The sequence below is a fragment of the Vanellus vanellus genome, assembly GCF_965231255.1.
Source record: "Vanellus vanellus genome assembly, chromosome: 17".
NCBI lineage: Eukaryota > Metazoa > Chordata > Aves > Charadriiformes > Charadriidae > Vanellus > Vanellus vanellus.
Genome location: NC_138922.1, coordinates 6,356,946 through 6,496,020, shown reverse-complemented (window position 1 = coordinate 6,496,020; position 139,075 = coordinate 6,356,946). Strand labels below are relative to the sequence as shown.

At 55.0% G+C, this 139,075-nt stretch overlaps 5 protein-coding genes across 6 annotated transcripts; 1 reads left to right on the top strand and 4 right to left on the bottom strand.

The window, feature by feature from the left end:
- Positions 1–31,901: 31,901 nt before the first annotated feature.
- Positions 31,902–121,593, top strand: MGAT5B (alpha-1,6-mannosylglycoprotein 6-beta-N-acetylglucosaminyltransferase B; the record flags this gene model as incomplete). Of its 2 annotated transcripts, none has more annotated exons than XM_082492367.1 (17): positions 31,902–31,969; positions 38,586–38,698; positions 58,865–59,009; positions 88,157–88,269; positions 89,768–89,841; positions 91,321–91,491; positions 92,315–92,479; positions 93,152–93,321; positions 104,170–104,301; positions 105,219–105,352; positions 105,835–105,965; positions 108,746–108,901; positions 110,141–110,287; positions 112,393–112,509; positions 119,409–119,483; positions 119,993–120,267; positions 121,395–121,593. In XM_082492367.1, the coding sequence occupies 17 exons, from the start codon at positions 31,902–31,904 to the stop codon at positions 121,591–121,593; spliced, it is 2,385 nt and encodes a 794-aa protein (XP_082348493.1). The 2 variants fall into 2 exon arrangements, with proteins under 2 accessions (XP_082348493.1, XP_082348492.1); XM_082492366.1 differs by having other exon boundaries at positions 105,835–105,971.
- LOC309679049 (inositol 1,4,5-trisphosphate receptor-interacting protein-like 1) lies at positions 64,659–68,060 on the bottom strand (the record flags this gene model as incomplete). The annotated part of the gene is given in 3 exon segments (XM_082492279.1): positions 64,659–65,048; positions 65,050–65,855; positions 67,937–68,060. Coding segments are annotated over 3 exon segments (1,320 nt in total).
- LOC309679048 (inositol 1,4,5-trisphosphate receptor-interacting protein-like 1) lies at positions 69,871–73,289 on the bottom strand (the record flags this gene model as incomplete). The annotated part of the gene is made up of 2 exons (XM_082492278.1): positions 69,871–71,063; positions 73,166–73,289. The coding sequence occupies 2 exons, from the start codon at positions 73,287–73,289 to the stop codon at positions 69,871–69,873; spliced, it is 1,317 nt and encodes a 438-aa protein (XP_082348404.1).
- LOC309679047 (inositol 1,4,5-trisphosphate receptor-interacting protein-like 1) lies at positions 75,053–78,475 on the bottom strand (the record flags this gene model as incomplete). Its single annotated transcript, XM_082492277.1, is given in 3 exon segments — positions 75,053–75,442; positions 75,444–76,249; positions 78,352–78,475. Coding segments are annotated over 3 exon segments (1,320 nt in total).
- LOC309678916 (inositol 1,4,5-trisphosphate receptor-interacting protein-like 1) lies at positions 78,998–81,352 on the bottom strand (the record flags this gene model as incomplete). Its single annotated transcript, XM_082492115.1, has 4 exons — positions 78,998–79,002; positions 80,341–80,473; positions 80,891–81,092; positions 81,216–81,352. The coding sequence occupies 4 exons, from the start codon at positions 81,350–81,352 to the stop codon at positions 78,998–79,000; spliced, it is 477 nt and encodes a 158-aa protein (XP_082348241.1).
- Positions 121,594–139,075: the final 17,482 nt, after the last annotated feature.

Here is a 139,075-nt window from a genome sequence, read left to right as displayed (position 1 = left end):
CTGCAGGTTTTTGCTGTGAGATCAGGAAGGTGTTAATGGGAGGATGGGAGGGCACCTGAACATTTGGCAAGCAAAGAAATGTGTGAGGACAGCCAGGAGAGAAAGCCTTTGTGTATTCCCAGGGGATCTAATGAATGATGTAAAAGAGAATGAGACAGAACACACATTTGAGCGAGGGGTTACCGAAGCCATTCCAATTTGTCAGACAAACTGAAAAAGCATTCAGTATTCAATCAATATATATGATTAATGTGACTAGCAGCACTCTAATGCCTCTCTTATCCACTCCTGTTATCCTGAAATTGGAAGCATACTATTTTTATATACTAGATGATAGGATGCTGTCAGTGATTAGAATTCTCTTGTGCTATGCATTTGTGTTTTCTCCCAAGTACCAAAAGGGATAAAGAGCTGCTTTTTTTTTTTTTTTTTTTTTTTGTTTGTTTTTGTTTTTTTGTTTTTTTTTTTTTAAGGTAGGGAATTACTGACTTTTGTCTCCAAACTCTTCCTGGACCTGTTCTGCCCTACATATCAACGAGAGAAGAAAGACTTGAAAGTTCACAAGGAACAATTTTGTCTTATAGTACGTGGGGGAGAAAAAATGATTCTCGGGTCTTGTGGTGATGAGTAACTTATAAATGCTTTTAAAGCAATGCCATTTAATTGTAGCTAGGTTACGGGTCTCATGGGGTTGCTTTTTAAATTCATTCCTTTTAATGATGAACCCCTATGTTGTTCATCTGCCATGCAAGAATTATATCAACTATTTTATTAGAAATTAAAGAAAATTGCTAAGTTTATGTAGGTTCAAAAAGCATTTTGAGACTGACTTTCAGGGATATTAATGAAATAGGACTTGTAGATTTTCAGTGCCTCCGTGTACCTGCTTTACTTTTTTTTTTTTTTTTTCTCCTCTGTTCTGCTTGGTCTAAGTCAATATCAGATAATGTTAGAAGGATGTTCAGAACTATTTATTGGGTCATTAAAGTGAAGTATTATTGCTTTGTGGCAAGTTTTACAAGAAATCATAAAATTCTCAGAACTGCATCATCGATAGCCATTTTTTTTTTTACTATTATCTATAGAAGTGTCGCTGTTGACATTCGATCTGAAGAGGCAGTTCTCAGTTATTCAAGCTGATGATGACACATGATTGCTTTTAACTTATTTGTATTTCTTTGATTTGTCAGGAGGTGAAAAATCCACCCAGCTGTATGCAATTGTTAGATTGGTCAAAACTTTTGGTATAGCAATATAAAGTACAGTAATGCTGACATCCGTTTATGATTCCAGCTCAATCTTTTTATCAATATTTACCAGCCCTGAGACTGCACCCCATCACTTCACCTCCGTGGCCTTTGAACAATTGCACATTAATCTTAATTGGGTGCCTAGCATTAAATTAAGAGGGGTTTGAAAAAAGGCTTTTGCTGGTTTTTGTGGTACTGTGGGTTTGTTTTAGCTTATAAAGATAAAATCCCTAATATAAACTACACATTGAGTTGCTTGGGTTTATCGAAAAGAAGTCTGTCTTTCATTTGTGCTGGGTTTTTCTCCTCTTATGCTTTCAGGTTGTTAGTAAGGTTTAATATCTTGACAGATTGCATCCCCGAGTTTTTCAAATAAATGCTAAAGAGGAAATGAAAACTGATATTCTTGACATTTGAGTGCCAAAGAAGCTGCTACAAACTAGTCCTTAATGCATACCATATAAGCATATCTATATTTTTGTCTTGCCAGTTGGTTTTCATTTTGATGTATGAATGTATGGAAAGAATATTTCTACAACTGTAGACCTCATTCATAATTATGTGATTTTCTTTTACTTGTGTTAATTTCATTAGGTACAATCTGTGTCAGCAAGTTGAGATAAGGAAGAGAACCACTTATGTTCTTCATAAATCTAACATATAAATTTTCTAAAGATACAGCTAAACTCATAAAGGGATACACTTTTAAAAAAGCCAAAACAAAAAAAAAACTCAACCAAAATCCCCCATAACCTTTACTGAGGTCCCTGTCTTAGCAGAAACCCTCCTGTGGTACAGTTGTTTAAAAACAAGAAGTCTTCTGTAGGGATAGTTCTTTAAATTTTTGTAACCATTTTAAACTATACTGGAAAGATAACTTCCTGGTGGAGTTTGCTGGTATAACGTTATGAAAAAATAATTTAAGTGAAAACAAACAAAAAACCCACCAAAACAACCAAATAAACCAAACCATAAATTCAGGACTGTGTGTCAGCTAACCAGACTTGATTTTCTTTGAATTCCACAAGTTTACTTCATCTGGAAAATGTGGTTCCATGGATACCAACCTGTCTAAGAGCCAGTAATTAATCCTACAGGGGCTGCCTAGCAGCTTGCCTCTGTTTGAAGTGTAGGTGTGTATGAAGAGAACCTCAAAGATTGTTTTCTTGGGCAATGGTTAATTGTTTGCTGTCAGTACAAATAGGAACCACTATGTTTAACGTTATGCCAGTAGACTTAATACTCAACTTTGACTTGAATTGTGCAAGTATCTTAGTTAAGACAAGATATTACAATCATGACTGTTGATTTTCCTAGTGAAATGTGTTTTCCAAGACTTTACCCACACCACTATTTTCCTTGGAAGTCTTGTAGCCCCACTTATGCTAATTGAATGGCAGCAGTAGTTAATACCATGCTCTCCTTGGTCCCTGGTAGGTCTTCTAACATCTTGGCAAAAATATTAAAAAAAAAAAAAAGGGAGAATTTAAAGCTGGAGCTGAAGTGGAGAAGTTAGCTGCTTAACGAGATCCTGGCCATTCTGATAAGACCACGCTGGTTCAGAAGTGAGGTTGACACTCTGTTGTAGTTTTCGTGAATAAATTCAGAGTGATGCTTTGCTAAGTTTAATTTCAGAGGCTGTGTTAGTACCACAGAGAAGCACTAACGAGAGAGTGGAAAAAAACCCATCCTTTAAGTGCAATAGAGAGCAAATCCAGACCTGAGAATAATCCTCAGTGAGCACCTGAAGGGGGTGCTTGGCTCCGTTGAGTTTGGGCATTTAGCTGCTGCTGGCATTGACTCAGTCTCTATTTGTTTGATACTTTCTCTGCTATCTTGGTTATTTCAGTAGTTAACGTGTCCTCCTCCAAGCTATCCTTTCTCTTTTGTTTATATTTTGACACTGTGCAGAAGTCTAATTTAAATGATTGAAACTGGTTTTACTTTAATAAAAGGTGTCTTTGGGTTAGAATTGGTGATAATTGAGAACAGGCTCACACAGTGATTGTCCTAATGAAAACGTTGATTTCAAGTGAGTGTACTGACTCTTTACTTCTTTTCATGGTCACAGCCATGCAAATAAAAGTGAATCACAGACAATGGTTGCGTTAACACGCTTGTTAAGTTGTCGGAATTGCTGTCCTCGCTGTTATAAACAGCCATGCTGGGGCTTTGGAAAAGGGAGACGCAATCCTAACTGATGGATCTCAGCAGTGCTTTGTGGCACCTGTAAGCACCTACTTAGGAAAATGAAAATGTCCGATTTGGTGCTAAGCAGCCCTTTTGAACCACTTAATTCTATTTGTGGTGTAGACCAGTGAAATGTCTGAGGGAAGTTGGGGTGGCTGCTTCACTCCCAGCCCGTTTGCTTTCCCTGTCCTGTTTGAGAGCCCATCTTCTGAAAACTCGCCCTCCTGTTGAGAAGAGAATGACTAATGTGTTGGGATTTTCTGTGGGTTCTTCTTCCGGTATCCTTTCCCGTGACTTTAAATATTTTTCTCCTGACTCAAGCGTTGTATGCCTGAAAGACTCCACAAAATGAATCAGAATTGTGGAGGTTTTGGGTCCTGTTTATCTAAAATTAAAGGTAGATGTGGAAGGCTGTTGTCTAGGCAGAAGCTGTGTGGCTAAAGGGCAGGATTCCGTCCTGGCTTCGTGCTGCAATTGAAAGCACGGAGGCAGCAGCAGGGAAGAGCTGAGGCTGTCGGTTGGCTGGGTTGTATGGGAAAGAAGATGATCGCAGAGATGAAGATGCTGAGGGAAGGTAACAAGTGCCTCATGCGAGGAGGCCGGTACAGACAAACTGCGCCTGCTTGCACTTTTTCCCTCGAGATTCAGTAATTTGTGGATTCTTCAAAATCCACTGTGGTTTTACTGGTGTGAGCTTTGGATGGCCTTGGTATTCTGATTTCTGAGAGAATCTGTATTTGATAGCCGACTGCAAAATCCTTTATGTGAACAGACAGAAAGAACCTAGCAGGTTGGCTTTTGCTGTGCGCGGCCCTTTGAATCTAGGGATGAAAGGACATTTCGGAGTTTGCACTTCAAAGTTAGATCATGAAGGGGGAAAGAAATAGAAGGTTTGTGCCTTAAATGGAGAAAAAAAAAAAAAGTCATTCATTCTGTCATATTAAAGGGAAATTACTATTTGTTCAGGTCACTTAGAGAAATTAGCTGCAATTAAGCATCCTTACTAAATGCAGTGGTGACTGCTTATCATCACAGCCGCTCATCTTGTGGTAAGCCTGACCTGCAGAGTTTGTTGTGATTATTAATCTTTGTAAAAAAAAACAATTACACAGATAATAACCTGTTTAAAAGAACCTCACCACCATAATTTTTGTGCTCACAAAAGTGTAACTGTGTCATCACTTGTTGAAGAGCTCCAGCGCTGAATGATTGTGCTAAGGAGGTGAAGTATTTCTTCTGTAGCAATAAAATGGCAGGGGCTGCTCGGGGCTGTGCGCTGAGCCCCTCTGCGGGACCCGGTGCTCGGTGCTAAAGGCAGGGAGAGAATCACAAGTTGTCAGAGTGCTTCCGTCCTCTTCAGGCAGCGGGATTGTTGGAGGGATGGCAGCGAGTGCTGAGCCTTTTCCCTTGCTGAAATTTCTTCAACCACACATCTAAAATTTGCAGGTTAAATTTCTAAACTAACTTTCTTTCCATTATACATATTCCTATAAAATATCTATATAGGATGTAGGAGATCTATAGAGGATATATACTGCTGTTGTGTATTCCCTCGCTGCAGGGTAAAACCAAGACGTTCATCAGGTGGCGCTTCCACGTCGGTATGATTTCTGTGTCGGTGACCCGGCCTCACGGCACGATGGAGGTATCTGCTCTTCCTCCCCACGGGGGCTGGATTCCTCCTCTGCCTTTGGGGGCAGCAGGCTGGTGGTGTGAGGCTGATGCTTACTGTTGGCATGGTAGGGCATGCAGCGGGTAGACACTAGGCAGTGCGAAACTCAGCAGCACAACGAGCACTTGTGCTGTCATTGGAAAGTTTGGAGAAAATTGGAAGTTTTGGAGAAAATAGGGCATGAGTGAGACAGTCTGAAAAATGAGTGTTCCAGCGTTCGCATTCATATGCCATCCTTACCTCATTGCAGAGTGAAATAGAGCAGCAATCACAGGCAGATCTCGATGACATTTATGAATAATTATAATAATTATACTTTGTAAGAGCTTAATTCTGCAAATTCCCAGACGTGTGGGTAAGACATAAAGTGCTGCCCTTTGGCAGCCGGTGGCAGAGGATGGTGCTCACCGCCCCTGTGGCTGTTCATCACAGCGCGGAATGGTGCTTGCCTACGCTTCGTGCTTTCATGCTGGCGCTGCTGTGATTTGATACACACATAAAAAATGACGGTAGGGGAAGGAAAGGGCATTATGCACACTGGGTTTCATTTCATGCTGAAAGCAATTGGATTTAAAAGTTTGCTAGCTGATAAAAAATATTTATGATGTTCTGCAGCAAACAAATAAACCACCGGTGCCAGGGATTGGGAGAGGAGGATGACTTGAAATGCTGCGATACTGGAAGCTTTGTGTTCAAGACATGCTTCCCGGATAAGACACCTTTGTACTGAGGGAGATCCAGGCGTGCTGTGTAATGCTGTTAGTGAAGGAAAATGCCTGTCAGGCTGCAGTGGAGAAGGGCTGAGTGACTGCAGATAGTGACAGGGACTTTACCCCGCAGGCTAGCTATGAACACCTTTGGCCGTTTGCCCAACTCCGAAGTCTGCCTGGCCACGGTGCTGTAACCCCCTGCTCCCCTCTGGAGCTGTGTTCGAGCTCAGGTCCTTGCCAGTGGTCCTTGGTTGAGCTACAAAGTGGGTGCATGTTCATGCATGGCCTTTTACCGGGGTGATGCTGACCACGTCTTGCTGACCACGGCAGGCTGAGGAAGTTGGGGTTGTTCAGCCTGGAGAAGAGAAGGCTACGGGGAGACCTTACAGCCCCTTCCAGTCCCTAAAGGGGCTACAGGAGAGCTGGGGAGGGACTTTTTCCAAGGGCATGTAGTGATAGGACAAGGGGGAATGGCTTCGAACTGGAAGAGGGGAGATTTAGGTTAGCTATCAGGAAGAAATTCTTTACTCTGAGGGTGATAAGCCCCTGGCACAGGTTGCCCAGAGAAGCTGTGGCTGCCCCATCCCTGGAGGTGTTCAAGGCCAGGTTGGACGGGGCTTGGAGCAACCTGGTCTAGTGGGAGGTGTCTCTGTGTATGGCTAGGGGGTGGAACTGGGTGATCTTCAAGGTCCCCTTCCAACATAAACCACTTTATGATTCTTTGTGACTTGGTTGCTTAACCTCAGCCTGCCTGGTCTAGCGGTGGCTAAGCCTGGCTGCCATGGCTGGACCTTGTTCAGGTGCTGTGCTGGTGATGGCGCGCTCCTGGCTTGTCCTGCAGAGCTGTCACTTCTGCTCCCGGGTGTTCAGCAGCTCAATGTTGACCCTTCCTTAGGGAACCCTGAGTCTGCTACGGATGGAGCTCTGAGCTGGTGGATGCGTTCCTTGGGCTGTCACAAGGCTATGGATAATCCGACCTTGTTTCTAACTCACCATGAGCATTTTTTTTTCACCAGGCAAGTGAAGTATTGCTTGGCATTCACAACTGGGCTGGGGAAATGGTTTCCAGGGCATATGCTGGTTCTGCCTGGCCAGTTTTACACACCCCAGTCTGAACTCTGGGGAAAAATAAAAATACAGGGGTCTCATTTCGCTTTCCAACACCAGCTCACCCCCACTTGTGTCTGGATTCGCCCCAGGATCAAAGCAAAAGCTCTCGGTCTGTGAGGGAGCCAAAGGCTGTAGCTAGCCGTGGCCAGGCGAGGTCGGTAATACGCCAGGTGAGATGCAGAGGTGAGCGCTTCAATAGGTAGAAGGAAAACAAGGGGATTATTTCTCACATTTAGGCAACGGGGAGTTATGAAATGCTGATGTGTTGATAAATAGCAATAACGAGGGATCAGCAAAGCTCAGGTTTTGATTGTCTGTGGAGAGGAACCTGTGAGCCAGGCGCGTGCGAGGCACACCGAGAGCTCTCTGCATCTGTCTTCTCTGGCTTTTCACCTCGCGGCACACCGTGGTGCGGTTGGGTTTCACTCTCTGTGGTGCGTACGTGTCGCTTTGTTTTGAGAGGCACGAAGGGTCGTGTTGCACCGTGAAAAATTAAACTTCAGATGGTGATGAAGTCTCAAGGTGTGGGGGAGCTTAGGCTGTAGAGAAAAGGAGTGGGAATCCCCTGGTAAATTCTAAGCAGCTGAAGGCGCAGTTTGGTGGTCAATATTTTCATGAGAGGTTATATTTAGCAAGAATGATAATGTTCCTGGATCACTGACTGAAGCTCTTAGATGAACTTGTTTTGTCTCTGGTGGAATTAAAGGCTTAGGATATCGATAATAGATGTGGAGACGGCTCGATATTTTCAACCGCAAAGTATGGCGATGAAATACCTGATTTGTTTTTTTTCTACCAATAAACTCCCCCAGAAAAACTTCATGCAGGAGGTAAGTATTGCAAAACAGGAGAATTTTGGGACGGAGAGTGGAGTGGTACGCCCAAGGCGACAGGCATCCTCCGCGATGGGGCTGGGATTAGCACTTTGTTGCTCCCAGCTTATCCAGTTTGCAAATCCCCAGGCAGCACGGCTCCCCTGGGAGCAGCTCTTCCTCCTCCGGGATGTAAAACACTTTCCAAAAACTTAACGCAAGCCTGAGGGTCTTGTCTGAGGGTGGGACGAGTTATGCCTTTGCGGGGCGATAAACAGGGGCAGGTGTCGAGTGCTTGAGGTGGTGTGTGAAGATGTGGGAGGACCTGCGGCAGCAGAGCCTCGGGGAGAGGTTGGCTGGTCCCTGGCTGGCCATCAGCCTGGGTTTGCTAGCCCAACTGCTGATGCAGAGGGTGGGCACTCAGCCCGGGTGGAGCAAACTGTGCGGCTCCGGGGAGAGGAGAGAAATGTGCTGTACCCTCCGTGCTTGGCAGCGCTGCGGGGAAAACCTCTGTGGAGAAACACCTTCCGATGGGCTCCTGTGTCCTGGTGCGGTGAGAGAGACCTTTGGGTCTTGCTGCCTTGCTGCTCTCGGTGCCGCGTCGGTGCGTGAGCGGTGCGTTGCCCTCTGATGTGCCCTGCAGAAGGCTGGGTGCGTGCGGAGAGCACAGCAGCCGGGCTGGATGCCATTTAACAGGCAGGAGGCGAGAGAAGCAGCCCAGGGCTCTGCAACCCAAACCCGAAGAACCCACCATCTCCAAACGCAGGGTCTGGCTCTCCTCGGCGTGGCTGCAGAGGGTGCTCTCTGCTCGCCCGGCTCCCGTCCACCCCGGCGGCTCCCGTCCCCTCGCCGCTCTCTGCGGAGCCTCTCCAAGGTGCCCTTTCCGATGTCGCTCCCGCCACCAGCAACTGGCTTTCAATTAAATCCCGCTGGGGTCAGCTCTTGACAAGCAGCCTCCCTTGTAACGCGAGGAGGTTACCAGCCAGCAGATTCTTAAAATGCATCTTAAAAAGAGAAAGGCCTGGGCTGGGAGCCAAGATAATTTTATTTCTTTATTTCTTTTTTTTTTTTTCTTTCTCCTCCTTGTTCCTTTTCCGTAGCAACTTTTTCTGCAGAGCCGTGGCTCGGATGGGGAGGTTGTAGGTGCCGAGAGGTGATAAGTGTGTGCGTGATGCTAATTAGCTGTTTTACCTGCAGCACTTCCAGCATGTAAAACCCAGTTGTCATAATTAATGACCACAGAAATAGCAGAAGGGCCCTTAGACCTTGCGCTGGGAGACTTAAGCCAATTTCTAACTACTAGAAACGGGGACCAGGCTTGAAGTGAGGGCAGCTTGCCCGTGTGTTTGCAAAGGATTTTTTGCATCCTCCTGAAGCAGCCAGAACATGCTGCTCTGTGGTTCGGGATGTGGGATACGTCTGCTCCCAAATACGAGCCCTTCCGATGGTGTTTCTGCATTCCCCTCTGTGTCAATAATCGTAATTGCCCTCTGTTAATAAGGTGCTCGGTGCTGCACAGCGAAGATGGGGTTTATATTTTTATAGTTGAGGCCTCTGTAGCACGTTTTGTATGGAGCGAAAGGAACCAAGTGCTGATGTTTGCTTTGGGGTACTGAACACGAGCAGCCCCGTTGTCCTCTCGTCCCGGGACATGAACCAGCAGTGGCTGGTGGGGCAGGAGAGGAACTGGGCCTCCCGCGACAAGCAAACTGGCAAGTGGAGTTGCATCAGCACCCAGTTGTAAAGGTAACTCCTCATTCCGGCTAAGAGCCAGCAGGAGCTGCTGTCCCTGCTTGAATGGCTGCCGAGGCTGCAGGTTTGGGGTCAGCTCAGGTGGGAAACTGCAGGAGGAACTGGGAGAAGTGTGGGGCTGACCTCCTCCCCACTGGGAAGGACTGGATTTTGGAGCCGATCCTCCTAGCTGTGGAGGAGAGAGGTTTGGAGAGGCAGGAGGGCAAGAGGCACACAGGAAGGGATAGGGAGATGTTGCGGTATCGTGTGTGTTATCATGTTGTTGTATTCGTGGCCAGCTGGTGAGGGGCTGGTGGAGAAGGTGCCGGTCTGGATGTGCATTTGAGGATGAGGTTGATCCCAGAAACTTCCCTTGCTCTTTGCGGGGTGGCAGCATCATCCTGTTAATCCAGGAAGGTGATTAAGAGCTTCCGGGCATTATCCTCTGAGGATGTTGTGTGGAATGGGAGGTGCTTTGTGATATTTTTGCATTTAACGTGATTCACCAGAAGCCTGGCTGGGGCTGGGGGTTCCAGCATGACCTCAGTAGCACCTTTGCCTTCTCAGCACGACAGCACAGGCGGCCAGGCTTGGAACGATGATGCTGCAGGGTCCGTCCTGGGCCACGGATGTGGGAGGTGAGATCCCACCTGCCCGCCCCGCTTTGGGCTGGGGATGTGTCACGGCTGCACAGCAGGAATCGGTCCTGTCCCCGCGGCTGGCCGTGGGGCACAGTGCCTCTGCAGAGCTCCTGACCTGCTTTGCAAACCACCTGCAGACGAGTGGGTGGAAATAAGCCGGTGCAGAGAGCCCCAGGGGTGTGGATGAAGCCTTTCCTAGCTGGCTACAGCGAGAATGTGGCGGTGTCTCTCCTCCCCAGGGCATCGTTTTCCACCCACCAAGCTGGACCTGTAGCCCGTGGCTGGGGTTAGCTGAGCACGCAGCTCTCCTGGCGTTCCCTGCTCGGGCTGGGCTGTAGCAGCACTCACTGGCAGAGTTTATTGCTCTGTTGGGCACACACAGCTGCTGACCTGCATTTGGCTTCCCCCCTTTATCTGGTGGAGAGGCAATTCCAGCCTCTGTAATTAATGAGCGCCTCCTGCCAGGGTCTTGGGTGAAGCACCAGCATGGGAAATTGGCCAGGCTAAGTGGTGTCTCCGCTTGGATCCCGGCTGCAGAGGCAGACCGCGGCCAGCTGAGATAAATTGCGGCTTGGTTGCTGAATTCATTTTTCATCCCTGGGTCTGAAGGCAGACAGGGGAATGGCTCCTGTGCAATCCGAGCTGAACACTTACCACACTTCTCCTCTGCCTGTGGCCTCCGCTGTTGCAAATAACCCACATGCAACATGGATAAGAAAAGAAAGAATCATAGAATGGTTTATGTTGGAAGGGGACCTTGAAGATCATCCAGTCCCACCCCCCTGCCCTGGGCAGGGACACCTCCCCCCAGCCCAGGTTGCTCCAAGCCCCGTCCAACCTGGCCTTGAGCACCTCCAGGGATGGGGCAGCCACAGCTTCTCTGGGCAACCTGGGCCGGGGGCTCACCGCCCTCACAGGGAAAAATTTCTTCCTGATATCTAATCTAAATCTATCTTCTTCCAGTTTGAAGCCATTCCCCCTCGTCCCATCACTACATGCCCTTGTAAAAAGTCCCTCCCCAGCTCTCCTGTAGCCCCTTTAGGCACGGGAAGGGGCTCTAAGGTCTCCCTGTAACCTTCTCCAGGCTGAACAACCCCAAATCTCAGCCTGTCCTCACAGGAGTCTTCGGATCATCTTCATGGCCTTCTCTGGACCCACTCCAACAGGTCTAAGCCCTTCTTATGTTGGGGGCTCCAGAGCTGGACACGGTACTCCAGGTGGTGTCTCTCGGAATAAGGCTTGTTGGTCTGTATCCCGGGGGGTTACTTCTGCTTTTGGGTTTTGCAATGGCATTGGGGGACCAGACTGTCCAACACTGCTCCCCGGGGAGATAAGGTTACAATATAAGGGGTTAATTCTTGGAGAGCGAGTGGGTGCCTAAAAGCCAACCCAACTGCTCTGAGCTGACCTGGGGTTTGGTTAATCTCAGCAGCTCACGCTGGACGTGGGTTCTGAGATGCTGTCGGGCTCTCAGGCACAGCGACAGTGTGCACTGTGGCAACCGTTTCCGAGAAAAACCAATTTATTTAGTTTGTAGTGAAGCATAAGATTAAACATGCAGCGGGCTGCTTATTGTTTAAGGGAGACTCCTGCTCCCAGACCCTGCGCTCTCTGACTGCATCCTTTCATAGGAATCTGCGTTCTGGCGCAATCCTCTCTGCTTCCATCGGGGTCGGCGGCGGGACCCTTCCCCCGGCACACCGCAGGTGCATCGCCTGAGCACCGGAGAGCTGAATTGAGCTGAATTGCCGGTTCTACGGAGCGGTGTCCGTACAACCTGGGCCATTGCAATACAAATAATTATGTGAACGTGGAATGGCACGTCCCGTTGCGCGGAGCCGTGCTGTGGATCGGTGGGTGGGTTTGTTGGGGAAAAGGAATGTGCGCTTTAGCGGAAGGGGGAGTTCTGCGCTCCCGCTAGCCGAGGGTTTGGGAATCAGCAGCAAGGCCCAAAAGCGGGGAGAAACCGCAGCGGATGAGAATTGCTGGCAAAGAAAATCCAGAATCCATCCAGGTGGGGTGCCTGCTTCATTTTCACCCGTTGTGTTTGCCTTGGAAGGGAGCAGGGGTGAACCGTGCTGGCCAGAATGGGACACGCTGGGCGGTAGCAGAGCGGATGCATCACCAGCACTACCTCCCCCTTTCCTGCCACTGCTTCAGGAGGTGCTCTGGGGGATCCTGAAGTCTGGGAGAAAGGGTAGGGCTGGTTTTGGCCTGCTTTTTTCTCCCCAAATCCAGATACTCCGAAATGCCGTGCACAGTCCAGCCTGAGGTCAGGCTCTAGCCCGGCTGGCAGCACGGGTCGTGCGTGGCTGCACCGCTCTGCGTGAGCACGACACCAGTACCGAGAGGGCAAACCTGTTCCCCAGCAGTGGAACACAGCGGTAAAGACTTGTGCCTGTAGAGAAAACAAGGGAAAAAAACTCCCGTGGTGGACTGGGGGTGATGAATGCACGATTTCCCTGCTTTCCTCTCTCCTTCGCTTTCCCTGCTTCGCATCTGCCTCCCCCATCACTTCATCTCTTTTCTTCCTTGCTCTTCCTTCCCATCCTGTAGCTACTGCTCAGTAGGTAGCTGTGGTCATGTCTATCTCAAAGGTTCAGCAGTGTCACCTCGTGCCACGTCCATGTACGGTACGGATGAGGCAGTCTAGCGAGCTGAGCTTTGAGCCCGGAATTTCTAATCCTGGCTCCATTGCTGGCCTTGGCCCGGTGCCCTGGGCAGGTCTTGGCTTCCTCCGCTGCAGGACGGGACCGTTGTGAAAGTAGCCCACTTCTGGGGCAGCGTGAGGCGTGCTTGGTGGATCAGCTTTGAGGAAAAACACTTGAAAATGAATTATTCAGACTCGCTGGCCAGCAACGTGCAGCTTCAGTAGCCAGCTCTTCCCTGGGCTGGGAGCGATCCCCGTGGGAACATCCCTGCTTGGGGGCTGCGGTCGGACACACCGGGGGCAGCAGGGCTCTTCCCAGGTGTGATGCCCAACTTCAGGTAGCCCAAATAATCTGCCCTGCACCCAGAAGGGGACTGTTGTGTCTGCTGCTTCCCTGCAGCTCTAAGGGGCAGCCGGGAGCTGGCGATGCCACTGGAAGCGCTCCGTTATTTTTGGAGGCTGCGTAAGGTAAGTGGGAGAGCATCAACTTCTCGGCAGAAGCTGAGCCGAGAGGCTGCCCTGCCAGTCAGACCCAGCTCCCGAAAACCCGTGGGCTTTAAAACCAATCCTTCACCTTACTGGGACGTCTTTGGAAGTGCTGCCTGTTCCTTGGCCCCAGGAAGAGCTGGGTTCCCGCAGCCCGTTGCGAGAGCAGCTGAGAACATTTTGGCCCTGGGGAAAGGCTGTGGTGGTGCTGGAGACGCTGGGGACAAGCTGCCTCTACCTATGGTTTCTTCTGCCCTGGGTGCCTGACTTTTAAGCTGATTACATTTGCTGTCGTTGGCAAATAAGGACATTTTTGGAGGCTGCTGGATGGGGTAGGCAAGGACTGCGGCAGCTTCCCCTCGCAGGGATGAACCTCTGCCAGCCCACCGCCAGGGAAGGAGCAGGTCTGCTCACGCACCCCCTGAGGATGAAAGATGCTGAGTGCGTCCAAACGGGGCGGGTTTAAGCCTGCGTGAGAGGGAAAGTGCATTTTGCAGAAGTAGCTTTTCCTGGCGTTGCAGTTCATCTTGTTAATAAATCTCTCGTACCGCCTCCCTGCGGAGCCCCGGGAGAAACGGGCTAACCGGGAGAGAGTCGAGCTCAAAGATAAGCCTCCTAATCCATCATCGGCAAATGCAATCGGACTCTCTCCATCTGCTACCAAAGGCCGCTGCGACCCCCCCACCGGGAGCCCGCCGCCCGCCCGCGCAGACGCTGGGTCGCCCCCGCGCCTTCGCTCGCCGCTCTCGCGGTTCAGCCCGGTGTCATCTTAGATGAGCGGGTTTGTGCTCCGGGTCTGTGCCTCCGCTCGGAGGGAGCCCGGGCGAGCTGACGGGCTGCAGCAAGCGCGCGCACCTGAGCCCATAAACCAAGCGCCGGGTGGTTTGTAGAGCCATGTTCGATGTAGTGCCCCGTGCTCCGGTATGGAGATACGAGCCCTGTCTTGGCCAGGATCGCTTTTGGGAGTGCGTGGAAGGAGGAGATGGAGAAAAAAATCTCTTGATGGGTATTTATTAATTACAAGGGTGGGAGTGCTTGGTTTCCTTTTGCCCTCCCTCCGTGTGGGGGTCTTTTTAGTCTGGAGGAGAGAAGACTGAGGGGGGATCTTATCAATGCTTATAAATCCTTCAAGGGAGGGTGCCGGGGGATGGGAACAGGCTTTTTCCAGTGGTGCCCAGTGACAGGACAAGAGGGAACGGGCACAAACTGGACCATAGGCAGTTCCATCTCAACCTGAGGAGGGACTTCTCTCCTGTGTGGGCAGCAGAGCACTGGCACAGCTGCCCAGAGAGGGGGGGAGTCTCCCCCTCTGGAGCCATTCCAGACCCGCCTGGACGTGTCCTGTGCCACTGCTGGAGGTGCCCCTGCTCTGGCGGGGGGTGGCACTGGGGGAGCTCCAGAGGGCCCCTCTGACCCCCACCACCCTGGGATTCTGTGTTTGAGCCCTGCAGTGTGTGGCTGCAGCACGTCAGGTCTCTGTAGAAGCTCACCAAGGAGACAGTCCTACCTCAGAAGAATTCACGGTCGAAGATGAGGACCATATTTAGCAGGTAGGGCATGAAGATGTTACATGACATCTTCAAGGCATCTGAGCACGGAGCTGAGCTTTGCAGGCAGGGCTGTGGTGTGTAGCATCGCCTTTTCTACAAGACCATCTTTCCTGCCCTCCTGCTCCTTGGGTTGGCCGTCACAGAATCCCAGACTGCCTGAGGTTGGGAGGTACCTCTGGAGGTCATCAAGTCCAACCCCCTGCTCAAGCAGGGCCACCCACAGCAGGTTGCCCAGGACTATGGCCAGTTGGCTTTCGGATATCTCTGAGGATGGAGATTCTACCACCTCTCATCCTCAGGTGATCAGCGTAGTCTGTGGCTGACTGTATGAAGAACACGGCACTCTTGCCGGCAGAGCTGACCCACCCTTTGTGCCCAAGCTGCAGAGGCTGTGCCTCCATTGGTGGTCCTCGTTTGTCTCGGTGGTAATGATGGAGCAGCAGTGGGGCGGTTTGCTGGAGATCTGTCATCAGTGCACCAAGCCTACAGCCACGCAGGCATGTTTGGGTCTGTTCCAACCACATCATGCTTTTCCCACCAGCCACATATTAAAGTTTGGGGACCCACTAATGGTTCCTACTTTTTTTTTTTTTAATTCCTCTATTCCTATTTCCTTTGAAATATTCATTATTCAGAATAAAAATCTGTCCCAGGTAATTTCAGGATTCAACTTGCTGCACAAAATGAGCAAAAGGGCAAAAATGAGAGTGGGTAAAGAATGGTTTAATTTAGTAACTGATTTTCTATAAAGTAATTATTTCTTTAAAAACCTGGGATTTGCTAAAAGTATCACAATTACTTTTTTCATTATGGCTACAGAATGAAGCACTCGTTTAATTAGTAAACAGTTGGCATGCCTTTAAATAGGTTTTTAATTACATTAAAAGGACACTGTCAAGGTGTCTTTCATCATTTTTAATAGACGTGGATTTTTTTTTTTTTCTTTCCCCCTCGCAGTCGGATGCAACTCTTTGGGTTTGATTGGCTGCTCCAGACAAAAACTGGGGAAGCTGTTTCCCTAAAAAAGATGGGGGGGGGAAGAAAGAAAAAGGTGCGTTTGTAGGTTTGAGGCTGACTATGGTCTCCCTGCCTCCTCTGTCTCGCCACTTGTTGGCAGCGGGCTCGGAGCCTGCTTTGCCTCGGGCTGGGCTGGGCTGCGGGGAGGTGTCCCCATCCCTCAGCACTGCCACCCACGGCCCATCCCTTTGGCCTTGGGGGCACTTCTCCAGCCCCAGCCAGCCCTGAGGGTCACCCCATGCTGTACACCCTGTGCTAAACCGCTTTTGCCCCATAAATCGCCCCGTGTTGTTCAGGACCCCCCCCCCCCCCGGTGACGCAGATGCCGGTCCTACAGCTCCGAGGAGTAGCTCTCCTAATAAATCACTGGTGCTCTAACGGAGCTTGATGTGAGCTCCCGGAGGAAAATCGGCTCTGGGTGAGTCCCCAGGCTCCTGCTCGCCTTCGGATACGCCATGTGCTCCTTTCCTGGGCTACGAGATGTCGTTGGCAGTGGCCAAACCTGATGAACCCCGGCTGCTGACGGGGTGCTGCTTGTTCCCCTGCCCACGGCGGGGGAGGCTGGGCATGCCCGTGCTGTTGGTAAATGATAAATGAGACTCCCAGCAGCGGATCCAAGCATGGCAGAGGCCGTTTGTCTGCATCCCCCCTGCTCCGCCTCGCAGGAGCTGAGGCTTCTGGCCCCTTTTCGGGGAAGGCGCTCTAATTGAAATGGATGGATGGGAGTCGCGGCGGGCGCGGGCAGCCTGGCTTGAGCGAAGGCTTCCTGGGCTGCCCCCCTGAGGGAAAGAAATAACAGCAAAAACCAGAGTGTGCGGTGGAGAGGCAGTGGCTGGTGGCACATCCCAGCGATGCGTGACACAGGGGTGGCCCGGGGGCTGGCTGGGGACACGTGCTGGTCCTTTCTGCCCTCCTCTGAGCTGTGTCTCTGCTGTGCTCCTTGTGCCCTTTATGGACCGAACAACCAGACCGAGGTGCCTCTTGTTTAATTTCTGCTTGCGTTTCTGTCCTCGTTGCTGTTCTCCGAGAAGCAGGAGCCGCCAGGAATTAAAATATCCACCGTCTCTGCTTTAATATCGTGGACTTTCTGCTTTGCTGGGTGCTGGCTGACTTCCCTGCAGCCATGTCCTCCTCCAGCACGGTCTGAGCACCTCCTCTCGGGTTCCTCAAATTTTCCCCTTACTCCCGTCTTTTCTCCTTCACCCCATCCACCACATGCCCCTTCCTCCTCCTGCTCTCTCCCGCCTCCCCACAAAGTCCTTTCTTTCTCCTGCAGAGACCGTCACCGCCCCAGGTGGCCTTGAGTCAAGGTGCTGAGTCTTCCTGACCCCAAAGCAGATGGAGATGTGGAGCGATGGGGAGCTGCAGGGATGGCTCGTGCCTTTCCGCAGCCTCGGGGGAGCCTGGGCAGGGGCGTCCTGCTCGCTGCAGCTGGAGCCGAGCAGCAGAGGAGACATGGCCTTTCCTCTGTCCCCCTCCTTGGAAGGAATTGAAGGAATTGCTGCCCTGCTTGGCCACCTGCCTTTCCTAAAGGGAACCGATGTTCCCTCCTGCCTCGGCACCCGCTCCTGTTTCCGGGGATGCAGCCACTGGGAAAGCGGTGGAAGTGCTGGAGCTGGCGGAATTGCACAGCTCAACATCAGGCAGCGGGTGCCGCGGGGGTCCCCTCCGCCCCAGCCTGTATCCCACCCATCGGGGGGACCCGTTCCCCCGGGAGCAGCTCCTGTCCCTTTGTCCTGCTCGGCATGGCTGTGTGATGCCTTCCCGGGCAGAGGGGACAGTGCTGCAAGAACTGTCCCTTTCCTGGGCCCCTCCTTGGGGCCATAGAGCTTTGCTTCGCAGGATAGGGGCCAGAGGGGGCTGTGAGGTGGCAGGTGCAGGCGTGGGGTCGTGGTTATGGTGCGAGCTGTGCTGTGTCCATGGCTGTTGGTGTCCCCTGTCCCCTCTGCCCTGGGCTGGCTGTCCCCTGGAGGTGCCGGGGGGATGGATGCTGGGGTGGAGAGGTGCCCCGGGGATGCGGCTGCGCTGACGCTGCTCCGTGCCCTGTCCCCCGTGTCGCGGGGAGCTGAGCTCCCCAAGGTGTAACCCGCACTCCGGCTTCGGCCCCGCACCCGCCGCTGACGGACTGAAGCAAACGGTTGCTAATAACCACGATCACGGCTTTGCAAGACTGCCATAAAATATGAATGCAAGATGACATCTGCATGAATTATTCAAGATAATCAGCACGGGGGATATTTCCCCGGCAATTTCACGCGGACTCCTGCAGCTTGATTGTCCCACCCGCTGGGTGTGCGGCACAAAGGGAAGGTCCTGAGCATCCCAGGTCTCCCAGCTCCTCCCCTCGCGCTCCTCAGATTGCAAACTGTTCTCCCTCCTGCCTCGATGCACTTTCCCCCAGCTCCCAGCACCATTAACACCTCTAATTAGAGCCGCTTATTGATGCACTGCTGTTTGTCTAAGTGCGGCTGATCAAGGCAGAGAAGCCACGGAGCCCGAAAATGAATCGCACGTGGCTGCCCTGCGGCGCAGCAGCCGCACGCCCAACGCCGTGCGTCTCAGGTTGGGGGGAAGAGGGAGAGAAGACGCCAGATCGGAAAGAAAGCGCGGAATAAGCGTGCGCTGCCGCCAGCCGTGGCCGTGCCGTGTCTCTGTGCAGGTGTCCCCAGGGAATCCTGGCGTTTTCCTCTCCGGCAGTGGTTGCCCGAGCGTGCCGGGCGTGCAGTATCCCCTGGGAGAACGGTATCCCCGCGCGTGCGTGCCCGTAGGCAGTGCTGCCCCAGCGGGACTGCTTTGGGTCAGGAAAAAACCTGTCGGGGCAGAGGGTGCGCCAAGAAGGAGGTTTTTTTCTTCTGGGCACTCACAGAAACACCCCCTCCATGAGGTGTGGTGGTTTAACCCCAGCCGGCAACTAGAACCGTACGCCCCCCTGCTTTCCCCCACTAAGAGGGAAAAAGAAGGAGGGGAAAGGGAGGGAAAAAACCTCCTGGGCTGAGATAAAGACAGTTTAATAGAAACAGTAACAGAAAGGGAAAAATAACAATGATAATAATGACACGGGTCACTCTCACCGCTCGGTGAACTGACACCATCCCGAGCAGTGATCCCAGATACCCCAAATAACCCCCATTTATATACTGAGCACGACGTCTAGGGTATGGAGTTTTCCATTGGCCATTCCATCTTTCTGTCTACGCTTCTATGGGAAGCTGAAAAAAGTCCTGGAATAGTGTAACCATCACTTAGCAACAACTAAAAACAATAGGCATTATTGACATTCCTTTCACAGCAATCATGAGAAAGAAAATCATCTCTTTCCCAGCTGAAACCAGTACACGGTGGACGCAGCACCCAGGGGTGGCTGGCTGGGCTGGGCTTGGGGCAGGATCCAAACCCCCAAAAGCAGCTGGGCACGGGGGTGTCCCCCCCAAGGTGGGGTGCTGGGGGACACGGTCCTGCTCTCTCCTCCCTGCGCAGGTACCTGGGCGTTTGCATCTCCGTAACGCCACCCCCAGATGAGAGCGATGCCTGGTGCGGAGGCAGCGCTCTGAGGATGCGGCTGCTACTGGTGTAACTGGTGTAGCGGGAGAGAAAGGAAGGATTGACGCAGCACCGTGAGAACGCGCGTTTGGGCTCTGCCTCCTGCCAGCGGCCGGGCGAGAGTCTGTGCAATGACCTGCGTGTGCTGAGGCAGCTTTGATGGTGTCCTCACCTCCCCTTGAACCCGGCAGCTCCTCCTGGACCACGAGCGCTGGAGGTGGCACTTGGCTGCAGGGCCAAGCGACAGGGTGCCGCGGCAGGCGAGGTGCTGGCTGTCCCTAAAGCATGACAACCCCCTGGCACCTCTGAGCATCCCAGGGACAAGGTGGAGAGCGCGATGCCCTCCCGAAAGAGCGTTTCCCTTCCCCCGCGCCATCAGGTTGTATTAATTCCTCACGCGGTGAAGTCTCTATTAATAATGGCTCCAGGATCTGGCTGGTAAGGCGGGTAATGAGATTCTCTACCTGCTGTTCCTGTGCGGCTGTGATTGTGTTTGGAGGAAAAAATTCTATGTGGATTAATTAAAATGAAAAACAAAAGTAAAAAAAAAAAAAAAAAAGAAAAGGGCTGGTTTGAATTATTTACGAGTTTCCAGGAGACAAAGCAGTAATTGCAAGTGTCTTATTGCAGGTGTTCGGAGGGGAGATGCTCCCTCCTCCGAGCGAGGAGCAAAGTCTGGTTATTTACTGGTGTTGGAGGAGATTTATCAATCCTCACGAACGCCAAGCACAGCTCCAATTGCTCCTCAATTTGCTGATTCTGATTTTCTCCTCTTGGTTTTGGAAATTCAGAAGAGATGGGCTCCGAGGCAGCTTTGTCGTGGGTAAGCGTGGGAACACACGCTCTGCTGGCAGCGCCCCCTTCCCTCGTGTGTAAGTAAATGTAAGGGAAAAGACCCAAACCGTCGTGCCCCGAGGAACTGCCCGTTCTCAGTTGGCTTTCCATCCCTGCCAGGGCCCCTCTGGGTCACGCAAATGCCACCGCGTGTTCCTCGTGGTGCCCCTTTCCAGACCCCCATCGTGCCGGAGGGATCCTGAGCCTGAAGCAAAGAGAATCCCCCCGGGACGGGGACAAGGATGCTCGGGGGCTGGCTGAGGTCTCGTCCCTAATGGGCACCTCTGGGTCCCTAACCCACAGCTGGATCTGACCTCAGGGAAAACCCACCGTGTGCCGTGTCACAGCCGTCCCACCGCACCGGGGTCCCGTGGATGGGGTGGCTTCGGCAGCGCGCCCCAGCCCCGCTCCGCCAGGGCGGGGATGGAGGGCTGGTTTAAAATCAGGTGTCGAGATCCTGTCTTCCTTCACAGACCCTCATAGCTGAGGGATCAAACAGCATTTTAGGGAATTGCTCTGTGCTTTTACTGCTCTTTTACTCAATTGCTTCTCCCCTCTGATTGCCTCCGTCGTCTCCTCTCAACCAAATTTCTCGGGAGCCGCTTAATTGACTTCAAAGGGAACAGGACTTGCTTGAAAGGGAGTTTTGCATTCCTCTCAGCCTCCGTGACGGAGCGCCTGGCGACCCCATCGCCGGCTCCTGCAGCAGTTCACCTTCGCTGGTTTGTCTATAGGAGAAGAATGACAGGAAGAAAGAAAAATGAAAGAAAATGGTGCAAAAAATTCCATTTAGTAATATACGGCGCGATCAATATTCCTTTGTCTCCATATTCAAATTGTGAATCTTGCTGAGGAGAAACAAGTGGAGCTGCCTCGTTGGAGATGAGGAGTTAATCTTTAAAGCCAATAAAGATTTAGGACAGTGTAATTGCTTTAAGATTTCGTACTGTAGACTATTCAAATTTTCAATTTTTGACCCAACGACCCGGATCCTGGGCAATGGAGATGATTCAAGATGAGGAGCAGTGACACCTTGGCGTTCCGGAGAGAAGCCGCGGTGATGCTGTGTGCCAGGGGATGCGGACCCTCGGGGTTCCTCGCGGCTCAGCGGTGGCAGGAGACAGACGGGGGACATGCCAGAGCTGGATACTGCCTGTCCCTAAAAGTGTGAGCAGTGAGTAGAGGAGGTGAAGAAGAGTAGGATGGGAAAGGGTGTATGGGGAGGTGAAGGAAAATGTGTGGCAGGACAGGATTTGGCCAGGAGCTGGTGTTCATGAGGGTGGGGTTTGGCAGGTCCGCGCTGTGGCTGTGACGCAGGTGTGCCCGGCTTCGGGAGCTCCCCTTTGCCTCTCTCCCCAGCAGGGATGCTGCCCATCCGTCGCCCTGCGCATCTGCCCCTGCTGAGTACCCCCGGTGTGGGACCCCGCCATTGTGGGTGGTGGGAGCACGGGGGGTCCTCTCCTCTCGCAGCCGCCATCCGTGACGGCCACATCCAGCCCGGGGAACCGAGGCTGGAGGAGGCACAAACAATTTTCTCCCTTCTCCGTTGTTCCTGCTGGGGTGATGGAGCACGAGGCCATCCTGAAAGCGAGCCACACACTGAAGCAAAACAAACGAGGCAGCTAATTACAGGTTATTATTCACCAAGGAGATTAGCGGGGCTGGGAGTTGGAGGAGAGGGCTGCAACGGATGCGGCTGGCAGGAAGTTGAGCTCCCGGACACGGGCAAGGACCGGTCCCCTCGGGTGGCAGGGGGACAGGCACGCCGGGAAATGTCCTGGGAGAGTCCCGGTTGCCTCCTGGAAACGCTGCTGCCCGCGTTCCTGCCCATGGTCCAGGGGACGGGAGGGCAGGCAGAGCCTCCCTGGTTGTGCCCACGGGCTCTATTTTTTTTTTGTGAAGGGCAGCCCCAGATGCTCAGCGGGGGTGAGAGCTGCCCCCGTTTTCAGCCCAGGCTATAAAGCATCCTGCTGCAGATGCGGAGACCTGGATCTCGCTCCAGGCCCTCTCCAGGAGAAGGTGGATCAGCCCTAACAGGGGTGGGCGAAGCACAGCACCCCTTTGCCTTCCCTGCTGGGAGAGGGGCAGAATTAAAGCCCAATCTTTTCTGCTGTTTTGATTTTACAGTGCTTATATGGGAAGGGAGCACATTAGCGATGAGGTAGATCATTATGTGCTTATATTATCAGCAGTAAAGCAAAGTCGCTTTTAATTCCTAATTCCACCATTGTCTGACACATTTCTCTGGGAGTTTTCTATTCATCTGTTTTTTTTTTTCCCTGGGTCTCCACTAATAGAAATTGCTTTGTTGTTAAACTCAATTTCACTCTTGACTGGATTGAAATATGCTTATTTCCCTTCTAAAATAATAATAATAAAAAATCTAAAATGATTTCCACTCATTGTATATGAAAAGTGAACATTTTTCTTCATATGGCCTATCAGGTTTAAATGTCTGAGGGTTTCGGAGGTTTATTTTTTAATGGTCTAATTGCATGATCTCAGCCCATAGCTGGGGGCTTTCCAATTGTTGCTTCAAGAATTTGAATAAGTTGGGACAATATATGATTTCCTGGGTGATTTTTGAAGTCTTTTGGCAGCGATGGGGCTGCAAAGTGAGACTTGTCCCAGTTTCTGCCTCCCGGCATCGCAGCCCTCCGCACGGCTAGAGCCGGTGGGCACTCAAAGGAATCGCCCTGAGCGTCCCCCGGTGCTGGCCGGAGAGGTCTGGGGGTTGATACCACCTCCTCAGCCCCCGGCAGCTCTGCGCTCGGATAACCCCACCAGCTCCTGGGGCTGTGCCCTGTGCCTGGAGCTGACCCCGCTCTCTGGATGGGGCTGAGAAGGTGAGGGAGGTGCTGGTGGCCCCCAGGGTCTGCTAGGTGCTCTGTGTTAAGAGAGAGGCTTGATAACAAAGCCGCCTGCGCCCAATATCTCTATCTGCCTCCATCAGTGCTGGGCTGCTTGGTGTGATCTTGCTGCTGCGCTGGCTGTGAGTTTTGGGGCTGTTGGGGTGCAGTAGGTTGGTCAAGCCCCACGAGAGATGGGCTTGGGCAACATCCAGAGCTCAGGAGGGGGTCAATCCCTCTGGTTACTGAGGGGGTGACAGAAAGGAAAGCCCAGCAGCAGGTAGGGACCCCCAAACCCAGCCGGAGGCTCCCAGTGTCCTCGCTGCAACGAGGGCACCCCAGGGAGCCTCAGCCCATGCTGGGCTCTCCCCCTTCCAGCTGTGTCCAAAACAGGACAGCTTGGAGTCTGATCCTGCCATGCTCAGTCCCCAGCACAGAGGCATCCTGAGCATCCCCAAAATGCAGCTCCCCAGGGTGATGGGGCTCAGTTCATTAGTGGAGCGAAGCACTGGTGTTCCCTTGGACCATCACCTCCTCCATCTCCTCCTGCCAGCCCCCGGAGACCAACAGCAGCAATGGCTGAGCCTTTGCCCCATTATCCGTGAGAAATGTGAGATAAGGGGAGTAAGATGCAGGCGTCAGTGTTGCAGAGATGCCATGCGTGAACGCTCTGTTCGTGGAAGACGAACATGCATTAATAAGCAATGCAGGAGCCTGTGGAGCCCCGGCTGCCAGTGGGGCCGTATCACCTCCCCAGCTATAATGGCACGGTGTCTGTACCCTCCCCGGCTCCCTCCCTGGGGACAGACAGGGCGAGAGGAATGGGAGCCGCTCTGGGGCATCCCAGCCTCACAGCCCCCCGGCTTGCCTGGGATGTGATGGCCGACGCAGTGCCGGTGGAGAGCCGGGGCTTCGTTAGCCAAGGGGAGAGCGAGGGAGCGGGACGGGTTTATGAGATGTGAAATGAAGAAGTCTGGCTTCCATCACGGAGGGATGCGCTCGCTGCCCGGCCGCGGAGCCGCGCTTGCGTGTGGGCAGCAGCAGCGCTGTGCCGGTGGTACGGCAGCGTTTGGGGGGAGACAACGGCGCTTCTCTCCCCTCTGATGGGATGTAAGGATGGGGGAGGGACGGGACACGGGCCCGCAGCTCCCTTCTGGGTGCTCGGACTGCGGCTGCTGGGCTTGGGGACGGCGTGCGCGGGGGGCAGAGGCAGCGAACTCCCTACAAACCCCGCAGGAAGGGCTGCGAGTGCCGCTCAGCAGCGCCGGCTCTGCCGCAGTAATTAAGAGGCTGGAGAGTTCTTGCTCTCCTAACCCCTGACTTTATTTCCTTTAATTACAGCTGAATCCTGACATGCCTTGTCCCCCTTAATTTGGCTAACGCTGGTGCAAACCCTCCAGCAGCTCGCCGCTAACTGGGGTGACTCCGGGCTCTGGGACTCCCCCAGATGTGTTGCAGGGGGTGTCGTGTCCTGCCCGGGCTCCCCGGGCTCCCCGGGGGCTGTCGATACGGACCCTGGGCCCCTGTGTAAGTCTGCGCACGTGCAGGAGGCTGTTGGGGGGGTGATGGTATGAAGCTCTTCCTTCTTCCCAGCCCCATGGCGCACCATTTTACATCCTCCTCCTTTCCCGAGCTCAAACACTTCTCCAAATTGTCTGTGTTGGTGTCCCCAGGTCAGCGAGCCCGTTCAGCTGAGCCTTGGGGCCGTGGGGGATATAATATCCATCCAGTGGGATGGCTGGGGGGCACCGGCGGCCCCCGGACACCCCCCCCCCTTCTGTCTGGGGAGGCAGCACTTGCGGCAGGAGCTGAGCGTAACGTGCTGATAAACCCGTGAGGCTCCTCCAGCCTGTTCCTCCCGCGGTGTCCCCTGTGCCGTGTCCTTTCCATGCCAATTCCGTGGCTGAGCAATGGAGTGTCCCCCCGGGACCGCGCCGGGCTGGAGAGCGCTGCTCAGCCGAGTGTGACAGCCAGGCAGCGGCGGGGGCAAACCTGAACTGGCAGCTCGGAGAGGTCTTCCTGGCCGAGGGACAGATCCAGCCCGCGGGTCTGACTGTTTGGTTTTTTTTTTTGGAGGTGTCTGCATCCATCCCAGGACGTGCTGCCTGCCCCCTTCCCCAGTGGGGGCTCTCCGGGAGGGTTTAGCCTCAAATAAGCTCACCCAAAGGGAGGATGCTCTCCCCCCTGAGAGCTGTGCTTCAGCATCTCCCACCCTCCCTCCCCCGCTGCTCTCATCTTCCCCAGGTTTGGGCCATTCTTTGTTTCCCCCTCCCCGCCTGGGCTCCAGCCGGGCAGAGCTGCCCACTGCCGTCCCGACCACGGGTGTCTCTGCTCCCCGCGGCTGTCGGGAGTTCCCCCCAGGGGAATTGCAGCCCCGGTAATGCGCCGCAGCAATACAAATACATCTCGGTAATGTGCTGTACAGCTCTCCCTCTCTCTTTAATTTTTAATTGCTGCTCTTGTTTCCTCTGGGCATCTCCCTTTGCAGCAGGGCAGTCAGGAAACCTTTCTGACCGAGAAAGCTGGTTCAGGCTTTCCTCTTACCTTTCGCGTTTTCTTCTGGGTGAAGCCAGGGTCATTGCTGGTTTTAATTAACACAGTAAGAAAAATGCACTCATTTCTTTCTCCAAGAAGAGAAAGGGAAATTCAGCTTCCCTTCTGCTCTCAAAACACATAATCCTATTGGGAGCTGAGGAGTGATCCTTACCTCTATTATTTTCCTCTGCTGTAACTGAATTAGCAGTTAATGGAAGTGAAGGATTCTCTGCGCTGACAGGTTTGCAAGGGCAGGAGCTTCCCAAATTCCCCATGCGAGGCTGTGCTGACAGTGCCCTGTGCTGACGGCAGCTGTAGAATCCCATGTTTTACACCTGACCTGGCTGTGCCCCTCCAGCAGGTACCCGACCACCGCAGCCGTACGTCCCGGGCTGTGCTCCCCGCACGGTGGGCTGCAGCGCTCCGTGGCGATGGCAGCCACAGCCTGGCGAGGCTGTCAACGTTCCTCCTGCTCCCCAAGGAGCACAGAGCGATCCGGCGAGCTGGGAGAGCCTGGCCTGACTGCCGGGGGCTCCAACCAGCCTCTAACCCTGCCCGATCTCTGCCCGGGGAACGCTGCTGGCCCTGACCTTTAAGCAGCGCAGAAGTGCTGTACATCACCGCTGGGCTCCCAGGTGCTCTCCCAGGGAAGGAGGGGGCAGAGGACGGCATCTGCCTGGGGTTACGTTGCTCCCCACCGAGACCTCAGCCATGCAGAGAGCCCCAGGGGCTGCAGAACGGCCCCAGGGACCCTCGTGGTGGGTAAAACACCCCCCGGGGGAGCGTCAGGTGGATTCTCGCAGCTGCCTTTTAGCTGAGCAGCGCTTCTGGTTTCCAAGCTTTGAAGGGAAACGTTGGATCTTCTGGAGGCTGCAGTCACAGGGGACTCTAAGCCAGCAGATGAGTCTTTAACACCCGCAGCTTCAGTGCTGTGGCAGCAGCAAGGCCACCCGTGCCGCTTGCTGTCGGAGATGTCCCATCAGCCGTGGCCCTTCCCAGTTTCTCTTGGCCCCTTTCAGCATCCCTGGGGACCCGTGTAGCTCCTGAGCATCCTGTGGGTGGGGGTGCAAAGGTGGCTTTAGGACACTGCCATCCCCTCCCTGCTTTTTGCCCAGGGCCCTCTCTGTATGCTGACAAACGAGCAAATTTAGGGCTCTTTTTGCTGTCCCCTGGGAGGGCTGAGAACAGGCAGAAAGTCTCGATGCGCTGCGGGGGTGAAGCAGGGCTGCCCGTACGGGCAATCGCAGCCCTACGGTGCCTGCGGAAGCCCCCGGTACGGCGAGAGCCCAACGCGGCGCTGGCAGGCAGCTCGGCGCCGGCGGGGCGGCTGGTGATGCTTGCCGGCGCGGGAGGTCGGTACCAGGCTCGAAGCCTTTCCGCCTTGTTGCTACAGAGATAGACAGAGGCGTGAATGCAGTAATTGAGGCTGAGCCAGTGATGGAGCTAAGTTGTTTTATATCAATAAAGAGCGCCTTGTACCCAGCAATGTCGCTTGAGGGGGACGGAGAAGTTACTGTGACTAAGTGATCTTATGCCCAAAGCATTTGGGCATTGCAGCTCCTGCAATCAAATTATATTTCTTATCTCAAGGGCAAAATTGTGTGCGGGGAGAACTTGAGAAAGTAGCTTGTCGTAGCACATTACAGCTCGGTGGTTTGCTGTGATTCTCCTCCTCTCTGATCATTATTTTTCCATGAAGACCCAGTAGCCTGAGGCTCGAGAGGAGGCTCCGAGAAGAAACATGAGCAGAGTCTGAGCCCCAGGCTTTGGAAAGCATTGGAGAAGGGTCCTGGGCTGGAGCAGGGACTCTCTGGAAGGTCCTGGGGTGCCTTTGGAGCCCCAGAAGTGCTCAGGCATTGCTCACCGAAAGCCAAAATAAACGCTGTCAATGTGAGTTGTCTGGCGGCGCCCACGGCTGCGCTGCCCGCAGCTGAGCGGCGATGACCGTCAGTCTGTGCCCTTTACAGGGATACAATATTTTAAGCTTCATCTATGGTGGTTTACAGCCCAACTTGCATTTATAGCCCCTTTTCTCCAGTTGTGGTGGTCTAAACCATCACGTTCAGCCCAGCGGTGGCTGGGTTAGGGAGCTTTGGGGCTCACGGTAACGCAGTTGCTCAAGATCAGTTGAAAAGTCCTGAGGTATTTGGTGGACCAGTGGTGCAGGGTGAGTCCCGGCTGCTGGAGGATGCTCCGGTGTCGGAGCTAAAACGGCGGCTCTGCCCTGGGCTACAGGCAGGACCGCAGAGGTGCCTGTCTGGATCCCATACCAGGGATGCTCCAAGTCTACCTCTGGCTGCTCAGGGGCTCTAAGTGGTGCGGAACTGGTTTCTTTCATACCAGCTGGTTGCTGAGCTGGTTCTCTCCATTCCCCGCTGCTGCCTGATTTGTGATGATGACAAACGTACACGTGTGTGTACGTATAACTTCAGCATATTGATTTTTGGGGGCCATCGCTTCTCATCTGCTGAAGAAGGTAATTCACCACTTTATTACCATCCTTGGATTTTAGATTTATCCCCCTAAACAGAGAGGGAATTGGTAGTTCATTAAGCTTCTGTTTCGAGCAGCAGCACAGGGAAGGGACCGCCTGCTGCGGCGCTTCTCCTCGGGGACGAGGGTCCTGCGGGGCCAGCGAACGCCACGTTTCTATCCACGGGGTGACGAATCGGACACGCGACAGCGCTGGGGGGGGGTTGAGAGCGGCAGACGTAACTGTGCCTGGCTCCCCGGCCAGCACGGCGCGTGCAATTGCTGCTCCCCGCAGACCCCAGCACCCTCCCAGGCTGTGAGGATGGGATATGCCTTTCCCCATCTCCAGACGATCCCTCTCCCTCGTGGAGCCGGGATGAGGCTGGATGTTCTGCAACGAGAGGCAGGAGACCTGTGGCTAGGGGAGCAGCAGGTCTGGTGGCCTTTCTCCCTCCCTCGCCTGGCCGTGGAGGTGTCCCTGCACGTCGGGGTTCCCTCACTAATGGCCACGTTAATGGGGTTTTGCACATCGCTAACGGGGCTGTTACAACACCGCTAATGCCTCTGTGCTGCCGTGCAGCGTAATGGACAGTCGCCGTCTAACATGCTGGCAAAGTGAAAGCTTGTTGAGTGAGGATTGCCAAGAGTGGATTTTGGTATTTTTATTTTATTTTATTTTATTTTATTTTATTTTATTTTATTTTATTTTATTTTATTTTATTTTATTTTATTTTATTTTATATTTTTTGCCAGCTGGTGCTGCAGCAGGCACCTGGGGGAAGCCAAGGCAGCTGAGCTGCCTTCTGCCTGCCCAAGAAACGGCCAGGCCCTTTTGGGGGGGCTGATGGGGGCCTTATCCAGCCCCGGGTCAGCCCTGGAGGGAGGCATGAGGGGTACCATCTCCTTCCCAGTCCCCTCTCTCCCCACAATGACCCTCACCCCTAAGTTTTACAAAATTAATGTGTCATGCCTCACCGCACCCCAGCCTTTCCCTGCTGGGGTGATGCTGCCACGGGATTCGGGTAGGAGCTGCTCCTTGGCCCGACCTGGCGCTTGTGTGACGCATAGGACATCAGTGTTATCCATAGAGAGGTGAGAGAGGGATGCTGTCCCACAGCAAAATTCACCCCAGGCTGGAACTCTTATAGCCCCCCGCTCTTCATTCCCTGGGACGGGATGCTCCGTTTTCCTCCCAACCCCTCGGGAAGGCACAGGCGGCTCCTGGCTAGTGGGAAGTAGTGATTTGGCTGCTCCATTGACCACTTCACGTTGTGCGTTTACGCGCTTTGGGAAGGTTTCCAGCCCCAATGCGCTGAATTGGGCTCACAGCGAATGGCTCTGCCTCCCGCTGCTGGCTGGAGTGGTGCTCTCGAGAGCGGCGAGTGGGGAAACAACAGGCTTTTGAGGTGGTTTTACAGCTCAGATGGCAACAGAGGGTCTCCTGTCGGAGGAGCAGGAGCTGGGAATGGAGGGAGCAGGCAGGAGCGAGGAGGTCGGGGTGGCGGGATGCCCACAGCACCTTCACTAGTCTGCTGCTTCCCTCCTTTCCCGAAGGCCAGGTTACAAAAGCCAAGTGGTTTTCCAGAGGCGGCCAAGTGCACCAAAAGACTCCCGACTACACCTAAAATGGCAAGGATTGAGGTGCCCCACCTGGAAGTAGGTGTTTATCCAGCCCAGTGGGTCTGCACGGCCATGTCCATCAGGTCCCCATGGGATGGGCTTCGGGGAGGGGTGTCCTTGCCAAGATGTTGGGCTGCCTGTATTGAAGACCAGTCAGAGCTGACCGAAGGGTTTGAATTTGGCTTGACAGTGCTGACTGCTGCTTCCGAGCCAACCCTTTCTGCAATTCCTCAGTCTGTGTGTCCATCTGCCTCAGCCCGGTGTTATCCTGCTCAGACCCGGTGCGGCAATGACTCCTTCCCTCTCCCCTGCCCATGAAAAGTGTGGATGAACACAAAAAGCCTTTTGTATTTACGAAACCCTAAAGAATATGATTTTTCTTCTCACTTCTCCTTGGCAAAAAAGTGCTGTTTCATGTAGAGAAAGTGCTGTTTCGTGGAAAATTTCCAGCTGTCTTTTGTCTCTGAGCTCGCCAGTGGCTGATGCTGTTGCAGCATATGCTACCCGGAGCTCTGCTGACCGAAGCCAGCCCAGGGAGAAGGAAGCAGAGCGAGTGCCTGGGATCCCTATGGAAATCGGAGTTACGGTATCACAACAGTCATAATACGGCATTTCCTTTTCATCAGCCTCATGGGAAAACACCGGGATTCTGCACAAGCAAAGGAGCCTGCAATTAGTTTATAAAAGAGGGGGTGGTGGGCTGCTTGGTGCGGGGAGGGTGTTGTAGTGATTGCACGGAACTCACGGAGCAGATGGTTGAGCTGTGCCAGGGGTTGTGGGGTCTGGGAGAATATTTCTCGCCCGGGAAGCCATCAGGATGGCGAAGGGCTGGGAGAGCGCAGGAGGAGAGCGGCCAGCCGTGGGGAAGGCAAAGGGGCAGCTTCCCCCGCGATGTCACCCTACGCTTTATGGTGTCCACAGTGGTATCAAGAGCAGAGAGGGATGGCCAACTGTGGGGTCAGTGTGGCATGAGGTGGGCCTGTTACACCACAGCCCCCCCAGACAACAGCCTGGTCCTGTCCTGGAGCCCGGCCAAGCGTGCACACTGAGGACGACGGTCTCTTTCCAGCTCTCTGCAGTTTTGTGCTCATCCCGCGGGGCGACGCGTCCCCTCCCTCACTGCTGGTGGGGTGCACCCACACCGGCTGAGCACCCTCGGGTCGAGGGCTGGAAATGGGGGTGCCTCCAGGCTCCATGCGCATTCGACTCCTTTAATCCCGAGGTGTCGGGAGGCTTTTTGTGGCTGTCACCTTTCAGACGTGAGCCGGGCACACCTCTGCTGAGCTCAGCAGCTGCTTCTCCTGCCTCAGCTCTCATGGCCCCTTCTTTGTCTTCCCAAGGACACCTCGCTGCCTCCCGGCCCCTCTGTGCCACCCTGGTCCTTTCGGCAGCACCCAGGGTTGCCTGGGCACATTGGGAAACCACATCGTGGGCTGTGACTGCGACACTCCCCCCCCGAAAGAAAAAGCAGGGTGATGGGGAAGCCAGCGCTGTCACAGCCAGACCCCCTTTTTTTTTTTTCCCCAGAAGTGGGGATTACCCTGCTCCTCGCACCCTCCAAAAGCAAACAGCACCCATGGGGGCTGCGTGGTGGTTTGACCCCCCCCTCCCTTTTCCCAACATGGGCCGAAGTCACCACGCCGGGGAGTGTCACCTGCGCCGGCGTGCGGTCCCCTCCACCGCAAAACGGCCATCCTCCCCCCCCCCAAAATTCCTCTCCCCACCGGGGGGGGCGGAGCAGCAGCCCCAGGGAATAACCCCCCCATCCCATCCCATCCCATCCCATCCCATCCCATCCCATCCCCATCCCATCCCCATCCCACTCCACCCCCGCGCATCCCCAATCTCCGCAGCCGCGCTGCCGCTAGATGGCACAGCGCGCCCGGCGCAGCCTCCGCGGGGCGGTGCGGTGCGGGGCGGGGCGGAGCTGCCTCCGCGGGGCTGCGCGGGGCAGTGCGGTGCGGTGCGCGGTGCGGGTCTCCGCACGGGCTGTGCGGAACGGAGCTGGCCCGGCCAGGCGATGGGTTCGGCCGGTTGCGGGTAGGGGTAGGGCGGGCGGGGAACCCCGCTCCGCGCCCCGCCATGCGCCCCCGCGGAGCCCCGCGCTGAGCCCCGGTGGAGTGGGTTTGGGTTTGGGTTTTTTTTGGGGTGGGGGGGGTGGGTGGGTTGGTTGGTGGAGGGGGGGGGTGTGCGGGGGCCGCCCCCTCCCCGCTCCCCCCGCAACTTCGAACGATGATCACAGTCAACGCGGATGGGAAGATAATGGTCAGGAGATGCCTCGTCACCTTGAGACCCTTTAGGTAAAGTTATTATTTTTCTTTGTCCCTCCTCCCGGCTCTCCCCACGCCTCGCTCGGCCGCTGCCGGGTGGGAAGCGGTTGTGGGGTGCACATTTTGCGTGGGGAGGCTGTGGCTCGCTGTGGGGCGAGGTGGGGAATTGAATCCAGATTGGGATGTCAGGGATCCAGGCAAGTTTGCCCGTGGGTCAGCGTGTTGATCCTCGCTGTCTGGTGGCTCCCAAGTCACTCGTCACACCGGTATCTTTTGGGGGTTAATTACAGAGCTGTTTGCTGCTGTCTTTTTAAATATGTTTTTCGGAGATGTTGGGACTCACGGTGGAATTGGTTCCTCAGGTTTAAATCCGCTCGTGCTGATGGGGATTTTGGAACCCACCCTGAAGCGGCAGCGGGACTGGGGTTCATAGCCAAGCCTGAACCCCTCCGGCTCCAGCACGCCTGTGCCCACCTATTGCCTTTTCCCCCTTGGTGTAACTCTCCCCATTTTTGCCTCCATGCATCCGCTTTTCCCCTCCAGTCCTTGCTCTCCAGCTTCCTTATTTCACCAGAGACGCTTGAGACACATGGGAGATGCCTGTAATTGCTTGGTTTTTCTATGGGGAGAGGGACCAGAACCCCCCAGAAGGGGAAAGTGCTGGGGGGGGGGGGGGCGAAGCACAGGGTGGGGTGAGCCCAGCCTGGTGGTTACCGGCACTTCCCGCTGTGTTTGGGGGTCAGGGATCACCTGGGATTACCAGAGGGATGTATTTGCTGCCTTTTTGCTTAGTCCAGACCGCTGCCTGGAGCTGGGAAGGAGGACGGGGCTCTGTGTGCTCTGCTTGCTCTTGCTCGGGTTTGGAGGTGTTGTCTGCCTCTCCCCAGGAGTTGCCTGGCTCTGTGCTGCTTGCCTGGAGCGATTCCTGGGGCTGCACCCCGCAGCAGCGCCCTGGGGCTGGGGGACTTGGCCAAGGTGATGTCGGAAAGCAGTGGCGGAGCAGCGGCATGAAGGGTGCCCATGGCTCGGGCTTGCTCTGAGTGTGGGGTGGGGAGTGACTGAGAGGTGGGAAGGACACACGCACTCCAGGGGTACGCTCTTTGCTTGGCTGTTTGCTTCCTTAAGTGGGTTTGAAGTCCGTAGTGAGGAAGTGAGTGGCCTGAGCATCCTTCTCCCCCGTGCCCCGGGCATCGCTCCTGGAGCAGGGGAAGCCCATCTTCAGGCATGACCCGGGATCGGGCTGGGGGAGCGCAGGGGGTGAGTCGCGGGGTGGTCACAAAGTCCCATTGGAGACGAGGTTGTGTGTGGACGAGGGGTTTGTGATGGCAGACGAGCAGCAGGCTGGAGGGTCCCTGGTGTCCGTAGCAGAGCGGAGCACCTGCATGGTCCTGTCTGCATGCCCTGGGCTGGCTTCTGCTCTCAAACCAGTGCAGACCAGTATGAGTGCCACTGGAACCAGCAGGGTTACCCTCTTGTTAACCAGTCGGACTTTCCCTGTGTAAGGACCCTCTCCTAGCTGTCCCGCAGCGTCCAGCTCTGCTCCTCCTCCACGCTGGTGTCATGCTGAGCCTGACCCCTCCATGCCATGGTCCTGTGTCACCTTGCTCCCAGCCTAGCCTGGGCAAACCTTGGCACTGCCCCACTCCAGCCGTAACCCGGTGCAAATCAGCACTGCTCCCCTAAAATCCGCACCCCGTCTTCTCAGCTGATGTGAATCAGGGACGACCTGCAGGAGCGGGAGAAGACACCGGCAGTCAGGACGGGTGCTGTAGATCGGGTGCTCGTTGCTGGCTGGGCAAAGCCTCGCAGCTCTACGGAAGCCCCCGGTGCGACCCCTCGCCTCACGTAGAGTCCTGGCAGCGGTGCCATCAGCAAACAGCGAACGGGAAACCTGACCCTTTGCACCAAAACATTTAATTAATCATGGTCCAGACATGCTTAGCAAAGCAGTGCAAAGCCCTGAGCTGTGACAGCGCCTGCAGCAAATGGGAAGGGGAGAGAGAGCAAATCGGTGTAGAAACCGTTTGTAGAAATGTCCAAGGATGGTTCTGACTTCATCTCAGCGTCAAAAGGTGTTTTATTTGTGACAGTGCCGGACTCGGGCAAGAATTCACCGTGGGGCCGGGAGACCCTGGTCCAGCCCACCCAGCTCTTGGTTTTGCAGAACATGGGGAGTTCAGGCAAGTTTGCCAGCTGGAAACCCAGGCCAGGCTTTTCTTCTGTCTATAAAGTAAGAGAATTCACTGTGGTCCCCTTGATGGAGGAAGATTCCCGTGGCTGAGCATCATTTTGACAGCGCCGCGACGGTGTCGGGCTCTGAGCAGAACAGGGTTTGCGGGAGAGGGAGCGTCATTTATTAACCTGACTGCTGCTGTTAGAAATTGCAGCTCAGCATTTGGGTTCAAGAGACTTGGGTGTTGAAAACTTGTCTAATATAAGATATTACCTTTCCCTGTAGCCCTTGGGTTCCCCGTGCACCTGCGTGATATTCTCCCCGTAGATCCCGGCCGGGCGATGCGGCACCGTGGACAGACAGCCCCAGTGTCACAGCCCCGTCCCACCGGGTGCTGCTGGCCTTCCTCCCCCCATCACCTCCCAGCTCATCGCTCAGACCCTCCTGGCCGCATCCAGCTTTCAGTTCTGTGGGCCAAAATCTGCTATGACTATGACATCACTTCCAATTTTCACTAAAGACTCGGAGAATTTGGCTTCTTTCTCTTTTGGGCACCAAGTCAGAACCCAGAATTGTGAACATTTCAGTTTGGGGAGGACACGGAGAGGGACTTGGCACCAGAACCATGTCCGGGTGATGTATTAAACGTGATGCGTGATGACAGGCAAAGCCGGCGTGCAGAGTAGATGTTACTTGGTCATTGGAGCTCCGTGGTCCTCGGTGAGTTAGACTTGATTTTGGGGGCAGTGCACTTGATGGGCAATTTTGGAAGATCTGGGCTTGGGTGTGTTTTACCTACTTCGTGGATTTGTTTTCTGCGTAAGGAGTTCCTGCTCGGTTAAGGCTGAGCGAAGCATTTTGATTCAGCTGGGGAAGATCAGCACAAAGTAAAAGAGATGGTGTCCTCCGGCTGAGAGCCCATCCCTGCAACCTCCCTGCTCCCTGGAGCATCGCTGCTGGGCTGGATCCGCTGCTCTCCAAAGTGCATCAATTCCAGTTAGGCTCCGATCCCTCTTTTTTTTTTTTTGCCACAGAAAAAGAATCCTGTGTCTCCCCTACGCTGTCTGTAATCCAGTAAGAACCAAAAAGGTTTTATCTCCTAATGAGATACTAAAGCACAGATCACCTTTGAATTCTTTTCTTTCCTTCCTCTTTTTCTTTCTTCTCGGTGTTTCACTCCTTGCCAGAGTATAATTATGAAGATTAAAATGTGTAAACAAGGTCTTGCATAATGATGAAGATATTGTCAATAGGAGGGATGAGAACGAAGAGCAGAATCGGCTCTGATTATTTAATCAGGTGAAACTTCATTAAAATATCCCTTGGGGGAGGAGGCAGCTGGCAGCAGGATGGGGCCTTTGGACCATGATGTGCTCCTGGGGAGGACCCTCAATTGTGGGGCACAGCTGGGCTTTGACCTCCTCCTCCTCCTCCTCCTCCTCCTCCTCCTCCTCCTCGTGCTTTCTCCACTGTGCTGTTGTCCTCTCCTGCCGGGGAGGTGCCATGGCAGACAGCTTTCCCCCTCTCCTGTTCTAAGGACAAATTCATCCCTCTGAGGCTGAGATGGGTCCTGCGGTCCCCTCCATCGTGTTCCCAAGAGCCTCTTCCTGAGCCAGCACTGCGCCGCGTGGCTGGGCGCGGGGTGTGATAACGGGAACGCACTAACGTCTCCAAATCACCCCTTCCCCAAGCAATTGATGGGACACCACGTTGCTTTGCAGCATCGGGGATGCTCTGCCGCCTCCGCAGTCACCTCCCTGCTGGAGCTGGACCACTGCTCTCTGGAAACGCTTCTCCAAGGTCTGTTTTGGGAGCAGGGCTGAGGTCCATAGTCATCTCCGCATGCAAACCCCGCAGCTTGATGGTTCATCGGCATCTGCCGGGGAGGAGACGGCTGTGCTCCGCCGCTGGCTGCGCGTAGGGCATGCCGGCTGTGCCTGTAGACGGGTCTTCAGGGACAGGAGCCTGGGTTAGCTGAGTGCACGATGCTTTTTATAGCTCGTTTAAACTGCTTTCCACCCCCCAGGGCAGGCTCGTTCAGAAATAAAAGGGGCTTGAGCCGCTTTGCTCCCGGAGTGTCTGCACAGGGATGTCAGGCGGCTTTACCAATACACTCGAGTGTCCCCTCTCCCAGGTGGGTCGGGTCCCCAAAGGGGTCAGGGAGTGTTTGCACTGGGTTGAGTGTGCTGCTCATAGAGCTTGTTAATGCTAACGAGCCCAGGGTGTTGCTTTTTCTCTTATTAGGAGGGAGGTAAGAAGGGGATGGGGGAGCTGTTTGTCTGGAGCCTGTGGCCAGGTGACCCTGGTCCTCTGGGGATGGGATGGAGCTTGTCCGTGGGAGCAGGGAGAGGGATGGAGGGGGGTTAGGTGCATGTTTGTGGTGAGCAGGGCTGATCCTCCTTGGAGCAGGCAGAGGAAAGAAACCCTTCGTTCCTGAGCTGCCTGATGCTGAGAGCAAAGCTGCCTGGGGTCTGGGGCTCAGGTGTGCGTCGGCTGTGCGAGAGCATCACTGGAGCTGGTGGGATGGAGGTGAGGAGCCCGTGGGGTGCCGTGAAGGCACTGTGTCCTGCTCAGGAGCCTCTCTGGGCAGGGGCAGCCTGGCCGTGCTGTGCTGGGGCAGTAGGGACCTGCCCTGGGAGCGCTGCCAGCAGATCTCCCTGGGGAAGCCCAGTCCTTCTTGAGCTGCTTGATGCCGTACTTCAGCTCTCCACAACATCTCCTGTAGCTAATGAGTGCTTTGAAGCAAGTTACTGTACTTGCCAGCCCTTTCCGGCAACAGATAATTGCAATGCTGGCGCGTTGTAGCCCAGACGTGATGGCTGGCTCCTAATCCACTGCCTTTTTGACTATATAATAATGATTAGATGGAGGGCCGTGGCATTCCTTTGCAAGCCTTTCTCTGGAAAGGCCTGGTTTCGGTGTTGGGTGGCTGTGCTGTGTTCCCGCACGTGGCTCCCGAGCCCTGCGGATAACGCTGTGAACTTGTAAAGCCGAGTTACTGGTTCCTGTCCTCGGTGGTTTGCTTCCCTTTGGCTCGCGGATGCCGAGAGGCAGAAATGCCAGCGGGCACCCCTAAGGGCTTGCTCAGCTCCCGATCCCACACCGGATTTCTCTGTTTGAAGGCAAACCCGTTGTTTCATGTGGCTGGCTGGCAGTTGTCTTTTCTCTTTCTTGCCCTTGGAATTTTCCGTGGGTTTGGCCGGCGGAGATCTCCGCCGCGGCTCTGGGAGCTGCCGTACGCGGCGCCTGGCAGCGGCTCTGCCGGGGCTTTGCCCGTGTGTCTGTTGGAGGATGCCGCACCTCCACGGAGACTGGGAGGTGGCGGTGGCATCTCTGAGCGGTGGAAAGAGGCCAGGCGTCCGTCCCTGGGCGCAGCGTGCTCTGCTGGCACGCCGGGGAGGCGGGAGGGCGCTGCTTTGCGCTCCCTGGTGCGCATGAACCCTCCTGCTTGCACAGAGCTCCTGCCTTCAGCCTTTTCACCCCCACCCCACCCCAAAAAAAAAAAGTTCCTGGCTTGAATAGGAGCAGTGCGGAGAGCTTCTGCCTCTCTGGCAGCTGGAGGTGATGGTGAGCTCAGCTGGGAGCGACGTGCGGGTCGGCGTCCTGCCCGGCACATCCCTTCCGGAGCTGCTTTCCCTCCGTCCCGTCCCGCGCTATGGATGAACAAAGCGGCGATGGGTTGGTCCCAGGCCACCACGTGTGCTGCCAGCGCGTGTCCCTCCTCGTCCTGCTGCGCACAGGGCTGCCTGCGCAGGCGATGCGGAACACAATGGCAAATACCGCTGGCCTAGATACAGGGGAACAAAAGACCTTTTTTTAAAAAATATGGGTGGCTTTTCTTTTTTTTTTTTTTTTAAGATCCTTTGGGAGGAAGGGAAGGCACAAGGTCTCTCTTTCCTCTAGGCTCTCCCAGGAGGAATATGGGAATTGTTTACTGTAGTGGTTCCTGCGGTGTGCTGGGGCTATGGGGTTACTGGGCTGGATCTAGTGGAGCATCGCAAGGGCGGTCAGGGTCTGGCTCAGCTTTCCCACCTAAGGAGCATGTCCTCTGCTCCCTGCCGACGTCTGCCTGTCGGAGCATTCTGCAGGGGGGTCTGAGGCTGTTCTCAGGCAAAACCTGCCTGCTCGGTGCCCAAAACCTGCCTGCTTGCTGCCGGGGTTTGGGAAGAAGCATCTCGGGGCTCTTCACATGGGTCTGGCCATGGTTGGGGTGAGGTACTGGTGTGCTCTCCTGGGGCTGGGGCTGCGAGATGCTCCTTCCCCAGGCTGGGGAGGGTGAGCCGTGGGGATGGAGAGGTTGGGAAGCAGGCAGGTGCCTCTTCCAGACACTCCCCCCCCTCCCCCCCCCAAAAAAAATCAGCTCATGCTGCCGTGCAGAGGGGTTACGCCGGGGGGCGAAGGGTGGCAGGGCTGTCCCAGGAGAGAGCTGGTTGCTCATCGCGCCTCACTCCAGCTTTGCTTTCCTTCTTGCAGGATATTCGTGCTGGGCATTGGATTTTTCACCCTGTGCTTCCTAATGACGTCGCTGGGAGGGCAGTTCTCGGCCAAGCGCCTGGGGGACTCACCCTTCACCATCCGGACCGAAGGTAAGCGCGTTTCTGTGCCCATCCTGTCCCGCGTGATGCTTGGTGAACCCCATGCGCATGGTCCAGCGGAGCTGATGAGCACCAGGGGTGCAGGGAGGGTGATGCTCCGGTGCCTCCGTTCCCAAGGCTCCCTCCTGACCCGTTTCGGGGATGTTAGGATGGCTCGGGGTCCTGTTGGCCCTTCTTGCCGTGGCTCGGGGCACTTTTGCAGCCGTGTGGCTAAAACCTGGCTGTGCTCACATCCCAAAGCGTACAGGCGCAGCGGGGACGTGAGGATGCTGACCCTGGCTCCCAGCAGAGGGGTGGGAAAACACTGGTGACAGGATTAGAACTTCAGCTGCTGGCGGTGGTGCGGGTTGCATGGACTGCACCCGACCCCATGTGCTGAGGGTTTGGATTGGGTGCTTGGAGGGCTCCGTGGTTTTGGGTAGTTTTGGTCTGCAAGGGAGTGGGAATTGTTCCTTAGGGGTGGGAAAATAAAAGGCCTTTGTGGTTTTGTGGAGGTACTGAAATGTTAGAAGAGAAATATCCTGATTTTTAGCAAGCGTGTTTTCCGTTACATTTGTTAAAACACCCTTTTTGCTGAGATGTGCGGTCAGCTCAGGAGACAGCTTCCATGGTGGGAGGGTCGTGTCCTGCCCTGGCTCTGGGGGGATGTTGCTGCATCGAACTGAGCTTCGTCCTGACTTTTCCTCTGTGGTCGCAGCCGGGAACCGCACAACTGAATTGCACGGAAGGAAATGCTCCGCATGAACTCGGGTGAGCAGGGCGGGAGAGGCTTGGGCAGCCCACCAGGGTTTTCTCCTTCTTCTCCTCTGTACCAGAGGCATGGAGGGATTTCGGCTCTCCAGCCTCACCTGGAATGTGATTTTGGGGCATTAAATCCTTCCCTCGTGGCGCTGGAAGAAGCGCTGGTTGCTTTCCTACAGAAGGAGAGGACTAAAGCGGCGGTTCCCAGAAGTCGGATGGCGCTTGGAAAGTGCTTAGTTGACTTTCAGGGAGATTAATGTGCCGCCTGCGGCGGCCGCCTTTTCTTTCTCCCCCGCGGATGGAGCACACGGCGGCTTGTGTTTCTCCCCCTGGGCTCTCCTAATTGTTCCCATCACCCACTCCGTTAAGCCCCTTCTCCAAGGGACTGGTGTCTGCCCGGCTGACCTCAGCCGGCGCAGGTAGCGGGATCGGTGCCTTTCGGTGTTTTCGGCATGTTTTGCCACGCTGAGGGCACCTGTCCCTGCGAGGGGGGTGGGTGCTGTGCTGACGTCCCTGTCCCCATACCAAGTGCACCTCCCAGGACGGCTGGAGAGTGAAGCCTGATTATAGGGGATTTCTGCCTTCTCCGGATGGGAAGCAGCACACGAGGATGGGCAGAAGCCCCCAGACCACCGCTTTCTCCAAACTTGGCTTTTAAGGAGATGGGTCCTGAAAAGTTTCCTGAGTTTGCAGTAAAAAGTGTTCCTTGTTAGAGCTGCTCTCCATCCCAGGAGAGCCCCAGCGTCCCCAGGGAGTCTGCAGAGAACTAGAAGAAAGGCAAAGAGGGACTGATAAACTGTGGGACCAGCCTGAGCTGAGAGGTGGCACAGGTCGTGCTGCAAACAGCAGCAAAGGTCTCCAGAAACCTGCAGAAGCCCCTGGTCCCACCCCAGGGAACTCTAAAGTTGTAGTAAGATGATGGCAAAAATACAACTATTCCGTTTCTTTATCCCCTTTCTGGGGGAACAGCTTCTCCCATCCCGATTCTTGTCATCAATTTAACCCGGATCTTCGAGTCCGCCGATTCCCATCCTTGCGTGTCTCTTGTTTACCAGTCGCAGCGCTGGAGCTGGATGAAAGGAAACCTCCTTTTTCAGGCTCTCACGCCTCCGAGCCCTCCACGCTTACTGCTTTAGGCGATTAAATCGAGGTGTGTCAATGGGTTGGCCTCCTTGCATGGGAGCTCCCGGTGGCGGTGGACCCCTTCGGCTCTGCGAAGGGCTGTGCTGTGAGCTCCCGCCTTGCCGGCCGGGAGAGATGTCTGCCGCTTTGCTCCGAGGCTGCGCGGCTCTGGATGTCACTTCTCACAGAATCACAGAATAGTCAGGGTTGGAAGGGACCTCTGGAGATCATCTAGTCCAACCCCCAACTTCTGGTAGTGGCTTGTTGGTACCATTTAAAGAAGAAATACAAATAAATTATGACCGAGGTCCTCTAATTTTGCAAGCTTTTAGTCTCTTAGTTCTGTAACTGGTTAAGGCAAATCATGCTTTGTCAGGAAGCTCAGAGATTCAATGTAAAACCATATTATTTATTTTTTTTTTCTTTTATTGGATGGATTTGCCAAGCCAGGTATTACTTCCAGATGAATTGCTGCAAATTTCGGCCATTGCTGAGTTTCTTACTGGGGAAGACTCGGTTCGTTCATGGTCTCGCACACCGTTTTGAAACACGACGCATCCTCTCTCCTGTCTCTGGGGGAAGGATGCCGTTTTGGAGGAAGGTTATATTCTTTATCCTCGGGACTTGGCAGGCACAACCTGCGAGGCTTTTTGTAGCTCTTTGACACCAGCTTCAGGCTGTTGGGGTTTGGCCTTTCCTGCGATACCAGTCCGTAGGGACTGTCCGCCCCGCGCGGCGATGCAGCCGTTCTCAGTGGGGCTCCCTGCACACAGCTACGCGGGGCGAGAGACCTCGGCAGCGGAGCGGGACCAAGACCTCGGGGCGTGTACAAGACTGGAGCTGGACAGGAGCCAGCCAGTGTCACTGCAGACCCCTCTCTGTCACCTTTGAAAGGGGGTGGCTGTTGGGGGAGGCTCTGCTGGCTGGAAAAACCGACTGTCGCACCCATAGATGAAGGGCAGAGGGAAGATGCCCGCTGGGCAACCTCACCGGTGCCGCTGGGAAATGGGGAGTCAAAGGCTCTGGGAAGTTGGTGGGATGGGGAAACTCCATCCCTGGAGACTTTTCAGAACACATCTGGCTGATGGGAGGCTGTGGGGGGCTCGATCTGACCCTCAGGTCTGCTCGAGGTTGGGGAAGGGAGTCCGGAGGTCCATCCCGGCGGGGTGATGCTGAGCTCACGTGGAGGAGCACTGAGCACGTGGTGGAGTCGGTGTGGGTGGATGGGAACAGAAATGGATGTGCTTTTTATGAGTGCTGCGAAACCTCAATAGGTCCGTTTGAATAACGAACTGGCATTTAATTCACATGCGTTATGGATCCCAAGAAATATCGCTGGTGGTTGTTGTTGCTGTTGGGTGCGCAATGCTGGTCGGAAGGAGCAGGTTAATTTTCCTGGGCTGATTAGCTCTTGATGTGAGTAATGGTGGGAATCGGGCCAGTATTCGCACAAACCTGGCCAGGTTCGGGGCTGTTGGCTTTGGAGGAGTTGCTGGGTGTGTGGGCTGGGGTCTGCCGTGTGTCGAAGCCGGGGCTTGAGTATCCCCTGGGGTGGACTCCCGGCGCGAAACCCTCTGGAGTGCACTGGTGGTCCCGCCTGGGGAAGGAGCCTGGTCCCCGCTGCCGCGCTCCTCTCCGCATGGGCTTATGGAAGCGTTGGGTTTAATAGGCCCTTTTGAGCATTATTCATTAATTGATTAATTGTGCGTTGCAAGCCAGCAGCATCCTCTCCCCACGCGCTCTGGGTGTGGGCTGCTTTACCCCGGTGCATTTAGTCGGGTACGTTTGTGGCTAGCGAGTGTCGGCTCCTGTGGCCCTTCCAGGGGGCGATCCTGGCTTTTGTGGCTGTTTGCTCCGGTCCTTCTTTCCCTGTGTCCTGCCGGGCTCCGCAGCGATGCTCTGCAAGTGAAGCTGCCCATGAGCTTCAATGCAAAAAGCCTGGGGGGGGGGAGGGGGGGTGTCAAGCCCAGCACCCGAGCGCTTAAAAATCATTTGCACGGGAGAAATCCTGTTGGGTTGTGGATGGATAAGTGGTAAAATCCAGGGATCGTGGTCCAGGCTAGGCTGGGGCTGTTCCTATTTCTCCCCAAGTGTCCTGACCAGCCCGGGACCGAACCTCGGATATCGCAGTCCAAGGGGAAGCTTCTGAAAACGCCCCGGGCTTGCCCAGAGCTTTCTTGGCTTCTGAACTGTGCGAGCAGCCCATCAAAACCAAACTGAAGATAGATGTCAGGCAGGAGCCTGAAAAGGAGAAACGGATAACGTCACAGTCCAGAAGTTAATCCCATTTTTAATTTTATTTTTAAACGTGAATCCCCTTCTCGGAGGCGCTCTCCAAAAGCCAAGTTTCTCCGTGTGTGCCAGAAATCATCCCTTGGACGGATTCACTGCTTGGTGATTCGATGCAGCAGAGGCTTTGCGTCTTAATAATAAATAAAAAAAAAAAAATAAAAAAAACCCTTCTGAAATACAAGTTATTTTATCCTGATCCGCTGCTGTCAAGTAAACACAGACAAAGGTTCCTTTGTTTAGAAATGGCCACCGAGAGAATTTGTTCTATGAACAAAGATCTAGATTAAAAAAAAAAAGAGAACAGACAAGTCTATAAATTTTGAATGTGGGAGACACTTTGGGAACAACTCTAGACTTGAGAGACTGAGTTTTCTGTGCCTTCTTTTTCTCCTCCTCTTTGGAATTTAAAACCTTAGGGTTTTTTTTTTTGTTGTTGTTGTTTTCTTTCTCCCCCCCCCCCCCTTCCTTCCTCCCTGAGCATCTTTCTTTCGCACTGTCTTGGGGCAGGAGACTGATCCTGAAAATGCACCAAAATCTTTAATTGCGGCGCTTGCTGTGCGGCCGGGGAGGGGTTTGGCAGCGGTTGTGCCCCACTCTGGTTTCGGCGGTGATGTACATCCCGGTGGTGGAGCTTGCTGCTGCAGGGGATTAGCGGAGGAAAATAGGTTATTAAGTGTTAAAACATGATTAGATGCGGCTGGAATATTGCCCGCAACTGCTGTAGCAGTTTAAAAAACGGAAAGACTTCTGATTTCTCCCGCTGTTGATGTGGGTATGGGAGGGTACGAGGCGCTGGAGGAATTTGCTGCAGGCGCAGGGGATGCGTGGGACAGGTCCTGATGTCCCCGAACGGTTGGACCACTCGCTGTCGATGTGGGTCGCTGATTCTTGCAAGAGGGCTCTGATTTAATGTCAGCTGAGCTTGGCGGCGCTTTGATACAAGCGCGTCGAGTGGTTCGTACCGACACAGCGCTCCCGGTGCTCGGGGTCGGCGTGCTGCAGCAGCAGTTCTCATGCCGAGGTCCTTCGCTGGCGATGCCTTTGGGAAGCGGTGGTTTGCTGAGCACTGGAGTTGTGTGTTTACTGTTCCCACAACTGTCTCTTCAACCTGTTTTCAAGTGTTTCCTGCCTGGATTGATGCTCAGCGTGAGAGCTTGACACCTGCCTTTCTCCATCCCAAAGCGAGCTCCCGGCAGCACCTCTAGCTGGTTTCCTGTTGGTGACCACAATGGGGCTCCTGCCTTGTGCTTCCTCAACCGCGTGGGGAACAGGATCAGTGGGGACAGGGGACAATGGAAGGATAAGGGTGGGGGAGAGCTGATTTTAGAGCGCAAGCTGGAAAATGCAAGTGAGCAGGGGTGAAGCCCATCCTCTGCGAGGGCGTTGCACCTTGTCCTGGGTTGCTGAGGTGTGTTTTGGGGTCCGACCTCCACGGGGCTCCAGGATGTGGACCCTGATAGGCTATTGAACAGCTTGTGGACTGGGGCGGGGGGTTTCCCAGTCCTGCGCCACTGGGTGATGGTAACTGCCTTGACCTGGGGTCTGCCTGGAGGTGAGCAGTGCACCAGCGCTTGCGGGGGCTTTCCTTGGCGCAGAAGCGCAGGTGGCCAGAGAACAGCTGCTGGTGCTGCAAAAGCCTCTGAGATTTGGTCATTTGCTTTCATTTTGCAGGGGAAGTAAAGCAAATGTGGAAAAGTTATGGAGAAAGCCTGCTGGGGGAGCCACCCCTATCCTGTCCTGGATGCGGGCTGTGGGTGAAGCTGAGCACCGCGGCCCTCCCCGGCTGCCAGAATGGCTCTGGCTCGTTGTGTTGGGATACGGGACTCTCGGGAGAGGTCCAGCACACAGCAGCCGAGGTGTGTTGTTGGCCAAGTTACAGGCGATGGGACAAGAGGAAATGGCCTCAAGTTGCACTGGGGAGGTTTTAAGATGGATATTAGGAAAAATTTCTTCACCGAAAGGGTCATCAGACATTGGAAGAGGCTGCCCAGGGAAGCAGTGGAATCACCGTCCCTGGAGGTCTTTGAAAGTCAGGTGGATGTGGTGCTGAGGGACACGGTTTCGTGGTGGTTTCGGCAGTGTTAGGTTGACGGTTGGACTCAATGATCTTAAAGGTCCCTTCCAACCCAGACGATTCGATGATTCTACATTGCACTGGAAATGGTGTTTAACATCACCTGGCAGAAATCCCGCCCTGCCCTCCCCAAACCCAGCACCACTCCCGTGTTCCAGTACTGGAGCGCTCTGCCTCTCTCGCGGCTGTCTCTTGCTCCAGTTCCTGGAGTCTCACCTGCTTAAAGCAATTTCTTCCATCAGTGAACAGAGAAGAGGAGAGGGGGGGAGATTGTTTCAGGCTGTGCAGCACGGCTGAACGCTTCGGTGTTTGTGGCTTCTCTTTCTCTCCAGAGCAGGGATGTTGGTGGAGGGGTGGGAATCGTGCCGCAGAAGGTAATGTTGAAGGTTGCTCAGGGTTTTCTAGGGCATCTTCACCGTTCCAGAGTCATAGTACCGTGAAGTGATGGGATCTCATATTATTTCAATCCCTTGAGCTCCTCCCCAAGGAGCGGAGCGAAGAGGCCAAACAGAAATGTGAGAACTTACATGATCTCCTCGGAGGGGTCCTTTGCTCCCGCTCCCGTCTCTGCTGGTTTTTCTGCTGTTCCAGCAGCATCCCAGCTGGGTTAACGTGCCCAGGTACCGTCGCCGTTTGTTCTCACAGAAGATGCAGAAAGGTCAAGTTCGGATTTGCTAACGATCAGAGTGAGCTTGAATAACTCTGTCGTCCTCCCTCGCAGTCAGCTGTGCTGGAAGGGGGGGAGGAGGAGGAGGAGGAGGAGGTCCTGACCTGCCGCATGCCCTCTGCGTGTGGCTCATCGCGAGGGAGGACAGCAGAGGAGGGGATAGCTCGGCTCGGCTCTGCCTGCGAGGTCCCGGCTGCGGTGAGATGCTGCTCAGCCCGAAGGAGCTTTAAAGCAAAACGCAGCTGTGTTCGTCCTCCCGTCCCAGTTCCCTCTCTCTTGGGAAAGATGATTTCTGGACCCATCTGCAAACCTGCGTCGTTGCCACTTGTGATAGATCCCAAGCTGCTCCTCGATTACTTCTCAGCAGAGCACGCAGTTCTTCTGACAGGAGCTTGAGTTGGGCAAAATACCCGAAAGTTGCTTTGTGGCTTTGACGGCCCCTTTTCTTACCCGACCTCGCGGATGAGAGCACCTGGGAGCAGGAGCTTGGGCTGCCGCCTCCGTGAGACGTGATGCACTGACGTGCAGTTCCAGGGATGCTCCTGTGCCCTTTGCTTTCAAAAAAGTCACATGAGTTATAAATTTATCTCGCTGCCGTTAACGCACAGTGGAAACGACAGAAGCATTTGCAAAGACGCGTGTGAGCGGGTGATGGGGGTACACGGGCAGAGCGAGGGAGGGAGGTGGGCAGACTCTGCTGTGCAAACTCAGCGCTAATTATTCCCGGTTTCTTCCCAAATGAGTTATAACCCGCTCCCGGGCTGCTTGTGTTTATGTTTTGGTGTTTGCGCTGAGCAGCTCTGGATAACTGTCTGCAGCGGCTCGTCGGGATGCGCTGCTGGACGGAGCGTGTCCCGCCGGGCAGCGGCCAGGATGCGCGGGCGGAGGGATGAGAATGTTCTCACGGTCTGAATCCAGAATTTACTTCTGCAAAACCCAAAAGGCAGCAGGAGGTTCCCCTCTCTGATCCCCTCTCCCTGCGGTGGGGCCATTAGCCGGAGCGTTTCCCCTGGTCCCCGCGGGGAGGGTTAAGCGGGTGCGTGTCACCTCCTGGGCACCAGCTGTGACATGCAGGTCCCACACGTCCCCAATGCTTCATTTTCCTGCTGCTGCATCCAGAGGTGGGTTTGGGTCTCCTGGAGCCCGTGGTCAATGGAGGGTGCCAGCCGGGGGACACCCATGGGGAGGAGCATGCTGTGCAGCTCTTCGGTGCCTGGGGGTCGTTTCCAGCCTTGCTGTGTCTGTCCCATTGCCTGGTTGGTGCCAAGCTGAGCTGGTTGGTACTGGGAGGACCTGCATGGTGAGGGGCTGTGCTCAGGAAGATGGGTTTTTGCTTTTTCCTCCCCCAGAAGGTGGCTGGTCCAGAGATGCTGCGCTCTGGCAGCTCCCACCGCTCTGGACCGTTCTCTCGCGTCCTCATTGTCCAACCGATGTCCCACCGATGCAGTGGGAGAAGGGTGTTAATGGAGAAGTGTCACGTCCTGGTCTGGGATGTGGCAGAAGGGTGTCTGGAAAGGACCCATAATGGTTCCGCACGTGAGATTAAGACACAAATGAGGTCAGATGCTGTCTGCTATGCTTTATCGTTATCTCCCAGCCTTGATTACTGAAACGAGCGATAAAGGGGGAAGTAGAGGAAAGGGAGAAGAGAGAAGGAGTATTACGGAGCACAGCAAGAGTTTAGCCACCACCACTGACCCTCAGCGTCCTGACGGTCCCCTAACATCAGCGGCATCCCGTTGACTCACAATTCTTGGATCACAACACTGGTGGGGGTTCTGGAGGTCTGTCTGTAGAGGCACTATCTTATAGTCAAAGTCTGCTCGATACTTGACCGATCAGTACAGAAGCCCCTTTTGCTCGGCCAGTCTTTCTTGGAAGATGATCTTCTTGGAAGATGGTCGCTCCTGATGTACTCCTGTGGTAAACAGGATGCGGCTGGTGATTGCGGTGGCTCATTTTGCAGCTCAGCTCGGCCAGTTTCAAGTGCTCCTGTTATGACCAGGATGTGGCCAGTCCGCTTATAGTAAGCGACTTCTGAGACATTTTGATCGAGACATCTTTGCCGTCTCCTACAAGAAGCCGAAGTAAGGCAGAGCCCAGATGCTGGGTGGGGGCTTTCTGCCTCAAACACTGCCTTCCCCCTCGGGCCCCGCTCCCTGCCGGCTCCCGCCAGATGCTCGGTGGCTCCAGGGGTTCTTTTAAGTGGATAACGCCGCACGCAGCAGCAATAACGACTTATTCGACTCTTCCTGTTGAGTGTGGGGAGGCTTCTGTAATTATGGGTTAAAGGGGCGCTCTGCGCTGAGGAGTGGCTGCTGGTGATGGCGACGGGCGCTGCTGGGGGTGGCTGTGGGTGTCAGTTCCCCCCCATGCAGCACCCCAGGGTGCGAGTGCTGCCGGCCCCGCTGTGCTGTGGGTGCCACCGTCGCACCCCCATGGGCAACACAGGGGTGTTCTTAATCTGCGCTTTTTTGGAGCAGACCAGTGCTTCGCCCGGGTGGAGAATGTATCCTCTCCCGCGCCTGCTTCTACTGGTGTCCCCATCCCACTTCAGTCCCGGAGCGCTGCATCCCCCCTCGGGTTGGGGAACGTGCGCCGTGCTCCCACCTCCAACCACGCTTGGGAAGGGAGTTTAAAACGGACCTGTAAAACTTTACTGCTCTTATTAAATGGCTATTGCAGGCAGGGAAACGAGTGCTGTTAAAATAAGGAAAATAAAGGCATCCGTGGGGGCTCCACGTGACACCAGGCGTTACTGCCCACTTCTGCGGGAATGTGCCGGGGGAGTAAAATGCAGATTGGTGCTTTGCAGGGCCCAGAGGGGTAAGAAGTGGTGTAAGGGCTGCTGTAGCAGCAGTTAATGCTTAATCCACCCTGGGAACACTCTTTACTGAAGAATTGCCCGTTTGATACAATTGCTGCTCAGAATTGGATGCCTGCAGGCTTAAAAAGGGGAGGGGGGGAAAAAAAAAAGAAAATAATGCCACCAAACTTATTGGAAAGTGGAAGTGTGAATTTGTGAGTCCTAAAGTGGTGGAGCAGAGATGAAGCTGTCGGTGCCGTGGTGTGTGCTGGCCCTTTCCCTGCCGCCGCCGTGCCGGAGGAGGGAGGAGCAGCGTCCCGCTGGCCCCGGCGCTGTTATCTCCATAAACAGCGACTCCCAGGGAATGATTAAATCAATTAATTGATTTTCTATAGCTCATAAGGAAGTCAAATGGCATTTCCATCAACGTGTGATGAGCAAACACCCCACCACGGCCGGGGAGAATATTAATGGCTCTTTATGCTTTTATTGCCCCTTTTCACTCCTAAATCAAAATTCATCCTGAGCCCGGGAGGCAGCAGGTACTTCAGAAAATAAAACTAGCACAGTGGGAACCATAGCAGCCTCTGTAAAAGCTGTTTTTTTTTTTTTTTTCCCACTGATTTATTTGTTTCCCTGGTCTAAACGAGAGACCGGGGCTCGGTTCAGCTCAGGCAGAGATTAGCCGAGGCTTGTCCCGGGGCTCTGCCAGTGCCCCCCCGGTTCCTCCGGGCTCTGCTTTTGGGCTCGGTGGAGGCTGATGGGTTTGGAGGAAGGGGATGATTTATTCACCCCTGGAAACAGAGTGGCAGGATGCCCGGCACTGTTTGGCCAATATTTTTGGCTGAAGGAGAAACGGTAATCATTTTGGAAATGTTAAATTAGCGCGTTCTGCTGATTTTGAAGCATAACGTTTTGGGGCAGCTGTAAATAAGGCTGTGGGCTCAAGCGCTGGGTGCGCTGGTGGTGCTGCTGAGACTCCCAAAGCCTTCCCCCGGCTGCTTTTGGGGTGTGTGAATGCTGGGTCAAATCCTTCCTCTGCCCGAGGGGTTTGGGGTAATTTCCTGCAGTCCTTGAGACCATCGGCCCCTGATAATATAATTTTCCCCGGGTCAGCGATGGGGGCCATTAGGAGAAGAACTAGTTGAGCTGAATGCCGATGCCCTGCGAGCGACGCTTCCCTTGTGGAGACCAAGAACCGAAGTGAGGGTTGGTGATGGGGGGGAGTCCCTGGCTTGTGGGGCTGTGGAGCTGCTCTGGGGCTGCCCCTCTGCCGTGGGACCGCCGTGTGCTGCTCATCGCCTGGAGCTGGGGGTCCAGGCTGCAAAATTGGGGTCCAGCTTTGCTTCCGGTGCTGACGGCATCCAGCCCGGTGCGGGGTCCAGCCGTGCCACGGGAACCCCGGCAACTGCCCTTGAGCCAACCTGGCGCTGGAGCACTTGTGTTTTAAGAGGCAATTTAAAATCGATGTTAATCTTGTAGTTTGAAAGCCTCGCCTGCAGTGTGAGGTGTTTGGAGCACTGCAGAACAGCTTAAAATGCAATTTAAAATAGTGCTGGTTGGCAGTAGAGGAGTAACTAAAAATACCCTGCTGGGACTTTTTTTTTTTTTTTTATTTTTATTTTTAAAAATGAAAAAGGGGATGGACACGGCAGAAAAGATGGGGTTAAAAACAGAATATCAAGAAAAGCCGAACTGCAACTTGTGCTGGGGTTGTGTGTATGTCTCCTCTTCCCCAGCCCGTCTCCTCTTCCCCAGCCCATCTCCTGGGACTGCTGGGGAGAGGAGCAGACCACCAAAGTCATCTAGCCTGGAAAGTGATGACTTGTGATGCATCCAGCTCTGGAGTCCCCAACAGAAGAAGGACGTGGACCTGCTGGAGCGTGTCCAGAGGAGAGCCACGAGGATGATCCGAGGGCTGGAGCACCTCTCCTACGAGGAGAGGCTGAGGGAGTTGGGGCTGTTCAGCCTGGAGAAGAGAAGGCTCCGGGGAGATCTTATTGTGGCCTTCCAGTATCTTAAGGTGGACTACAGGAGAGCTGGGGAAGGACTTTTTACTTGGGCATGTAGCGATAGGATGAGGGGGAATGGCTTCAAACTGGAAGAGGGCAGGTTCAGATTGAACATTAGGAAGAAGTTTTTCACTTTGAGGGTGGTGCAACACTGGGACAGGTTGCCCAGAGAGGTTGTTGAGGCCCCATCCCTGGAGGTGTTCAAGGCCAGGCTGGACGTGGCCTTGGGCAACCTGTGCCGGTGGGAGGTGTCCCTGCCTATGGCAGGGGGGTTGGAACTCGATGATCTTCGAGGTCCTTTCCAACCTAAACCATTCTATGATTCTATGACTTGTGATGTTCCCCATGGGGCGTGGGAACGGTCCCAGGTCTTTGGTTTGTATTTGGGGGGAAAGGAATAAGAAAAGTTGAAGGGAACAGCCCCGCACTCTCCCTTGTGGTAAGGAAACACTCCTGTCTGTGAATGTAAGTGTCGATTTGTATTGCTCAGGTTCCTGCCTTTTCTTATTTATACGGAAATGGAGAACAAATGTGTGAGGGTGGAGGTAGAGAGCTGCAGTCTGCTCTTACAGGCCTTTCCTTTTGAGTGGGAGACAAGGGGGGCTGTTTGGGGTGGAGAACCGGCAGGAGCTCCTTCTTGCAGGCACAGCTTGGGGTCCCACAGCCGAAGGGCTGTCCTGAGGGAGGGAGGGAGGGAGCGAGACCCCAAACCCGGTGGGGTCGGTATGGGGACACTGGGCTGGCATCCTCCCTCCATGCTCAGCGAAGCAGCGAACTGAAGGCAGGGCTGGTGGGACCTTGGGTGGAGGCTGAGGTTTCCTCAAGACCTCTCTGTGGCCTCGCTCTAACCAAAGCCCTCTGTGAAACCTAGGGGCATCCTCCTCCCGGGGAGCATCACCCTGCCAAGAGCATCACCTGCCCATGGGATGTCGCTCTCCTGGGGGGGCATCTCCCTCCTGGGGGAGGACCTGCTGGGGTGCGGGGCTGCAGAAGGAAAGCGGAGGTACGGCTCATCGCTCACGAAGCCGTTGGCAGCGCGGGAGAGAGGAGCCCAAGGCTGCGGCTTTGCCGTGGCTGTCCGGGAGCGGGGTGGGCAGAGCGGTACCCGGCCGTAGGGGTGGCAGGGGCCTTGCGGGAGCCATTTATGGGGTTGAACGGGGTTGTTTCCTATCTGCTGATGCTGTGTTGGGCAACGTGGATGCCACGGCACAGCCGGCTCTCGCTTTCAGCCGGGGAACTTCTGCAGCGCATCGTGTCCCCGCTGCGGTGTCTCACCCCCCGGGCACCACTGGTGGGGAGGGGGGGGGGGGGAGGGGGGGCTATAGGAAAGCTGGGGGGGGTCTCTCGAATCTGCGGCAGGGTTTTGATCACTGCGGCTGCGTTAGCAGAGCCCTGGGTTGGCTCCTGCCTGGGGTGGTCGCGGCACAGGGCTGCCAGCCCCGCGGCGCTGGAGCCGGCCGTGCAGGGCGCCGCGGGGCCTCATGGGCTCCGCCTGCCTGGGGATGCGGCGAGAAGGAGTGAAAACATCCCCGAGGCGGCACGTTTGCCTCTGATCGCACAGCAGCGGATGAGGGGATGGATAAATCCGGGGGGTAGATGATGGCAGGCAGGTGGGACATAATCTGCTTTACCAGCCGGTGACTTGAGGCTGCTTAATTTGGCTGATTACCAGGGAACGGCTTGGTTGCCGGCCGTTTCCAGCGGCTCAGCAGCAGATCGATGGTGCAGCTGGAGCTGTACCGAAGTGTCGGCTCCACTGGCAGCCCCCAAAGCTGCTTCGTGGGCTCCTCCAAGTGCAAATTGCAGCTGCTGGCGCGACGGCTCCCTCTCTGGCTCCTTGTGCTTTGTTTTGCATGTGGGGCACTGGCTAAGCAGGTCCGTATTTTCTCTGTATAGCTTACAATAATGAATCCATAGCAGTTTAACGGCAAACGTGGATGGGTTTGCTGGAGGCAATAACTGGCTAGGTGCCCACGCCGGTGAGCGGGTGCCCTCGAGGGGCGCAGCCACCCGGCGGGACCTCGTCCATCCCTGGAGTAGCTTCACCCCGGGGTGGGTGCCAAAGGGATGGAGGCAGGAGGTGGCCATCGTCACCAGCCCCAGCCTGGCCTTGGGCTTTCTTGTTGCCAGTTAGTGCTGGGTCTGTGGGCTGTGACTGCAATGGATTATGTGTCAGGGTTAGCCGGAGCCCTTGGCTAGTTGACTCTTTGGTCTTTTAATCTGCTTGAATCAAAATCAATAGTGAAAGTAAATAGAGGAGCGTGGGAGGAGGAGAGATGCGAAGGACTGGTGGTTTGCTCTATTGGGACCGGGGCGGTACTGGGGTGGGTGCCCTCTGGGAGGATGGGGTCCCCAGGACAGCCCCAGGTACCAGCCGCCCAGAGAGCTGGGTGGTGAGCTCTGGGTCCAGCCACACCGCGGTGGGGGTCCTCCAGTTCCTTCTGCAAGAAATCCTCCAGGAGTATGCTGTCCTTTAGAGGGGTTTAAGTAGCCTGGAGTTGTCCTTTAAAGGAGAAAAACAAAGCAAAGCAAATGATGCTTTAGATTGAAATTAATTCAGCTGGTATTTTCAATGGACGTAAGTAATATCTTACCATCTCTGAGCAAATTCCCTTCTTGTACTGGAGCGCTCGGCTGTTGCGAGACAGCCGGGCAGGGGGATGACTTACGGCTGAGAAGGAAGGGGGGGGGGAATCATCAACAAATCAGCCATGTTATGAACAGCGGAGATATATTGTGGAATTGCGTTTTAAATGTCAGGGGGATGTTGTTCATACCGATGTGTGCCTCGGTCTCCCCCCGGGAGATGGGCTCTTGTGGCTGCAGGGTCAGGGAGGCTTTTGCTCCTATTGAAACTGGACCGGTTTGGGGGTAGAAGAGCCCCCTGTAAGCGGCCAAGGTGAGATGCCACCTCTGCAGCCGTGGGGTGGCCCTGGGGTCCTGCACCCGCTAGAAGGAAAACACAAGGGATGTGTTGGGCTGAGCGCTGGTGTGTAGCTCAGACGCCGTTTGTTTCTCTTTTCCCGTCTCCTCGGCGTGAAGCTAGTGCCCAGCAGTGTGAGGTGTCCCCAAGCAGGATGGTGCCAAGTAACCCAGGGACAGGCAGCTGTCATCTGGGTCCAGCAGCTTCTCAAGGCAAGGAGTTTTGCATCAGTCCAAGCAGCTAAAGGGAACATGATCCCAAAATGTTATTTTTTCCTCCCAAAGTGTTTCCGCTCCTTTTGAAAACCTCAGCCCAAGTGTCCCAGAGACACGCGCAAACCCGTGTGATGGGGTGCCATCCCGCACGCTCCCTCTGTGCTATGAAGTGCTGGGTGGAGGTGACTCCCGGTGTGGGCAGTGGTAGGGCAGCGTGGGGAGGATGCTCAAGACCCCAAAACACGATGCCTGAGTGTAGAAACTCAATCCCCTGTGCTCCTTCCCCCATGGCACAGCCTGGGCTTCGCCAGCACCACTCCACGTCATCCCGACTGGTCCCAGCCCCGCGGCTGTGCTGGAGATGCTCCATGAGATGCTGCTTTCTCAGCTGCTCTCTGCTCCTGCACGGTAGCCCGGAGGCATCTGGCGTTGAACTTCACCCTCCCGTCCAGGTCTGCACGTGCAGCAAAACTCATCCGTGCGTCCCTCCTGGCTCCCATTCCCGGAGGTTTCAGTGGCAGGTACCGGCAGGGGGTGGGACGCCTGCCCGGGGCTGTATTCTCTCCAAGAAGGTATTTTAAAGACAAGTGTATCATTAGTGAATTCTCCAGGGTTTCGACCCATCCAAATTTGAGCAGATTGGCTGTTGACTATTCCACTGGTTTCGCAGAGAAACTATTTCTTCTTCCACTAGACATCACCCTTAGGGGATGCTTTTTTTTTTTTTTTCCCCTGATTTCATCCAATTACTTAGCTGTATGCTCTTCTGAAGCACCATAAATAATTCTCCTCCCTCTGCTGTGTTTACCAGCATGTCTCATGAAATCCAGTAAGATATGATTGATTGCAATCATTATTTCCTAGTGCTGCTATGAAAACCTCTGTCAGGTTCAGTGATTGCCTTTAAAGAGCGGCTGCCACTCAGGAAAACTGTCAAAAACCTGTCATACTTTAGCAAACTCCAATTAATCTGTTGAACAGTTTTACTTGTGTTTTCTTTCCCATCATTGCTGATTATCAAGGGTAATTAGAATATTTTTCCTTTGTAATTATCAGCTTGCTTGCTCTTTTTTTTTTTTTTTTTTTTAAAAAAAAAAAAAGAGTGTCTTGCAGGACTATTTTACTGGGTTTTCATGCTAAGGAGTTGGGTTTGGGTTTCTCCTGGCTGCCCGCAGTGCTCTTTGTGAGTCTTCTGGGGGTCTCCATCGCTGATTTAAGGGGAGCAGGTGGGGGTACCCGACCCTGGCCGCCCGCAGCGCCGGCCGGGCTCGCCTCCATCCTCCGCATCCCCGTCGCCGGCGCGCGCTGCCAGGCAGCCCAGCAGCCGTTCGGCGGGTGTCTGGGTCTCTGCTTCAGGTTAAGAAATTAATCCCGGCTCTTGCATTTTTAAAAGAGTCGCTTCAGCACTTTTCCTCCTTTCTTTTGGTTTTAATGAGACACGCTTTCCAAGAGATGTAATAATCATTGCCAAAAATGTCAAATCGTACTTGTTATCCTCCTTAAGCTTCTGGAACAACAACAACAACAACAAGAAAAAAAAAAAGACCAAGAACAGAAAGAGAGAGGTGTTGATGATGAAGGGCTTCAACTTCATCTCCCGGAGCCCGGGGAGGGCTGGGGGAAGATGTGCCCCGCGACAGCTCTGCTTTCTGGCAGGGTGCCTGAAAAGATAACCCAGTGGAGGCTGAGATTTATTTTTTCTATGACTAATTTTACTTAGGATTTGGGGTGAGGTTGTTTTGTTTTCTTTTTTTTTTTTTTTTTTTTATTGTGTTATGGGAAAGGGAATAGCTCTGCTCACTGTTGACATCCAACCTCTGAGGTTTGCCGTTGAAAAGCATCCCGGAATCGCTGAAAACCAGCTGGGAAGTTGGAAGGTGGCAGCGATGCGAGGGGAAATCTCGGCGAAGCCAGTGGGAGAGTCGGGGGGGGGAGGGGGGGGCCGGGCTGGCGCTGGGGGCTCAGCTGCGGCGCTGGGGCTCACGGCTCTGCTTGCTGCCGGCTTCTCCGGGATCCGGTGGGAAATGGTTTCATTCCCCAGTGGGAATACCCTCGTCCCTCTGTAGCCATTTGGGAGCAGAGCTGTCCTGTGGGATGTGCTGCTGCAGGGAGGGCTCAGCGCAGGCATCCTCGGCTGGATTGCCTGGGGAGGGGGTGTCATCTCCCTCTCCTGCTCCTGCCTGAGCATGGGGCTGTCCCTGGGGAGCTTTGCCTGGGTGCTGGGGACGTGGTGCTGAGCACCCCTGCGTGCCTGCCATGGACACTGTCTCGCTGCTGCCTGTTGGAAACGGGAGCCCTGTGTAGCTCCGTGCCTCAGTTTCCCTCTTCCACCTCCCCAGGGCAGGATTAGGCTCCCTTAGTGGGGCTGGAGAGGCTCCCGGAACCCATCCTGAGCTGAGGGAAAGGGCTTTTCCCAGCTCTCCTCGGCAGGGACGCGCTCTGTACGTGTGTCTGGGTTTTAATCGGGGGCAGAGCTGTTTCCCTGCCTGGGCTTTGTGAGCGGCCATTTAAATTTCAAATGAGCTGCTCCACTAAGCAGGCCTTCGTAATTAAACGAATGCAACCTGGCTACAAATTGGGGCGAGAGCCCAGCCCCGAGCAGCACAGGCAGCAGCGGCTCTCAGTCGGCTCCATTGCCTTCCCAGACACGATCCTTGCATCCTCCTAGCGAACCAGCATGACCTGACCCTCCCCCCAAAACAAGCTGGGATCTAAATCTTTGGGCCAAGGGTACCACTCCATCCACGGAAATGTGGTGGTTGTGGTTTAAGTCCTTCCGGGCTTAACCCCAGCTGTAGGGATTGTACCGGGTCCTTTTCCCGAGCTCCACGCTCACCTGCCGGCACAGGACCGTGCGAGAAGGATGCTCAGTCTCTGTCTCGCTCAAAAAATGAGTTCAAGTTCTAAGCTCTGACCCGCTGGCGATGCCGGGATGTGGGAGCAGGAGCAAATCCTGAGCAGAAATCCCGGTTCAGGGGGTAGTCGGTCCTGGGGCAGGCGGGAGGAGGGTGCCGGGGGCTGCGAGCCATGAACACAGCGCAGCCGCGGTGGGCTCAGTTCCGTGGGGAAATAACTGATGTGAGTGTTCTGATTTAAGCCCATCTGAGAGCTTTTCTGTTTTTTCTTGGCCGTGTCTTTGCCCAGTTTGCTCAGCTGTGTTTGGGGAGGCCCCTGTACAAACTGAGCCAACTTTCCACTTCCCCCCCCCCCCCCCCCCCCCAAGCATCTTTTAATTGAGACTTTAATTGAGACATTAGCGCTTCTGCCCTTTAGTGGGACAGGCTGTGAGTTGTGCCCCAGCCAGGGGATCCGGAGACCTTTCTGGTGGGACGGGCGAAGGTGGCTGCCGTGTGTTCCTGGACCCATCCAGGGAGGTGTGGGGCTGCACAGGACCTCGGGCACCCACCGATTTAAGCAGAAGTCGCCAACTTGCCATGGGAGTGCAGGGAGCGCTTGGGGAAGAGCCCGCTTTCAATCTCCATGAATAGTGGTGGGGTTTTTTTGAGGAATTGCTTTCGCTTTCAATTTTTCTTCCATTATGTTAGATAGCGTCAGGAAAAATAATGTGCTGCTGATAATCTCAGCCGAGCGTGGAAGACGGCCCGTGGTGAGGTCTGGTTGGCCCGGTGTCAGCTTCTCGGAGGGGTTATGGGCTGGCTTGTAACCCGGTGTTCACGGGCCATGTGTCTGACAGCGACAAGCGGCCGCGGTGACGCGATGCTCTCACGGCGCCGGCTGGGGCGAGAGCCTGGCAGGGGGACGTGCGGGTGCCGAAGCCCCCGTTTCGGCTGCGGTGCCAATGCAGCCCTCCTCCATCAGAGCTGGAGAACCGACCCCCAGCACTGCAGCCTCTGGAGCTGGAGTTAGTGGGTGATTCACTGGGGGTGCGGGAAAGGTGCCGGGGCTGCATCTCTGCAGCAGCGGAAGCTGTTGGGGTGAGCTGGTTCCCACCACAACCATACACACCGCTCTCATCCGAATACTAAAACCATCCAGACCTCGCGTTCAGGCTGGCCTCCATGCTGTTTGATGTGTCTTTGGGGTGCCCTGCTCCATCCCAGCGCCGGGGCTGAGCCAGGTGCAGGATGCTGTGCCGGGGTGGGGGATGCTCCAGCACAGCCGCCCTCTCTCTGGCTTTGCAACACCCGGGTTTGCGTCTGCTTGGAGATGCATGAGGTGTCCCTGAAGTCCCGGTGGCCACCTGGGGTGTCCGGCAGCTGCTTTCCCAATGGCCACCTGGGGTGTCCGGCAGCCGCTCTCGCCTTCCCAGCGCCGCCCGCCTGGCTCCTGCTGCTCCCTAAATTAAATATGTGCTGCCTCTTGAAAAGCACATGCGAGTGGAACGGTGGAGATAAGCTAAACGGGAGAAGTTCAGGGGATTATGCACTGATTAAGTTATTACTAATGTGAAATGAGCCGCGCTGAGATGAAATAGGAGCTTTATTTTCTCTCCCTTGGCTTCAGGCTCGGGGCTGCCTGTCACTAGGCAGCAGATCAAACTGGGAGCCCGGAGCCCGTCTGTCCCCCGGCGCTTTTGGCATGGCAGCGGGTCGGTGCTGTGCGAGCCCATGGGAAGCAGAGCATTAAATGGGAATGGGAACTGGGGGCTTTCCCTGCTGGGGTGGGGGGGATGTTGCTGAGGTGCAGCGTTTGCGATTGAGCTATTTCCAGTGCTGAGGCACCCACCCTGTAGCTGATTTGGGTAGAAAAGAAATTCTTTTCTGCGACAGGAAAATCCGGTGCTGCTGGGAGGATATGTTGGGGGAGGACCACCTATTTGCTCCGTTTCCCGTGCTTTTCCTTCAGCATCGCCAGTGGGCTGCTGTCAAAGGCGGGCTGCTGGGCTAGGCGGGTCTGGGAGAGTGGGAAACAGAAGTGCGGAGTGAAAGGCTGGTTGGTTAGTGTTTGAGAATGAAGTTGGTTTCCCATAAGTGCTCAGGACAGGCTGGATCGGGTGGACAAGTCAGGAGTTTATGCCCGGAGAGGAAGCTGGATCCAGGGCTGGTGTAAGCGCTGGCTATGGGGAGCTGCAGCAGCCCGGCTGGATTTGGGCACAGGCAGGGATTAACCCGTGCTTGAGCAGGACGATGGGGCTGTGGGGCTGTTGGCAGAGCCAGGGAGGGGATCTCGGGGACAGCGGGGCACCGAGATGGTTTATAAACCATCCAGCCCATCTGTGGGGCTGGGAAGCGCAGGACCGCAGGCAGCTTTGGGGCTAAAGCTGTGGGGAGGGGGATTTTCTCGGTCCACACATGGCAGCGCCCGGCCCATGACCGTGTCTCGCTTGCTCTTTGTGTGCCTGCAGTGATGGGCGCGCTGGAGTCCCGAGGGGTGCTGCGGCGAATGAGCGACATGCTGGAGATGCTGATGAAGAGGATGGACATCCTGGCCAGGCTGGAGAATAGCACTGACTTCCACAAAGGGGATGAAGCGCGATTCCCTCTGGACAGGTCAGTCGGCCACGCCGATGCCCCGTGCAAGACCCTGTGGAGCGGCGCCGGGCTCGGTGCGGGGGGTTTGCGGGAGCGAAAAACCCTGATGTGCTCTGCGGTGTCGGGCTGAGCCGCTGCGTGGGGATGGTGGAGCCCACCAGGGTGTGGGGCTTGGGCAGATCTTTTGCTGTCTTGTTATATGCCACTTCTGGAACCCTTTTCTGTTGGAAATTCTGAAATGACTGTGATTTTGGGGGTTTCCTGTAGCACCTGTCTCAGCTGCAAGTGTCACGGCGTGGGAGGGTGTCTCTCCACTGCCGTGCTGTGGTGGAGCTGGAGGTGGGACTCGCTGATGGCTGGAGCAGTACCCGCTGTGAGGGCTGTGCTCCTTCTGCCATGAAATCCCAGAGCGAGCTCAGGCCGGTTTCTTTGTGCCCATATTCCTCAGGTAGCTGTGGAAATGGTGGTTGTTTGAAATTCGGGGCTGATACGTTCAGCAAAGCTTGAAATGAAATAGGAGCGAACTGTCGAGCCCCGAAACACTCTGCCTCCTGGCACCTGATCCGCATGCCGCATCCGTCCCAGCTGGCAGCTTGAGAGATGCCGTTACACCTTCCCATCATGACATGCCCATTTGCTAAAGAGACATTTCCCTTTGCTTTGAGAACCCTTCAACATTTATTAATGCTAATTTGGCTGTCACGCCAAGGTCTGCAAAAACGGTAACTAAAGGGACTTGAACGTAGACGGGCAGAGATGAAAAAACCAAGGGGCAGCGCTCAGGACAAACTTTGCAATACAGAAAAGACACCAGCGTAGGTTTTGCTCAGATGGAGTCACAGGTGACATGTGAGCGCTGGGTGGCAGGACGTGACACGCAACGGTCACCGCTGCCCTGTGCCATGCCCCCGGCGCCAGCGTGGGAGCTGCGGTGCATCCCGATGGATCCCGCCTGGCATTCCCACCTCTGCCTCCCTCCGTGGCCATGCTCGACAGCCGGCGGGGGTTCCTCTGCCTCCCTGTTTCCATCTTCATTGCCATTTCTCTCCCTTGCTTTCCTTACGAGTCTCTTTTGCGCCTATAATGGAAAATAGAGTAAGTGAGCCTGTAATTAAAGGCTGTGCTGTGCCGTACTGTGTGCACACATGAATTAAAGCTGCACAGGCAGCCTTGGAGTGCATGGTCTTGCCTTTTAAGTAACATAATTTCAAGCACTGAAATGAAAAATATAGTTTACCTCGGTAATGGCAGGTGCTGGGGATTTTGTCGTTACGAGGCTGGCTGGTACCCAAACGTGCGAGGAGGACAACAGTAATCCCGGAGAGGAATGGACGGGACTATTACAACCGGCGCTCGTTCACGTTTGATGATTTTCTTGGCCAATCTCGTGTTAAAAGAACCAGTAATTTCAGGTGATGGTAATTTCTGGACACCAGCAGCCAAGAGATAAACTTAAAAGCGTTTATGTGAACTGGCGGCGATCGCTGCAGATGGGGATCTCGTGTTTCAGATCTGCTGTGTGGCTGGTGACTCTGGGCCATTGCGTGGAGAGACCAGAGAGGATGGGAACCTCCGGACCCAGCAGATCAAAACAGCCTCAGGTTTTGTGTATGTGCTGAGATGGGCTTGAGCCATTGAGATTACACGTGTCTTAACTTTCAGGAACAGAAAATCAGGGACAACTAGTTTATTGCCTTTTGTTCCATATACATTACCCCTGAAGTGCATTCAAGTCCCATCACTTGGTCCTGCATCAAAACCAATCTCCTTGTTCTCACCCAGCCTCTGAAGATCAGGTTTTGGTTGTGGAGCAGAGCATCTCCAGATGAAGCGACCATTGTGAAGGGGTTTCTCCTGTATGGATTTTTGGTGGGACGGTCTGTAATGAAGCACTGGCAGCGTTTGCAAACACTTGTGAAGCGTTTCCCGAGTGCTCCCCTCCTTCCCTGCAGCTCCTGGGTTTGGCTGCCGTCTGTGGTCAGAGGAGGCGTGTTGGAAGCGTTAGAGCTGTGCTGGGTCTCAGGAGGTTTAAGTGGCTCTGTCTCTGCTGCCAGATGTGCTCCCTCATCCGTAGTGACCTGTCTTGGCTTTTCCCGGTCCCTGCCCTCCTTTGCGGGGTGTGCGAGGCAGCTGGAAGGGTGCAGAGCCAATACACCCCATGTGCCGCCCTGCTCCACGCAGAGCCCAGGTCCGGACTGACCCTGCTGCTCTGATGGATGCTCTCCAGAGCTGCCTGGAGCATCCCGGGGGGAATCGAATAGCAGCTTGTGCAAGACCTGGGCTGAGACCCTACGGAGCTGGTGAGAGACGTGCTGAGGTCCCCGTCCCTTGGGGGGTAATCGGCCGCAGCCCCTGGGGACCTCCTGTGCTGAGGGGGAACGGGCATCGCCAACTGCACTGGGACGGGGCAGTGTCTTCTCAACGCAGATCAGCCCTGTGGCCATGGAGATGCGCTGGTCTTGTTCATTATTAGGATGTTGGGACTCCACCAAGGGCTTGTTTCCACTTTCCCTCCCTTTCTCTGTCTCTTTGATCACCAGTGACCGACTTGAAGCTGTCAGCAAGAGATAATGCAATTAAAGGGTGGTAATTTCAAAGGGATTTTATTCCTTAAAGCGTCTCTGGTTAGCACAGCTGTCGCCTTCGTCTCCTTCCCTGCTCAGCAAAGCCACCGGCGCAGGCTTCGCAATTCCACCTGCGCGAAAGTGGATTGATTCTCGTTTTTACAAATCCCTCTCCTGCTTAACGCTGGATCTCCGATGAAATCAGGAGGGTTTGGGTTTGCAGAGCCCAAATGAAAGAGATGAAGGCTTTGGTGGGCTGTAGGGAATAGCCCCATAATTAATCACTCTCAGCCCCTGTGAGTGTTGTCCCCCTCCAGTGCTGCTCCGGGGGTGGGCAGGGGTGGCTTTTCCCCTTGGGAAGTGCAAGGGGGAATTTAAATAAATAGGGTGTAATCAATGACCTGTCTTGGAAAGCCTCCCAGCTGCCAGGGCAGGCAGCTTTAAGCAGCTGAAAGTTGCTCCAAGATCTTTCTTGCTCCATAGGTGCTGTCTGAGTACTCCATAGGTCCCTCTCTATGTAGCCCGCCGGCCCCTTGCAATGCTTCAGCTACGGCTCTTGGAAGACCGGAGCGTCCAACACCCTCCTCAGAAGAGCTGCCAGGGGTTTTTGCGGGATGTCACACTGGGGTAAGGGGACACAGGCGGCACCCGTCAGCCAGCCTGCCAGGTCCCCTTTCCAGCCCTCCCCGGGCTCCCCCCTGCCTGCGCTGGGGAGGTGAGCGATGGGTTCCCTAACGAGGGCGAGCAGCCTGCCAGTCAGCTGCAGAAAAATCAATACCGCTGTTAATTGAATGCAACCCTCGTAAATCATCACAGGGGAAGGAAATTAGAAGTACTTACGGAAGCCTCCTGGAGAGCTATTTGCTGGGCAAGGGAAATATTAGTTTGCAGTGGAAGTGTTGGTCCCCCGCTGTAAAGCGCTTGGGAGCGAGGGAGGGGGTCTGGAGCGGCTGACCCAAGTTGACACCGTACCCTGACAGCGCTGGGGCTCAGAAAAGCCCTTTTCCAGTCGCTGGGCTGCCCCTGCCCAGCCCCATGCTCACAGCGGGGTGGCAGCGGGGAAGACTGAGGTCTGCTGCACCAGCATCCCCGCTCATCCCTCTCCCCCCCCACATAGTGGTTAGCCTGCAAAGGGTGTTATTTGCTAACGACTGATTAATCTTCAAGCTTAATTACTGCCAAGGCTCAGTTAATTTCCACACACTTTGAGTATTTGTTCTTGTAATCATTACATGACTCCATATTCCCCCAGTAATTAAAAGTCTCACAATATGACACTAAATGGGTGATGTTCCTGCATCCTGCCAGCCTGGCTCTATTAATTCCTGAATTGTCGCCATTGATAAGCTGGCTTTAGAGGAATCACTGCCAGATGCTGCAGTTCCCTGCTATCCAGGTGAGCCCAGAGAAGTCTTTGACCCCTCCATACACCCTCTCCCCATCTCCTGGGTGTGCTGCGGGGCTCAGCAAGGGCATTGCAAGGTGAGGCTGGTGCTACGTGGTGTGAAAGCTGTCCAGAGCCAGCAGAGCCTGAAGCAGCCTGCGGGGAAGGTAAGACCCATCCTGTGATCCAACCCAGCTTTGCTGGGTGGTTGTTTTGCCGAGCAGAGGTCAGCCTGGGAGCAGCGTCAGGGATGCAGCTGGCAGGGGACTGCAGCAGCCAGTGCCGCGGGAGCCTTCCTGCCCAGTGCTCTCCTTCCTTATGGGTCCCGAGAGCTGTTTCATCCCGGCAGAAGCGGCAAGTTGTTTCTTGGCAGCTCCTGAGGATGTCTCCAGCCCGGTCCTGGATGCTTTCAGCATTAAATTAGAGGGGATGGGCACAGCGCAGGGGGTCACTGAGGACCACTCGCTTCTGGGGTTCCCATCAGGAGATGCACGGGGACATTCATGCCTGGCAGCGGAGATAAATGGCTTTTCCTTCTCCGGCAGAGCGGAGAGGTGGTTGTGTAGCACCAGCAGGGTGGCCAGGGGGGAGCGGGATCCATCCATGTGCCCCCCTACCTTGCCCGAAGGGCTCTGGGCTCCTTGGGAGAGAGACCTGTGGCCGGAGGGTGGTGGGTGGCAGGGGTATAGGTGCCCACGTGTGTCCAGGTCACCTATACCCTCCCCTCCTGCTCCCAGGCTGGTACCTCCACCAGCACCTCTGGCTCAATTTGCTGAACCTAATTTTGCTTTAGGCTTTGCTTTCTGCTTATTTGCTGCCTTTGCAGCCCGAAACATTGATACGGTGGGGGCAGCTTTATCGCAGGGCTTAGCAAATGAGGCTTCTCGATGCATTAACACGTGGAGGCAAAGGGCTGTTGCCAGCGGGTTTTATGCCGTGGTTGGTTGTGTTGTCTCGGGCAGCTTGTACAGGGAAAACCCTCGTCACCGGTGCCCCAGGGCGAGTGGGTCCCAGGGCTTCGGGGGGGCTGGCGATGGGGTTGCGGGGTGGGGACCACCGTGGCACCGGGGTGCCTTTGCCTAAGCTGTGATCTTCCTACGAGGAAAATCAGATTCTGTTAACCCTTTGAGATGTCCCTGATTTGGGAGCAGCTGGGAGCAAGCAGCACCCTACTGTGGGATGAGCTCGGGGCTGAACGGGCATGATGGAGGGGGTGTCCGGGGAGGCTCTACTGCTGATTGTGGACACACACAGGCTGCCAAAATAACACTTCTGAAACGAAGCAGAGTCAGGTGGGAGCCTCAGCTCCAGAATCAGTGAAAGCAGATCCCACCGGCATCAGCTCTTTGGCAAAATGCTCCCCCACTCTGGGGCAGCCGAGCGCTCAGCACCCTATGCCCACCTTCCCCCCAAAACTGATGCCCGCACGTGCACAGACGCGGCATTTGTGTGTGAAACAAACGATTTATTGACATCTATGTACAGGATAGAGCTCTGCGAGGGACAGGGCGGTGGCTGTGCCGGTGGTAACAGGAGTCTCTGTCGCAAGGCTCCTTGCAAGGGACTGCAGCTGCATCGCGTCCCACTCCCCAGAGTGCGGTTCTGCTGCAGAGGAAAGATGTGGCAGCAGTTCCCAGTGCCGATGGAGTCGCGTGTTGTGTGTGCCCAGCGTGCTCAGTTCCACAGCACCAGCTCCTGGGGGACACTAAGAGAGCTCTTTCAGTATCCAGAGAAGAGCAGGCTTGTGAGCCGATCTTGCAGCTCCTCAGCCTCACGCATTGCCTTGTCGTGGGCGGCCGGGTCGTGCAGCAGGTGCTGGAACAGGTTGAGTGGCTCCACTCTTTGGAGGGCTTGGGGCAAGACGATGTCCTCGGGCATGTTCTCATTAGCAAAGAAGAAGTGGTCGAGGCGTTTGTCTTGCAGGCAGCCGCGCAGGTACCACAGGATATCCTGCAGCCGCATAAGGAATTCCCTCCTGCTCCAGCTTGACACGGGTAAGGTGTTGAGGAGGTGCATGGCAACGGTCTTGAAGGTAGAGGTGGAAAAGCTGGTGCCCAGCAGGATAGTGGCAAAGACCTGGAGGCATTGGAGGTGGGAGGTGTCATGCATGCGGGGCCTGCCTGGCCACACGCCTGAAGAACTTCACCTCTGCCACCGCGTAGCTCTCTGCCCACATTGTGCTGTGGGTGAGGGTGGCCTCTGTAGTCTCCTGGCTGCTCAGGAAGATGTCCGAGTTGCCTTGCTGCACGCCAAACACGATGTCAAGGAGGAGGCTTTTCCCGGAGGCATTCGTCAGCTGCAGCTTGCAGGAGCGTCTGGAAGGCAGCACCTTCATGCTGTAGTGCTGTGACTGAGGAATCTCCTCCCAGGCCGAGCTCACCAGGTTCTGCAACCACTGGGCGGTTTTGTGCACATCCAGGTAGTAGCCGGTGCAGAGGGTGCTGAGGAGGCTGGCAGCTGGATTTCTCCTCAGCTCCTTTTCCTGGGGGTGGTGGAGGTAGAATGGCGTGCTCTTCACCAGCTGATCCCTCCTGCAGGTACGCGGCAGCACCACGCGGATGCGGGAGTGCTTTGCTGGCGTCTCCGCCGCAGTGCCCAGCTCCAGGTGGAAGATGTGCCCACGGGGGGGCTTCAGGGGCACAAGCAGGCGGTACACATCATCACAGCCACGGGGACTCCAACCTTCGAAGGCGCTGCCCACCCCGATGGCTGGCTGCAGGACCGGGAAGAAGCTGTTGGACAAACGCTCTTGCAAGACAGCCAGGAGGTCGCCCACCAGCTCTTCCACCATGCGGCTCTGCACTGATGACCGGAAGCGCTTTGCAAACCTCCCAAACACGCGCCTCTCATAGTCGCCGGGACCTTCTCCTTCACACTGTTCGTTGCCGCTCTCTGTGCTGGTGCTGGAGCTCTCCTCTGCAGCGCGGCTGGCTGGCTGGCGGCTCCTTTTGCTGAGGCGCCGGCAGAGCCTGAAGATCAGGACGAGGACTCCCACAAGCGCCCAGACCTGCCAGTGCTGCAAGGCAGCGAAGAGCAGGTCTCCCCAGGCCGCGGCGCTCTGCTCCATGTCCTGCAGCAGCCGAGTCATGGGCTGGCTCAGGTGCTGCGCGTACTGCTGCACGTGCCCGCAGGTGGCCTCACCCAGCTCCTGGCAGACCACGTGCAGGAGCTGGAGGATGCTTTTCACGAGCAAGGTGAGGAAGGTTGTATCAGCCATGGCCTGTGGGAGGAGAGAGAGGAGGAGTTGAGTGGGGCTGGGAGGGCAGAAGGTGGTGGCGGGGGAGCGGGGCCGGCAGCCGCAGGGCGCTGGGGGCAGGCAGGAGAGGGGCCGAGGCAGCTGGGGGGCAGCAAGGCCCGCGCCCAGCCCCGGCGGCGGTGGCGGCAGCGTGCCCGGCCCCAGGCGCTCCCGGCAGCGTCTGGGCCCTTGATGCAGGATGAGAACCCACCCCCCGGGGGCCGCCGTTCTGCCCGGGCCCCGCTCCGGCCCAGCCTCCCGCCGCCTGCGCACTCACCTCTGGCTCTGGCTGTGCTGGGGCAGCGCTGCCTGCGGGCGCCTTTGATAGCTGCCCCCATTGTGACGCGGCCCCTCTGATGTCACAAGCGCCAGAGCGCATCACCGGCACGGCCGCCAAACAGCCCCCCCGCCTCAGCGCCTCACAGCTGCCCCCGGCAACCAGAGCCCTGACGGACACAGAGTACGGGCCCAGCCGGCAGGACAGGGCTGCCAGTTGCTCTGCTTCCACTGCTTTAACCACCCCCCCAGAGCATTTGCCACCATCCAGGAGTCAGGGGAGAGAGAGAGTCTTGGCCACTTTTCTTGTTCGGCAACATCTAAAGCCAGCTGGGTGGCTTTTACCTCTGCAGATTGACTCCCTTCACCTTGTCCTTCAGCAGCTTCTGCGACTCGTCCTGTAGGACTCCCATGGAAGGCCTGGCAGAGAAAATGTGGGGCTGAGGGCTGTAGGAAAGTACGAGCTCCAGAGAGTGTCTCGTCCAGGGGATCCCCTGCCCTGGGGATTGTGGTCAAACCCGGGTATTTTTGGTCTAATTTATTGGCAGGTCCCTCTTAGTTGGGAGAGCCGAGGCTGGCAATGTCTCACCGAAGGTGGTTTCTCGCAGCCTGCATCAGGCTGCTCAAGCACATCAGCAAATAGATCTGATTTATCCCCCAATAAAGTGAAGATTAACATATATCAAAGTGACCGATCCTGTAACCCTCTGGTCCGTGACCCTTCGTGTTCACATAACTAAAACCCGCTGCTGCCGGGGTGTACGGCTCGGCTCGGCTCGGTGCTGCTCTGGGACTCGGGAGCAAAGCGAAGGTTTGGGCTTGTGGCTTCGGCTTCGTGTTCCGCTTGGGGAGGAGCTCGCAGCACTTCATAGCATTCGTAAAATATTTTAATCTTGGTTATACGTTGGTGGCCTATGTTGGGGAGATACTGGCTTGGACTGGGAAGTTGGTTTTCATCATGTTTTTCATGAAATTTATTGCCAGCTCACTAAAATGGCAGCGTTCTCCCCTGGGCTTTGGGTTAGCGCAGGGTCTGATCCTCTAAACGCATTTGTGTGAGAAACGTCACCCCCAGTGTACTGAAATTAAAATAAATGCAAGTACTCGAGTGAGTCAAATGCTCCAATATTTATTACGCGATTTATTCCGTAAGTTGGAGGGGTTCAGGCAGGGCTCTGCCCACATGTCATCCGATATTTGCGTTCCCGTCCTGAAACACGTCCTCTGGGATATTTGCCCAGGGTGAATTCCCAATGAGCACAAACACGGTCAGAGCAAACTCAGATCTTCATTCAGGTGTTCACGGAGAGGAGACCGAGCTGTTTGTCTCAGCCCTGCGGTGTAATGGAAAAGGCTGCAGTATGCAGAGATACCAGAAATGGTATTGGAAGCATAGGCTGTTCTGGGATTTAAAAAATATTTTGTATTTATTTTTAAGTTTTTATCCAATTGACTGGCTGGAGCTGCCTGTGAAACATCAACCCACCTCTCAGTTGTACGGCCTTCTTATAAGTGGTTCTCGAGGAGGTTGCGAAGCCGGGTGCAGCATCCCCGTCCTTGTTTGATGCCAGGACAGGCACCGAGGAGCTGCAGGACCTGGCAGAGCCCATGCTGGGGGCAGCAAAGCAGCGAGGGTGAGCGAGTTTTGCTGATCGCTCCTTGGCTCTCTAGCCGTCGAATCAGGTTATGGATGGGAATCAGGGAGTCCCGGTTGGCGCGATACTGCCATCGATGCACCGTGGCGGTAGCAACTGGCATCTGCTGATCATTACACTGGGCACCAGTGTCCACCAGGGCTTTATACTTTTGTGGCTCTGACGTGCCAGGCCATTGAATCCACACAGTCCAATAAATGCGGTTGTCCCTCTCCTCCTGGCTGGAGGCAGGGCACCTCAAACGTTGACCACAGCACCTACGATTAGCAGCAGAGTTCCTACCTGGTCCGTAGCATCGCCTGCCATAGGTCTGAGCAGCCTTCCAGTTCTCCCACTTCCTCATGTCCTCTCCATAGTTGCAGAGGCAAAGACACAGGAAATCTCAGGGTGGGTTCGATTGGACTTGAGTCAGAGGGTGGTTTTTGTCTCGAGTAGGAGGCTTTTTTTTCTCAGCAGCTGCAATGTGGGTGCGTGGCCACTACTCTAGAAGGCACATTGGCGGTGTAACTCGGGCAGTGATGGCTCTGGCAGACACTCAGTGACTTGCTGCACCTCCCGCTACCCCCTGTATGGTGCTACTGAGAGGAGCTGGCACTTTGCTCTCGCCTTGGTCTTGGAGGAGAGGTTATTGGCAGCTGTGAGCTGGGTGCCAGGAGAGACAGGGAGCAGAAAGTGTCCGCGACTGGGCCTGCTGCAAGAGAAGGCAAGAGTGGCAGGGCCCTGGGAGAGCCCGGAGAAGCCACGTCCCTTGGGCTGATGGGCAGTGGGTGCTTGTTGGGCTGCTTTAGCCCTCAAACAGAGGCAGCTTTTTTGAGGGGACAATTCTTGAAGATCTTGCAAGTCTTTGCCCATATAGGGTCACTGGGTTTCCACTGGAGGTGTCCTAAAGAGAGGTATGAGTGCACGTCTCCTGCCACGCAGCTGCCATCAGGCCACTGCTTCTCCTAAAGGTGGCCTGGACGGTGCAAGTGCGTTCCTTGAATCGGAGACATCTCCAAAGCTTTCTTGAACCTCGCTGCGCACATGATGTGTGCCGGGTGAAGTTTGTGCAGGTCCAGCGAGGGTATGGAGAATGAGCCCGGTGCTCGTACAGGAGGCAGAGCCCTGCTCGGCAGTCGTGGCACTCGCTCCCTGTGCACAGGGCTCCCCGCTTGGGCAGCATCCTAGCCACCTCACGGGGGTCACCCAAGGGCTGTCAGGCTCCCGAGGCGTGCTTTGTGTAGGGCTCCCAAGAAAGCCGCTGCAGGCTCCCTACCTACGGAGCCACCCAGGCAATGTGCAGAGCTGTGGAGAGGGACAAGTGATTGCCATTGCCAGTGCAGGAGCAGAGTCAGGTGGGAGCCTCAGCTCCAGAATCAGTGAAAGCAGAGCCCACCGGCATCAGCTCTTTGGCAAAACGCTCCCCCACTCTGGGGCAGCCGAGCGCTCAGCACCCTATGCCCGCCTTCCCCCCAAAACTGATGCCCGCACATGCACAGACGCGGCATTTGTGTGTGAAACAAACGATTTATTGACCTCTATGTACAGGATAAAGCTCTGTGAGGGACAGGGCGGTGGCAACAGGAGTCTCTGTCGCAAGGCTCCTTGCAAGGGACTGCAGTTGCATCGCGTCCCACTCCCCAGAGTGCGGTTCTGCTGCAGAGGAAAGGTGTGGCAGCAGTTCCCAGTGCCGATGGAGTCGCGTGTTGTGTGTGCCCAGCGTGCTCAGTTCCACAGCACCAGCTCCTGGGGGACACTAAGAGAGCTCGGTGCGTGAGGAGCTCTTTCAGTATCCAGAGAAGAGCAGGCTTGTGAGCCGATCTTGCAGCTCCTCAGCCTCACGCATTGCCTTGTCGTGGGCGGCCGGGTCGTGCAGCAGGTGCTGGAACAGGTTGAGTGGCTCCACTCTTTGGAGGGCTTGGGGCAAGACGATGTCCTCGGGCATGTTCTCATTAGCAAAGAAGAAGTGGTCGAGGCGTTTGTCTTGCAGGCAGCCGCGCAGGTACCACAGGATATCCTGCAGCCGCATAAGGAATTCCCTCCTGCTCCAGCTTGACACGGGTAAGGTGTTGAGGAGGTGCATGGCAACGGTCTTGAAGGTAGAGGTGGAAAAGCTGGTGCCCAGCAGGATAGTGGCAAAGACCTGGAGGCATTGGAGGTGGGAGGTGTCATGCGGGGCCTGCCTGGCCACACGCCTGAAGAACTTCACCTCTGCCACCGCGTAGCTCTCTGCCCACATTGTGCTGTGGGTGAGGATGGCCTCTGTAGTCTCCTGGCTGCTCAGGAAGATGTCCGAGTTGCCTTGCTGCACGCCAAACACGATGTCAAGGAGGAGGCTTTTCCCGGAGGCATTCGTCAGCTGCAGCTTGCAGGAGCGTCTGGAAGGCAGCACCTTCATGCTGTAGTGCTGTGACTGAGGAATCTCCTCCCAGGCCGAGCTCACCAGGTTCTGCAACCACTGGGCGGTTTTGTGCACATCCAGGTAGTAGCCGGTGCAGAGGGTGCTGAGGAGGCTGGCAGCTGGATTTCTCCTCAGCTCCTTTTCCTGGGGGTGGTGGAGGTAGAATGGCGTGCTCTTCACCAGCTGATCCCTCCTGCAGGTACGCGGCAGCACCACGCGGATGCGGGAGTGCTTTGCTGGCGTCTCCGCCGCAGTGCCCAGCTCCAGGTGGAAGATGTGCCCACGGGGGGGCTTCAGGGGCACAAGCAGGCGGTACACATCATCACAGCCACGGGGACTCCAACCTTCGAAGGCGCTGCCCACCCCGATGGCTGGCTGCAGGACCGGGAAGAAGCTGTTGGACAAACGCTCTTGCAAGACAGCCAGGAGGTCGCCCACCAGCTCTTCCACCATGCGGCTCTGCACTGATGACCGGAAGCGCTTTGCAAACCTCCCAAACACGCGCCTCTCATAGTCGCCGGGACCTTCTCCTTCACACTGTTCGTTGCCGCTCTCTGTGCTGGTGCTGGAGCTCTCCTCTGCAGCGCGGCTGGCTGGCTGGCGGCTCCTTTTGCTGAGGCGCCGGCAGAGCCTGAAGATCAGGACGAGGACTCCCACAAGCGCCCAGACCTGCCAGTGCTGCAAGGCAGCGAAGAGCAGGTCTCCCCAGGCCGCGGCGCTCTGCTCCATGTCCTGCAGCAGCCGAGTCATGGGCTGGCTCAGGTGCTGCGCGTACTGCTGCACGTGCCCGCAGGTGGCCTCACCCAGCTCCTGGCAGACCACGTGCAGGAGCTGGAGGATGCTTTTCACGAGCAAGGTGAGGAAGGTTGTATCAGCCATGGCCTGTGGGAGGAGAGAGAGGAGGAGTTGAGTGGGGCTGGGAGGGCAGAAGGTGGTGGCGGGGGAGCGGGGCCGGCAGCCGCAGGGCGCTGGGGGCAGGCAGGAGAGGGGCCGAGGCAGCTGGGGGGCAGCAAGGCCCGTGCCCAGCCCCGGCGGTGGTGGCAGCGTGCCCGGCCCCAGGCGCTCCCGGCAGCGTCTGGGCCCTTGATGCAGGATGAGAACCCACCCCCCGGGGGCCGCCGTTCTGCCCGGGCCCCACTCCGGCCCAGCCTCCCGCCGCCTGCGCACTCACCTCTGGCTCTGGCTGTGCTGGGGCAGCGCTGCCTGCGGGCGCCTTTGATAGCTGCCCCCATTGTGACGCGGCCCCTCTGATGTCACAAGCGCCAGAGCGCATCACCGGCACGGCCGCCAAACAGCCCCCCACTGCCTCAGCGCCTCACAGCTGCCCCCGGCAACCAGAGCCCTGATGGACACAGAGTACGGGCCCAGCCGGCAGGACAGGGCTGCCAGTTGCTCTGCTTCCACTGCTTTAACCACCCCCCCAGAGCATTTGCCACCATCCAGGAGTCAGGGGCGAGAGAGAGTCTTGGCCACTTTTCTTGTTCGGCAACATCTAAAGCCAGCTGGGTGGCTTTTACCTCTGCAGATCGACTCCCTTCACCTTGTCCTTCAGCAGCTTCTGCGACTCGTCCTGTAGGACTCCCATGGAAGGCCTGGCAGAGAAAATGTGGGGCTGAGGGCTGTAGGAAAGTACGAGCTCCAGAGAGCGTCTCGTCCAGGGGATCCCCTGCCCTGGGGATTGTGGTCAAACCCGGGTATTTTTGGTCTAATTTATTGGCAGGTCCCTCTTAGTTGGGAGAGCCGAGGCTGGCAATGTCTCACCGAAGGTGGTTTCTCGCAGCCTGCATCAGGCTGCTCAAGCACATCAGCAAATAGATCTGATTTATCCCCCAATAAAGTGAAGATTAACTTATATCAAAGTGACCGATCCTGTAACCCTCTGGTCCGTGACCCTTCGTGTTCACATAACTAAAACCCGCTGCTGCCGGGGTGTACGGCTCGGCTCGGCTCGGTGCTGCTCTGGGACTCGGGAGCAAAGCGAAGGTTTGGGCTTGTGGCTTCGGCTTCGTGTTCCGCTTGGGGAGGAGCTCGCAGCACTTCATAGCATTCGTAAAATATTTTAATCTTGGTTATACGTTGGTGGCCTATGTTGGGGAGATACTGGCTTGGACTGGGAAGTTGGTTTTCATCATGTTTTTCATGAAATTTATTGCCAGCTCACTAAAATGGCAGCGTTCTCCCCTGGGCTTTGGGTTAGCGCAGGGTCTGATCCTCTAAACGCATTTGTGTGAGAAACGTCACCCCCAGTGTACTGAAATTAAAATAAATGCAAGTACTCGAGTGAGTCAAATGCTCCAATACTTATTACGCGATTTATTCCGTAAGTTGGAGGGGTTCAGGCAGGGCTCTGCCCACATGTCATCCGATATTTGCTTCGGATGAGTTCTCAAGGAACGTTCCCATCCTGAAACACGTCCTCTGGGATATTTGCCCAGGGTGAATTCCCAATGAGCACAAACATGGCCAGAGCAAACTCAGATCTTCATTCAGGTGTTCACGGAGAGGAGACCGAGCTGTTTGTCTCAGCCCTGCGGTGTAATGGAAAAGGCTGCAGTATGCAGAGATACCAGAAATGGTATTGGAAGCATAGGCTGTTCTGGGATTTAAAAAATATTTTGTATTTATTTTTAAGTTTTTATCCAATTGACTGGCTGGAGCTGCCTGTGAAACATCAACCCACCTCTCAGTTGTACGGCCTTCTTATAAGTGGTTCTCGAGGAGGTTGCGAAGCCGGGTGCAGCATCCCCGTCCTTGTTTGATGCCAGGACAGGCACCGAGGAGCTGCAGGACCTGGCAGAGCCCATGCTGGGGGCAGCAAAGCAGCGAGGGTGAGCGAGTTTTGCTGATCGCTCCTTGGCTCTCTAGCCGTCGAATCAGGTTATGGATGGGAATCAGGGAGTCCCGGTTGGCGCGATACTGCCATCGATGCACCGTGGCGGTAGCAACTGGCATCTGCTGATCTTTACACTGGGCACCAGTGTCCACCAGGGCTTTATACTTTTGTGGCTTTGACGTGCCAGGCCATTGAATCCACACAGTCCAATAAATGCGGTTGTCCCTCTCCTCCTGGCTGGAGGCAGGGCACCTCAAACGTTGACCACAGCACCTACGATTAGCAGCAGAGTTCCTACCTGGTCCGTAGCATCGCCTGCCATAGGTCTGAGCAGCCTTCCAGTTCTCCCACTTCCTCATGTCCTCTCCATAGTTGCAGAGGCAAAGACACAGGAAATCTCAGGGCGGGTTCGATTGGACTTGAGTCAGAGGGTGGTTTTTGTCTCGAGTAGGAGGCTTTTTTTTCTCAGCAGCTGCAATGTGGGTGCGTGGCCACTACTCTAGAAGGCGCATTGGCGGTGTAACTCGGGCAGTGATGGCTCTGGCAGACACTCAGTGACTTGCTGCACCTCCCGCTACCCCCTGTATGGTGCTACTGAGAGGAGCTGGCACTTTGCTCTCGCCTTGGTCTTGGAGGAGAGGTTATTGGCAGCTGTGAGCTGGGTGCCAGGAGAGACAGGGAGCAGAAAGTGTCCGCGACTGGGCCTGCTGCAAGAGAAGGCAAGAGTGGCAGGGCCCTGGGAGAGCCCGGAGAAGCCACGTCCCTTGGGCTGATGGGCAGTGGGTGCTTGTTGGGCTGCTTTAGCCCTCAAACAGAGGCAGCTTTTTTGAGGGGACAATTCTTGAAGATCTTGCAAGTCTTTGCCCATATAGGGTCACTGGGGAGTGCACGTCTCCTGCCACGCAGCTGCCATCAGGCCACTGCTTCTCCTAAAGGTGGCCTGGACGGTGCAAGTGCGTTCCTTGAATCGGAGACATCTCCAAAGCTTTCTTGAACCTCGCTGCGCACATGATGTGTGCCGGGTGAAGTTTGTGCAGGTCCAGCGAGGGTATGGAGAATGAGCCCGGTACTCGTACAGGAGGCAGAGCCCTGCTCGGCAGTCGTGGCACTCGCTCCCTGTGCACAGGGCTCCCTGCTTGGGCAGCGTCCTAGCCACCTCACGGGGGTCACCCAAGGGCTGTCAGGCTCCCAAGGCGTGCTTTGTGTAGGGCTCCCAAGAAAGCCGCTGCAGGCTCCCTACCTACGGAGCCACCCAGGCAATGTGCAGAGCTGTGGAGAGGGACAAGTGATTGCCATTGCCAGTGCAGGAGCAGAGTCAGGTGGGAGCCTCAGCTCCAGAATCAGTGAAAGCAGAGCCCACCGGCATCAGCTCTTTGGCAAAACGCTCCCCCACTCTGGGGCAGCCGAGCGCTCAGCACCCTATGCCCGCCTTCCCCCCAAAACTGATGCCCGCACGTGCACAGACGCGGCATTTGTGTGTGAAACAAACGATTTATTGACCTCTATGTACAGGATAAAGCTCTGTGAGGGACAGGGCGGTGGCAACAGGAGTCTCTGTCGCAAGGCTCCTTGCAAGGGACTGCAGCTGCATCGCGTCCCACTCCCCAGAGTGCGGTTCTGCTGCAGAGGAAAGATGTGGCAGCAGTTCCCAGTGCCGATGGATTCGTGTGTTGTGCGTGCCCAGCGTGCTCAGTTCCACAGCACCAGCTCCTGGGGGACACTAAGAGAGCTCTTTCAGTATCCAGAGAAGAGCAGGCTTGTGAGCCGATCTTGCAGCTCCTCAGCCTCACGCATTGCCTTGTCGTGGGCGGCCGGGTCGTGCAGCAGGTGCTGGAACAGGTTGAGTGGCTCCACTCTTTGGAGGGCTTGGGGCAAGACGATGTCCTCGGGCATGTTCTCATTAGCAAAGAAGAAGTGGTCGAGGCGTTTGTCTTGCAGGCAGCCGCGCAGGTACCACAGGATATCCTGCAGCCGCATAAGGAATTCCCTCCTGCTCCAGCTTGACACGGGTAAGGTGTTGAGGAGGTGCATGGCAACGGTCTTGAAGGTAGAGGTGGAAAAGCTGGTGCCCAGCAGGATAGTGGCAAAGACCTGGAGGCATTGGAGGTGGGAGGTGTCATGCATGCGGGGCCTGCCTGGCCACACGCCTGAAGAACTTCACCTCTGCCACCGCGTAGCTCTCTGCCCACATTGTGCTGTGGGTGAGGGTGGCCTCTGTAGTCTCCTGGCTGCTCAGGAAGATGTCCGAGTTGCCTTGCTGCACGCCAAACACGATGTCAAGGAGGAGGCTTTTCCCGGAGGCATTCGTCAGCTGCAGCTTGCAGGAGCGTCTGGAAGGCAGCACCTTCATGCTGTAGTGCTGTGACTGAGGAATCTCCTCCCAGGCCGAGCTCACCAGGTTCTGCAACCACTGGGCGGTTTTGTGCACATCCAGGTAGTAGCCGGTGCAGAGGGTGCTGAGGAGGCTGGCAGCTGGATTTCTCCTCAGCTCCTTTTCCTGGGGGTGGTGGAGGTAGAATGGCGTGCTCTTCACCAGCTGATCCCTCCTGCAGGTACGCGGCAGCACCACGCGGATGCGGGAGTGCTTTGCTGGCGTCTCCGCCGCAGTGCCCAGCTCCAGGTGGAAGATGTGCCCACGGGGGGGCTTCAGGGGCACAAGCAGGCGGTACACATCATCACAGCCACGGGGACTCCAACCTTCGAAGGCGCTGCCCACCCCGATGGCTGGCTGCAGGACCGGGAAGAAGCTGTTGGACAAACGCTCTTGCAAGACAGCCAGGAGGTCGCCCACCAGCTCTTCCACCATGCGGCTCTGCACTGATGACCGGAAGCGCTTTGCAAACCTCCCAAACACGCGACTCTCATAGTCGCCGGGACCTTCTCCTTCACACTGTTCGTTGCCGCTCTCTGTGCTGGTGCTGGAGCTCTCCTCTGCAGCGCGGCTGGCTGGCTGGCGGCTCCTTTTGCTGAGGCGCCGGCAGAGCCTGAAGATCAGGACGAGGACTCCCACAAGCGCCCAGACCTGCCAGTGCTGCAAGGCAGCGAAGAGCAGGTCTCCCCAGGCCGCGGCGCTCTGCTCCATGTCCTGCAGCAGCCGAGTCATGGGCTGGCTCAGGTGCTGCGCGTACTGCTGCACGTGCCCGCAGGTGGCCTCACCCAGCTCCTGGCAGACCACGTGCAGGAGCTGGAGGATGCTTTTCACGAGCAAGGTGAGGAAGGTTGTATCAGCCATGGCCTGTGGGAGGAGAGAGAGGAGGAGTTGAGTGGGGCTGGGAGGGCAGAAGGTGGTGGCGGGGGAGCGGGGCCGGCAGCCGCAGGGCGCTGGGGGCAGGCAGGAGAGGGGCCGAGGCAGCTGGGGGGCAGCAAGGCCCGTGCCCAGCCCCGGCGGTGGTGGCAGCGTGCCCGGCCCCAGGCGCTCCCGCCAGCGTCTGGGCCCTTGATGCAGGATGAGAACCCACCCCCCGGGGGCCGCCGTTCTGCCCGGGCCCCGCTCCGGCCCAGCCTCCCGCCGCCTGCGCACTCACCTCTGGCTCTGGCTGTGCTGGGGCAGCGCTGCCTGCGGGCGCCTTTGATAGCTGCCCCCATTGTGACGCGGCCCCTCTGATGTCACAAGCGCCAGAGCGCATCACCGGCACGGCCGCCAAACAGCCCCCCACTGCCTCAGCGCCTCACAGCTGCCCCCGGCAACCAGAGCCCTGACGGACACAGAGTACGGGCCCAGCCGGCAGGACAGGGCTGCCAGTTGCTCTGCTTCCACTGCTTTAACCACCCCCCCAGAGCATTTGCCACCATCCAGGAGTCAGGGGAGAGAGAGAGTCTTGGCCACTTTTCTTGTTCGGCAACATCTAAAGCCAGCTGGGTGGCTTTTACCTCTGCAGATCGACTCCCTTCACCTTGTCCTTCAGCAGCTTCTGCGACTCGTCCTGTAGGACTCCCATGGAAGGCCTGGCAGAGAAAATGTGGGGCTGAGGGCTGTAGGAAAGTACGAGCTCCAGAGAGCGTCTCGTCCAGGGGATCCCCTGCCCTGGGGATTGTGGTCAAACCCGGGTATTTTTGGTCTAATTTTTTGGCAGGTCCCTCTTAGTTGGGAGAGCCGAGGCTGGCAATGTCTCACCGAAGGTGGTTTCTCGCAGCCTGCATCAGGCTGCTCAAGCACATCAGCAAATAGATCTGATTTATCCCCCAATAAAGTGAAGATTAACATATATCAAAGTGACCGATCCTGTAACCCTCTGGTCCGTGACCCTTCGTGTTCACATAACTAAAACCCGCTGCTGCCGGGGTGTACGGCTCGGCTCGGCTCGGTGCTGCTCTGGGACTCGGGAGCAAAGCGAAGGTTTGGGCTTGTGGCTTCGGCTTCGTGTTCCGCTTGGGGAGGAGCTCGCAGCACTTCATAGCATTCGTAAAATATTTTAATCTTGGTTATACGTTGGTGGCCTATGTTGGGGAGATACTGGCTTGGACTGGGAAGTTGGTTTTCATCATGTTTTTCATGAAATTTATTGCCAGCTCGCTAAAATGGCAGCGTTCTCCCCTGGGCTTTGGGTTAGCGCAGGGTCTGATCCTCTAAACGCATTTGTGTGAGAAACGTCACCCCCAGTGTACTGAAATTAAAATAAATGCAAGTACTCGAGTGAGTCAAATGCTCCAATATTTATTACGCGATTTATTCCGTAAGTTGGAGGGGTTCAGGCAGGGCTCTGCCCACATGTCATCCGATATTTGCTTCGGATGAGTTCTCAAGGAACGTTCCCATCCTGAAACACGTCCTCTGGGATATTTGCCCAGGGTGAATTCCCAATGAGCACAAACATGGCCAGAGCAAACTCAGATCTTCATTCAGGTGTTCACGGAGAGGAGACCGAGCTGTTTGTCTCAGCCCTGCGGTGTAATGGAAAAGGCTGCAGTATGCAGAGATACCAGAAATGGTATTGGAAGCATAGGCTGTTCTGGGATTTAAAAAATATTTTGTATTTATTTTTAAGTTTTTATCCAATTGACTGGCTGGAGCTGCCTGTGAAACATCAACCCACCTCTCAGTTGTACGGCCTTCTTATAAGTGGTTCTCGAGGAGGTTGCGAAGCCGGGTGCAGCATCCCCGTCCTTGTTTGATGCCAGGACAGGCACCGAGGAGCTGCAGGACCTGGCAGAGCCCATGCTGGGGGCAGCAAAGCAGCGAGGGTGAGCGAGTTTTGCTGATCGCTCCTTGGCTCTCTAGCCGTCGAATCAGGTTATGGATGGGAATCAGGGAGTCCCGGTTGGCGCGATACTGCCATCGATGCACCGTGGCGGTAGCAACTGGCATCTGCTGATCTTTACACTGGGCACCAGTGTCCACCAGGGCTTTATACTTTTGTGGCTCTGACGTGCCAGGCCATCGAATCCACACAGTCCAATAAATGCGGTTGTCCCTCTCCTCCTGGCTGGAGGCAGGGCACCTCAAACGTTGACCACAGCACCTACGATTAGCAGCAGAGTTCCTACCTGGTCCGTAGCATCGCCTGCCATAGGTCTGAGCAGCCTTCCAGTTCTCCCACTTCCTCATGTCCTCTCCATAGTTGCAGAGGCAAAGACACAGGAAATCTCAGGGTGGGTTCGATTGGACTTGAGTCAGAGGGTGGTTTTTGTCTCGAGTAGGAGGCTTTTTTTCTCAGCAGCTGCAATGTGGGTGCGTGGCCACTACTCTAGAAGGCGCATTGGCGGTGTAACTCGGGCAGTGATGGCTTTGGCGGACACTCAGTGACTTGCTGCACCTCCCGCTACCCCCTGTATGGTGCTACTGAGAGGAGCTGGCACTTTGCTCTCGCCTTGGTCTTGGAGGAGAGGTTATTGGCAGCTGTGAGCTGGGTGCCAGGAGAGACAGGGAGCAGAAAGTGTCCGCGACTGGGCCTGCTGCAAGAGAAGGCAAGAGTGGCAGGGCCCTGGGAGAGCCCGGAGAAGCCACGTCCCTTGGGCTGATGGGCAGTGGGTGCTTGTTGGGCTGCTTTAGCCCTCAAACAGAGGCAGCTTTTTTGAGGGGACAATTCTTGAAGATCTTGCAAGTCTTTGCCCATATAGGGTCACTGGGTTTCCACTGGAGGTGTCCTAAAGAGAGGTATGAGTGCACGTCTCCTGCCACGCAGCTGCCATCAGGCCACTGCTTCTCCTAAAGGTGGCCTGGACGGTGCAAGTGCGTTCCTTGAATCGGAGACATCTCCAAAGCTTTCTTGAACCACGCTGCGCACATGATGTGTGCCGGGTGAAGTTTGTGCAGGTCCAGCGAGGGTATGGAGAATGAGCCCGGTGCTCGTACAGGAGGCAGAGCCCTGCTCGGCAGTCGTGGCACTCGCTCCCTGTGCACAGGGCTCCCTGCTTGGGCAGCATCCTAGCCACCTCACGGGGGTCACCCAAGGGCTGTCGGGCTCCCGAGGCGTGCTTTGTGTAGGGCTCCCAAGAAAGCCACTGCAGGCTCCCTACCTACGGAGCCACCCAGGCAATGTGCAGAGCTGTGGAGAGGGACAAGTGATTGCCATTGCCAGTGCAGGAGCAGAGTCAGGTGGGAGCCTCAGCTCCAGAATCAGTGAAAGCAGAGCCCACCGGCATCAGCTCTTTGGCAAAATGCTCCCCCACTCTGGGGCAGCCAAGCGCTCAGCACCCTATGCCCGCCTTCCCCCCAAAACTGATGCCCGCACATGCACAGACGCGGCATTTGTGTGTGAAACAAACGATTTATTGACATCTATGTACAGGATAAAGCTCTGTGAGGGACAGGGCGGTGGCAACAGGAGTCTCTGTCGCAAGGCTCCTTGCAAGGGACTGCAGTTGCATCGCGTCCCACTCCCCAGAGTGCGGTTCTGCTGCAGAGGAAAGATGTGGCAGCAGTTCCCAGTGCCGATGGAGTCGCGTGTTGTGTGTGCCCAGCGTGCTCAGTTCCACAGCACCAGCTCCTGGGGGACACTAAGAGAGCTCGGTGCGTGAGGAGCTCTTTCAGTATCCAGAGAAGAGCAGGCTTGTGAGCCGATCTTGCAGCTCCTCAGCCTCACGCATTGCCTTGTCGTGGGCGGCCGGGTCGTGCAGCAGGTGCTGGAACAGGTTGAGTGGCTCCACTCTTTGGAGGGCTTGGGGCAAGACGATGTCCTCGGGCATGTTCTCATTAGCAAAGAAGAAGTGGTCGAGGCGTTTGTCTTGCAGGCAGCCGCGCAGGTACCACAGGATATCCTGCAGCCGCATAAGGAATTCCCTCCTGCTCCAGCTTGACACGGGTAAGGTGTTGAGGAGGTGCATGGCAACGGTCTTGAAGGTAGAGGTGGAAAAGCTGGTGCCCAGCAGGATAGTGGCAAAGACCTGGAGGCATTGGAGGTGGGAGGTGTCATGCGGGGCCTGCCTGGCCACACGCCTGAAGAACTTCACCTCTGCCACCGCGTAGCTCTCTGCCCACATTGTGCTGTGGGTGAGGGTGGCCTCTGTAGTCTCCTGGCTGCTCAGGAAGATGTCCGAGTTGCCTTGCTGCACGCCAAACACGATGTCAAGGAGGAGGCTTTTCCCGGAGGCATTCGTCAGCTGCAGCTTGCAGGAGCGTCTGGAAGGCAGCACCTTCATGCTGTAGTGCTGTGACTGAGGAATCTCCTCCCAGGCCGAGCTCACCAGGTTCTGCAACCACTGGGCGGTTTTGTGCACATCCAGGTAGTGGCCGGTGCAGAGGGTGCTGAGGAGGCTGGCAGCTGGATTTCTCCTCAGCTCCTTTTCCTGGGGATGGTGGAGGTAGAATGGCGTGCTCTTCACCAGCTGATCCCTCCTGCAGGTACGCGGCAGCACCACGCGGATGCGGGAGTGCTTTGCTGGCGTCTCCGCCGCAGTGCCCAGCTCCAGGTGGAAGATGTGCCCACGGGGGGGCTTCAGGGGCACAAGCAGGCGGTACACATCATCACAGCCACGGGGACTCCAACCTTCGAAGGCGCTGCCCACCCCGATGGCTGGCTGCAGGACCGGGAAGAAGCTGTTGGACAAACGCTCTTGCAAGACAGCCAGGAGGTCGCCCACCAGCTCTTCCACCATGCGGCTCTGCACTGATGACCGGAAGCGCTTTGCAAACCTCCCAAACACGCGCCTCTCATAGTCGCCGGGACCTTCTCCTTCACACTGTTCGTTGCCGCTCTCTGTGCTGGTGCTGGAGCTCTCCTCTGCAGCGCGGCTGGCTGGCTGGCGGCTCCTTTTGCTGAGGCGCCGGCAGAGCCTGAAGATCAGGACGAGGACTCCCACAAGCGCCCAGACCTGCCAGTGCTGCAAGGCAGCGAAGAGCAGGTCTCCCCAGGCCGCGGCGCTCTGCTCCATGTCCTGCAGCAGCCGAGTCATGGGCTGGCTCAGGTGCTGCGCGTACTGCTGCACGTGCCCGCAGGTGGCCTCACCCAGCTCCTGGCAGACCACGTGCAGGAGCTGGAGGATGCTTTTCACGAGCAAGGTGAGGAAGGTTGTATCAGCCATGGCCTGTGGGAGGAGAGAGAGGAGGAGTTGAGTGGGGCTGGGAGGGCAGAAGGTGGTGGCGGGGGAGCGGGGCCGGCAGCCGCAGGGCGCTGGGGGCAGGCAGGAGAGGGGCCGAGGCAGCTGGGGGGCAGCAAGGCCCGCGCCCAGCCCCGGCGGTGGCGGTGGCAGCGTGCCCGGCCCCAGGCGCTCCCGCCAGCGTCTGGGCCCTTGATGCAGGATGAGAACCCACCCCCCGGGGGCCGCCGTTCTGCCCGGGCCCCGCTCCGGCCCAGCCTCCCGCCGCCTGCGCACTCACCTCTGGCTCTGGCTGTGCTGGGGCAGCGCTGCCTGCGGGCGCCTTTGATAGCTGCCCCCATTGTGACGTGGCCCCTCTGATGTCACAAGCGCCAGAGCGCATCACCGGCACGGCCGCCAAACAGCCCCCCACTGCCTCAGCGCCTCACAGCTGCCCCCGGCAACCAGAGCCCTGACGGACACAGAGTACGGGCCCAGCCGGCAGGACAGGGCTGCCAGTTGCTCTGCTTCCACTGCTTTAACCACCCCCCCAGAGCATTTGCCACCATCCAGGAGTCAGGGGAGAGAGAGAGTCTTGGCCACTTTTCTTGTTCGGCAACATCTAAAGCCAGCTGGGTGGCTTTTACCTCTGCAGATCGACTCCCTTCACCTTGTCCTTCAGCAGCTTCTGCGACTCGTCCTGTAGGACTCCACACAGCAGCATTCCACCTTTGATGCTTTTCTACAATACGAGAAGACCCATCAGTAACCAGAGCATGCTGGTTCTCATTAGCTGAGAGTTCATGATATGGTGGAGCTTCCTCAGCACGAGTCACCACCTCCTCTGGTGACATTCCAAAGGTCTTGCCTTCGGGCCAATTTGTGATCACTTCTACGATTCCTGGACGATTAGATTTTCTTATTTGAGCTTGATGTGTCATTAAGGCAACCCACTTACTCCAGGTAGCATCGGTGGCATGATGAGTAGAAGGAACTTTACCCTTGAACATCCAGCCCTTGAACATCCTGTGCCTCAGCCCCTGCCTTACACCAATGCTTTTTTATTCCTCCTAATGTTGCTATAAATTTCTGCCAAGTTGACAGCAACCAGGGCTTTTGCTCTGCTCTCTGTGGGTCTGAGCTTTTCCCGAGCGGAGCAGGGTACGACACCCTCCCTGCGCTCCCCATCACGGCGCCCCGTGTGCTGCCCCCCACCGCGTGGACCACCAGCTCAAGCCAAGCCAAGATCATTTATCCAAGCTGAGGGTAATAGCTCCAGCACCAGTGTTATGAGGATTAAAACCAGGATTACAAGTCAAATAAACACAAACCATGCAGCTGAGCCTCATGAGCGGAGCACCCCCCCCAGCCACCGCTGCCTCTCCCGTTACACCTCCCTTTGGGACCATCGGTGTCAGGGGATCGTGACACAAATTTAGGGAGAGCATCAGCCACCTGGTAACCCGTTCGTGTCCTTGCTCTTTTCCCCATGGGCAGCCCTGGCTCCCAGCCTTTTGGGTACCAGCCACCTCGGAGAGGATGCAGAGATAAGCACAAGGGCATGAATCCCCCCAAAAAAGATTTGCTTTCAGCACCGATGAGGTTTACTTGGTTTTTTTTACACCAGAGGAGCAAAGCTCTTAATTGCTCTGCCTTCTCAGTGATTTAAATCACCTTTTTTAGTTATCTAGCACTTGGAGAGGAGGGTTTTACCCCACATCCCCGGGGACCCCTTGGCTTGTCCCTTACTGGCTGTTGGGTGACTTTGAGCTTGTACCACCAGGGTAGAAAGATGGATGGATGGATGGATGGATGGATGGATGGATGGATGGATGGATGGATGGATGGGGAGAGGAGCCTGAGACCATTGGAGATACCCTAGGGATTCTTTTGTTTCTCCAGGAGATACCCCAGCTATTTTAACAGGCAGCACCACAAAAGCTGCATCAGGAGCCAGGAGGACGGGAAAGGCCCTTTTCCCATTCCTGGGAAGGGTTATCCATCTGTGCTGCCTCTGCGATTTCAGCTCCCTGTCCTGCAGAGTGAGGCTGTTGTGGGGCTGGATGTCTGGGGGTGAGTGGTGTCCCCGGAGCGGGGAAGCAGTGAGAGCCCAGCACCAGTCCTGGGCACCCGTCCCAGCTGCCTTCTGCTCTGCCTTGGGTTTTTGGGCAAAAAAATCTTTAAAGAGGCAAAAGACAGTGCAGATATCATAATGAGCAAGTTGAAATCCTTTGGTAAACTGCTCTGTGTGAGTGTTGCATTTGTTGATGTATTATCTTCAAAATATCTGCTTTTCTCCATCTGTATCGGTCTTCCCAAAGTCACTGCTTTCACCAGTTAATAGCAAGAAATATCAGATGAGCAAGCAAATATGTTTAGGGCTTGTATTATGAAGACAACACACAAATAGAAAGAGATTCATCTTTTCATAATGCCACTTTTAGAAAAGGCAATAAAAATACAGTGCCTTGTAAAGGGATAAACAGGCTGAATCTGAGCTGCTGCTGCGGGGTTGGGGACAAGAGACGAAGTGAAGGGAACCAAATTAATGCATAAAAAAGTAAAGGAAAACTCAACCTCCAGCTATATTATATGGCAAATGATCTGCCAGTGGGGAAAGATACATCTTAATAGCAGTTTTTGAAATGAGATGAATACTGTATACAGTGCATTATAAGGCCCAGTGTGATCTGAATCTTAATCAACACGGGGAAATATAAATCTGAAAATAATAAAGACGAAATCAATATTGATGGTTAGAAGTAAAAGTACTGTATTTGCTGTAGTAAACGGTTTTAAGGTCCCAGGGAAAAATTTGTTCTAGAAAACCCATAGTAATTTACTATAGTTTCAATAGCTGGCACAGCCCCAGCGCATTTTGGTGGCATTTATATTGTTGCTATAGAAAAATGTAAAAAGCAACAAGGAAAAAATAAAAAAGCCCGTTGCTGCTCCCTGTGCAGTGGTAGCACTGGAAGTGAGTTCTTCTTTCTGCTGGGCTGGCAGAGGCTGTGCTGGCATCCCAGCTCGGATGGAGACACGCGGTGGGATATTCCCCTTCTGCTTCACTGGTACTGTGCAGAATAAGCCACTCGCCTTGTCCTTCCCAGTGTCTCTAGTTATTAAGAATAAGGCTACCGAAAACCTTTTTGCATTTGAGGTTTTGCTTTAAATGTCTTATTTTCTTATCCTCTGCCCAGGTGAGAAATCACTGTAATGATGGGTGATGTGACTTGTGCTTAACCTTCTTGTCATCTCTTTAATATGTTAAACGAGATTTGCTGCTCAAGTGATAGCCTTGTTGCCCAGCACATAAAACTACTGAGGCTGACTCAGTGCTGCCCGTGTTAGTGCTAACGCTGGGGCCCATCAGCGCTCCCGGCGTGGGAGCACGGCTCTTCATCCCAAGCATGAAATCCCTCACTCAAAATCATGGGGATTTAGAGAAAACTAGTTTGACCAGTAAGGATGATGAGCATGCAAGCGGTGGGAGATTTGAGCCTGGTTCCTTATTTCAGAGGTATGTTTTCTACTGGTTTTCCATCTTCTTAATATCTGCCAAAAATCACGGTGGACAGTTTTTGTGTCACTTTGCAGGAACCCTCTGCATTTTGGGGAAAGCCTCGCAGAGGCCGTGCGACACGGCTGCCTTGTTTGCGAGAACTGGAAGTGCTGTCTGAGTGTGATGATCATACATTTTACATCAAAGGGCTTTGAGTTGAAACCTTTGTGTTTGAGGAGCAGCTGTAGCTTACAAGCGCTGGGTGAGCTGGCATAGGTTCTTTTGCCAAGTGGAAACTGCCGCTGTGGCCAGAGCTCTGGCAGGACTTGGGCTGGCTGTGAGGCTGAGCCTGGAAGAAAGCCATTTATTTAGGATAATGATCCTGATTTTTGTTTGAACGTATTTGTGGGTGCCCAGTGCTCAGCCTTGGCTGAGCTGAGGTCTGGAGGTCATCAGAGAGGAGATGGGGACCGAGGCTGCTGTTGACTTTTGGGTTTCACCTAATTATTTGGGTGTTTGGGAGCGGGTGCTGACCCAAGTGAGAATTGGGATAGATTCTGGGAGGAGGCAGAAGTTGGATTGTGGGCTCATAGAATCATAGAATGGTTTAGGTTGGAAGGGTCCTTGAAGATCATCCAGTTCCACCCCCACACCTCCCCCCAGCCCAGGTTGCTCCAAGCCCCATCCAACCTGGCCTTGAACACCTCCAGGGATGGGGCAGCCACAGCTTCTCTGGGCAACCTGGGCCAGGGGCTCACCACCCTCAGAGTGAAAAATTTCTTCCTGATATCTAATCTAAATCTCCCCTCTTCCAGTTTGAAGCCATTCCCCCTCGTCCCATCACTACATGCCCTTGTAAAAAGTCCCTCCCCAGCTCTCCTGGGGAGAGTTCCTTTAGGTACTGGAAGGGGCTCTAAGGTCTCCCCGTAGCCTTCTCTTCTCCAGGCTGAACAACCCCAACTCTCTCAGCCTGTCTCATCCAGGCACTCTGAAGCGTGGGAGCAGGGTTCATCCTCTCTCCTTGCCACGAGTCATGGAGAAACCTGAGGAGCACCTCCACCAAGCCAACATCACCCTCCTGTTGTTGGAGCAGGAGGTTGGGCTCGCTGGCTCTAAATTCACTGCATCCTTGGGATATTTGCTCCTAAACTGCCCATCCCAGCGTTCCCTGTTTACTGAGTGCCTATGCATCACCCTTGTTGTTTGATGGCTGTTTGCCAGTGGAAAAAAGGGTTGCAGAAATGGGGGTTTGCGAGCTTCCAGGGCTGGCTGAGCTCTGCAGCCCTCAGACCAGGGGCATTTTCTCCCCTTGGAGCCATGCCGACAAGCAGAGCTCATCGCAGGACATTTTTGTGCCCTTATTTTCCCAGGGCCTCATGAGCAACCTCCCTGCTGCCACGGTTACAGTAGCTGGCAGGATACCTGGGGTTTCTTCTCTGCAAAGGTTGAAAGTTACTGGGGGGCAATGGTGTCCTCCGCATTTAATTATTATTCCTTAAAAGCCTAAGATATGTGGCTCCCTGTGGAGTTATGCAGGCTGAATATTGATGGTCATAAACCATGCCAAAAGGAAAAATGTGGGCTGCTCGCGAATGGACTTTAAATCAACAACTGAAGCAGTATCGGTTCATAAAACTAGGATTTTTTTAGCCTTGAGGACAGGGGTACTTTAAATCCCAGCCTTCGGGTTCACTGATCTGCTGGAGAACGAACATAAAACTTCGCCAGGAAGGACCTGACATCAGCACATATTTTTTGTGCCAGGAGTAGTCAAGGTAGCCCTTTTGGTTTTGCTCACTGCTTATGACATTTCCTTGTATTATAATGATCTCGGCGGCAGCAGGAGGAAAAACTTATGACCCAGATGCTGCAGAAAGGGAAATTATTTACTGTGATAGCTGCACTCATCGAGACGTGGTGGTTGTTTGCGGTGGGAATGGCAGGCGAGGCGTTGGAGGTGGAGAGCGTGCTCCTCATCAAGCCTGGCAGGGCACCGCTGCTGATGGATTGAGTTCTCTTGCCCTTTTATATATTTCACCAGTTTTTAATTGACACCCCGGCCTCCTTACGGTGCTCTGTCGTTCCGTCTACACAATGTGTTATGTAGATGAGTGTAATGGTGCTGTTTGGCTGGGATGGTATTGATTGCGAGGTTTAATTCCATAGACGGCATCCGCAGCTATTCAAACCGGTGGAATTTGATCTCGAGCCTCAGTGGGAAGGTGGCTGTGGGCTTTGCTGGGGCTGCCATACCCAGCTCAACCCCGGCTCCTGCAGTGTCGCCGGTGCTCGCCCCGGCACCTTGTCCCCACACAGCCATCACCTCTGCTCCTCAGTGGGGGACTTGGAAATCCTCTTGCCAAAATCTTCGGTGGATGGGCTGGCTCAGGCCATCCATGTGTCCTGCGTGTTTTGCCTCTGTCTGCAGTCTGATCCAGGCCCACCAGTCCTGGATCCTCAGTCCTCCCCCAGTTTTGTCTTCCTTTTCTGTATTTTTGGATTTTTTTTTCCTCTCCTTTTTTCCCAGCACGGCTTCCTCCATGCACCACAAGGCCAATAATCACAGCAGAGGATTTTCAAACGCAGCACATCTGAAATAAGAAAAATGATTTTTTCCAGCCTGTTTAACATTTCCCCATGTAAAATGCCCAGATTTATCAGCACACTGCAAAAAGTGGCAGAATACTGATTTACAGAGGTTTTTAGTCAAACCTCTTTGCCCAGTACACACCGGACCAGGCGTTCCCATGTTGTATCTTGGAGCTAAATTCAACTTGCTGGCAGCTTCCAAGGATGACAAATTTGCTATAAGCACCCTTGAGTGTCACCACTGGGAGGCATGAAGTTTCAGGGTCTATTTTTTTTTTTTTTTTTTTCCCCAGGTTCCAGCCAGCAGCCGGGTTGATGGAGAGGATCCAAGCTATAGCTCAAAACGTCTCAGACATCGCAATAAAAGTAGATCAGATTCTCCGGAACAGCCTCCTGAATGGGAAAGGTGAGTGTCCCCGGGGGTCCCCATGCTCCAAACCTCCTACGTGTTACGCAGTTGCAACAAGGAGATCATGCCAAGCAAACCACGAAAAAATTGGTAAAAATGGAGGGGAATGGATGCTGATCTGAGGGTACCCAAATCCTGTCTGGACTAAGTAGGACACCTGAAGCTCTTCAGCAGACCTCCTAGGGCTGTCGTGTCCAACTCTGTGTGGATGCAATACATGGTCGCACCATCTCTTTGAAGGAGAGGAGGTCCTGAGTGTGGTCTGAGCCTTCTCAGGTGTTTCTGGGACTCTTATCTTGCTATTATAGAGAGGACGGCTGGAAAAAGAGGATGCACAGGGAACCACCCTCTGTGGTCTCTGGCAGCCATAATGTTCTCCTAAAAGTGTTGCCTCACTTGGCCCAGGAGGACTCGGGAGCAGGGTAGATCAGTCTGCAGGGGAGAGAGACCTGGGAAACTCATGCCTGCAAGGGGGAAGAACGGTGACAAACCTGAATTGCTGTCAGAAATAAATGCCACAGAATTAAATGCACAATTAAAGACGAGGAGCAGTGTCAGCGCAAACACCTGGATAGAAAAATGTGGTGGTTTGGATCCAAAGCCCAGGAGCTGGGATCCAGCGCCAGGAGAGACGTTCCCATCCCACCCCAGCAGTGTTGGGAAGGCAGCTGGGCTCTCCAGATGTTTCTCCACACGGCTGCTTCTTTCCCGAGGTTTGAGCTGGCATCATCAAGTAGAAGATGCTTCTGTTGCCTCTTCCACCTCATGCTTTTTTCAATACAGGCAAAGGAGGGCTTATAGGAGGAGTGTTGTCTTTTCTTAACCCAACCACAGAGGGAAAAAAAAAGATCCTATTACCATTTTTAGCCACTTTTGTGCTTTATTCTGGGGCCAGCCCCAGGGGTTGAGTCTTCTCTCAACAGCTCAGCAGGACAATTTTTATTGCAAGTTTACAGCGTAAAGGCTGTCAAGTGCTTCCTAGAGACTGCAGCCTGCATATGGATGGTTAACAGGAGCATGGGTAGGTGGGACAGGGGGTCTGGACCAGGCTGAGAGCAGCAGGGAGGTGCTATAAAGAGACCTGGTGGGATTTAGGAAAGGCAAATGTGCTCTCGACATTGAAGCACAGCTGAGGAGTTTCCTCTGTTTCTTCCCTGACTGGAGGAACAGGAGTCACATCTTGGTGTCCTGCTCCATCAAGTGGCATGGGTCTGTCTGCTGGCCCAGCTGCGGTGCCAATGAACATGCTTGGGGGCTGGAAGCCCCATCCCATCCCATCCCATCCCATCCCATCCCATCCCATCCCATCCCATCCCATCCCAGCTACTCCACCAGCGTGTCCCAGCTCTTCCCATGACCATTCCCCATGACAATCTCCCCATTACCTATCTGCTATAGGTGACCCTGCTCTGGCAGGGGGGTTGGACTAGATGATCTTCAGACGTCCTTTCCAACCTTGACCATTCTGTGATTCTGTGAAATCATCTTTCTGCAGTGCTGGAAGGCAGGAGGGACCAGTGCGAGGTGCCCAGGGACCCCAAGTACCCTGACTGTGCTGGCAAAGTGGAGGTGAGTTGGGGTACCCTGTCTGGGAGAGGGTCTCAACCTGGGGTGGGAGCTGCTGGGAAGGGCACAAAGCAACGGGGGTTAAACTGGGAAGTGCAGAGCAGAGGGGGATGCTTTCCAGAATAAAACTGTTTGCTTTAAAACGGGAAAAGTACAGCCCGTTGCAGAAGGAGGAACAGAGCCAAAAATGTGGAAAGTGGATCTGTGCTGCGAGGAGAAAACTCAGTGGAGGTGTCCGACCTCCTCTGGGAGCCTTTGCTATACAAATGTAACTGTTTTCCCCCAATAATAAGGCATAAACCTTCAGTTTTAGTCGTATGAAGCACTGAAGCCATGGTACCCAGAGGTGTGCAGGCAGCAGCAGAATCAGCTCTGTGAGACCACCTCTGCCTGCAGCCCTCCCCGCCTGTAGTCTCTGTGTTTGATGACAGACACACGGTGAGGAGAAAGCACTGTCACATTGTCTTTAAATATCTGGAGCGTTAGCTGGTGTCTGGGGAATAATCTCGGCGTTGCACCGAAGAGCATCTCGTTAAGGTGGCCAGGACCTCCATCTCAAATAGGATGTCCTGCCTGACCCAACCCGCTCTTTACACCTGAATGCAGCCTGGCATTTGGCCCAGAGCATGATTGCTTTGTCAGAGAGCATATTTACATGAACTAATTAAAAGCATTCCTCTTCCCTCCCCTTCCCAGCCTCCTGTTTCAAGCTCAGGCTTCTGCAGGGCCGAGTCTCCCTGTAAAGATGTTGAAGGGTATATTAAAATGATACCGGGGGGTTGTAGTTTCCTCTTCCCCTGATGGTAGGCATCCTTTACTTCCACGATTTGAGTAAATTCGGAATGTAATTTAATTGTGGAAGGCTGTAATTCGATCTCCTGTCTGGGTGATCACTGCGTTTTACATATTGGGCGCAGCAACCTGTCTCCCGGGTAGATTTGTTTTTATAGTTGAATTGGGAAGAGACTGGCCAGAGCCCTCGGCGGGGGGAATGATAAATCGGTGCTACAGTTGCTGGTTATTCTCCTTCATGTGAAATCATCCTCGGGGACTGCCGGTGGCTCTGTCCCCTTGCCCTGCTGCGCCCGGGGCGCTGAGATCAGCAGCTCAGCTCGCTCCCTGGCAAAGCTAATGAGAAGAAAACCCTGTAGCGTATCATTTTCTAATGACTGTGCCCCCCAGGGAAGGCACGTGTTGGCACTGGGACCTGTGCTTAGAAACCCAGGGAGCCCCCAGCAAACCCTCCTGGCTCTTCCTCTGCCCCATGTGCCCTGGAGGCACCAGGCAGGTGAACATCAGCACCGATGCTGGGTGCGCGCTGGTTTGCAGCCCTTTGTGCCCCCCCTGCCCTCCATTTGTAGCTCCCAGCTGGAGAAAGGGGATGGAGAGTAGAGGTTGCCCATAACAGGGCCAGCTCGCCAGGCTGCCGCATCCCCTCCCGGCCGGAGGAAGAGCCCCACATGTTTCTGTGCCCCCTCGCAGTGGATGAGAGCCAGGTGGACCTCTGACCCCTGCTATGCGTTTTTTGGCGTGGACGGCACCGAGTGCTCATTCCTCATCTACCTCAGCGAAGTCGAGTGGTTCTGCCCTCCCCTGCCCTGGCGAAACCGGACGGCCGCTTTGCCTTCCCCCCCGCCTCTGCCCCGGGTGCAGGTAAGGTGGGGGCAGCAGGCGTCCTGGCGGGGGGCGTGGGGGAGATGATGGCTCCAAGCCTCTGGAAGTCAATGTTCCTGAAGCCAATGCCGCACGTGGGTTTTCACAGAATTGCAGAATGGTTTGGGTCAGAAGGGACATTTAAAGGCCATCTAGTCCAACCCCCCTGTCATGGGCAGGGACATCTCCAACTAGACCAGGTTGCTCAGAGCCCCATCCAACCTGACCTGGAATGTTTCCAGGGATGGGGCATTGACCACCTCTCTGGGCACCCTGGGTCAGTGTCTCACCACCCTCAGTGTAAAAAATTCCTTCCTTATATCTAGTCTGAATCTCCCCTCTTTTGGTTTAAAACCATTACCCCTTGTCCTATCACAACAGGCCCTGCTAAAAATTTTGTCCTCATCTTTCTCATAAGCCCCTTCGAGTACTGGAAGGGGCCCTAAGGTCTCCCCAGAGCCTTCTCTTCTCCAGGCTGAACAACCCCAACTCTCTCAGCCTGTCCTCACAGCAGAGGGGCTCCAGCCCTCGCAGCATCTTTGTGGCCTCCTCTGGACCTGCTCCAACAGGTCCATGTCTCTCCTGTGCCGAGGAATCTGGGATGTCACAAGATGTTCTGGGTGCAGCGGGACCCCTTGGATTTGGTGTATTAAGTGGCTCTGGTGTCAGGTCTGGTGGCACTAGGGGAAGCTGTCCATCTGGGAAGGACCCATGGCTCCTCAGGTGTGATGGGCAAACCTCCACCAGCCCCCGTAGCAGCCCAGGGGCTCCTCTCGCGGCGGCTTTCCCTACGCTTGAAACGCAGAGCGTGCTCTTTTCCTAGGCAGCTTTCCAGAGCGACCTGGCTCGCCTCCTGGAGCTGATCGGCACGGGCAAGGAGTCCCTCAGCTTCATGAAGAAGAGGATCCGGCACTTGGCCCAGCAGTGGCTGCGGGCGGCTCTGCGCCTCGAGCAGAAGCTGAAGGGCCAACAAAGGGACCAGAAACACGTACGAGGAAATGGCACGGGGGGGAAGTCATGGAAAAGCTGAGCCATTGGGGACACGGGGAGCAGAGACAGCTGGGATGTGAGCAGGCTGGGAGGAAAATTCATTTATGTAAGGACGTGTGTCTGCAGGGTCGGTCTGTGGTCCATGAGCGTGACTCCGCATGCATTCCGGACATTGCAGGACTGGCGTTGCTGAATGATGGGGTGAATTTTGGAGATGGGTCCTGGTGGGTAGGAGATGATGTCCAGCTGGCAGGCTGATGCTGGTGGAGGGCAGGGGGGTTGGCACGTCTCCTCCACAGAGGTTCCCAGGTTGCTGGCCCTCCCCTTTGTGTTTTTGCGGTGCCCTGCTCTTCGGTCCCAGTGTGCTCTAGTCCCCAGATCCAGCTCTGGTTGTTGGGATGGATCCTGATGTACATCGGAAATGTGGGCCTGGTCCCAAGATACGGAGCACCTGTCGATGGGAGCCGGTAGCCTCTGACTCTTGGGTCTTTGCTAATTGGACATAGATCACTTGTCTTTACACCCGAGTGATTTCCCTGAGTAATTACAGCCTGCGAAAGGAGCTGGAGGGAATCAGGGACCATAAATCATTTTGGGCTGTAAAACCTAACTTGTCCCTTTCCCCCAGCACCTCTTCTCCCAGCACTGACCCCTCTCCTTGTCTCTCCAGATCTTGATCCATATTGGCTTCCTGACAGAGGAGTCGGGGGATGTTTTCAGTCCGCGGGTGCTGAAGGGGGGCCCGCTGGGCGAGATGGTGCAGTGGGCTGACATCCTGGCTGCCCTCTTCCTCCTGGGACACAGCCTGAGGGTCACCGTCTCCCTGAAGGACCTTCAGAGGTGGGTGCTGCGGTGCTGCGGGTGCGTGGTCCCTCCCGAGAGGGTCTGCCCCTGGTGCATGTGTGGGTTGCATTGAGGTTTTGCGTGAAAGCACAAGATCTGCAAAGGCTCAGGGGTGGCTTTTCCCCACCTGCACCTTGGGCTGAGCTGGTGCAAGTGTTGGGTGGGCGCAAACCACGGCTGCGATCGTTCCCATCCCTTCTGCTTCCCAGGAAAGCGTGGAGGACTGGTGCGAACTCAGGCTTTGTGGCAGAGCTTTGCACGGGGCTGATGTGGAGATGCCTGTGGCAGGGCTCTGCCCTGTGGTCCTGGTGCTGGACCTGAGTGGAATTAATTGCTGTCAGCACCCAGCATCACCCGTGTCCCCTGATGCCTGCCTAGGGCTGGATGTGGGAAAGGCTCCCTTTTACCCTCCACGTTCCCCAGGGATGCTCTCTGCCGGGCTGGTGGCCATGTGGCTGCAGGATGCAGGTGTCCTGCAGGTTGCTGGCTCTTCCCACCGTGCATGGTTGTCCTCAGCCCCTGTGGCTTCACCAGCCTTGTTTGAGCAGCGACTGTGCTCTTTTTCTTCCTTCCTTCCTTCCTTCCTTCCTTCCCCCCCTTCCTGCTCCACCGCTGGGGCGGCTGCCAATAATAGCCTGCATCCCTTGCAGGGGGGTGGCAGCCACCAAGAGGTCCCTCCTCAGGAGGTGCTTGGTGGTGGCTTCCAGGGCTCGGGGGGAATTTGCTGCTGCTGGGCCACTTCCCGCAGAGGAACAGGCTTTTTATGCTGCTGTGGGATATAGGGTGATGCAGGGTGAGAACGTCTAAATAGCTACACCGGGCCACCCTAAAAGCATGTCTAGGAAGCAGTCTGTCTCCAAGAGGGACCAATATTAGATGGAAAAAGTAAGAGGGAGAAGATAACGGTGTGCTGTGTTCCTCTGCTGATGCAGTTCTGTTATCACCGGGCTGACGCTGCTGCCTCCTGTAACCTCACAAGCTTTCCTCACCTCCTACAAGACATCTGAAGTGGAGGGCAAGTGCCAGGAAAAATGCAAATTAGGATGGGTGATAAACCGAGAAAAGCCTGGAGCTGCCTCGGGGACTGGCCAGATTTTGGGAGATGCTAAGCCAACATTGGCTGCATAATGGACCATTCTGAAAAGGGAGTGAAAAAAACCAACACCCGGGGGGGGGGGGGGGAACCAACAAAAAAACCCTAACCCAGCCCCTGCGGCATTCAGAATTAATAAACAGAATTAGCTCCTGACTAAGTAACTCAAAAAAATAATCCTGGTCCTAATGCAAAAGGCAGCAGCTTCTCAAAGAGGCGGGCAGGCATCACGGTGGTCTCCGCGTGGCATGCTGAGCTAAATTGACGTGCTAAATAATATCTGTGTACTCAGGATGAAAGAAGTTAATGGCTGGGAGGGTTATGTTGTTGTTGTGTGGTTCTTGTTTGTGTTTTTTAATGAAGAGCCTCACAGTAGTCATTTAATGAGGGGAAGGAACTGGCTGAGTCTTACTGGGGGTTTTACAGCATCCATTTCCCTCTGCAAGTAACTCTGGAGAGAGCTGTATTGCTGCCCGCAGTATTTCACCTTTCTCAGCGGCGTAGGAGCTTCCACATCAGTTGGCCGTGATGAGACCTCCTCTTCTGATGTGGATTTGGAGGTGTCCCCTGGGATGTCTGGGAACAGCAGCTCCATCTCTTTCCCTAGTATCTGTGACGGGGAGTGAGTGAGCCGGGCTGGGGCTGCACATCTTACAGTTCTGTCTGTCCCAGCGATAGAAACTGTCCCCATCTCCTCGAGCGTGTGTCCTGTGCCTGGCTTTGATGACATTTTAAATGCTGGACACCCACGTCGTGGGTTCACCTCCACGTTGATGGGGCTGTGGTGAGCAGGGGCAGGACCTGGGGCTATAGCTGGGTCCCCTCTGTCCCTTTGGAGACCAAGTCCAGTGTTCGCTGGGGCCCTCCTGCAGCCCATCAAGAGATGGGGTAACGTGGGTGTTGGCAGGGGAGCAGAGGTTCCCCCCCGAGCAGTGCCAGCAATGCTGCTCAGTGTTTGCAGACCTTTCAGAGCATCCCTACCATCATGCTGGTGTGACGTTAGTGGTGGCTCTGAGGGGTGCTGGGATAAGCCTTCGCCCAACCACGAGTGAGAGGGAGGCTTAGCAGAATGTGTGTAATTAAACATGAGTTGTGCTAATAGTTAATCTTGGGATCTTCGTTAAAGCCTGGAGGGGACTTTGCCTGTAGCCACAGCTTTGGGCAGGGGTTGGGACGCAGAGAGCCGGGTGTGCGCGAGGGGCTGGAGCTGGGGTATGGGGATGAAGCAGAGCTAAAGCCATGTCACCATGGAAGGGTCAGCCCAAGTACTCTGGTTTCTTATCTCTCCTGCCCCCGTGGAACCTCCTGAAGCAGCAAAGCTTTGTCCTGCTGGAGACCAGGCCCAAATTTATCCTATCCTGTCCCAGGTGTCTCTTGCTGAGCTTGCAGCAGGGCAGGCACCAGTGTCGGGGTGGGTTTGAGGATATTTTGCTCCAGCACTGTGAAATGTTGAGTCCACTTTTTGTTTATTTTGCTTTGGCACCCCCTGCTCCTTTCATGGGCTCGGAGCTGTAGCAGCTCCCGCCCGGCACAGCCTTCCCGGAGCAAAGGCTGGCGCCCATCAATTATTCAGCATGGAATAACATCTCTCTTGGTTTGTTTTTTGTCTCTTCAAATTTCTGAGCTGATTTTTCTATGTGTATTGATCATTGGCAAGGGATCACTGGAAGGTTTGGCTGCATGTACTTCAGCCGGTAGTTATCTGAGAGCTGTTCATTATTAGCATCCATATTGATTACAACGCAGCAGTCCCTGAGGCGGGGCTCTGGATTGGGCCTGAATGCTGGGGACCAGGCAAACAAGGAGGAAAAGTAAGTCCCCTGTCCAAGAAAACTGGTGATGGAGGACTGGGGGTAAAAAGGGAGCATGGCCGCGGTGTTCTGGGCACCTCTCCATGCCGGGGAGCTCCAACGGGGAGAGCAGCAGATGCCAAGCGGTGAACAGCAGGGGTGCTGAACAGTTCTTCTCCTGGTTTGGGGGACCAGTGCTAATCTGGAGCGATGCCAAGGAGCTCTGGGGACCTGCAGGTGTGCTCCATGGCTCGGCTAGGCACCATCCAGCTTAGCCCTGCTTTTCGTAGGATCACAGAATGGTTTGGGTTGGAAGGGACCTTGAAGATTATCCAGTTCCACCTCCTGCTATAGTCAGGGACACCTCCCCCCAGCCCAGGTTGCTCCAAGCCCCGTCCAACCTGGCCTTGAACACCTCCAGGGATGGGGCAGCCACAACCTCTCTGGGCAACCTGGGCCAGTGTCTCATCACCCTCAGAGTGAAAAATTTCTTCCTGATATCTAATCTAAATCTCCCCTCTTCCAGTTTGAAGCCATTCCCCCTCGTCCCATCACTACATGCCCTTGTAAAAAGTCCCTCCCCAGCTCTCCTGTAGCCCCTTTAGGTACTGGAAGGGGCTCTAAGGTCTCCCCGTAGCCTTCTCTTTTCCAGGCTGAACAACCCAACTCTCTCAGCCTTTTCCAAGACTACCTTATCTTTTGCCCACTGTAGACCTTAAAGACCTGTGAATTCCACTGCCGTGTCCTACCAGAGGCTAATTTTTCCCCTGTGATCAAACCAAGTGCAGGTGTTTGTCATCTTTTGCATTTCCCAGTGAATTTGGGAGCTGCTTCTGATACGTCTTGAGAGGCAAGGGGTGAAGCAGGGGGTTATCGGGGGGATGGTGCAAAGCATCTCTGGGCACGTGTGGCAAAATCGACCTGGAGGGAAGAAACATCTCAAATCTGAACGCAAACGCTTTATTCTTGCTGAAGAACCCTTTGTGCTGCTCTGGTAGCCAAAATGTGGTTTCAGGGAAGTGAGAATCAAGGCTGGTGCGTGTGTGTGTGTGTGTGTTGCGCGGTAGGGAAGGAGTGGGAAGTGCCTGAAAGACCTGAGCTGGGTTGTTAATGAGGCAACTTATGAGTAGATGTTGGAAAATTACAAGCAGTGCCTGCGGAGCGAAAGCCGCAATGAGCTGAACCTCCTCCTCCGGAGCACCCGTGCCCCAGGGGCACGCGGGGAGGGATGTGCTCAGCCTTTCCCCCCAGGAGAAGGGGCACAACAGGCGCTGTGGGGACCTCCAGCCCCTAGTCCCATCCTTAGGTCGTGGCAATGGTCATATTGGCATCTCCGGCTGCTTTGGCGGGGCCAAGGGAGAGGCACAAGGGGACAGGGCTGTGGTGCTGCGTGCTGCTGGATCCATGGAGTGTATTGATCTTGGCGACGCTGGAAGGTGCTTTTTGCAATGCCCCCCTTGAAATTAACTGCTCATAAGGCAGGACAGAAAGTCGAAGACAACAGGATTTGATGACTCGTGGGGTCAGGGCTTTACAAAGTGTTCTTGGAGCTTAATTGCTCTGGTGTCAAGTTCTGGACTCCTAATACCGGGCCTGGCAAGGCACTTAATTTTAAGCACGTGCTTGTATCCCTTGCTGGCAGCCCTTTCGCTGCTGAGCAGTAGCTGTGGCCAGCGTGTGGTTTGGGTAACGAGCGCTCTCTGGGTGCTGGGGTGGCGTGGCCGGGCTGTGTCAGGGCTGGCACCTTGGCAGAGCCAGCAGCGCAGCGGGACAAGGCTCAGCTCCCGCTGCCACCGCTCTCCCCTCATTGCCTGGCACATACTTAATTACAGCTGCTATTTTCCTGTGCTTTCCACAGTCACCGAGGTGTATTCAGGCTGCGAAAAGGGTCATTCAAATGGAAACACAATGTCCAGATGAAGGCGTTTCTAATTATTTTCTAGCAGATAGAAGCCGTCTTTCTGTCTTGCATCTGAACATGAAAACCCGTGCCATGCCCAGGCTTCAGGCTTCACCTTCCATTGCCAGTTGGCAAATATAGTCCCAACGTTGTGCGGGCGAACCAGGAATTGCTTGTGGAAACAGCCAGAAGTGACCAGTTATGTGCGGTCCTGATGGAGCTGCGTGGCGTGGCCGTGGGATTTATCAGCTCCACAGTGGTGGAGGAAACCTCAGCCTTTAACGTAGCATCAGATGTTCCTGTTACTTGAGAACAAGTGTTTCTGTAAGCTATTAGGGTTACCGGCTTGTTCTTTTCCTGGCCAGGCTTTGATGTTCATGCTGGGACGCGGTTGCGTACGGGATGCTGTGGGCTCTGGGAAGGATGGATGTTTGGTTACGGGTCTCAGTGGGAGCTGAAGGTGATGCCCCAGTTGTGGGTACTCAACCACTGCAAACCCTCACAAAGACTGAAGTGATGAAGACTGAACCAAGAGGTTACACAAATGCCAGACACACCACTGTGTGTCTGAGCTTTATTGGATTCTCCAGTCCGTAGTTTAACTGGGACGTGTTTCCAGCAGAAATATCTTAGGGGATGGGGTAAGCAGGGGTCCGGGATGTCAGTGGATACAGATCGGTTTTGCTCTAGTGGTGTCCATGAAGATTTGGCTAAAACTGGCCCTTCATTTTGAGCTGCTGGAGCAGTTGGGACTGCAGGGGAACAGCCCGTCTGTCCCTGGGGTTCTGTCCAGGCGCTGCCAGCATGTGAGTGCTCAGCTTCTGCTGCTCCCCAGAGGACCCCAAGTATTATTTGGGAAGTTTCTTCATTATTTGCTGAATTTCTGACCAGAAAGAGCTGTTTGCTCTGACACCCTCCTGTCTGACTCTGCCCGGCCGGGTGGGTGGCTCTCACCAGAGGATGGTGGATCCCATCACCTCCTCTGCTCCTCCTCCCCTCTTCAGCCGGGTACGGCTCCTTGCAGAGCTGTGACCGTGTAGTTCCGCAGTTAAAAGCCAGGTACGTTGAAAGGAGACTGCAAAAGCTGCTCTCTTTAATTACAGCAGCTTCCTGGCGCCTCTGAGGAGGCGGCTCGGAGCTTTGCTGGCAGCAGCCAGGAGAGGATCGGGGATGAGCCGCCCTGCCGTGGCGAGGAGCGGTGGGGAGGGACTTCTTCCACCTTTGAGGGCTTCATTTTGTAGAAGAGGAAGGTGCGTAAATTAGCAGAAATTACCCAGCTGTTAAATTGAGCTCCTTCGTGAAATGTGTTTATTTTGTAGCCAAATGACGACTCGCTCGCTGGCTTCTTTGCCACTGCAGAAACCTCTGCTGTGTCACATACAGGTTATCGTAACCGTAGTAATCGCTGGGTAATTTATATAGGGTTGATCCTCGCTGCGGGGGCCCAGAGCCCTTCTGGGCTGGCAAGGATGGAGGTTTCAGCACACCCGGAGATAGTCCAACCAGGAGCCCCTGGATCAAACCCTTCAGCCCCGCAGGACTGTTGACTCCCCATTTCTGGAGGCTTTCAACCCCCTTATAAGATGCAAAGCCTCCAGCAGTCTTCACTCCTCGTGACTTATCTTTGCAGCCCAGAAAAAATGCCTTCCTGGGGATGTCCCTGCAGAGCCCTGTCCGGACCTGCTGGAGCTGCTGCTGCTCAGCTGAACGGTGACAACTCGGTATTAGCTGTCTTCTGGGAACGTAACGCAAAGGTTTCCAGCAAGTGTTGTGTCCTGTCATGATGGGAAAACAGGTCTTTGTTGAAACTCGAAAATAAATAAATCGATTGCTGAACCTCCCCTGGCCCGGCCAAGTAGGGCTGTGTCGCGCAGGATCGATGATGGGCCAGAGAAACAGCCCAGAGGCGCTTCGCACAAGTAAAACTATTGCAGGTGGCTTAAACAGCATACTGTAATTACTTGAAAAACTTCGCTTTTGGGTCATTGTGCCCCTTCTAGCAGGAGGGAGAGCTGGGAGCTGAGGCCAGGCGGTGGGGTGTTCATCTCACGGGCTCCGGTTTGCACTTTAAATTGCTCATGATGGGCTTACCACAGACCTCCGGGAGCCACTGGGATTCAGCTCTGGCACCTTTCATCCCCCAGATAACAGCCCTGTGCTTGCTGGGCTCTTGTAGACAGGGAGAAACCAAGGGAGCAGAAAGGACAGAAGCCCTCCTCCATTTCCCCTGCTGCAGTCTGCCTTGCTGATGACAGCAGATGCAGGCAGAGAAAATGCAATTAAATATAATATAGGATATTGGCCCAGCCGGTCAGCAGATGCCCACGAGATCCATTTAGTGCTGGACTTTTCAGCCCCGGGAGTGATAACGTGGAAGGAAACGTTGGGTTAATTTGAAAATAGGTCAATGGGATGTAAAGATAACCCCGCAGTCATCTGATTTCAGAGAGCCCGCACCACGCTCGGGAAGGGAACGCATCCCCTGGTTGATTAAAGTACCTATAAGGGGAAAATAGGAGGACAAGAAGCTGCTGTAGATTTATTCTGGAGTAGGCACAGCTGGTGGAGGCAGCTGGTGGAGGGGCGAGCTCGGCGCTTGCATCCGCTTGGATTGAATCCGCTCCGGCTGCTCTCTCCCGAAGAGGCACAAGGGCTGAGCTGAGGCACTAATGCCTGGTGTCGGGATGGGACAAGCCATCGGGTCACCTGCCAGGGCTCCAGAGGTGCCGAGCCTGGGCACGAGCTGGTGGCCATCCTTGGCTGGTCTGGGAGGGGAGGTTTCTCCAGGAGCTGGGATGGAGCGGTTTCCAAAAACAAATCTCTGGGCTGTGCTGGCTGAGAAGGCGGTGTTTGCGCTCATCAATTTTATTTGCGTAATTTCAAGCGCCATTAATAGTACATGGCATGAGGAAAAATCAGGGAAATTTCACTCCAACCATGAGTGAAATTGGGTTTAGTAGAAAATTAGTTGACTTAACTGGCAAATGATGAAAGCTTGAATAAAGAATGTTTAAATAAGGAGGAACGCAAAAAAAATGCCCCCACACCTCGGAGGTGCAGCCTGGATTTGCATGATTGGAATATTAAAATCAGTGGTTATGAAGTGTTTAGGAAGGATAAAGGGGATAAATGAGAGAGATGTTCTGCTTCAAAGACACCAGTCCGGCTTTTAGATCTATTCCTGCCCCGCAGCCTTGGTGCTGGGAGAATAAATGGATGTGGCAAGTGCCGAACGCCCGGAGAGGGGACATGCGGCAGATCGCGGTGATGAGGGGGAGCTGGGGGAGCCAGACCCGCTCTGCCTAACTGATGGAAAGACTTTTGGAGGCTTCAGTGCGAGATACACTAATTGCCGTCTCCCGCAGCCCCTTGTCAAGCTTGGTTAGGGCTTTTTAAAATTACGGATGATTTTGTAATGCAGTGGCTTGTGGGATGCGTACCAGCTAGAGGATGGGGTATGGTGCAAGAGAAGTGTTGCGGTTTGGGGATTTTTAGTTAAATGCAAGGTTGATGGATCAGCTGAATTGCTCTACTGCAGAGCCGGATCGGTGTAAATCAGCATTGCCGTTTGGCTGAGGACTGGGGAAGAAGCAGCAGGTATGTGAGTACGTGCGATATTTAGCATTGCATCTCTATAAAATCCCAGGGGTTTTTACTGGCTTAAAAATTCCCTTTCTGCTTCAGCCTCTGTGGGAGGGGCGGGTCTCCCTGATACCCCATTTCTCATACTGGGGCGGCTGTTGGAGGTGAGAACCTTTCTATTCCTGCCATCTTCCCAATCAGCCATGTCATGTAAAATTGTGCAGAAACGTGACAAAACTGCCGCCTGTTTCCCCTGCGGCTGACCCGGCCGGCCTGCCCTGAGCTGACACTTATATTCCTTGTGACAAGAGCAATGAAGCAGTGGCAAACACAGCTCTTCGCCTTAAATTGAAAAATCTGTGGTTTTCCTGGCTTTGGCGAGCGGTGTGGTTCCATGTTTACTCGCTTTCTGGAGTCACGGTCATGGTCAGGAGTTTGGGATGACCCTTCACCGCTCGCAGGTCGGGATGGGGCTGGAAGAAGGATCTTGGTAGCCAATGCTCAAGAGCTTGCCAGCTGTATCAGAAGAGGAAGATATGGCCAGGAGCAGACCAAGAGCCCTTTATCGTAGCTATAACGGCCAACAAATTTCACTGGCTACATATGACCCTTCTGATGTTGTTGGTGAAGACTAGTGAGAGATTGGAGAGCAAATGCTTATGACAACTGCATAAATTGGCTGTTCCCCGGGTGGGAGAGCCATTGTTTTCCTTGGCAAACAGCCATGGGATGGATAGATGAAATGCTGCGTGTAGTCGTAGGTCTGGGCAAGGGATGAGGACCTTGTGGAATTCCAGGCTCCTTGGAGGATAGACCCTTGGACTGCGAGTCCATTCCAGCTTCAGCTGAGCAACAGAGAAGATCCAGGTAGGGCTGGAAAGAGGATTCTCAGGTTCAGAAGGGGAAGTGCACAAAGAGATGAGGAGAACCAGTAAGAGAGGTCACAGAGTGAGGGCTTCAAAGCCCAGGAATTTAAAACCTGGCTGGACCTTTTATTCCTAAGAAAAGGCGCAATGTTTATAGGGATGACTGGGATAAATTCCTGTCTCCAAATAGGTGCTAGGAGTAAGTGAAGAGCCCATAAGAAAACAAAGACAGGCATCTTAGCAGGCAGGAGCTAAGGGTGAGATTTCACACTGTCTGAGCTCAGACTTGCTAAATAAAACATAAATTTCTCATCCCTCTTACAAGGACTGAAAATGAAACAGGGGGGCAACTTTATGGTGGGAGTGGGGCAGAGCCTGAGTGGACCAAATCAGCTCAATGCTTCAGTTTTCCATGTTGGTCTTTGATTGTGAGTGGGGTGATGGGGGTGTGAGGATGAGGAATTGTTGTCTTTAAGAGGAAAAAAAGTACAAGAACATTGAAAGTGAGAGGTGGATCATCTGTATTTCTGAGCAAACTGGCAGTCAGAAATCACAAGTACACGTAACGAGGATTTTTGAGAAACCTGCTGAAGCTGGAAGGTGTCACAAGCTGGCTTTTTTTCTGAGAAGGAGGAAACACGGTCCAGACGAGCAGATGGGCTGTCAGGCTGACATCAGTGGTACATTTAGTGAAACAGCTTTGGAGAGAGGGATTCATCACTTCACAGAGGTAATTGAAAATGGAAGGAGACATGCTGCAGGTTTACCAGCCTTGTATCATGCCAGATTAATCACGTATCACCTTGGCAGCAAGGTAACTGATGATCTTGATAAAGAGATTGCGGTTGATCTAGTTTATCTGGATTTTCGTAATGCATTTTATCTGCTGGAGGGAAGAGGGGCCGAGTATGGCTGTTGTAAGGAACTGGCTGAAAACCCACTGAGCGGGATGCAGGGTCTGACTGCCCTGGCTTTATTGAACTATTTCATAAATGGGGAAAAAAAGTCAGAAATATTAATGAAATGTGCACAACATCCAAGGACAGTCAGTGCCACCAACATCGAGGAGAATCTAGGGTGCTGTGGGGTGTGGTGGGTACCTGTAAGGACTGGAGTAAGAGAAACAGTGCGTGGTGTTTGCACTGGGAGGGATATGGGACTGGGAACAGGGAGATTTAGGCTAAGCTGGGAGCCTTGCAGGCAGGGAGGAGGGGGAAGATGTGGCCTTACAAGTCTGTCACTGATGTGATTGCAATGAAAGCAAACGAAATCTGGTGTCTCCGACAAGAGAGATACAGGGAAGTGCGTGTATCGAATGAGATGCTGGTGAGCCCTGGCTGGGAATGCTGTGCAAACGCCTCATCAGCCATGTGTGAGGAGCAGGAACTGGGCTGGAGCAGGTGCAAAGATGGGGAAGGACCAGAACTCCTCAGAACCTCCATTTTTTGGTCCAATAAATAAAGGCTGGGGAGAGGAGAGCAATCTTCCTCCCCCTCCATCAACTGGGGAGGTGGTTGGTGGCCCCTGTTAAACACTGGGCCGGGAAATGAGTGTTTGTGTGGCAGGGCTTTTGTGGTGCTGGGAGGCTGATCAGTCCCTCCTGCTTCTCCCCAGTCACTTAGGGGTGCCACCGGGACGGGGAAACTGCCCCTTGACCAATCCTTTGCCTTTCGATCTGATTTACACCGACTACCATGGTCTCCAACAGATGAAGCAGCACATGGGGCTCTCCTTTAAGAAATACAGGTAAGCAAAGCCACCCCCTTCTCTTACTCTCCATTTCATTAATTAGCAAGCAAAGACTAATGCTGATGACCTCGAAGGACAGCCCCCACATCCAAGGAGTCAGACCCTTTGATTACACCTTTGATTTTTGCCTGGCTCTGCCAGCTGCTGCCGGGCTGTGTCCCCCGGTGCTGTGGCGAGAGGCGGTCTGCTCGCTCTGGAGTCTCACGTGTTTAAGATAAAACCTCATTAGAAGAGACCGAATTGGTAAAAAAAAAAAACCAAACCACCGCACGTGCCTGTGGGATGTGTGTGCTTCCAAGCATCGTACCTGCAGCCAGGGATGGCCACACCACGGAGGGAAGCACGAGCCTCTTCTATTTGCAAGAAGCAGAGCCCTGTCCCTGGCTCTTTCGGCATCAAGACAAATGTCATCATCCCCGGTACATCACCAGCCAGGAAAATATGCGATTTAATTTAGTGCTGATAGTCCTGCTATTTATTATGTTTTCTCCCATCTCTTCCACTATCCTGCACAATTTTATTAGAGAGAAAAATGACAAGCGGTGTTATTGCTTTTATTATAAATGCATTTGCTCTCGCGTTCAGCTTGTTTTGCTCTTCCCTTGCTTGATGCTCCCCTTCTCTCCTTGGTCTTGTGCTGGTAATGCCTGCCTCAGCGTTCCCGGGATATTGGGAAAAGCATTAACAAGTCTTCAGGAGATACATCATTCTCGCAACTGTCAGGGAGATGAAAGCCCTGCAAGGGGAAATTGCTCATTCCAGGAGGGAGCAGTGGGCTGGGAAGGGCTGTTTGGGATGTTCCTGCGCCCTCTGCTCAGGGAACAGACAAGGGACGAGCTGCCTGAGGACACCAGATGTCCCTGGCAGTGGGACTTTCTCCAACCAAAGGTCTCGGGTCCTGTCTCCTATCCCAGGTGCCGCGTCCGGGTCATCGATACCTTTGGGACGGAGCCGGCTTACAACCATGAGGAGTACGCCACGCTGCGTGGCTACCGCACCAACTGGGGCTACTGGAACCTGCAGCCCACCCAGTTCATGACCATGTTCCGTAAGTGGGGGACAGGGTCACAGCAGGGTGGTTTTGGGGGCTCGCGGGTACCGCAGAAGCGGATTTCACCTCCTTTAGGAGGTGATGCATGGGCGATGCTGTCCTCCTTGGCTCTTCCCCTGCCTGCTTGCTGCCTGCGAGGAGCCCCTGAATCTGCTTGGCCTTCTCTTGGGCTCTAGAAACGTTCTGGGGAGAGAGACCTGGCTCTTTCCTCCATGATGGGTCGCTGACCTCCAGCATAGCCGGAGTCAAACAGCTTCCACCTCCCAGGATGTAAAATGTGGGACCGTTTTGGTTGCAAAGCCTGTGTTTTATCAGCTGCTTGGATGGGGATTCGTACCATTTTCCCTCCAAGCTCCAGCAAGGCTCTAAGGCCGGGCTCGTCTCAGCCCCCATGCTGCAATGGGGCTGCATCCTCCACCCTGATGAGGTCCCTGAAAACATCTGTCCAGCCACGTGTCTTCTCCCCTTGGTGTCCACAGCTCACACCCCCGACAACTCCTTCATGGGCTTTGTGTCGGAGGAGCTCAACAAGACGGAGAGGCAATTCATCAAGTCCAACAAAGTGAGCAGCATGGCGGTGGTGTACGGGAAGGAGGCCAGCATCTGGAAGGTGGGTGTCCTCAGGGAGCACCCCGGCGGGCAGGGGCAGTCGTAGGCAGAGCTGGGGGGTAGCAGCAGCCACTGGCTCTTTCCCCAAATGTTCTGAGGCACAGATCTTGGGGTGTTCGTAAAGAAGCCTCCTTGTGCCCTTCATAGAGGGGAAGCTGAGGCTGCTGCAGTGGTGTGACATGTCCAGCGCCTCTGAGCAAACAGGGCAGAGGCTGGTGAGACCCCGTCCCCAGCTCTTTGCTCTACGCGATGCTTCCTCCCAACAGGCTGCTTAGGCTGAGCATTTCATACCAGTGATTTTGTGTATTAATTGCAATGATTGCTGTTAGGTGATTTCCTGTGTTGTGATGGGGATGGTTTGTCTCTGCTTTCAGGTGTGCTGTGAAAGGGGGTCATGCTGCCCTCCTGCCCGCCCGTGCCTGGAATGCCCCGGGGGAGAGGGGTGGGCAGCGGCAGGAGGGATCTCACTCCATCCTCGGTGGTGGCCGGTGCTGGTCCTTGCTGGGACCCCACACTCAGCCACCTTTGGTGCCTCCTGGCTGAGGCCTCCTCTAGGCCACCAGACGCGGGGTAAAACCCTTCAGTCTCTTCCCCCAGCCCCAAACTGCTCTGCCAGTGAGCTAAAAAAACAACAATAACATCCCCCCTGCATCTCCTGTCGTGGCCAGGGGACGTGTATTCTCCCCTCTCTCTTACCCAGAGCTGGCCAGCTGCTTTTCCTTCCAGGGTTTAAAAAAAGGAGCTAATTCTCACTGTCTCTTCATTTATTTCTATTTTTTGTTCTCTTTGTGCACCACCTGGGGCTGTTCCAGTTGCAGGTACTGTACCACACCAGCTGCTGCTGGGCTTTACCTCTGTTCATCTTCTCATGAGAGAAAAGGTTTTGCTGGAGTTGACTTTGCCTCGTCGTGGGCTCGGTCCTCCCGAGCTGCCGGGATTGCTGCGGGTTGATGCAGCTGGGGGCTGTATTCCCTCCCTGTCTCCACCTTTCCTGATTTGCTGGCTCTGCCCTCGCAGGGATGCCTGTGGTGGGCCAGGATCTGGCCATGCCATCTTCTCCTGTTCATGGGTGTTTGTGGTTTTTCCATCACCCGCCATGTCTGAGAGCAAAGTCCCCCCCCCCTCGCATCCGTGTAGCTCGGGAGCTCCACAAAACCCCACTGAAACCCACTAAATTTCATTTTAGGGGAACTACAACATTTCATTGTCTTTTTCTACCATTTCTCCCCTCTTTCTTATCCAAAAGTTTCATTTCAGCTTAGTTAGGTTAATTTGGGAAGGCACTAAAGAGAGTTAAAACCTCAGAACTGACATTTTCCACAACTTTTAGGACTATGAACGTTTGCTCCTTTTATCCAGAATTCACAAACAACATCAGTTTCCCCCAAACTGCATATTTGGGGTAATTTAATACTGAGTGAAGGGGCTGGGGCTGTTTCTTGCTGGTGGTTGTTCCTTGAGGCCAGGCTGCCTGGGCATTGCTTCGCATCTTGTGCCACCCTGTGTAATAAAATAAGGGGGTAGAGGAGCTTTTCCTTATTTTTGAGTGATTTTGAGGTCTTGGAAGGAAAAGAGCAACTCCATCTTCTGGAGCTGGGTGCTTATTTGCAAGCCGTGGACCAAGCGCCTTCTCCAGAGCAGGATCTTTTTGATATTTAGAAACATTTCATTAAACCTACCTTCCCATTATTTCTCATTTCCTAACCCCTCTGAACGTCTCGCCTCCGCCTTGCAACAGGAACCAAAGTTTTAATAAGCTGGGAGAAGCTGTTCTCATCAGGCTGCTGCCCGGCTTCCAGAGGTTGAAGCAGCTCGTAGTGCTTGGATGGAGTGATGGAGGGGGTCTCCTGTGCCACCACCTCACCGTGCAGGGGGCTTTGGGGATTGTTTCCCCCCGATGATGCTCGGTGATGCCCAGCGCTACTCAGGGACTTTAAGCTGTGTTTCACTCCCATCTCCCCCAGCCCTTTGCATTAGGGAATTGATATCAAAACAGTGTTGAATTGGGTGTTAGTGCCACCATGGCCAGGATTTCACCTTGTGGTCTCATGTCACCAAAAGCCCTTGTTTTTAGCCTTAAAGAAGTCCAAGGATGTGTGACTGAGGCCAGAAACGCAGTGTTCAGAGAGCATTTAAGGGAACATAATAGTGTTTTCTCAAATTCTCCATTTATACTTCCTTATTCCTCCTGCTCTCTGCTTTTTTGGGGCCTATTGCAGCACTGGAACAAGCTGTAAACACAGCATCCAAAGGATAGTAGTCCCTTTGTGGTTTTTCCAAGCAAAAACGTTCTGCAGTAGAGAAGTTGTTAAAACGGAAGGCTGCTTTGGAGAGCGAAAGGAGGAAAGCCTGCAAAAGAGAAAAACTCATGACCCCCTTGATTTTCCAGGTAGAGAAACAGGATTAGACCTTAGTGAGAGAATCCTGGGGACTTATTAGTTGGAATAAGAGGCCATTAGCAAGCTCTGGTCTTTGCAAACTGCGTCCCCTGAAACCTTTAATTCAGCAGCTGCAGGGTGGAAGCTGCCCGTGGAGGTGGCAGGGAAGGCAGGGGCTGGAGGTGCCGATGTTCAGGGTGCCGGATCCCGCAGCCGCCCGGGCTCACTGGGAGCCTGGGACAGTCCAGGATGTGTGTCCAAGGGATGCGGAGGGCAGGGTGCAGGTTTTGCAATGTTGTGGATTGGGCTGAAGCAGCGCAGGTGCTCCGGGACGGTGGTTTGAAAGTTAAATCTCCCCCTGTAAGTGTGGAGGTGCAGTTCACACCTCTGCCTTCCTCCCCAGGGCAAGGAGAAGTTCCTGGCCATCCTCAACAAGTACATGGAGATCCACGGCACGGTTTATTACGAGACGCAGAGGCCTCCCGAGGTGCCGGCGTTTGTGAAGAACCACGGGCTGCTGCCACAGCACGAGTTTCAGCAGCTGCTGAGGAAGGCGAAGGTGAGCGAGAGCCAGCCGGGGCGTCCGCGGGACCCCATCCCCTGTTAACCAGCCAGCAGCGAGGACTCAGTTGCCTTGAGAAATAAAACCTAATTATAATAAATAATAAAACCTCACTACAAGAAGGACATTGAGGTGTTGGAGCGTGTCCAGAGAAGGGCAACAGAGCTGGTGAGGGGTCTGGAGGACAAGTCTTATGAGTAGCGACTGGGAACTGGGGGCGTTCAGCCTGGAGAAGAGGAGGCTGAGGGGAGACCTTATCATTCTCTACAACTACCTGAAAGGAGGTTGTAGAGAGGTGGGGGCTGACCTCTTCTCCCTGGTGAGAAGTGATAGGATGGGAGGAAATGGGTTCAAGTTATGTCAGGGGAGGTTTAGAGTGGATATTAGGAAACATTTTTCACTGAAAGGGTTATTAAACATTGGAATAGGCTACCCAGGGAGGGGGTGGATTCGCCATCCCTGGAGGTGTTTAAAAAAAGGGTAGAAAAAAGGGGTAGTGGTACTTGAGAACATGGTTTAGAAGTGGTTTTGTCAGGGTAGGCTAATGGTTGGACTTGATGATCTCAAAAGTCCCTTCCAACCTCAGCGATTCTATAATTCTATGATTCTAATGAAAGGAGGAGGCGGGGGTCGGGGAAGAGGCGCTCCTCCCAGCCTTGCAGGCGCTATCAGCAGAGCTAATTAGCCGGGAGCGGAGCAGAGCACATCATTTCAAATCAAGATGTGTCTGATGAGTTTCTCCTTGCAGACTGTCCGCGGACAGAGCGCAAAGTTTCCTGATTAATTCATTTAGTGCTAAGTGGGGTGGGGTTTTGTTGTTTTTTTTTTCTCCCCACAGCTGTGATAAAAATAGGCAGGATTCTCAGAGCGAGTGTGCGGGGTGCGGGCACGTCCCCGTCGCCTTCAGCCCGTGTCTGGGGGAAATGCTGTTGGTTCTCCAGCCCAAATGGCTTTGGCAAATTTTTCCATACAGGGCCAGGATGAAGGTTGTAGCCACCATGGGGGAACTTGCAGCTCCTGAGCAGCTCATTGCTTTGCACAAGCGGGCTCTGAGCCATGGCGTGGGGGCAGTTCTCAGCATATTTAAGCTACGGGGTGTTGACTCGCATGGAGCTGCCATAGAAGCTTGGTGTGCAGGACTGGAGCAGCAGAGAGGGACGCTGGCGGGTTATTTGGGAGACTTTCCTATGGGGTTGACTGTGTTCGCTCACCAGCACGCGGGTTTCTCCCTTGCAGCTCTTCATCGGCTTTGGGTTCCCCTACGAGGGTCCTGCCCCGCTGGAGGCCATCGCCAACGGCTGCGTTTTCCTGCAGGCACGTTTCAACCCCCCGCACAGCTCCCTCAACCACGAGTTCTTCCGCGGGAAGCCGACATCGAGAGAGGCGAGTCTGGCGGGAGGCGAGCGGGTGGGCAGGATGGAGCCACCCCCTTTACACGGGGCTTCGGGCCAGCCCAGGGAAGAGCAGTTCTTAAAACTGAGATTTTTTTGAGGGGGCGAGATTTTCTCCAAATGCAGAAATGTGGGTACCTGCAGATGGGGTCCCCTCGCCCATCCTCACATCGTCTCCATCTGGAGCATTGGGATGCACGGTGCCCCACTGTGGGTTTGGGGTTGTGAAGGAGAAGGTGGTGCAGGAGACTTCTGTGGACCACAAACCAACAGCTCCTTCCCTGTCAGCCCAGAGCCATGCACAGCCCGTACCCTGCTCCCAAACCGGGGTGATGCTCCCCTGTTCATCCTTTTGTACACCAAAGAGGGATACCAGGACCTCCGTGGTGTTGCAGGGCTACGAAATCCCTCCCAGGCTTGCCCGCCGCTGGGAATTCAATCTAAGTGAAGCAGGAACTCTTTAAAAGTTTAAAGGGTTGAGAAAATTGCCTCTTTTATTATTAATGAAGTGGATAATGCAGTGCAATGCTCGCTCTCGCTGAGGAGGGCTTTGCTGGGGGGCTGTGCCGGCTCAGCCCTGCCACAAACCGGCTCAGTGGCACCCATCGTGGGTTCGGGGGGTAGGGCTGTCCTGCGCCCCCATGTCTGTCCCATGCACCTCTCTTATTAGCTGCCGGTGTTAGCACCCATCCCGGGTGAGTGCTGTGGGTGTTCTTCAGCCTGGGGCTGGGAGGGCAGCTGGGGATGAGGGCTGTGGAATGCCCCGGGGTGTTTATATGCCGGAGGGGAAGGCAGTGATCAGTCTGTCGGCAAAAAATGGGAAAGGACAGCAAGCTGGAGAATAAAATAGAGTATGCACTGCTCTCTTCCTCCAGCTGGCAGGCTTTCAGACCCCTCAGCAATGCTTTGTGGTGCCCCTGAAACACCTCCTGTGCTCAGCATCCTTTCCCCTTCCTGTTCCCCTTCCTGTTCCCTCTCCCCTCTCCTCTCTCCCCTCTTCTCCCTTCTCCCTTCTTCTCCCTTCCTTCTCCCCTCTTCCCTCTCCCCTCTCCCCTCTCCCAGAGGGTCTGGGCTCTGGCTGCCTTGCAGCAGTGTGGGGCAGAAAAAGCAGCTCAGGAGCTGAAACAAAAGAGGTCTATACCCCAAAATTGCCTGGTGAGAGGCGGGTGGCTGCGGGGTACCAGTGTGTGGGGCTGCCTGCGGCATCGGGCCCATGCAGCTTCCAGCACCGCTTTCTTCTGCTGCCAGACTTCCCTGGCTTTCTGCGGTGATGGATTTTCTCTCTGCCTTGTTTCTGGAGCCTGCAAACCTGGGAGACGTGGTGCCTTCCCAGAGCTTTGCTGGTTTGGTCTATTTTTGCCAGTCCAGACCCACAAGTGGCTCAGGTCAAGGTTTGATTGTACCCGTGTTACGGAGATGGGGATGTCCAGGGCTGCGGAGGCGATTTCAGTGTTGATGGCACTGGGGCATCCCAACCCGGCGGGAGTTTGAAAGCATCAGCCTAATGTCGGGGGGCAGCTGGGTTTAGAGGTGTTGTGGTTTAGGCCAAATCGGCTACTGGGGACCTGGGGGACCCCAGATGGGACGGACAGATGTTCCTCTCTACCCCTCTTCAAAGAGAGAGGCAGAGGAGGGAAAAAGAGACTTATGACTTTAGAAGGAATTAAACTACTTTAATGAAATATTAATAATAAAATAAAAGGAAATAATGAAATATATACAAAACCGTATCAAGCTCCCAGGATGACAATCAGAATATGTTAGGGAAAACTGTTTGGGTTTTTCCGGCTTCAGGCAAAACCAGTCCCAAGAATGGGTTTTCTTTTGCCTGAAGCAGGAAAAACCCAGTTTTCCCTAACATATTCCTGTTAATTTCAGTAGTTAGAAGAGGCCTAGCTAAGAAGCAAAGTCACTGAACAAAATTGGTTCTGTTTCACTTCAAACCTTCTTTTTCCAGCACATCTCTGTGTGCGGTGGTTTAAAACCCAACGTCTGTGCCTGAGCCTGCTGCTCCTCTCCGCTGTGGCGGCTGCGAGCGGTAGACGGCAGCCGTTGTGGCAGGGATTGCAAAAACCGGCTCACACCGCTGTGTTTTAGGTGTCCTCCCAACACCCATATGCCGAAGACTTCATCGGGAAACCGCATGTGTGGACTGTCGACTACAATAACTCCGAGGAGTTTGAAGCTGCTATCAAAACCATCATGAGGACCCAGGTACGGCTCGGAGGGGGTGGCTGGGCCGTCTCCCCGCTGCTGGGTTTGCAGGGACAGATGTCAGCAGTGGTTGCTGGTGCCTGGCTCTCCCTTTTGAGCGTTAATTGCTTTTCCTTCCTTGCTCCCGCTTGGAAATCATTTGCACGTCCTCTTCTCCTGCAGCTTCAGGGGCACACGTGCTCTCGCCTTGCTTTGGTACCGAGCATCGTAGGTGTTTGCCCAGGGCAGAGCTGTGCCTTTGAGGGATCCCCTGGGAATCCTCCAGGCAGAGCCAGAGCAAGGGGAAGCTGAGATAAGGGAGATGAGGTTTGGGAGCAGGAGGTTGAGGTTGGAGACACACGGCAGTGCTGGGACCTGGCGTGATGCAAAGCTAAACCCACAGAGCATCTCTCTGCAAGTACCCTGAGAGCTACCGACCTCCGTGCCTGCCGATCCCCCATTTCACTGTTCATCAGTATCTTTCAGATTGAGCAAATCGATAGGAATATCCCCAGGAGTTGCCTCTGTTAAGGATGAAGGGATGTAAGGAATGGGGGGGGGGCGGGGGGGATGCGGGGACCCCCCCTCCCAGAAAGGCAGCGCTCCCGCTGTGCCTGTCCTGGAAATGTTCCCTCATGAATATTTACCTCCTGCCCTGTGGAAAGAGCCTTTCAAGTTGTCCAAATTATTAAAGTCAATTTTCCCGGAAGGGAGAAAAGTGCTGATCTCCATTTCGCTTGCGATTTGCTTCGCTTGGGATGAGCCACCCCCCCTTTGTCCCCCCTCCACCGTGCGCACAGCGATGCGCTGCAAAACTGGGGCTCTGCGTCAGCCTGCGGGGGTCCGGGGTTCCGGCTGGGATTTTGGGGGTGATGCTGGCCAGAGAGGCACCATCTTTGCTTTTCCCTCCATTAGAAGCTGCAGAGGTGGGTGTCTGTGACAGTCTGGGGACTTTATTCAGCTGATGTGGCCACGTTGCCTGCCCGGGTCTCGCACCTTATCGTGGGTGACTGCCGCAGCTCTCCACCTCGCGCTGATTTTCTCTATGAGTTTGCAAAGACCGAACAAACCCGCCTTATGAAAACAGTTGTTGTTTTTGCACATTCATTCCGGTATCTCGATTAAAATGAAATTAAAAATAATTACATCCCGGCTGCTGTGCTGCCGGGCCAGCTGTCAGCGCTTGACCCTTCACCATCTGGGCTGGAGAGACAGCCCCGAAGCACCGGCAATGCCGCGGCCGGCCGGCCGGGAGCTGCTGCTCTCTGTTTCAGGAGCAAAAAGGAAATTTTGAGTTTTTCCAGAAAGGAGAAAGAAAATAGTGAAGCTCGGTGCTGCTGTGTATTAAAATAATTAAAAGCTGGTTGGAGAATTAAGGGGGAGGAAGGGGCTCTGCTGGCTCCAGAAGCAGCTGTGTTGTGCCGTAATGGCAGCTGGATGTTCACCAGGCCATTTAGGTGCTTAATGATAATTCTGGTTTTTAAAAAAAAAGGAGAAAAAAGGGATTTTAGGTAAGGATTGGGTGGTGTGGTGACTGGCAGGAGGAGCCGGTGTGGGCACCTGCTGTCTCTGGCACCGGGTGCTCACCGGGAGCGTGCCGCTGCCGTGCCCATCCCTGTTTTGCCCAAAGATGAGCTCCCGCTCTTCTCCCCAGTCCCACTCTTTGTGTAAAGGCAGCTGCGGTGCAGTCACAACGCGTCCTGCCTCCCTCCCTTAATTAACGTTTCTCCAGTGGCTGAACAGCTGGCGGAGGGCAGGGGAAGCACAGCTGGAAGAAGAAGGGGGTCGGTAACGCCGGCAGGGCGTGCGGGCAGCCGCGGGCAGTCATCCCAGGGCGGCTGCTCTCTGTTTGCCGTCCCGGCGTGACACCGCCTGCGGGCGGATAAACCGTCTCCTGTGGGGACCACGGGGCAGCTAAAGCTGCCACCCATCTCTGCGGGACCAGGCACCCCCACCCCGCGGCCCCCTCCGCGGAGCATCCCAACCTCGACTGCCGGGAGGTTGAAGTCCTAAATTTGCCTCAAATGAATAAAACCAGGCGCTGACGTCCAGCTTGCGTTGCAAACGGGCAGTCGCTCTGGAGAGAAGTTATTCCTTCCCACCGAGGAGCACGCTGGGTTAATGCCATACCTCTTCTCTCCGGGTTTTTCTAAAGGTATTGTATAAATCCTCCTGAAGCAGAGCAGGGCGGTGAGTGTGAATAACTTATAGCAACTTCTTCCCCCCCCCCCCTTTTTTTCCCCCCTTTTTGTCTTTTAAATGGAAAGGTCTGCTTTATTAGAGATGCCGTCAAGGCAATTAAGCCTAAAAATTGACCTACCTTACAGGTTTAAAAGCCTTATTATGGGCTTTGGCTTCAGGAATCCCTTGGTATCTCATCTTTAAAATACTGTTTGTTACAGTTACAGCAGGAATTAAAAACAAGGGCATTAGCAGGAGGAGCGGCAGAAAGGCGGTGGCCGGGCAGTTTAGTGTTGCTGTTCCCAGCCAGGTACTGGAGCTCAGAGAAACTATTTTACTGACTCCTTTTTTTTTTTTCCCCTCGAGGCAAAATGGGGTGTTTTGTTATCGGAATATCTAACAAATTTGTCTGTGTTTCAGAATAACCCCCATCAATTTATTTTTCCAGTCAAAACATTTCATTTCAACATTACTGGAATAAAATAATATGGTTTTCTTTCCCATCTGCCTGCTTTTGTTTCAAAATATCCTGCCACTTTATTGAAAGGAAGGCTTGTATCCAAACTGATGCATTTCCCTTTGCTTCCCCAACCCGAACAGATTCCCAAACCTGAAGCACAGCATTTTCCCCCTTCTTGATGGTTGGATACATTGGAAATTGAAAACTGACCTGAAATGGATTTTATATTTTTCTCTTTTGTTGTTGTTGTATGACTGAAAAATCACTTATCCCACAGCTTTAGTTTTGCGTCTTCCAGGGAAAACTCAGTAAAACAGTTTTGGGGATATGGGACGTTGTGGGAGGCTGTGAGATGTCTCCTTTGCTCTGCCATCAGCTTTTCCTGGCGGCAGCCGTGCCGTGCCAGGAACCGGGGTGCTGGGGACCGGGAACCAGGGTGCTGGGGACCCCTCAAGGGCTTTGGGAGCCGGTTTCATGAACCTGGTAGTAATTCTGATACGGTCAAGCTGCCAAACAAGCTCGCTCTGGTTTTGAGCATCGTGCCTCTGGGGGATTTGCTGATGCCTCAGCAATATTTTAGCCCCATCCTGCCCACAGCTCTCCAGCCAGGTTGCTGCCGGCGTGGCTGTACGGCTGTCCTGATTTATATCGCAGACTCCCGGAGCCGCAGGTCGGGGCGGGATGTGCTGTCCTTGCAGCTACAGCCCTGCCCCGGCTCCGGCCGGGCTGGCAGAGCCTCCTTCGGCGTGTTTGGAGCCGGCCAGGTCTGCTGGCAGCGCTGGCTGCTCGCTTTGTGCAAATAAAGCCGTTGAGATGCAGCCGGCGTCCTCTGCCAGCCTAAATTTGCTTGGAAGAAACTTGTTCCTCTGGAGAGAGTTCTGACTCATGGCTTGGATATGGCTTTGGTTTGCAATATGGTGTTTTTTTTTTTCCCCAAGAAAAGCCTTTGTGCTCCCTTCCGTCATCCTTTCGGAGGTGGCCACTTCTCCAGGTCACCCTGCAACTGCTGGGGAAGATTTTCGGCAAGCCGTGCCTCTGCTGTTCATCTCCGCGTAGAGCAGTTTTGGGTTTCCCTGATGGCTCGCATCCCTGACCTATTTATAAGGCAAATTGAAATCCTGGAAGCACCGAACCCCTCTACCCCAGAGATCAAATCCCAGCACAGTCGCACGGGGCCCAGAGACAAATTGTGTCCCCCGGGGAGAGGTGATGCTGGGGGGATTGTCCTGGTGATGGATTACGGCTGTTAGCCAGAGGTTAGAGGATGGAGAAGGAGAGAGGTTTTCAGGCACCACCATTTTCCCTTGTCAAAAGTAGTCCTCGCACAAGCAATTTAATAGACCCAATATTCTGGTGTAGTGAAGGGAGAAGGCTTCATTATATTAAAGTCAAACATACAGGAATATAATGGAAAATTATACATTTCAGACTATGCTTCAAAGAGTGGCGTATTAAACATCACAGCGAAAATAGCTGGTTAAAGTGTTCCCGGCCTGCTGTTACGTGCTGGCAGAGAATTGCATAATTTTTCTACTTATTTGTCTGATGATGTTTGGATTATATTTTTTTTTCTTTCTTTTCCTTTTGAGCGAGGGAGACTTATTGCTCTCTTCAGCTCTGGGATTCCTGCTGGAGACTGTAAAACCGGGGCTCTCCTGGCAGTATCCCCACGGGGCACCAGTAACTCACCATTTGGGTGATGAAGAGCACTGGGGCTGGCTGATCACGTACCGGTTTGCAGCACTGTGCTGTGCCTTTGCTCTGGCCCCGTGTTCCCCATTGATGCATGGGGGAAAGGATGGCGAAGTCCGTCTTCACCGACCCCATCCCGTGCATCGCTCTGCCGGGCAGTGGCATGCAGTGCTCCCCACCTCAGACCCCCCCGCTCCTCCCTCCTGGGGCTCTGGGGAGATCCTGAGCTCCCCGTGCAGGGACCAGCATTAACGACGTGGCTGTCAAGAGGAGGCCGGATTTTAATTAAACAATTATCTTCCTGAAATTGGCATTTTCTATCAGTGCCGGGCGCACGAGCTGAATCCTAACGAGAGTGGGAGAGGAGGGAGCCTCCGTGGGAGCCCCTGGGGGAGAGAGAGGGGCACATGGGGGTGTCGGGGCTGGAGGAGGGGGGGCTGCAGTGGGCTTCGGCCGCAGCCTCCTGATTGATGCTCTTGGACCTGACCTGGGAGCCTGCGGGCAGCGGGGATTGCGCCCGGCGCATCACCTGCGGGTACACGTGCAGGTGCGGGGAGACTTTCTGCCTCCACCCTGCTGAGGATGCTCTGCGTCCCACCAGGTACCACAGCGGTGTTTTAGGGGCAAAGAGGCTGTTTTACAGAATTACGTCTGCATCGTGCCGGGCGTAACGGGGTCCTGGGAAAAGTCCCTCGGCGTTGCGGCTGTGAAGGCGGTGGTAAGATGAGACTGAGCGTTGGTGATGCTGAGCGAGGGGCAGTTTTATCTCCCCTGAATAGGTGCCAGGCAGCACCCAGCAACTGTGCGATGGGCAGTTTTGCTTTGTGGAGGGCTCTGCCCCGCTTAACTGAGCGCCCACCAGCAATTCAGAGGCAGGATCCGTGCCTGTCATCGTGTCGGCCCTGATTAGCGTGCACATCTGTAATTAGACAAAGCAGCTGTGATTTCCAGCCCTGCTGAGATTTCAGGTGGGATATTTATGGCAGGGAGATGCTTAGAGGGATCTTCTCGGCAGACTGAGCCTTTGAGCTTGGGTTTGACAGGTACTTCAAAAGGAGATCGCTATTTTGGAGGTGCAGAGCTCTGAAAATAGAAGAAGAAACGGTGTTTTCCAGTTGCATTGTCTTTGGGGTGTTTTTGCTTATAATCCTTCTTTTGCATGAAGCTCTGCAGAGATACACAGCGGGGAAGGGGGGTCCTAGGACCACAGTTGTCCTGTGGCTCATGTAACATCTCTCTGGAAAAATAAGGGAGTATGGAAAAATCTGTCTTCCCGGGGCAGAAAGTTCCTTAAAAAAATAATTCATTCCAGAGGGAAGGGTTGCGTCAGTGACACAGCCGTCGTGGCAATGCTCTTCCCATGGGAAAAATCACTGCTGACCCTGGGGCAATGGCCACACACTGGCCCTGCTGGAGGGCAGTGAGCTCGGCTGCCTGCTCCTGCCTGCTCGCCCTGGATCCTGTGCTGCCGCTGTGCCAGGGACACGCTTTTTTGGGGGATGCTGCTGAGCCGCTGTGCAGAGCAGGGCGGTTTCCCACACCAGGACCCGTGGGTGACTCTCAGGACAGGGAGATGTGATGTCGGGAAGTGAGCATTGGGATGCTGAGATCTTCAGGATGCTCTCCGGAAGACTGGTAGCGTTTCGTAACCCACGCTAAAAACACACTGTGGTTTAAGTGCTGCCGGCTCTGTATAAATAGCAGTTATCAACGTGGGGGTGTAGCAACAGCACCAGCATCAACGTGGGCATCAATGTTTGCTCCATCCCGGTGCGCAGCCGGCTGCCGCCTCCCTGCCCCATCCCTGCCCGTGCCGGCAGCAGCGGGGAGCACTGAGCCTCGGAGGCTGGGAGAAACACCGGCTACCACCCCATCACAGCCATCCATGCTGGGCAGCAAACCCTCAGTGAAGTGGCAGTGGGAAAAGAGAGATTCATTTTTTTTTCCCCTGTATTGCGCACAGCCAGTCCCAGCCCTGCGCTTTTCACCGACCGGTTCGGTGGGTTGTAGCACGGGAGCAGCAAAGCCTGGACCTTCCTCTTGGAGCAGGCAGAGCTGTGCCCAGGTCAGAGCACGTGGGGGCAGAGGAATGGAGGATGCTAAACCAGACCCAGGGCACCACCAGGGTTGCTCTTGCTGTGGGTTAGCTTGGCATCTTTACCTGTCCTAACTCCTCCACTGTATTTTAAATTTACTCCTCCCCATCTTGGGGATGTGTTTCTTGGGCTGAAAAAGTTCATACTTTGGTTGGAAGTCACTTATTGCATGAAAACTGATTTTATTTTATAACTTACCAAAATGAAGAAAAGTGAGACTAAAATGGAACAGGGAGACTTCATTTTCACCGATATGTTGGTTGAACCCAAATTAATCCTTCATCCTCTTTCTCTCAAGTGTTTTGTGGCTTGTGAAGTTTTTCCTGTCCTGGTGTTCTGCCCTGCTTGCTTTGGTGGACAGACACGAGCCGTGGGCTCAGCGGGTGGGGAGAGCCATAGCCCAGGGCGCTACTGTCCCGTGCCACCGGGCCCAGGGGAAGGGCAAGGCTGTCCCCGCTTGCTGCCTGCGCTCTGCTCTTCCCCCTTCACAGGTGGACCCTTACCTGCCTTACGAGTACACCTGCGAGGGGATGCTGGAGCGGATCCACGCCTACATTCAGCACCAGGTTGGGGACCATCCCTGTCCTCCTGGGGGAGCATCCCTGTTCTCCTGGGCGACCACCTCTGTTCTCCCTGGGGGACCATCCCTGTTCTCCGTGGGTCCACCCCCGTTTCCCTGGACAAGTAACCACTGACCCAGTGCAGCTCTCGAGCAAGAGACCCGGAGTCCCAGCCCTGTGGTCTAATTGCAAAGAGCACCAGGAGATGGGGGCAGGGGGAGATTTGTCATGAACCAAAGATTCTGGGGGGGTTGGCAGAGGGTGGCCGGGGGTGGTGGGGCTGGGTCAAGGCCTTTCTGCTGCAGAGAATAAGGCAGCACTGGGAGAAGAAGAGGTGGCTAGCACCGTCATCTCCCACGGCGGGAGATGCCATCCACGCATGAAGGTGACCTCAACCTGAGGAGCAAACCCAGCAGCCCAAGTGTCCTCCTGTCCCACCAGCAGCCTCCTTTCCCCATCTCCAATCTCTTGCCCTGCCCCTCCAGGCACTGACCTGTTGTCTTCTCTCCCACCAGGATTTCTGCATCACGTCGTCTCCTCCTCTGCCTCCCAAGGCCAAGAGTCCTGCTATGCAAAGCCCTCCAAGCCCGCTGGCCCTGTCCCCCAATGCCACTCACCTGGTGTGGTCCCCCAGTGCCAGCCGGGACCCCCGTGCCTGGCCACCGGTGGACTCACTGCAGGTGTGGGTGTCAGAGACCCGGCATGCCTGCACCGAGACGTGCCGGCAGCGCGGGCTGGTCTGCGAGCCCACCTTCTTCAGGTTCCTCAACAAGAAGGAGGTGTTTCTCCAGTGAGTTGTGACCCTCTTGGTGAGGTGGGGGGGGGGCCATCAGCCAGATGATGGTCCCCCTGCTCCCCCTGTCCCCAGCATCCATTTTCCTCATATCCTCCCTCCCGAAATCCCACTGAGGTGCCTTCATGCCCAGGGCGATGTAGGCAGGGCGCTGCCTGCAAAGCAGCCCGTTGCTTGCACATGTTGGCCTTGACCAGCTTTGTGCTTTAGAAGGCACCTATAGCCTTTCCAGGCACGTTTCCACCTCTCTCCTACCCCCTTCCTCTCCATCTCCTCCATGCTCTCTCCCTTTTTTAATGTCTTTCTCTATAAAACTGCATTTTGAACACACAGCAGTGAAGTTTTAATAGAGTATAAATCTGCCACCAGGCTCCGTGCTGCTCTGTGGGCAATTAAAATGCGAGCATTACCATTGCTGTCACGCTGGCCAGGCAGGCGACGCGAGTCCCACTGACATTTTTATACGATAAATTAGAGCTGGGGCTTGGTTTCCACTCTCTCCCCTCCATGCACCCCCCTGAGACCTTAAAAGCAGCTGGCTCAGGGACTCACCAGTTGAGAGGGGTTGGTGGGAGGGTGCTGCTGGTGCTGCCGCTCTGTCTGCAGACATGGGCACGGGTGGGAGGAGAGAGGTGCTGAGATTCACACCAGGCATTTCTGCTGCTCCTCAGGGCATTTGCTGATGCCCGCCCCATGTTTTGCTGCCTGATCCTGGCTAGCAGGGGACACGTGGACATCCATTGAACTCGTGTCCCCTTCCAGGGGACATTAGCTGCTGTGGGGGGTGGAAAGACCTGTTGGTCGGTGGGGGGATATAAAAGATTTGGGTGGATTTTTGTGTGTGATTTCCTGAGCCATCCATGGCCCATGCAAGGGTTGGGGTGATTTCTGGGCTACACAGTTGAGTTACAAGGGTCAAGCCTCCTTCCTGCATGGTGTGTTGGGCTGGTAACAAGCATTCATGTGTAGCCAAGGGGTGCCAAACATAGCGCAACCAGCAAAGATCTGCCCAACACTTAGTGAAGGAACCTCCCCAAGAAGGACAGAACAGCCCTAAAACCCCTTCAATGAAACTCTGGGCAGCCGTGTCGCCTGAACTGACCCACCTTTGTCTTTGTTCCCAGGCTCAGCATCACCTGCGACAGCACTGAGTACGAGATGAACCATCTCTACCCAGCGGTGGCCGAGAACGTCCACGAGTGCTACCTCCAGAAGGAGCCGCTGCTCTTCAGCTGTGCAGGCTACAACACCAAGTACCGGCGCCTCTGCCCCTGCCGCGACTATCGCAAAGGACAAGTAGCTCTGTGCAGGGACTGCTTGTGACTTGGTGTCCCCACCTCCGTGTTTGCGACACGCAACGCGCAACGAGTGGCTTTTTCTCAAAGCTTCTGCAATAGCTGAGGGCGGTGGGACAGGTCCCTGCCGGCGGGTGAGCCGGGGGTGTCAGACTCTGGGGGTTGTTTCATTCGCCAGTCAACTGTGAATGACCATGTCCCGACCTTTCGTTTCATTTTCTTCTCGAGGAGCATCGTCCGACCGCATCCGAACCCACCTGGACTTGGTGGCGCTGGGACGGGGTGGTGGGGAGAGGGGGACCGGGGACACCCTTCCCCTCCTCTGGCAATGGGACAAGCCACCAGCAGACTGCAGTTTCAGGGTTTTCATCTTCTTCCAGCATCCTATGTTGTTTTATTTATTGATTTATTTTTTTTTAACCCTTTCCCCTAACAAGTGGTAAATTAAAGGGGAAGCAACACCCAGCCCTTCTGTGGGAGTTATTGGGCAGAGCTGTGCTGGGGGGCACGGGGGGCTGCCGGTGCCCACCTTGGCTACAGAGCTGGGGGAGGACAAAGCCCAGGGAGAGCAGCTGGGTTGGATGGACACAACGGGGTCTGCACCCACGGTGCCCCCAGGAGGAGCCGGCGGGGACTGGATGGCTCCCAGGCTGTCCCCAGAAAGCGATGGGCAGGATGGGGCTGGGGAGGGCTCCCGGGAAGGATGCTGGTCCCCGGAGCAGTGCTGCCGGCAGCACGGAGGGGCCCAAAGTGGTTCCCCCCCAGCCCCCGGGCTGCCCTCTGCCCTGCTGGGCTGTGCACGGAGCTGTACGTCCCTCCGGGGACCGAGGCATCAGGGCTGGCGGCGGGGACACGGGGGCTGCTCGGGGTTCGAGTGAGCAGGCAGGGAGGACGGGGTGCTGCAGCAGCCGATGGGAATTGCCGGTGGGCACAGATGGAGGCCAGGGGAGAGGGGGCAACTCAGCAGCTGCAAAAGCATCATTGTGTTTCTGCGCGCCCCACGGGAAGAGGTGAGCTCCAACCAACCATCTTCCATGCGTGGTCTCTGCTTCCTTAGCTGTTCTTCATGCCTTTCATCTCACTGTAGGAGAGTTTTCACAGTATTTCCCCTCCCGGCGTGTCCCCGTGCTGGGTTGGTGCTGGCTGGGGTGACCTGGTTTGTTTTTGTAGGGTTGCTCATCGGAGCAAGGCTGTGAGTGTGTTGCTGTGAGGTTGGTGCTCAGCCCTCCTGTTGCTTGGAAACCTTCCATGGTGACACTCTTGCATCCCGTAAAACACGTGGCTGGAAAGTTATGGGCTGGAGACTCTCTCCCAGCCCTTCCCTGCATAGAAGAGCTCCGGCCCCAGCCAAGGAAGGAGGCTGGTGGGGTGGCAGCCTGTCCTGGTGGTGTCACCACGTTGTCCCAGGCCCTGGCAGGCTCGTCCCCTGGCTCGAGGTGACTGATGGAGAGCGGTGTCGTGGCAGGATGAGTGCATGAGGTCTCCCCCGTGACCCAGCCGCTCGCTGGAGCTGTGCCACACAGCCCTGGCACCTCCAGCCTGTCCTCCCTGCGGCTCGGTGGCTTGCAACCGGGTTTGGGGAGAAAACCCCATTCCTTCAGCTGGGCAATGGCATCGGGCAGACCCCAGCTCCCCCTGCCCCAGCTCCCCTCGCCGTCTCCCCACTCTGGCCCTGGGAAGGGGGACACCGCACGGCGCTCATGTCCTCCGGACACCCCTTCGGACGAGCCCCCGAACCCACCGTGGCGAGACCGGCTGCATCCTGCGCTGGGTGAGGTGGGAGCTGGAGATGCTGCCGTTATCCCGGAGCCATTTGTCATCTTCAGTGCAAAATTGTGTAGGCAGCCTCCACCCCGCCTGCGACGCCAGACAAGGGGAAGGATTGATTAAGTAATTTTTGTGTCTTGCAGCCAGCCTGTATATAAATAAGCCGCGCGAACCTCTCTTTGCAGAGCTGAGCAGCCATACCTCGTGCCTTTCTGTGGCACCTTTCATCTCCGTCTCAAAGCATCGCCTGGCAAAGGCTCCCGTGCCCCTCGCCCCGGCTGCTGCGAGCCCTGAGCGGGCAGGAGCCGGCCCCGGAGCGGCAAAGGGGATTTGCAAGCAGGACCCACCAGCGATTCACTGCCCAGCTTTGTAAGGACCAAATAAAACCTGGTTTTATAGGAGACCTAAGCAAGCTTTAAGGAGCAAGAGGCTCAGGATGCCTCTGGAGGCAGCGCTCGTTGCGCACCAGCTCCCTGGGCAGCTTTCTCCACCCGTTCCGCTCAGCTGCTTTTAAAATATCCTTCACCTTTCGGCAGCCCCGCGCCTGCCTCCTGCCGCAGAGAGTCCCAATTATCCCCTGGCAGGAGCGTTTTTCTCCAAGCTGAAATAAAAAGCGGCTCACTCACCTTCGCCACTGTCATGGGAAATAATGATCTGTCTGGAACCTTGTTGGATCTCAAGCCAGCCCGTAAATTTGGGTGATGGGGCTGAGTAATGCTCCGGTATTACCTGTCATGTCTCTGCCCCGTCAGCTGGCACCCGGTCCTGCTCTCAGCGCTGCCCTGAGGATGCTGCCGGGGGAAAAGCCCCTCCTGTTGGCCCGTGGGTGATTGCACATCACTTGGGGATGCTGGACGTCACGGGGACCGGAGTGCGGGTGCTCGGGGCAGCCCCTCCTGCCTTGTCCCGCATGGACCCCCAGCAGCTGGGAGCAGGGGGATGCTTTGGTCTGTAAAATCCCACCTAGGGGCAAGGCGGGGGCTTGGCTAGTTTGGTGATGCCAATGCTGGGTATTAACGACGGCTTTGGGCACAGAATTGGCACCAAATTGTTATGTGGGGGTGCGTGTGTCACGGCTGTGTGCAGCTCAGGGTGTATCGGCTCCTGTGGCACTGCTGGTCCCGGGCACCCCGACACGGAGGTGGCAGCAGGGGACGGAGCCGCTGGGCCAGCAGCAGCTCCTGGAGGAGCTGGGTTAAAAAAAGGGGGATTTTGTCAACTGGAAATGTTTTTTCTCTGCCTGTTTCTGGTCCTGGCTGTGCCCAAGTGATCACTGGAGCATCCCGCCGCCTTCCCGAGCTCTCAGCCGAGCAGGGCTCCAGCACTTGCCCCGGTCTCCCCGGCCAGGACACGTTTCCATCTGGGAGATCTAAGGATGCTACAGACATTAAGTTCACATTTTATTAAGTAGGAGCATGGAAGAGATTTAAAGGGAAGCCGAAGCGCTGCGATATGAAAGAGATTCTAATTACCGCAGCTAATTACCAAGAATAAATCCCCAGTTGGGAGGGGTAGAGAGGGGGAAACAGTGTCAAAACTACGAATAAAATCAAACAATTAAAAATCAAATGAGGAACCGTCAGCTACACCCTCCAGCTGCAGGTGGATGGGACAGTTTAAGAACAACATGTGTATGGGGATCCTCTGGGGTCTGCTCGGGGAGGGGACATGGACCTTCTGATGGCATCTCTGGTGGCATCACAGCGTGCAGAGACTCCTGGAAGGTTTTTTTTTTTTAACCTGTTTTCCTCTTCTGGCAGCTGTGAAACCAGGACAGGCGTGTCGAAAGAATGATATTGTTCTGGAAATCCATTTTCTGTACCTAGAAATGGAGCCGGGGGCGATTTTTTGTTTCTGAGCCTCACTCTTAGTAATTCCACTCAGAATTATCTTTCTGGAGGTTGGTTTTTGGTTTTGGTTTTGGTTTTTTCTTTTTCTCCCCCACCTGTTTTTAATGTTGATGGCATCAAAACCTTCCCTTGCCAGTGCAGCGGAGGGGTCTGGTGAGAGGGGGGGTGGTCCCTGCCCCGGCATCCCCTGGCAGCATCCCACTGCCGGCTGGGCGCCTCTCCCCGCACCAGCATCTTCCCCTGCAGAGGCTCGGCCGCCGTTGGCTCCCGGAGCAGCAATCTGGGCTGTAAATCACAGCCGGAGGGAGGTAATAGCGCTGCTCTGCTCTTATCGGGGGCTTTATTAGGAAATCGTTAAGCGGCTTTTCCCTCCGGATCCCCTGCTTATCAGCAGGCAGGTAAAATGGCAAATTGCATCCATGATGTGGACAGTCCAGGCAAGAGAAACCCATTTATTTCCCCTAACGGGTTTATCGCTAGATCAAGGAGCTGCTGAAGATGTAAGCACCGGTGGTTATTTCCCCAGGTGATGGATCTAGCTGCCACACAGCCCCCGGTAACCAAAGCACGCCGCCTGACAGGGATGTCTAATGGACCCGTGGTCGGGACTACTGGCTCATGTATTTCAAGGTCTTGCTTTAATTGAGTCCTGTCTCCCGGGTGTCATGCTTTTTTTTTTTTTTGCCTTTTTTTTTTTTTTTCATTATTCCCCGCCTTTAGAAAGACTTCCCAAAATAAACTGATGCATTTAATCTCCCGTCCCCTTCCCTCATCTCTCCCTCCTTTTGGCAAAGCAAGAGCCATAAAGAAAGTCAGCAAATTGAAAATCTGTCCTCAGCCTTATTGAGTGAAAAAAGCAGCGAAATCTTTTGCCTTTTTCTTTTCTTTTTTCTTTCGTTTTTCTTCTTTTTCTTTTTTTCTGGTAGAAAGGACTTGGGAGAGGTGGGGGGTGTGAAACCCCCTTTCAAAGCTCTGGGGCTGAGTGTTCCCTTTCTTATCAGCTCAAGCAGCGGTGCCCAGTGACTCTCATTGTGGCTCGTTAGCGGAAAGCCATTAAAACTCTGGGTCGATATTTTCTCAGGAGAGATAGGGCCCATTCAATGTTGTTCCCCGGGCAGGCAAAGAAATACCAGAACCCATCCACAAAGCAAGAGCAAAACTGCTGAGGATGCAGCTTCTCCCGCCAGCGCCCACGGGCAGCGCCAGAGCTGAGCCAGGATCCGGCTCTCGGCATCCACGTCTTCTGGAAATGGGGGAAAAATTAAAGGTTGGGAGGATGGGGAGAGGGGGGAGGGTTTCGAGGGGGTTTAGGTGCCTCCACGGGGCTTCTCCCCCAGCCAGGGTCCCTGGGCGCAGGTGCCACCACTTTCTGTAAATGGCCTCAGCGGGGCAAAAATCAATGAATAACGTGGCCATTCCCAACAGCCGGCTGCTGGGTTCGGAAAGCCGGGAGGAAAGGGGTTGGTGGGGTGCGCAGCCCCTCTCCTCGCCATCTCTCGGAGGGCTGCCCCCACCTCTCACCCCCTGGAACCCAGCTGCCAGTAGAGACCGGTGGAAACAGGACAGAGGTTCGCTTTTAGCTTTAGAGTGAGCAACCAGACGTATCAGCTTTTCTATAAATATAAACCAGAAAACAGGAAATAACGATCTGCCCTAATTTAGTTCCTTTCATCTAAGGATTCAAAGAATCTGACAGCATCTCTAAGAAATAAGGAAAGACTTTGCAACCTGCATGGAAATGCAGCCGTTTCAGGGGAGCGCGTGCAACTTTTTGCTGAACGTTGCGTTTCACACCCCTCACTCGCCAGCCCCAATTCCTTCCCAAATTACCCCAATTTGATGTCACTGAGACTGGGACCCAGCAAGTCAGCCTGGGAACGGGTGATGTTCCTGCAGTGCACAGCTGGCTTAGCGCCGTTGAGCGTGGAGGATTGTTTATTTATTCAATTAATTGAATTAATTAATTTTCAGGAGAGTGTTGAGAAAAATAATAGGAAGCGCCAGCAGCTCTGCCGGCTGTCTCGCTGCGGTGGGAGCGGGGACATGATCCGTACATGTGGCTCAGGGGAGCGCGGCGAGCCCAGCTGCGCAGTGATGGGGCAGATGTGAATCACAGAATCACGGAACGGTTCGGGTTGGAAGGGACCTCTAAAGGCCACCTAGTCTAACCCCCCTGCCAGGGCAACTAGATCAGGTTGCTCAGAGCTCCGTCCAACCCGGCCTTGAACACCTCCGGGGATGGGGCAGCCACAGCTTCTCTGGGCAACCTGGGCCGGGGGCTCACTGCCCTCAGAGTAAAGAATTTCTTCCTGATATCTAATCTAAATCTCCCCTCTTCCAGTTTGAAGCCATTCCCCCTCGTCCCGTCACTACATGCCCTTGTACAAAGTCCCTCCCCACCTCTCCTGGAGCTCCTTTAAGAGAAGGGGCTATAAGGTCTCCCCAGAGCCTTCTCCTCTCCAGGCTGAACCACCCCCAACTCTCCCCACCTGTCCTCCCAGCAGAGGAGCTCCAGCGTTCTGATCATCTTCGTGACCTCCCCTGGCCCTGCTCCAACAGGTCCGTGTCCTTCTGGTACAGGGGTTGCAGCCGGAGAGAGCCCAGTCTGTGCCCTTCCAGCAGCGCTTTCCCCAGGGAAAGGCGCACCCCACTGCCCTGGGTACTGCACAGAGCCCGGGCTCTCCAGCTGCTGTATCTCCCCTTTCCCAGCATCGCCAGTCCTACGCCTTTGCTGGCCGCTGAGCCCCCCGTGTGGGCTTCCCCCCACGTCCTTTGCTCTCACCCAGCCTGGCACACTGGGATTTCCTTGCACGGTTTGCCCTGGAGAATAAGGAGGATGTTGCACCGGTTTTACCTGCAAGGATCCTCCAGCCCCGGCCCCTGGGTGCATCAGCTCTGACGCAGCTGCAACGAAGATGCTCCGTGGCCGCTGCCGTCCCCAGGCTCTGGCATCACTTCTGTCCCTCTGCAAAGGCTTGGCCAGGCTTGGCCTTGAGGTCGGAGCCGCCTTGGTTGCTGTCCCCAGGTCTTGCCATCTCTCCATCTAGGTCAAATAAGAGCGGCGACTGGGTGCGAGAGTGGCGCTCAGCTGGCTGTCCCTGGCGGCGGCAGCGCCACCGCAGTCTCTGCATTGCCACACAGTAGTGACCAGCCCTCTGCCCTTCCAGCTGTGGCCAGATGTGGCCAGGCAGGGACTGGACTTGGGAGCAAGAAGTCCATAAAAGAAATCTGGGAGGCAACGGATTTCCGCACTTAATTAACTCAACAAATTAATCCCAATTAGAAGCTCTAATTGGGATTATAGTGGTTAATCATCTTTCCCCCCCAAGCAACAACTGCACTATCTGCCTTAACTTTATCATAAAAGCAGAGGACACGGAGTTACGTGTCCCCGGCACCAGAGCTGCCACCGCCGCCACCCGGGGACACCCTGGGGAGGGCAGTTTGGACGGGGTCTCGTCCCTTTGGCGTGCTGCTCCCCAGCATGGGTGACAGGTGGGGGGATGGCACTGTGTGACCCAGTGACCCCCCCTGCGACTGCCAGGGTGTGATGATGCGCTGGATTGCATCATCTCTGCTTTTCTAAGAACACTGTGAATTTGGCTGCTCGTGCTCCTGTTCGAGCAGTTTCCTACCAGAAGACCGAACTGCGGGGAGATGTCATTGGCTTTTTTTGTCCTCCTCCACTGCTGTTTTATGCTAAAAAGAGCCTGAATGAAAACATCTGCTTGTTCTTCTTTTTCTGAGCACGTTAATTAAGCAGTGTCCTCCCGTGACGGGTTCATCTCAGCGGGAATACGGAGCAGTCCTTTCCTCCTGCACTGCTGTTGATGGCATTTGCTGTCCCACGGGTGCCAGAGGGCTCTGGACCCCTCGGAGTCCCGGCGGCAGCTCAGGACTGAGCCCACCCCCGGCTCCAAGCCCACCCTTGGCTTCAAACCCCCCCTGCTTCCCCCCACCGCTCCCTAAAGCCCACCCAGCAAACCCCCCTGGCACCTCTTCCCTGCACCCGTCTACCGCCCGTGGGAGCTCCTGCGGGAGCATCGCGGCACCGCTTTGCTGTTACCTTGGGGAATTTGCTTTTGGGACCATAGGGTGAGAATCACACCCGGCAGCCACAACTCCCCCCCACCTGCCTGCCTCCTGCCCCAGCACTGGGAAAGATGCTGCTGATGCTGGTTTGGCTTCGGGTCCTTTCCTGCCCTACCAAGGACTGGTCTGGGGGCTGAAAGGAGAACTTTTGGGAAAACATCACCCTAAGGGCTGGATCCCAGCGGGGCCACAAAGGAAATGTTGGGTGCCCAGTGTCCAGGACACATCACAGCAGATTGGGCAAAGCTCTATTAAATGCCCCAGAGAGGACAAATTCGCTGCAGCAGTCCCTAGAATCACTACTGCCCATATTTAACGGCACAGAAAATACAGGATTATTCTCCTTCTTACATTTGGCTCAGCTTTAGCCAAAGCCGCAGAGAACTCGTGCACCGCAGATCTCGGGGGTTATGGTCAATGAAAGCGTGTTTTGCCGCAGAGGAAGGGCGACGCTGTTCGCATCCTCCTCCGGCCGCCCCACGCGCAGCCGGTGCCTTCGCACCTCCCCACCTCCAGCTCCCGCCACCGCCCCCGGGGGGGCTCCGTCTGGTTTTGTAGATGCTATTTCAGTTGGGTGTTTTTGTTATAAGTGTTGTTGAACGGGAAAAATAAAAAAAACCTCGAGGACCCCGGTGGTATTTTTAGACCCGTATCGGTGACTAGCTCGAAATCCTCAACAGGATTGTAAAATGAAATTAATCTGCATCTGCCGTGCGTCATTTTTACAAAGCTTGTCTCCTTCTCCTACCAGAGGGATGGTTTACAACCCTGCTTATTTCGGTTTGAGAGAGCGCCAAGTACCTGCCAGGCGGCCCCAGCGACAACAGACAGCAGCGGGAAACCATTAGGGATGGGGGCGAGGGGGGGCAGAAGGAAGAAAAATTGATGTTTCTTGATGAGTTTGCAGCAAGCTTGTGCCCCATCTGGCTGCTCGGGTACCCGCGCAGGTGCTCTCTGTGCAGGTGTAGTGAGCTGCACTGGTTGTACTGGTTTGCTTGCAGGGCAGAGCTGCTGGGGGGGGACTGGGGGAGATGCTGGGGACCCTGGGGATGCTCTCACGCTCAGGGGAGCTGCTGTGGGAACCCCTGAGCAACACCCCGCCACCCTGGATGGGGAGGGAGAAGTCTTATTGCCATGGAGACCGATGAGACAGTTGAAAATTGGCTGCCATGGAAACCAGTTTGGGAGTCTGGGGGGCCATCCCGCACCGGACGGCGCTGGTCCATGTGGCATGGGATGGCGGGGATGGTCAGATGCTGCAGAGCAGGGCTGAGCCCCCAATGCATCCCCCAAAACAAGTTACCGGAGGGCCAAACTGGAGTAATGCAGCCCCAAACTGGGTAACCGAGCAGCCCAAACTGGAGTGGCTCAGGCTGGTGGGGAAAGGGCTGATGGATATTTCTGGGCTCTCGGCCACGCAACCTGCCAACACTCAGGACTGCGAATTGCGCAGAGACACGAACATTAAAGCAGCTGAGGGTGGAAATGCGGCACCAGCCACATCTCCGAGAGAAACTAGGCGGAGGCTGGGAGGGAAGAGCAGGACCGGGATGAGGGGCCGGCGGGAGCAGCGGGAGGGACGGGGGATGCTCTCGGCCTGGCAGCAGCGATGTGATGCGAATAGCGCTTCCTCCCCACCCAGAACCAATAAAGCATCTCCTGTTTGGGTTTTATGTTTGTTTTCCTTTCTAAAATAGGACTTTGGGAAAGCAAGGGGGGGGCTTCTCACCTTTGGGCTGAGCCTCTTCTTTGCAAGAGAGACGTGTCCTCAGCGGGGTCCAAGGTGGCTTTTGTCACCCTTCCCACGGGCCACGCTCACTGTGCCATGCAGCAGTGTTTTAAACATCCTGGGATGTCTCCGTGCCCTTCCAGCCTTGTTCCTGGCACAGACCGGGCTGGCACGTGTGGGCTGGGGGGGTCTGAGGGTCACCTCCCTGACACCCAGGGCAGCTCCGCCCTGTCCCCCCCCTGCTTTTCCCCTGCATCCAGCAGCATCTCCCGCTGGCAGCTGGTAGAGGGATCCTCCATGTGCGGGTGATGAGCACCTCGCCACGAGCTGGTCATTCTCCAACCTGCCCGCTCACCTTTTTGGCATGCACAGAAACACCCGCTGACATTTCCAGCCATGTAACGTCTGCCGTGAAGCTGCCTGGTCGGACACGGCACACCGGCCGCGCCCCATTGCTCCGCAGGGGCGGGAAGGCACCCCACGTCAGGATATCCTCCCACCCCAGATGTGCCCCAGCCCCGGGGGGCCAGGAGATGCTCTGGCTGCAGATTTCAAGACCGAGTATCTCCACTTGTGATGGGATGAAGTGATGGCAAAGGGATGGGAGCACACAAGATCTGGGAAGGGGGTGGGAAACGAGGGTTCCTCACAGCTGTGGTCCTAAAAGCACCTTTCTGTGCTCGTTACCTATTCCCAGGGGTCCAGCCTGGCCTCCAGCAAGCCCACCCCATGGAGCAGGGAGGGTGGGAGCAGCTGGAGCCTATAAAGGGCTGTCAGAGGGGGTTTGGGCTGTGCTGCTGCAGGTGGGGGCTCTGGCTTGGTCCCGGAGCCTGGCTGCAGGAGGAGGGATGGCTGCAGCCCCAAGGCTGGCTCGGTGGGTTGGTGTCCCCACCCCTGCGGGGAGGGTTGGGGTGGTGTTGGCAGCAATACGGGTGATGGTTCGGGGGCTGTCGGGGGTCGTCCCCCCCACCTCCCCCCCGAGACAGGCGGCCTGAGTGTTAGGAGCCAGGCTGGGTTTGTGGCTGGGACCCCTAGGGTCGGGGGGGGGGGGGGGGGTGGGTGTGTGTGTAAGGTGGTTCCTCCTGTAGCTGCTGCTCCCCAAAACCTGCTCTCCACAGCAGGGGGAGGGATGGAGAGGCCGTGCCCCCCCCCGCCCTCCCACTGCTGGGCTGGTACCCGAGAGCTCGGCTGCTTCTTAGCCAGGGCTGAGCGCAGCTCTCGCACTAACTGCAACCTCAGGATGCCCTTTAATTTTTAATGCTTCAATAAAACAGTAATTACAAACACCGCGATTTGAGTTTTTAAGCAGAAAGTATTAACTTCCCAGGGTTTAATTATTCAACAGAAATTAATGAAAGCGGGGCTGGATCCTGCTGGCTGTCTTGGCTTTTCCTCGGGGTGCCGGCATCGATCCCCTTTGCAGGGGGGAGGGCTGGGGGGAAGGTGAAGCCCATCCTCGGGGCTACCCAGGAGAGCCTAGGTGCCGTTAGCAGCCGGGGCAGAGGTTGGGCAGGGGGAGACCAATGTGCTGGGCTGGGTCAGGGTGAGGAGAGGTCCGGGGGGGGCAGCGGGACCCCCTCTGAGAATGGCTATTTCTCTGCTCCCTGCAGGATTTCTATCCGAGGCGGTGCAGTATCCCGGCCGCGGGGCGCAGCTCTCTCTGGAAGGTCAGTGACTGCTGTGATCTGAATCAATGCTGTGGGACACTGTGCCTTACCCAGAGTGGGGAAACTGAGGCAGGTGCCACCCCAGGAGGCAGTGTGACCCTACGGCTGCTCCCCTGTGCCCCCCCCCTCCCAGTGCCTACACCTGGCCCCTGCCTGGGAGGGGACTTGGGAGCTCCAAATCTTTGTTTTTTGGAGCTTTCTGCAGCCTTAACTGTGCTCCGAGTTCCCTGGGAAGATTTCGGGCTCGCTTTTAATTACTCTGCTAGAGCACGGTGTAGTTCAAAAGCACCTTTTCCGGGGAATAGGTATGTTGGGGCCAAGAGCATTCCCAGGGCTGATTAAATATAGCAAAACAGACGGTGTCTGGGCAAAACTCGTGGATTTGGGCTGGCTGATGTTGGACCCCCACCCTGCATGGGGTAGCAGTGGGGTTGTGAAAGCCTTCATGGAGCGGGGCGAGGGATGGGGAAACAAGGATAAAATATTCCCCGCCAGGAGGGAGCAGAGAGGCTGTAGGAGTTGGGGCTCGGGGGGGAGCATTGTGCTGGGACGGCACCTGTTGGGGTTCTCCAGCTCACTGCATCCACATCCCAGACCTCAGCCCTCTTCCCATATCTGCAAAGCCCCTTTTTCACGTGGGCACCACCCCGTTGCATCATCCCATCTGAAGCACCATGTCCGTACAGCGCTGGCCTTCAGCGGTCGGCATCGGATAAGGTCTCGGGGAACCGCGTTTGCTAGAAAAGCAAGTTGCTGTTGTTATTATTAACAGTTAACTGTCGTAACTTCATTAATAAGCAAACCTGCCTGATCAACCGTCTGCGAGAGGACGGTAAGAACGCGGCGGCAGCCGGGGCTGCTCGCGAGATGGAGAGGGCTGTCTGTCGGGGCCGGGGGGGAACAGATCCAAGGGAGCGGAGGAGGCGGCGGTGAGGGCTGGTGGGGAGCCGGGTGGGGGTGACGGCTCCGTTGATGAGGCGTTGGGGATGGGGAAGGAACGGGGCCTCATTTGCAAGGGAAATGAAATTACCGCCTGCTCCGTCGGCAGCCCTGGTGCCGCAGAGCCTGATGAGCTGTGCGGGAGCGGGTGGCCCCGGGAGCACCCCGCAGCCCGGCGGGGGGAGCGCAGCCCGCTGGAGCCTGGCTGTCTGCCCTGCGGGAGCGGGTCCTCGTCCACGCGGGGCTGTTGTAGCCCCCCGAAGAGTCTGGGGGTGATCTGCTGCCCGGGGGGGGTGGGCTTGTACCTCCTCCTCTGCTCCTCAAAGCCTCGTCTTGCGCCGTTCGGGCTGTATTTAGGGGAGGTCACAGCAATGAATGTTGGTCAGTCCCTGCTGAAATGGGAGCGGAGGGTGAGGAGAGCAGATGATGCTGATCAGGATGAGATTTCTGCTGAAGTAGGTGAATCCTGGTGCGGCGGGACCCAGGGCGCTCGCCCTGTGATGCTGCTGTCCCCTAGATTCCTGTCCCCAAAATGAGACTCGTTGCATGTGGGACAGTGGTTTTGGCGCACTGGTCTGTGACGGGAAGGTGGGGGGATTCGCAGGCAGCATCTGCCGGGGGTTGGGCAGCGAGTCTGTCGCTCTGGCCACGGGGCAGCGCCTGCAGCCGGCGTTAAGGACAGGGTATAACCAGCTCCATCCCCGCACCGGGGCTCTTCTTCTGTGATGTATTTTCTTATTCCCATCCCATAAACCCATCAGCGGTTCCTGGATAGGAAATGCCACTCCCTGCTCTCTGTCCCTCCGTGTGATGTCTGCTGGGCTGGAAATATGAGGGGATTGGGCTTAAATAAGGAGCACCGGTGAAACAAGGAGCGATTTAAGTGATTTGGTTAATCAGTTGTGGCGGCGGTGGTCTGGGTGAGAGACCTGGCTGCTCCCCGCTGGCTCCGCGGGGAGAGCACACAGAGCTATGTCACCAGTCATTCAGGGCATTTTATTTGGGTCTTAACTTGGATTTAACTTCAGTAGATTATAAAGACAAAAAGTCATTCCAAGGAGCTTTATTCAAGGGAAGAAGCCAAAAAAAAAAAAAAGGGGGGGAGGGGGTAGTTTGAAGTTGTCAAAATGATTTTCTACTCTTTCAAAATAATCTCACAAAACTGACCCAGATTTTACAAGACAGTTTGGCTTTCAAAGAGCTGCCTGTCTTTGCAGAAGATGGGTCCGTAAAATATATCTCGCCTTTTTTTCCCCTTAGTAGTTCTACCAAACCCGTGCCTTTGCCTCGTTCCTGTGGGGTCTGTAAGGGTGCGATGCTTCGTGGCAACCGCGCTCCAGCCTTGCGGCTCCTCCCGGGGCAGTAAAGCTGCTGCGATGCTCCCAGGGAGCTGGCGGGGCGTTTCGGTGAGAGGCTGCAGCGTGTCTCCACGTGCGGGAGGAACGGAGGACCCCAAGTGACAGCATCACCCTGCCCCAGCCGCCTTGCGCAGCAGCCTGTCCTTGTTTTTTGGGGAGGCTCAGGCTGATAGGGGGTGGGGGCGGAAGGAGCAGCATCACCAGACGCGCACCGGGAGCCGGTCCTGCGCTGAGCAGAGGGGAGCAGGACCCAGACGGGTCTCTTCGTGCTCTGCAGAGATGTCCTCTCTTCGGGCTCACTCTCCGGAGCTGAGCCACTCACGAACTGTCGATGGGGAAAAACTCGATTTGAATCTGGGATTATTTGTTTTGTGGGTTTGTTGTTTTTTTTTTGTTTTTTTTTTAAACTTAATTTTTCATTTGACCTGATTAAAGCGCTGCTCGCGCTTGGCTGCCTGGCGTTTTGTTTATTCGTTTCGTCATGTTCTGCCGGGGCACTGTGGCGCTTTCATTTAGCAGCAGAGCCGTGTGCCTGCGAGCCGGGCAGCCCGGCTGTAGGGGAGCCGCATCCCCGCGCCGGTCCTCTCCTTTCTGAGGGTCAGACGCTGCTCTCATTTTCTTTAAAACCGAGGGAGGTCCGAGCCCTGTTTTTATTCCTAGTGTAGGTGAGGGAATAGTGTATTGCTGCCTTGGAGAAAGCACCGAGCTCGGGATGGGGTCTGCAAAGGTGCTGGGGGCCAAAAGCTGCCTGGAGGAATGGTGGGTTTGCTGTTTTATTGGCAGGAAGAGAAGGAAATATCAGGTTCAGGCAAGATAAGTGCCAGTCCCGGGAAGATGCTCACAGCGCTGCTCGCCAAGAGGCAAGGGCAAAAGGCAAGCGCTGTGAAATCTTCTCTCCAGGACTCTCCTGACCCTCCTTCCCCACGGCTCTTGGGGTAGGACCCCCCCAAACCGTGCAGCCACGTCAGGGCCTGCTCAAGGGCAGTGTGAGCAGCGCTCACCTTCTGACCCCCAGAAAACCCCAGGAGAGAGAAATGGGGTGACAGGCGATGCTCATGGCATGGGGGTGTCTCCCCAAATCCACACCTGCCCTGTCCAGAGTCTGCGCCACTGGGGAGAGGCGAGAGGTCTGGTTTAGCTGTTTTGGGGTATTAGACGTTCTTTCCAAATATGTTGTTGGTGTTGTTTTTTTTTTGTTTGTTTGTTTGTTTGGTTTTTTTTTTGTTTTTGTTTTTTTTTTTCCCCACTGATGCAGAATGTGAAAAAAATATTTGCTGCTTCCTTAGATGGTTAATTAATGACAAGGCAAAAGGAGGTCCATCTGAGGGAAGGACCCTGCGCTGCCCGGCTGCTCCTTGCACCGTGGCGCTGACAGCCGGGGCTTTGCTCCAGGCGAGAGCCTGCGTGAAGCGAGTTGGTAGGGCTGCTCTAAAGGCATGGAGGGGAAAAAAAAAAAAAAAAAAATTGAATTTGTATTAATTCTTCATTCGTGTCCTTCTTAAAGCTTAGTGGCTTTCTAATCCACCAAATATAAAAGCATCCCTGTAGCTTCCTTAGCCGCCCAGGCAAAGAAAACAGCCCAAGGAACAAGACGGGTAGTCTCGGTGTCTGTCTAACACAGCCCGGGGGGTACCAGGGACCCATCCAAGGCTGGACCGGCTCTTAGAGCGTCCCGTGATGCTGCTTCAGGGTGGCATTGTTAAAACCAAAGCCAAGGAGGGGTTTAGGGGATTTCTTCATGGAGTTTCGCTCGGGCACTTTTGGTGTAAGATGCTGTAAGATGTACCCGCACTGCTGGAGGAAGAAAGCCGTAGCTCTCCCTATGGGAAGGTTCGGGAGGTGGGAGAGGAGGGGGAAGATTGTTTTGCAAAAGCCTTTAGATTCCTGATCCTGTTTCCAAATGGTTTCCTGGGGGATTGTGCCGCTTCTGCAGAAGCGCACCCGTGCATGCAGATGGTTTGAGAGACCATAAAAGGGGGTTGAGGGTATACTCGGAGCCAAATTTGATGCTGCAGGCGTCTAAGAACGTAACGACTTAAACTCTGAGCTCATTTGTTATGGACATGTGTGCTTTATTTGACACTCCATAGCTAAACCGCCCAGCTTGGCCTGGGAAGATGAAGCCTGTGGGTGCATGGTGAAAAAAGCACAGCCGTAAGAATTCAAGCGAGTGCATTAGGGACTTTGGATGCATCTCGCAGCCTGCAGCAGCTCCGTGCACCCTGCTCGCCTGCCTTGGCCACGCTGATGGGAGCCCGAGCGCTGGCTGGGTGCGTTCCCTGGCAGGAGATGGAGCCCAGGAGGATCAAGAGCTTGTGTCCTTCTGCCTTTAGCAAAAAAAAAAAAAAAAAAGCATGGATATTTCCAAGGGAGGTTGCTGTAGGCAGGCTGCCTGCAAAGTAGGCAGCTACCTTCCAAAAATGGGGAGGTGGGGGAGAGAGGAAGAGAAAAGTAAGCCAAATGAAAGCGGGGATTTGGCCAAAAGTGCCTTCTATTTATGATTTCACAAGGGCAACAATAATCCCCACAGCTACAAGCTCATAAAAATGGATTCTTTCCTGAAGAGATTGATGGATCCGTGGTCAGGACACTTTCTCTGCTCCCGCTGCCCTCTGGACATTGCTGAAATTTATGGAGGTGCTGTGTGTTTCTCTGTAGAGGACTAAATAGCCGCTCGAAAGCAAACGCTTTCAATTCAGACCTGGGGTCCCGGGAAGCTGCTGTAAAGAAGGGCAACGCTTCCTCCAGCTGCTGGGCGGTGTTTCCGCAGGCGAGCGGCTTTTGCTGTGCAGTGTGCGGGGCCGGAGACTCTCTGTCCTGCCCCGGCCCTCGGCGGGGGGGCGACGGGGCTGATGCTCACCCCACAGCGCACCCCCCCCTCTGCTCCTGCAAGGGATCTCCCACTCCTTCAGTTTGGTTTTTTTTTTTTATTATTATTTTAAAAATACCCAGCTTTAAAGTCCCATCGTTTGAAACCACTTTGTTTTCCACAAGTGGCAGGAAGCTACCAAACAAAGCCCGTTTATTTTTCACAGCTTCATCCCCGCAGCTATTAAATCCTCGGTGCTATTGAATTCCTGAGAAGTTTTCCGGGTAGCGACGGGGTTTGCGCACAAGCGGCACACGCAAGCTGGAATATCCCAGTAAGGAGTTTGTGCTCTTTGCGTCTCCCTTCTGGTTAACGAGCAGCTTTAAGTGTGCTCAAAAGACATTTCCGCGAGTCTTGCTGCATAGCTTCATCCTACTGAGCACATTATATAAAATGCTGCCGTACAAAGGGATCCCAGCGCTGGAGAAGCGGCGGGTTTGGGAGGGACGGGCTGGCGGGGATGTGCAAGGAGAATCGATGCCGGGCTTTTTAACGATCACGCGTGTATCGAACAAAGCTTTTTTTTTTTTTTTTTTTTTTAAAAAAAAGCCTTTCAGTCAGCAGCGGGCTTCTTTCTTATAACGTGCTGGGGGTTTATCGTGCCAGAAATAGGGACACGTGGAAATGCAGCCTGCCGCGCTCCGAAAGTGCTCCGTGTGCGTCCTTTCTGTGTCGGTGGTGGTTCTCCAAGCTGCAGCGCAAGGTTGGCTCGTGGCACCAGCCGAAGCTGCTCTTAGCTGGGGCCGTACCACCCACTGTCCTGCACCCCCTGCCCCGCTGGTGGCTCCGCCGTGGCCACGGAGGGCAGAGGGACCCGGTGGGTTTCCCTCATCTCCGGCGTCCCCACCGCCTCCAGCCGTCCCCTCGCGCCGCTGAAGAGCGAAGCGCGTCCCACCTCTGCGGGGAAAAGGCGGTAAATGGGAAGAGGAGCCCGAGGTGAGTTGGAAAGGAGCGGAGCAGCTCGCAGCTGGGATAGATGAAAAGTGAAGCAGCCCCGGGCGCTGGCAGGAGTTTCCCGTTCAGAAATCGCGGTGGGGGAAATATCGGCTCTGCTTTGACGTAGGCTGGTGGCAGTGCCGGCGCAGTGCGGGCTGCCTGCGTCCCCTCATCTGGAGCTCGGTGTGTTGGACAGGAGCAGCCCCCGTGATGTCCCCCAGGCTGCCCCGGGGTCCCTTCCCATGCCCAGGGACCCCGCGAACATGCCTGCAGGGGGAGGGAAGGAAGAGAGTTGACTCGATC